We start from the raw sequence: 144,179 nt of genomic DNA on the forward strand, positions 1-144,179 counted from the left end.
CATCTTGCTTTTGAAAAAAGAAATGTACTCTTATAATCATGAACCTAGCCTGAAGGTCATAACGGCTGGGGTGTACTTGCACTGGGATTGTGTTGATCTGGGCTGTAAGGCTGCCGCTTCCTATTGGCGCGCTAGCAGTGGCGTGGGCTGTGTGGTTGCCGCTTCCTGTTGGCGCGCTAGCAGTGGCGTGGGCTGTGTGGTTGCCGCTTCCTGTTGGCGAGCTAGCAGTGGCGTGGGCTGTGTGGTTGCCGCTTCCTGTGGGCGCGCTAGCAGTGGCGTGGGCTGTAAGGCTGCCGCTTCCTGTTGGCGCGCTAGCAGTGGCGTGGGCTGTATGGCTGCCGCTTCCTGTTGGCGCGCTAGCAGTGGCGTGGGCTGTATGGCTGCCGCTTCCTGTTGGCGCGCTAGCAGTGGCGTGGGCTGTAAGGCTGCCGCTTCCTGTTGGCGCGCTAGCAGTGGCGTGGGCTGTAAGGCTGCCGCTTCCTGTTGGCGCGCTAGCAGTGGCGTGGGCTGTAAGGCTGCCGCTTCTTGTGGGCGCGCTTGCAGTGGCGTGGGCTGTGTGGTTGCCGCTTCCTGTTGGCGCGCTAGCAGTGGCGTGGGCTGTGTGGTTGCCGCTTCCTGTTGGCGAGCTAGCAGTGGCGTGGGCTGTGTGGTTGCCGCTTCCTGTGGGCGCGCTAGCAGTGGCGTGGGCTGTAAGGCTGCCGCTTCCTGTTGGCGCGCTAGCAGTGGCGTGGGCTGTATGGCTGCCGCTTCCTGTTGGCGCGCTAGCAGTGGCGTGGGCTGTATGGCTGCCGCTTCCTGTTGGCGCGCTAGCAGTGGCGTGGGCTGTAAGGCTGCCGCTTCCTGTTGGCGCGCTAGCAGTGGCGTGGGCTGTAAGGCTGCCGCTTCCTGTTGGCGCGCTAGCAGTGGCGTGGGCTGTAAGGCTGCCGCTTCCTGTTGGCGCGCTAGCAGTGGCGTGGGCTGTAAGGCTGCCGCTTCCTGTTGGCGCGCTAGCAGTGGCGTGGGCTGTAAGGCTGCCACTTCCTGTGGGCGCGCTTGCAGTGGCGTGGGCTGTATGGCTACCGCTTCCTGTTGGCGCGCTAGCAGTGGCGTGGGCTGTAAGGCTGCCGCTTCCTGTTGGCGCGCTAGCAGTGGCGTGGGCTGTATGGCTGCCGCTTCCTGTGGGCGCGCTTGCAGTGGCGTGGGCTGTATGGTTGCCACCTCCTGTTGGCGCGCTTGCAGTGGCGTGGGCTGTATGGCTGCCGCTTCCTGTTGGCGTGCTAGCAGTGGCGTGGGCTGTAAGCCTGCCGCTTCCTGTTGGCGCGCTAGCAGTGGCGTGGGCTGTATGGTTGCCACCTCCTGTTGGCGCGCTTGCAGTGGCGTGGGCTGTAAGCCTGCCGCTTCCTGTTGGCGCGCTAGCAGTGGCATGGGCTGTAAGGCTGCCGCTTCCTGTTGGCGCGCTAGCAGTGGCATGGGCTGTATGGCTGCCGCTTCCTGTGGGCGCGCTTGCAGTGGCGTGGGCTGTATGGTTGCCGGTTCCTGTAGGCGCGCTTGCAGTGGCGTGGGCTGTATGGTTGCCGGTTCCTGTAGGCGCGCTAGCAGTGGCGTGGGCTGTATGGTTGCCACCTCCTGTTGGCGCGCTTGCAGTGGCGTGGGCTGTATGGCTGCTGCTTCCTGTTGGCGCGCTAGCAGTGGCGTGGGCTGTATGGCTGCCGCTTCCTATTGGTAGCTTGCAGTGCAGTGGCTGTAAGGGTTGCAGTGCAGTGGCTTCCTATTGGTAGCTTGCAGTGCAGTGGCTGTAAGGGTTGCAGTGCAGTGGCTTCCTATTGGTAGCTTGCAGTGCAGTGGCGCGGGCTGTATGGCTGCCGCTTCCTGTGGGCTGTTTTATATCTAAAGTGAATAAATTATTTTTTATTATATTTGTTATTGAATAAACTTACATTTAGCCGAATTCGGCCTCTGCTTTAAGTCCTCGGTTCTCCCGTGTCCATGTATCAGCTCAGCATGCAGTTGGCCGAAAGAAAGTTCGGTTCAGACGGTGCTTTCACGCCTGCGCAGTATCTCCAGCTCATCGGTTCTTCATATTGAACGTGTCCGAAAAAACAGTTCTCGGTTCTGTACTGGTGATTCGAGAAACTCAGTAGGCCTGTATGCTGAGGTTAGAAATGCTGAAACCTTACTATACAGTCGACAAAACTAAAAAGTCGATGCATGTCTCCAGTATGTTTAATACGTTATGTTTTGATTAACACATTATAAACATTTACTTTGCACCCTTAAAACCTTGGCAAGAGTTTACATCAAAGATTTATATCGACTTACTTAGGAATTAAATTAAAATAATTTTTTAGTATAATAATACATGTTTAGTTTTTACAATCCTTTCATTGTGCTTCCAATCTTTAACAGAAAGACAAACAAAATGTGCAGAGCCAACACTGCAATCTTAAACTCGGGCGATGTAACAAATACATCTGAATATGAGTGTTTATTATGTTCTAATGAAAGATGGATTGATCTACACACATATTAGCTAAATTCTTATTAAAAATAGGAGCATTTGATAATAAGCCATCAGGTGTTTCATATAGGCCTGCAGTGAAATTATATCCTCCAAATCAGGGATTCACAAACTTTTTTTGTCAGCCAAACCACTTTGAGCTCAAATATTCACTTTGAAGTTCACATTTCAATAATTTAACAAAACAAATACAATATTTCAGTCTTTTTAGTAAGTGCTTTATTTTGAATCACAAATTATTTAATAGGAAATCAATAAAAATGTGAATTTGTAGTAGATTGTCAAACTTTTTGATGTAGATTGTAGACAATCTACAATCTACATCCTCATCATCATCATCACACACACTCTTCCTCGTGTGTGAATGAACATGGCCGCACTGAACTCTGGGCCGGTTCTGCTCGGGTCTCCTCTACAGAGAGAGGAACATCCAGAGACTGATCCATTTCTACAAAAGATGAACATCAACTTAAACACACTCTATTATTTCAGTGCAGATCTTCATTCAGAAACAAATGACACTAAACTCATGTTTTGACTGCGAGTGTGTTAATAAATGAATAATATGTTGTTTAAAGAATAATCATACCCTCAGAGGAACAAACAGAAGTCCTCATCATCTTCCAGAGAGCAGACAGACAGCAGGACACTGATGGACAAACACTCCACACTGAAGAGCCTGGACAGGGACAGAAACACAATTAATATAGTTATTATAGCGCCATCTGTCTGTCCGTTTTGCTTGACACAGTTATGATATTTAAAGTTATTTAATCTATTTGCAAACATGAAGTATCAATGGCCAATATATAAGCTATATAATAATATATACATATATTACAGCATTTATTAATCCTTTTTAGTGTTAGATAATAAAAATACTCATTTTAATTTCTGAATCAATAGGTTAAACGTTTAAATTAACATGAACTAAGATGTTATATAATTCATTAGTCCATTGCTTGGTTTCTAATGTTATTAAATAAAAAATGTATTGTACAGTGTTTACAAAAACTCGAAATCATCTGAATTTATGGACAATAATTAAAAATGACAGTAAATGGTTTTGGTGGCTTGGTTTTCTTGTATTTGAGTAACGTTAATGATTAGGCTACCATTAGGTATTTCTTCTAATGTGGGTAAAGTTGGTTCATAATTTTTTTTTTACAAAATCCGATCTGTGTCAATCACATCACTCAGCATTATATCATTATGTAGGCTATACATTTATTCAAATTAATATTTTTGTGTAAAGTGTTAATAGATTAATAAAGGCTATGGAATATCTGAATAACTCACCTGTATTGGAGTTCTGCATTGCTCGATCTGATATAAATGTAAAGGGTTTCCGTTCGGCTGTATGAATATGAATAAGCGTTTAAGTCAAAAGTTACTGCTGTGAATGTGATGCATTGAGTTTCCCGTCCCATATGGCATCTAAACACACTCGCGCTCTTCCTACGAGTCCGCACGAGTCCGTAAGAAGTCTGCGGTGGTGCTCAATTCAGTGCGCTTCATCGGTGGGGAAGAAGTTTGTCGCGGAGCTCCGTTCAGTGCGCTTCTGTGGGGAAGAAGTTTGTCGTGGAGCTCCGTTCAGTGCGCTTCTGTGGGGAAGAAGTTTGTCGCGGAGCTCCCTTCAGTGCGCTTCATCTGTGGGGAAGAAGTTTGTCGTGGAGCTCCGTTCAGTGCGCTTCTGTGGGGAAGAAGTTTGTCGTGGAGCTCCGTTCAGTGCGCTTCTGTGGGGAAGAAGTTTGTCGCGGAGCTCCCTTCAGTGCGCTTCATCTGTGGGGAAGAAGTTTGTCGTGGAGCTCCGTTCAGTGCGCTTCTGTGGGGAAGAAGTTTGTCGTGGAGCTCCGTTCAGTGCGCTTCTGTGGGGAAGAAGTTTGTCGTGGAGCTCCGTTCAGTGCGCTTCTGTGGGGAAGAAGTTTGTCGTGGAGCTCCCTTCAGTGCGCTTCTGTGGGGAAGAAGTTTGTCGTGGAGCTCCGTTCAGTGCGCTTCTGTGGGGAAGAAGTTTGTCGCGGAGCTCCCTTCAGTGCGCTTCTGTGGGGAAGAAGTTTGTCGTGGAGCTCCGTTCAGTGCGCTTCTGTGGGGAAGAAGTTTGTCGCGGAGCTCCCTTCAGTGCGCTTCATCTGTGGGGAAGACGTTTGTCGCGGAGCTCCGTTCAGTGCGCTTCATCTGTGGGGAAGAAGTTAGTCGCGGAGCTCCGTTCAGTGCGCTTCATCTGTGGGGAAGACGTTTGTCGCGGAGCTCCGTTCAGTGCGCTTTATATATGGGTAGAATATGGGCTTCATCACGTCAAAGCTCATTGGCAGGCACAGACGGCGCTCCTCCTTCTGAAATCTGTCTAACACCAATGGGATTCAGTCCACAAGACCGAAAGTGAAATGTGTCATATGGGCCAGAAAGGCAGTCTCTTTCACCTCAGGAGCAGAGATAAAGTCACGACTGTCAAACCACGAAATGCCGCTCAGAAACTCGGAAACACCCATTTCGCAGCACCGTGCACAACCTCACCCTCAAACACGCACAATCTCACCCACAAACACAATCTCACCCACAAACATGCGCATTTTCTTTTCTAAAAGTATGAGAGCGGGGCACAACCTAACGCTTTTTGACAGTCTCAGTTTTAGGGTCAGAGTATTTAATATTTCCCACATTATTTCCCACATGTCTAGTACAATTATGTGATTTTGTTTCATTAATACAGTGTATACTTTTTTCTTGATTTACCCCAAAAGAATGGAAGTGAAATGTGACAACATGCCCCACAGGTGCCCCACTCTAACATGACCATATGACAGGTTAAAATGCTGATCTGATCTAATAAAATAAAAATATACGAGACAAACTAAAATATTTTCTCAATAAAATATAATTATTAACTTTTTAATATAAAATAATGGCTTTTTTTTTTTAATAATCAAAAACAAAATATTTTTTGAGTTTGACAAAGAACACAGCGGAAAACACAGCTATACATTTATTCATTTGGCAGACGCTTTTATCCAAAAGCAACTTACATTGCGTATCAAGGTTATACCTGTCAACCCTCCCGTTTTTCCCGGGATTCTCTCCAATTTTACCTTGCTATCCCGCTATCATCCCGTTTAAATATTTCCCCGTATTTCTCCCGTATTTAAAATTTTTCTATAATTTTTTTTTAAATCCCACTGGGCGCAAACCAATGGTTATAATGACGGGTATGGTTTAGGGATCAGTGTTTTGGTGCAAATCTGAAACCTGACACACAAACACATTACTCCACACAGTGCAAATCTGAAACCTGACACTCAAACACATTACTCCACACAGTGCAAATCTGAAACCTGACACTCAAACACATTACTCCACACAGTGCAAATCTGAAACCTGGCACACAAACACATTACTCCACACACAGTGCAAATCTGAAACCTGGCACACAAACACATTACTCCACACACAGTGCAAATCTGAAACCTGACACTCAAACACATTACTCCACACACAGTGCAAATCTGAAACCTGGCACACAAACACATTACTCCACACACAGTGCAAATCTGAAACCTGACACTCAAACACATTACTCCACACAGTGCAAATCTGAAACCTGACACTCAAACACATTACTCCACACAGTGCAAATCTGAAACCTGACACTCAAACACATTACTCCACACAGTGCAAATCTGAAACCTGACACACAAACACATTACTCCACACAGTGCAAATCTGAAACCTGACACTCAAACACATTACTCCACACAGTGCAAATCTGAAACCTGACACTCAAACACATTACTCCACACAGTGCAAATCTGAAACCTGACACTCAAACACATTACTCCACACAGTGGCAAATCTGAAACCTGACACTCAAACACATTACTCCACACACAGTGCAAATCTGAAACCTGACACTCAAACACATTACTCCACACAGTGCAAATCTGAAACCTGGCACACAAACACATTACTCCACACACAGTGCAAATCTGAAACCTGACACTCAAACACATTACTCCACACAGTGCAAATCTGAAACCTGACACTCAAACACATTACTCCACACAGTGCAAATCTGAAACCTGACACTCAAACACATTACTCCACACAGTGGCAAATCTGAAACCTGACACTCAAACACATTACTCCACACAGTGGCAAATCTGAAACCTGGCACACAAACACATTACTCCACACAGTGGCAAATCTGAAACCTGACACTCAAACACATTACTCCACACAGTGCAAATCTGAAACCTGACACTCAAACACATTACTCCACACAGTGCAAATCTGAAACCTGACACTCAAACACATTACTCCACACAGTGGCAAATCTGAAACCTGACACACAAACACATTACTCCACACAGTGCAAATCTGAAACCTGACACTCAAACACATTACTCCACACAGTGGCAAATCTGAAACCTGGCACACAAACACATTACTCCACACAGTGCAAATCTGAAACCTGACACTCAAACACATTACTCCACACAGTGGCAAATCTGAAACCTGACACTCAAACACATTACTCCACACACAGTGCAAATCTGAAACCTGACACTCAAACACATTACTCCACACAGTGCAAATCTGAAACCTGACACTCAAACACATTACTCCACACAGTGCAAATCTGAAACCTGGCACACAAACACATTACTCCACACAGTGGCAAATCTGAAACCTGACACTCAAACACATTACCACACACTGCAAATCTGCAAAACCATACTCTAATTCTTGGCCTTCTACACAGTTTTCAATTTCCTAAAACACTTTTTGCAAACCACAACACACAATTCTCCATGTAACACACAAAAATCTAACAGGAAGTATCTTGATTTCCTTTTTTAAACACAAACTATCAAAATACCACATAATTCATCAGAGCCTCACACACACTCCTCACATGTGCAAACACTCAAGGCTTTAGAATAGGTCAAAGGTCAAGTTATAGGTTTTTCGGACTGTGTAATACTGTATTCACATCCACAAATGCTTACAGTAAAAAAAAGAAAGAAAGTTTGGTTTCAATCTTGCTTTCATGTTTACCGTGAATGTTTCAACATCTCTCTGACAATTACTTTCAATCCTGTACAGAAATGTACATAGAGCTCATGAAAGAAGAGCTTTAAGTTTTAAATAACTGTGTGTATATGATATATCCAAGATATAATATTATGGAAAAGATGTTTGCAACGTAAGACAAATGTTTGCTTTTGAGATGTTTGTGATATTTTAAATGCAGTGCTTCATTTAGCAAGAGATGTGAGGCATTTTGCATTCTGTGTGTGCAGTTCTTGGATTTGTGTGTAAAGTTTTGAAAAAAGAGGCAAAGTTTTGAAAGTTTCTCTTTTAATTGTCCCCCAATTTCAGAAGTCTCATCTGGTTGAGGATAGCAATTTCCCCACGCTATTTTAATAAATCAAGTTTTTCTTTGCAGAAGGCAGAAGATAGCAGTGATTCGGTCCGTCTCAATTGCCTTATTTTCAGTCACTGCAGCATTACAGGAGATGCGAGAGATGCCGATCCTTTTACAGTTTTTTTGGATTGCTTAAGCACAATTTTCAAAACAGGGCCCGTGTTTTCAAAACACTACACACAATTAGCACAACCACACACCCAATTAGCAAAACACTACAGATCCTTTGCATAATTAAACACTCTTGTAAAAACTATACACTTCTGTTTAAAAACCACACTTTGTTACCATATGAAACACACACGTTTCACATTACTATACTCTGTTTGCACGAGTTACACTCTGCTGTGATAAACCTAAAACACTTTTAGCACTTCTACTTCCCTATGATTAGAGTAGGCTACCATCAACAAAGTACAAATATAATGTAAATTCACCAAACACTACACAAGACCAATGTTGCAGACTGAAGAAACTCATTTATTTCTCAACACGCCCAAAATGTTGACATGGAGATTCATAATACTGTAACAAAATGTCACTTTACGTATTGTACTGTAAGTTTACTGTAAAAAAAATAAAAATAAAACTAGACATTGTCTCTTCGCCTAGCTGGATCTGGCCAGAGAATTTCATCAACATCGCAGGCAATGTTGTCATTAGCAAGACACCTTGGAAAGAAACGTCTTGAATGACGAATCCATCCTTGCATTGCTGCTACCTCCATCTGGTCACAGGCCTCCTCCATGGCTTGGATGAGGGGTACCTCAGCCTGGAGACGGAGATCATATACCTTCCACCGCCATGCCGAGAAAAACTCTTCTATAGGGTTGAGGAATGGAGAGTATGGTGGAAGATATAGGACGGTGAAATGTGGATGTTGCTGAAACCAGTTCTGAACCAGAGCAGAGCGGTGGAAAGACACATTGTCCCAGACAACAATGTATTGCATATGATCGATTTGATTTGCTGCTGTTATGTTGTGCAATTGGTCCAAGAATGTAAGTATGAGTGCTGTGTTGTAAGGGCCCATATGGGCATGGCGGTGGAGGACCCCATTCTGTGTAATGGCTGCACAGAGTGTTATATTACCCCCACGTTGCCCTGGGACATTGACTATAGCCCTGTGGCCAATGATGTTTCTTCCCCTCCTTCGTGTTCTCGTCAGGTTGAACCCAGCCTCATCTACGTAAATGAACTCATGCTGGATCTCTTCTCCATCCATTCGTAAAACTCTCTGAAGAACAGTGTCAGGCAATATTGTGTAGTTCAGTGTAGATCTAGTATACATATTACAGTACAGTAAAAGATTATGAGACAGTATGCAAGATCACACTGCTAAAGTGAATACATACCTCTGCATAATCATGCCGCAGTCGTTTCACCCTTTCAGAATTGCGCTCGAAAGGCACTCGATAAATTTGCTTCATTTGAATATGGTTTTTTTTTAGGATGCGTGCCAGTGTTGATGTTGAGACCTGATGGATATCGTTGAAACTGGCGTGGTTATTGACAATGTTAGCTTGGAGCTGATTGAGTGTTATAGCATTGTTGGCCAAAACCATGTTTACTATCTCCCTCTCTTGCTGCTCTGTGAACATAGGAGGCCTTCCCCCTTGTCGTTCCTGACCCTCAATCCTATGTAGAAAAAAAAAACAGTATACAATAGTACAGTAATTTCACAGGAAAAGGTAACAGAAGTGCTGAGTGCATAGAATACAGTACAAATACCTATTTTCCAGTCGAAATGTTCTTATCACACTTGCCACTGTGTATCGGCTTAGATTTGGCTGTACTCGCAGTCCAGCCTCCCTCAGCGTCAGGCCGTGGTTGACAACGTGGTCAACCAGTGTTGCGCGGATCTCATTTGTCAGATTCGGTCCTCTTTGAGCACCTTCTTGTCTTCCTCTTCCTCTTCCTCTTCCTCTTCCTCTTCCTCTTCCTCTTCCTCTTCCTCTACCTCTACCTCCAGCATGGCCTCCATCTCTTCCTCTGTTGATTCCTCCTCTGTTGATTCCTCCTCCTCCTCCTCCTCCTCCTCCTCCTCCTCCTCCTCCTCGTCCTCCTCGTCCTCCTCGTCCTCCTCGTCCTCGTCCTCCTCGTCCTCGTCCTCCTCGTCCTCCTCGTCCTCCTCGTCCTCGTCCTCCTCGTCCTCGTCCTCCTCGTCTTACTCTTTCTCTGACTCTTTCCATTGTGCTTGAAGACTGATGAACTCACCTGCTGCTTTTTATAGTGCTTATACACCTGATTGGTGTGTCTACAATTAAGCAAACAAGTGTTTGCACACCTGATGACTGTGTTGAACCAATTGGTTGGACGGTGCGGTAATTTGACAGTCAGTGCTTTGGTATTGCAAGGAAGTGACTTCATGATAGATTTTTGTGTGTAATGTATGTTAAGTGTGTTTAGTGTTTTGCAAATCACTGTGTGTAGAGTTTTGCAACAAGTGTGAGGTTGACAATGTGCTTATAGTTGTGCAAATATGGGCTGATGTTTTGCTTCTTGAGTGTAAGGTTTTGCTAATAGTGTACTACTTTTAATTTTAGTGTGTAAGCAATCCAAAAAAACTGTAAAGAGACAGTTCATCTATAAAGGAAAATTCTACTCTCCCTCAAATTGTTCCAAACCTGTATAAATGTCTTTGTTCTGCTGAACACACAAGAAGATATTTTACCACCATTTAATTCTATTGTGTAAAAAAAAAAAAAAAAAACTATGGAGCTATGGAATAAGAAACTATATGAAAAGGAATGAAACAAGTTTTTGTAATCATTCTTTTAATAAGTGATCACAGAAAATATGTAATACAAAAAGAAACACGTGAAGATCTAGTTCATATTCTGCTCATCCTCCTCATCATCATCCTCATCATCATCCTCATCATTGCTCACACACACTCTTCCTCGTGTGTGAATGAACATGGCCGCACTGAACTCTGGGCCGGTTCTGCTCGGGTCTCCTCTACAGAGAGAGGAACATCCAGAGACTGATCCATTTCTACAAAAGATGAACATCAACTTAAACACACTCTATTATTTCAGTGCAGATCTTCATTCAGAAACAAATGACACTAAACTCATGTTTTGATCGCGAGTGTGTTAATAAATGAATAATATGTTGTTTAAAGAATAATCATACCCTCAGAGGAACAAACAGAAGTCCTCATCATCTTCCAGAGAGCAGACAGACAGCAGGACACTGATGGACAAACACTCCACACTGAAGAGCCTGTAACACACACACACCATTACTACAGTTATTATAGCGCCATTTGCGGGCGACATAGCATAGCATGTCTGATACTGTCGCTTTAAGACTGAAAGTCACTTAGTAATAATGTAGGCTATATTAATTAATGCATTACAACGAGCAATATTAACATGTTGTTGCTGCGGCATTTATTCATCTTTGTTAAGGTTATTAAAAAAAAAATACAATTGTTAATTTCTGAATTAGGCTTATTTTAAACGCCAAGGTATGTTATCAGTTGAATTAATGGAAAATAGTGTTGTTGATTTTTAGTTTTTGTTGTAATAATTAAAAAGTAGGCTATATGAGTAGCGTTGGTTCATCGAGACAGTCACAAAATCAAAATTCCACCAAACATAGCAAATCTCCTTTCACTCAGCTCTGATTATTATAAACAACAACATGACAATAATAACACCTTATGGTTATATATATATATAATAATAACCCCCCCCCATAAACTTTCTTGTTGCTGTTTTTTAAACGCAGGCTTTATGATTAATAATGGCACGGGCAAATAATAGCCTATAAAACAATAGGGTTGTTTAACAGTTCACGTTTTAAAGTTGTAATATTTCAATTGTTGCTCAAAATAGTTCTATGTTTTGCAGAAAAACATTAAACATCGCTCTATATTTATGTTTTTATTTTTTACAATAATATATTGAAAGTTTTAATAAATACATTATAAGAATGTTGTGATTACTTACTTGTATTGGAGTTCGACATGCTCGAAAAATTGTCTCCTGACTTTCTGTCTCAGAAACTGTCTACTGAAGAAAGTAGGAGAGATTTCAGTTTAGAGACTGATCTGTGATCGGCTGCAGTGTGGAGCGAAAACAATCCCCGCGCTGACTCAGAGCGAAAGAGAACTGAACCACCAAGAGTCTGATTTCTCTGATTCATGGAGAATCAGAGCCTGACAGTCCCTATGTGTGAGTCATGTCATATACTCGCCCCCTCATGTTGTTTCAAACCTGTATGAAACCTGTCTTCTAAGAAATATTAATGTAAAAATGTAATTATAGCTATTGCTATTACTATTATATAGGAAATAAAAACATTTATCATGAATTATAGTACATTTATAAAACTTTATTATGGCTCAGTATTTTCTTTACGTGGTCTTGGTTTTTGGAAATACTCCACAACAACAGTTGCAAACACACAGAAGAATTGCCACTTCACCTCTAACCACAAGATCCGGTTGAAGAAGTGCTTTAGCAAGTGCGCGAGACTGACATGAACTCTTCATTGTGGTAAATGGGGACAAGAACACTTCCACTCTATTATCCGGAGAACCAGAATATGTTTTTTTTTTTTTGTTGTTGCAAATTTAGTTTTTCATTACATTGTTTGTAGAAGAAACAAATTGAATAGAGATTTAAAAAAAAAAAAAAAAAATGTATTCCTGTTATGCTGTCCTGTGTAGAGGACACCAGGACCCATTTATTAAGAAAATGAAAAGACATAAATAGGCATAAATTATTTTTATTTTTTTCATTCACCAATCAATTTTCATATTAAGCTTTTTTTCTCTCTCCCCCAAACTTTGTATAAAGATGATTCCAAACTATGAAAGATATAACGGAATTAATTGATATACCATTTTACTTTATGCAATATGTGGGTAATAGCCATACATGTGTAGTGCCATTCAACACAATGTATCTTATTTACATATTAATATGTTATTGGGGCAACATAACGTTTAATAATGGCAGTAAAAATGTAATAATTGGGAATATTTTCATAAGAATATTAATATATAATTTCACTTGTTGCGTCTCCCAGAATGCCTGATAAACATAAAGTCCTGATGTCTTTACAGTGGTCATGTATGAATTATGAAATCAATGCCCTGTTTCGTAACAGAAAGTCATATTCTGATTAGAAACCACATAAGAGATGTTGTTTTATGACAAACCATTTGAAAATGAGTCAGATTTAATAATAATAAACTTTATTTTATATAGCAGCTTTAAATGTTGCTCCTCAAGGCACTTTACACAGAAAAGGATCAAATGTAAAGGTACAAAGTAAATGCATAAATAACAAGAGAAATAAAAACATCAAAACAATAAACTAAACATACAAAATACACTACAAAATCACATAAAAGCAAGTCTAAAAGTGAGTTTTAAGCAAGGATTTAAAAGCACTAAAAGATTCAGCATGTCTAATCTCATATGGAAGAGAGTTCCTGAGTTTTGGAGCAAGGGAAGAAAAAGCTCGGTCACCCATTAAATGACAAATTATCATATTTCCATAAGAGTGCTACATTTGATCATTGAGTCAATGTAAAGACTGAGGGAGTTTTCTAAACCTCACAACATTTGGTATCTCTGGAAAGCTCTGAATCTGCTCTTTAGGACATCCAGACTGTTAAAGCTGTGAGATGAACGTTATCTGAGAAATTCACTCAAATATAACGTCCTCTTACGTATAACACACTTCAATATAACACACTTCAATATGACACACTTCAATATAACACACTTCAATATAACACACTTCAGTATAACACACTTCAGTATAACACACTTCAATATAACACACTTCAATATTACACACTTCAATATTACACACTTCATCTCTATAACCACAAGCCACAGGTTTTCTGAAGATAGCGGCGTCACGCGATGCTTGTAAAGAGACGTGTGCTTCATCTGTGTGATCTCTTGATATGTCAGCTACACATCGAGTAGTAAGGCTGTTTTGACCAAATAACCAAATTTATTGATATCCTAACATAAATCATAATGTGTGGATCTGATTGAAGATCTGCTGTAGAAGCTTTTGTTCCTCTGATACAACAATACGGTAAAAGCTGTATAACTGCACTTCTTAAAACGATTAACAAATACAGATTATTAGCATCAACACCAGCTGACAAGTAAATATTACCAGTATAATTCATGTTGTGAAGGTGTAAATAAATTCAATGTTACTTTGTCTGATGTTTGTGCATGTACTTAAAAATGTGTATTGCATCAATAACTGCAGACAAATGTGTATTATTTGCTAAAGGGTGCTTTGTGCGTCGGATATTGAAGCATGGTTGAAAGTGACGAAAAAGTGACGATTTGGGGTGAGAATGTGTTGGAATATGTTAGTCTTAAGGTTATGAATAAGCCGGTGTGTTCCAAAACAATAAAAAACTGGCATTTATGAGATTTAAGCATTCAGAACGTAGTCTTTCACTTCTGCTAAAATGGATATGGGATTTTTATGACATCACTGCAGACTTCAGCTTCTCATCACATCTTCTGTCCAATCAAATGCTCTCTAGAATCTAAAGCTCCGCCCCCTCTGCTATAAACACCACCTGGCCACAGCGACGGAGGAATATGTGTTGGAGATGTGTGTTCGGTTGCTCAAACGCTCAAGTTTATCAACTATACGTTGGTTAAGAATGACATGTTTAGAATTTATTCACACCTCTACTAAATCCAGCGTATCATCAGCACTCAGATTCACTTCAGTGGTGCTGTAAAGTAAACGCTATTGGCTATTTGAAAAGGGGGAGGAGCCATTCAATAAGTCCCGCCTCAGCTTCCTGTTTCAGAGGAAATTACATCAACGCATCAAAGCTGCGCTTACCAAGACACTTCAGTGGGCCTTTAACATTCATGAGACAAATCACAGAAACACATTACAGGAGACAGAACAAGCAGAAGAGCAACACTGCACTGCAACACTTAATGCTGGGGATATATTTAGAAAATAGTTTTGGTGCCGTCTGTCATTAAGGTTATCACTGTCAATCTGACTAAACATGTTGGACTGATAGTTTGAAGAAGGTTAAAGTGTTGAAGTGTTTTAAGAAGATGTGAGAAGAGCTTCTAGATGTTCTCCACAACCGTTCATGGCGACGGCTACACAATCATCTTTTCCAATTCTTTCTGTTGAGACACTGGATCTGTGAAGAAAACAGCAGAAAACTGTCCTTAGTGAGGAACAACATGGCAAAGAGAAATATCCTAATAATGGAAAAGTCATGTGATGCATCAAACAGTGAAGAGCTTCATACCTGGAGACAGCTGGAGTTTCTCTGGCTCCATCATCTGATGCTGACTGTTTCTGACAGCCTACACACACACACACACACACACACACACACACACACACACACAATTACAAGACGTCACGTAAACCAAATAAAAATTTGCGGTTTACACACTTGCTATGACTGTAGAAAGACAAACATAAATAGTGATGAAAGCCAGAATAATTTGTTTTTAAATATTCCTCTTTAAAAGAAAAAAGTATTAGCTTTATGCAAAGTGACTCAAATTGGGTTTTTGACCACTTTACATTGGTGTGTAATTGACCAATTTACTCATAAAGCCGCATTAAGATCTCCATATCTGTGGGACTGAACCATCGAGGGCCTTTAAAGTGAAGATACCAAAAGGAAAGTTTGTTAAACTGTTATGAAGATCCAAATGATCAGATCGAGTCAGTCTTTAGTGATACAGAAGTCCTGAGGGCGACATCTAAACTGTTCTGGGTTCAGCTGCTACTTTTACTGTTCAAATGTTTGAATTACTCGTAGATGAAAAATCTATAAGATCTATAGGCCTATTAGGAGCGAAACGCCACTCATTTTTAAGAGCTGCTCCTAAATTTCAATGTTAATAGAAACTTTTAGCTTTCGAAAGATTTTGATGAATACAGACTCAGATTATTAGAACCCGAGATAATGCATATATCCATAAATAAAAGAATAAATGTAAGTAATACTTGCCCTCCTCCTCCTATAGAAGCAGCAAAAAACCAAGATGAGGATGATGATGATGATGATGATGATGAAGACTGGAATTAAAGCATAAAGCCAGTGTAGGTCAGAGGAGCTGGGAGGTGTTGGGCTGGAGGAGGAGTGTGGAGGAGCTGGACTGGAGGAAACTGGAGCTTCTGGAAGAGACAACAGGAGCAGAAACGAATAAGAGAATCATAAACAGTAAATCCAAAACCACAAATTCCTCACAATCTGCCAAAGGTCAAGCCTTTACTCTTTCTTTGAATAGATTAAAGATCTGTGTGTTTGCAGAAATTATGTAATTTCCTTCTATATATATATATACACACACACACAAAAACAGTTTGGAAACCTTACTATTTTTGTTTATTTTATGTTTTTGAAAGAAGACTCTTATGCTCATCAAGCCTGCATTTATTTGATCAAAAATACAGAAAAATTATTATTACAATTTAAAATAATGGATGTCTATTTTAATATACTTTAAAATATAATTTATTCCTGTGATCAAAGCTGAATTTTCAGCATCATTACTTCAGTCTTCAGTGTCACATGATCCTTCAGAAATCATTCTAATATGCTGATTTATTATCAATATGTTTAAAACAATATTCAAAATAGAAATCTTTTCTAACAATCTAAATCTTTACTATCACTTTTTATCAATTTAATATCATTGCTGAATAGCATTAATTAAAAAAAAAATTAAGGTAGTACAACGGTAGGCTAGTGTATATTGTTACAAAGATTTCTATTTTAAATACATGCTTTTTATATATATATAGGGAAGATGTAAAATGTTTCTTAAAATGTAAAAGCTGTGTTCTGTGAGTGTTTCATTGTGTGAGTGAGCCGTTCTTCACACGGGTGGAGCTGTTGTTTCATTGAGTTACTGGTTGGTAATTATTTGCTTTTTTATCAGACTATAATGACAATACTGGATATTGGAATGTTCTGATGAGTACTGCTGTATATATATATATACCCGTTCTTACTCAAATGATGAATTATATATATATTCTAGTACATTACATGCAAAAAGACGTTATAGTAATATACTCACTGTTGACCACAAGTGTAGCTTTCACCTCAGACACGTTGTTTCCAAACCAAGCTTCTGCTATATAGAGTCCTGATCTGGAGATGTCCACGTTGTGAATGGTTACGCGCACGCATTCTCCTCCAACTAGCACTGAGACTCCAGGTGTGTCCACAACAGTACATCCTTCATGAGGGACACACTTCTGGGAGATCAAAGACAAGCTTTTCGTAGTTTCTTCTTTAAAAATGATCCTCAATCTATCGGCTTTCTCCGCTTTATCCATCGGGAATGGCAGTGTAACGTTTTCTCCATGATTTGCCTCGATCTTCGACCCATCAGCAAGTAAAGCATCGACTGTTAAACAGAAAGAAAGTGTTTAGGATGATAATCAATGCTTTAGTTTAGAATAATGAGCGATGAACTTGACATTCATTTACATTCATTTTACAGTTAAATAAAAACAAGCATTCGTCCAGTAACACCCAACTCTCTAACGTTACCTACCTGAAACCAACACGAAGACAGTGGAAATTAATTTCATATTTAACAAAACTGTGCGGAATCTCCTAAATTTAATCATAAAAAAATATGTAACGCAGCGTGATGTCTTGAGTTTGTAGTTGGTTTGATTCAGCGGACTGCCTGATTGCTCGCGGTCGCCGTCGCGCACAGACTGTGAAACCCAGATCTCATTCCTCACAATAACCTTAACCCACCAAAGCTAGGTGTGGGTTTTCTCTTTTTGCAGCTGTCTTTTCGATGTCACTGTGTGTGTGGGCTTGGCCTAAATGCGCTCTGTACTTCCGCACTCTTTCTCATTTCTGGTCTCCGACTCACACAGAGAAGACGCAGAGCATTCAACGCCACACATGAAAACCCTCCTCATTCTGTCTATCTTTTGCACATAACGTTTTGCGATCATGAGCCTTCATCATCATTTATTGGTTTAAAGTAAACCGTGGTTACAAATAGTATATTCTTACTAACCGCTCCTCTGGTATTTTAAATCACTGTATCGGCTAGTAATCAAAAAGTCTGTTTTCATAAAGGAGCTCAAAAGCTTTCTAGTGCCCAGCCCTCACAAACATCTTCATACTGTCTCGTTAAGCACAGTTTTATCAATGTTAGGATATAAATTAGGTAAAGTATTTCAATACAAACATTTCATTTAAATATGCAATATGTCAAAAAAGTAGGTTAGAAGAAGTAGCCTATAATTCTGCGCATTTTGACAACCCTAGCAGGCACATACGCAACAAAAATATATCATTAATGTTACTCCAATAATTTGATCTTGTGAAATTATTAATTACAATGATAATTATAAACACAATTACAAATATCAAGATTGCTAAAAAAAAAAAAAAAAAAAAAAAGCTTTTTATTTTAATTACACATGTAATAGCCTATTTATTGTGTGTAGGCTAAAACAACACACATTTAATACTGTCTGATGTTAAAATCATTTACTTACTCGCGACAGTGAATAATGTTGCCAAAGAGAAAAGAATGATAGTCGAACAGGCTGAATCATGGCGGCAGAAAACAACCTCCAGTAATGGACTCCAGTTCCTCCTCGGTGATTCTCTCTGTGTAACACAACGACTATAGTTGGCTTTGAGCCATGTTCGCTTTCAGAAACGCACATGATTGGTGCACTTTGAGTGACTCGCTTTTTGAGTGTCACACACACACACACACACACACACACACACACACACACACACACACACACACACACACACACACACACACACACACACAAAACAACCTTGACAAAAACACACTCATTGATCTCCATATAGTGGTGTAATGATGCAATACAGAAAAAGTCACTGAATTAATCCTTTTAGTGAATGGATTCAACATATTTGAATAACTGGAACAATCAGCAGCTTTTACAGACAAATAGGAATAGTGGATGTAAGAAAGTATCAAAGTATCAAATGAGACTTCAATACTTATAGTGAATAGAGTTCAGACTAAATTGCTGATCAGTTTACTCAGGTATTTTAATGTTACCTCATTGGCAGATTATAGCAAGGCCTGGGCAACTCATGGAAATGAATAAAAACTTAAAAAGTCAATTTCTAGAGAAAATGCAATTTTATAGTTCTAAAATATTAGCTTCAGAATATTAGTTCTAAACAACAACCCTCTTTTGTTCATGTTCAATGTTGTCTCATTAAATCAAATTTCATGAGACAACATTTCACATGAATATGTTTGTTTGTGTATGATAATCATCTTTACAGATATGAATTTAACAACAATTTAGAGCCTTTAATACAAGAACTAGGCAAATAAATAGAATAGCCATTCTATGTTTGCCACAAGATGGCGGCATTAGCGCATTGATAGATACTAACACATTTAAACTATAATAAACTGGTAGCCGACTCTTTAATCGCGAAATAACACTCTAAAACCTTGGCATATTGCACTTGTAAATTGAGGGTATTACTTGCAGTAACTATAATGAACAACGTTAAAGAAAGAATAACAAGACAATTAATCAGAATGCAGGGAATATGGCGCTGGATGAATCTGAATCGCGGCATGAAACAATCGGCATATTAAAGAGTAAGAACTGACAAAATACACTTGCTTTGTATTCACGCACACTATATTGCATCAGTAATCTCAAGATGTTGCCAACAAAACGAGCGATGAACTTGATCTATCTCACACCAGCTCGATCATTCTGCTCAGCGCGCTGCTTCTGCTTCACTGACACGTGATCTCTGGTGACGTTGAGGCGATTGGTCAATTATCCGAGAAGACTTTTGAACAAAACTGGTGAGATCTCTCTTGATTTGTCAACTCAGGTTACAAGTATGTATTTAACATTTATGATTTATTATTCTGGCAGAGTGAAGTGAAGTTGATTAGTGCGTTATTTAACCAGTCAGAGGAGAAAACACCAGTCAAAGCTGTGGGGAAATATCCAAGTTAGCGATAGACATTGATAAGAAATTAATTACACATTTATTCAAATATTTTAACACAGTATTTCATCACATCCACAGACAGCATGAACACAGTAAAGCACTGACATCAGTTTAATAAGTGCTTTATTTAGAAGGTTTCTATTATATAAGATTCATTTTAGTTTTACATTTTAATAATGAATTGATTAACTTAATTATTTCATTTAATGAAAAGTAAATTTGGGAAACCCAGATCTAAACAGTGAAATTTTAAGTGCATGAACATTTTGAAGAAAAAAAGGAAATCTTTCTGTAATCATCATTAAATGAGTGATCACAGAAACTATTTAATACAAAGTCAAGAAAATATGAATTTCTAGTTCATTCTTCTGTGTCTCGACCCTCAAAGCTGCTGTTCTTCATCATCATCATCCTCATCATCGCTCACACACACTCTTCCTCGTGTGTGAATGAACATGGCCGCACTGAACTCTGGGCCGGTTCTGCTCGGGTCTCCTCTACAGAGAGAGGAACATCCAGAGACTGATCCATTTCTACAAAAGATGAACATCAACTTAAACACACTCTATTATTTCAGTGCAGATCTTCATTCAGAAACAAATGACACTAAACTCATGTTTTGACCGCGAGTGTGTTAATAAATGAATAATATGTTGTTTAAAGAATAATCATACCCTCAGAGGAACAAACAGAAGTCCTCATCATCTTCCAGAGAGCAGACAGACAGCAGGACACTGATGGACAAACACTCCACACTGAGTCAGAGCCTCGAACAATGACAAATAACCTACAACTGTTATTATAGCGCCATTTGCAGGCCACTCTCTTTACATCGCTCTCTCACATCATGTCTGATATTGTCACTTTAAGACTGAAAGTCACTTAAATTCACTTAGTAATAATGTAGGCTATATTATTTAATGCATTAACAATGAGGAATATTAACATGTTGTTGCTGCAGCATTTATTCATCTTTGTTAAGGTTATTTAATTTAAAAAAATACAATTGTTAATTTCTATTTTAAACCCCAATGTATGTTATCAGTTGAATTTATGGAAAACAGTAGGTTTTTTTGTGGTTCATTTTGTATTTTTTGTGGTACATGCGAGTAGCGTTGGTTCATCGAGACAGTCACAAAATCAAAATTCCACCAAACATAGCAAATCTCCTTTCACTCAGCTCTGATTATTATAAACAACAACGTGACAATAATAACACCTTATGGTTTTCCCCCCAGCAACTTTCTTGTTGCTGTTTTTTAAACGCAGGCTTTATGATTAATAATGGCACGGGCAATAGCTTATAAAACAATAAGGTTATTTAACAGTTCACGTTTTAAAGTTGTAATATTTCAATTGTTGGTCAAAATAGTTCTATGTTTTGCAGAAAAAACATTAAACTTCACTCTATATTTATGTTTTCATTTTTTACAATAATGTATTTAAAGTTTTAATAAATACATTATAAGAATGTTGTGATTACTTACTTGTATTGGAGTTCGACATGCTCGAAAAATTGTCTCCTGCGTTTCTGTCTCAGACTGAAGTTAATGCAGAAGCGCTGTCATAGGCCCTGTCCCAAATGCAACCCTAAGCACTCGCGGTCTTCCTCTGAGTTCACACTTTCGTGACCTAATGCCGCTTTGACTGTCGGGAAGAAGTCTGCAGCGGAGTCCGCATCAGCGCGGGCTCGGCAAAAGTGCGCATCAAGGGCGCAAATCGACCACATGGGGGTTCTCGCGAGCACACTTCTGAGATCTAAAAATGACAAATGGGACACACTGCGGTCACAGCCATTGTAAGTCCACAAGACCGAAAGTGCACATGAAGTGTGCCATTTGGGACAGGGCCTTACATGTAGCCAACACACACACAGGGAGAGGAGGGGTAATATATTCACCCACACACACACACAGAAAGGGGGCGAAACTCCAATACACGGGATGGAGATGGAGACGTCCCCCCTGCCAGTAAGGGCTTCATCATAGTCTGACGCACGTTTCCATATATGGACATACCCTGTTGAAGTGGTAGTTCCCCAGGATAAAGGAACCATGGATGCGGAGCGCGTGCGCGCACGAGACTCCATACTGCCTAGTTGTTCCCATTCCCCTTTCCCCGCGCAACTTAAGAGTTGTAAAATAATAGGCAATAAATTGATTACATGCATCAAGAAAACTCTTCTCATCGGAATCTTTCCTTGTACTTAAAAAACTGGTGCCGAATCCTGGGATTCAAAGATCTAATTCATGAAGAATAAAGGGAGAAGACTGAACGGGAGTGAAGAATTGTTTGGAAGAAACTGCGTGGGGAATTCGAACTCAAGTCTTGGATCCAGCGGATTTAAAGCGACTGAAAATAAAGCGTGGAGTGATCCGAACTGCAACGACAAAACTCAACCAGAAAATTGATGATGAGTTGGATAAAGAAGAACCATGCTTTGGGAAACTGGAGGAATTGCTTGATCAGTTGAAGGACAAAGAAAAGATTCTCAGAGAACATGATAAAGATGAAGCAGAAACTGAAGAAGAGATCAGTGTGCGGAGAATAAGTGTGAGACGCGGAAGAAATAAAGCCAGTCCGAACAGAGTGAGCACGGATCTGGATCTGGGCCTTATAGAAGGAACACAGTCAAACTTCCCAAATGGATCATTCAGAAGTTTTCTGGGGAGATTTGACTGAGTGGCAAGGATTTTTGAGTCAGTACGAAACAACCATCCATGATAATGAACGTTTGAGCAAGACTGACAAATTCAGTTATTAGAAATCATTTCTGACAGAGGCCTCGCTTAGACTAATATTAATTATGACACTGCCATTGATCTGCTTAAAAAACGATTTGGCCGTAAAGTTCTAGTGATTAATGCTCATATGAATAAGTTACTGAACATGCCTCCCGTAAATCGAGCAACTGTTGTAAGCGCTTTGCTCAAACTGTATGATGACTGTGAGCTACAGGTGCGTAGCCCTGACGCACTAGGTGTTGTAGCGGACACCTATGGAAGTTTATAATGTCCTATCTTGTTGAAAATGATTCCAGAAGACATTCCTCTCGAATTCACTAAATCAGAAGCCGACAATGTTCTTAAAGCAAAGGAGTTGATGGACTTTCCAGAGTTTGAGAAAGAACTCTTGAGAGTTAAGAAAGTAGCACTGCTTCTTGGGCGGAGTGATTTGCTCGCAGCACCTGAGAAGCCCCGCACTCCGCCCAAGTAGCAGTGCTTCGCCTTCTGAGATTATAGTTCCCAGTATGTATACGGTTAGAAGATGGCTGTGTCTCATGTGACCTTGTTATTTGTACACGCTGTGACTATACAAATCACAACATGTAAATAGGAAAATGGTGGCGTTATTTTGTCACTTATTGGGAGCAGAATGCTAGCTGGAGCCGTTTACCTCCAGTCTTTGTGCTAAGCTAGGCTAGCGGTGGGTGCGTCAGACAGAGTTACGGCTCGCACGGAGATGAGAAGGGTATGTATGGACTTATCTAACTCTGGGGGATATGGTGAATAGGCTAAAGTCCCAAAAAGTCGGCATGTTCCTTTAATGTCATTTTCAATTTTCTCTGCACAGACCATCATCAGTGGCCAAAAGAAATCAAAGTGGCTTGACACTTTTTCCAAAAGTGCTCCACCAACAAGTGCCTGTGCCGTTGTACTTAACTTTGAAGATCAGGAGCAAATTGATGCAATCCAGAATCCACATTCACCTGACATCAGTTCTGGGGAGCACACACACACACACAAACACACACACATACAAATTGACAAGATCAAAATCACCATGAATGTCCTTTTAAATTTTTTTAATGTTTCTTTTTTTTTTTTTCAGTGAGCAGAAGCACTTTGACAGGATAGAAAAACAGTTAAAGAAGAGTGGCAAGCCATAGGGGAGTCATCATAACTCATAAATGGTATTAATAAAAAATTTTTTTACAATCGGGACTACAATCATTACACACAGACTTCTGTATTAAAGCAATTTTATTTTAGATATTTAAAATAGGAACAAAGCAGCAAATTACAAACAATAGGACAAACACAATAGAAACATATACAAATTAAATAAACTGAAGTTTTCCAGGTACAATAGCAGATTTACCATGTAGTAAGAAATAGGCCCTTCTACCGAAATTGTATAAAAAATAAAAAAATAAAAAAAAACACTATATAGGCTAGTCTTCACTGTGTGAATAAATATAAAGTGATTTATATTAAAAATAAAAAAGTGATTGTCAAAAGAAGCGTTTATTTTATTTTATATGAACTGTAATGAAACGTATGGCAACTGTTTATGACGCTCCTCCCTTTAAGAATAAATCCACAGGTATAGTTACACATCCGATTTTCTCCCATTTGTTTTTCGCTCGTGTAGGACATACACTGTTTACATTTAATGCTCCTAAGTCGACACGATGTGCATTTTGACATAATTGTGTGTGTAGTTCGCATGCATGTGAGGCGACATCTGTGCTCATACTCCAGCTGTACTTTCAGCACAAGCACCACATTGAAATAACAGCATCTGATAGTTTGGCAGTTCATTGACATCTAAGACTACATTCACACTCGATCCAAATCAGATTATCTGTGATTGGAATCTGATCTAAATGATTGTCTTTTTATTTTCTGGAATACCTGAGGGGTTTCCAACACAGATGTTGTCTTACATGTAGCCATGGTGCTGGACAAAGACATTTGGGCCCGGTTTCACAGACAGGGCTTAGATTAAGCCAGGATTAGCCCTTAGTTCAATTAGGACTGATTTAAGTAGCTTTTATAAATGTGTCTTAGAAAAAACATTACTGGTGTGCATCTCGAGACAAAACAATGACACTGACATGCTTTTAGAAATGTGAGTGTGAGATGCTACAGGTAAAACAGCTCAAACATGTATTTGAGTCCAGGACTATCTTAAGCCTGGTCTGTGAAACCTGAAGCTTATGTTTAAATGTGCAGTACGTAACATTTTTTGTAGTTCACATTTACCAAATATGATCAGATATGCACAAAATCTGATTTGGACTGATATATTGAACAAGGCTAAAGTGATTGTAATGTTATTTCATGTTTTAAGACACTCGGGTCTCCGTGAGAAGAGCTTCAGTGTTTTCTCCACAACCGTTCACGATGACGGACACACAGTCACTGGAACTGGATCCCAATTCTTTCAAAACACGGGATCTGTAAAGAAAACAACAGAAAACTGGGCTTAGTGAAAAACACAATTACAAGACGACATGTAAACCAAATCAAATAAAATGTTGCCAAAGTCAAAGCTTAATTTATACATTTAAACCACATTTTTTGACATTATTTGAAATATAAAAAAATTTAAACTGCTTTTTAAATCATTCTCTCTGATCCACTGGCTTCACACATAAATATACTTGATTTTCAATTAAAGATCAACTTCTCACTCACGCCGTATACAGTAAATATCACGAACAGTAAATGAATGGTGACAGTAAAAGGCCTGTTTTTGGTGACAATAGCTCAGTTTACAGGGACACCTTGTGTTTCAATCAGAATTAATTTAATCCAAACGTAGCGTTTACATGGATGCTAAATAAAGTGATCAGGACTTATTTTTTGACATGCACACACTGCACAAATATACAGTTTCCCGCTGTTGGCGCATATACTAACCATTTTTCCTAAAATTAGCCTCTTTTCCTTGTTTTAAAGAGCAGAATTAATCAGTATTTATATCAGGTCCTGATTAGGAGACGAGCACATGAACCGTTGTGTCGTGCAGCTTATGTTCATCACGCAGTAAAAGCTCCTCTTCCCGCTCCTAACACAAAGCATCTGTGGATGAGAGTCTGAAACAAGCACTGGTGGGACGTCGTCCTGCTTCACTTCACAAACGACGAGTAGGAGGATTTTAGGATGACAGGACACTCATATATTACACTATATTTAACAACAACAGCTTGTTCATTACATTACTCCACTGCTTCATGACCTTCACTGGCTTCACGTATTCACTTTAAGGTAGGCTACTACTTCTGACGTTTAAGGCATTAAATGGTCTTGCACCTCCATATCTGTCTGATCTACTGTACTCTTACCGCCCTGCCCTTAGATCAGCTGAACTTGGTTTATTGTCCATCCCTCGTTTCATTTAGTGTTAATGCTCCTAAATTCTGGAATTCACTACTCCTTACACATCGTAATATCTCATCCGTGGCTACATTCCAGACTCAGCTAAACACATATCTGTTTAACATGTATTTTGGATATTTTGTGACTGTGTCCTAATGTGATTGTAATGTGTGTGAGGGTGTGTAAATGTATTGTAATGTACAAATGTAAAGCGACCTTGAGCAACGAACGGAAAGGCGCTGTATAAATAAAACATTATTTCATTAACAGTTTTCATTCATTAACAGTTTCTACGTCTTTGCACACATGCAGTCCTTTCCAGTTTCGGGTTTCCATCCGTCCTCTCGATAGAAAAGGTTTAAAACACCCCTTACAATCCAAATGAAATATTATTTGGATTTGGCCATCTGATGTGGTTACTACTAGGACTGTGGCGGTGAGGATATTTTCCCACTGGTTAATCGACGTGTGACAGCACCGGTATCACCCACAGGGGTTTTTAAATCGCTAATTTAAAAGCAAAACTAAAATGCGCACGGCCGCACGCGTCCACAGAACATGGAGTGGCTCAAACTCTTTGACCCCGTTAAAATTGAAGAGGTGGACATTGACGATGTACATTTACTTAAGTACACTTTTGAGTATTTTTGAAATATCTTTTAAAGCATTTTTTATGGAAACTTTTTACTTTAACTTCATCACTACATTTGAAAGACAAATATCGTACTTTGTATTCCTGTCAAGTTCCTGGAGTAGAAAGTAGTGTCAGTCAGGGGATGATTTTTTTTTTCCATCTCTAAAATGTGATTGGTGTTCTGCAGGTGACAGACAGCCTATCAGTGATCACTCTTGTAAGGTCACGTGTCGTGAAGTTCAGAGATTTCCCATCATTCTCTTTGAACACTAATCAACTGGTGGCAAAATGGATGAAGACAGATCATCGGCGCAGTGTGTGTATCCATGGCAGACAGCTCTTACTGTTCTGCTGTGTGTTAAAGCTGTAGGGCTGAGCAAATATGGGCAGAACTCTTTACTGGCCTAGTACTTCAAAAATCCTTTTAAAGGTATACATGTGAATTAAACGTGGCACAATGGCCTTCATCATCATCACAGTATGCTAATGCCTATATAGCGCAAGGGGATTTCATCAATATGCTGACTGAGGACTGTTGGGAAACTCCAGGGACAGGATGGTTCTGTCGGGAGAGACAGAGTCGTTTGCTCCTCAGTGACACGTCTGTACCATTTGCTTCACAGAACATGTGCTTTCAACTACATACTGTTTACTTACTAGTGTGTTCTAATATGTAACTATGTCATGTTTGGTCTCATCTGACAGCTTATAAACAGAAACGAATGGTGATGAACTTAGAGATATTAAAGTATTCTAATGTACAATATAGGTAATACTGGTTAAACATGCATTGAGGAGAATATGTTAATGTTCTTCTCCCCCTCTTGATCTCCACACATTTGCCTCATCTTTTGGTTTCCTGTCGGTCGGTTTGGTGTCGGTATTTAGTTGGTACTCATGTTGTGTCGTGTGACTGTCAATGCTTTCCTCAGGGTATTAAAAGGGTAACTTGATCTAGGAGAAAGGCTTTAACTCTTCCACTCCCGCACACAACAGTGCATTATTTGTTACAACTAAGTTTTCTATACAGTATGTTGATCCACTCCACTGTCTGTATATTTAAACATGTGACTTAATAAATAACTTTGCCTGCTTTAAAGGCTTTGAGAATCTTTCCTTTTATCACTGATCATGTTGAAAGCTAAAGTGATTATAACTTTCGTTATCTAAACGTTCAGGTTAAATCCTACGTTTTTCCTATCAGTTCTAAGACCTTTACCTTTAAAGAATAAGAGGTTAAAGAATAACAACAACTTTAATGGAGTCAGATTAATTATATTACAGTCAGATAAATATGGCTGTCTTTTTATGTCAGTTCAGTCGTTTAATTTCTACAATTTCTGGTTTTATAACATTCTGAAAGCTCTTAATTCCACAGATAATAGTAACTGGTAGGTGTATTCACTAGGTTGCTTCAGAGGCATAAGATACTGTAAGTATTACATACAACAATAATAAAACAATGCATTGACATTTACTTTTTACTCTTAAAAACATGTACTTCTGTCCTTTTACTCAAGTAAAAATCAGTCTTTACAACTTTTACTTGTAATGGAGTAATACCTGACCAGTAGTATCTGTACTTTCACTGAAGTAAGGAAGTTGTGTGTTTTGTCCACCTCTGTTAAATCATTATTAAGATCTGCTTCCGGTGACCCGACCACAGTTTTGCTTAGTCTTCTTCTAACTACAAAAATATTTTAGACCACAGGTGTCAAACTCAGTTCCTGGAGGGCCACAGCCATACAAAGTTTTGTTCCAACCCTGCTTCAACACACACACACCTGCAGTTTTCAAACAAGCCTGAAGGACTTGATTAGCTGATCAGGTGTGTTTAATTAGGGTTGAAGATAAACTCTGCAGGACTGTGGCCCTTCAGGAACTGAGTCTGACACCTGTTTTAGACCCAAGCATTGGTTTAAAATGTCTGTCTATAGGAATTAAGACCTCGGAAGATCCTATGAATGTCCATGAAATCACACTTTTGAAACTCTGTAACATTCCCAGGTTTTCCAGGTCTGTGTGAATCCTGGTTGAGTGATTTTGTGACCGTATGCTTCACTACATCAGCGTGTAACTGTGTGTTTGTGAATGTGCAATAAAGCACACAAAGCACAACTATAGTGACAAATATGAGACCAAATACCATGTGTGTAATACCAAATAAGAATAACTCATGTGATGGGAATCAGTCTCAGCACCACAACTGTGTGTACTGGCATTTTAAGAAAGGATATACAAGTTAAAAACCAAAAATGCTGAAAAGAATCGAAGCATTCATTTAAAATGCTGCATGTAAATTTCACCATCAATATTTTTACAAAAGCATTATGTGGTCAAATGTGAATATGAGGAATAAAGATACATATCAATTGTCTGATGGGTATTTTGGCTCAAAACAGTGGATGAAACCTTACATAGAGACAGAACGCATTTAGGCCACGTCCACCGTCTTATAACTAAAAACAAAACAATATCTAAAAGCTGCTGTGTGACAGGGTGTACAGCAAACAAGCTACAAAACCCAGAACTAGGTTTTTATAAGCTACTGAAGCGTAGAAATCAGCCTTAAGGGGACAAAAGTGGATACAGGCAATAAGACCTGAAGCATCAGCTGGAACAAATAGGTAAACTGTGGGACCGTGACACTCATTATTCACTAAAAATACACTACATGTGCAGTAAACATTGTCACAGGTAAGTAGAATATCCAAATGTCAGTTTTATATAGTATATTTCTGTAAGCTAAGCTATCCTGTCGCCGATTACGTTCCTCTCCAGTGGGTGTTAGTTCGTTCTCAGAGTAATATGACACGTTGCACTCGGTCTCAATTGCCTATATCCCCCTTTGTGTCCTTAAACACTTGTTTTTTGGGGTCGACAGCTTATAAAAACTTAGTTCTGGGTTTTTTAGCTTGTTTGCTGCACACCCTGTCACACAGCAGCTTTTAGATATTGTTTTGTTTTTTGTTGCAAGTCAGAAATGACAAGGAGGAAATTTCACGCAATTCATGGGTTTCATCAGGTCCCTTTCCACAGGTGTATTAATCAAGCACAATGCAGTCTGCATTCATAATCCAGGTGCTTGATTTTATACACCTGTGGAAAGGGACCGGATGAAACCCATGAATACAAAGTCAGTGGAGACGGTTGGATTGTTTTCTCCCCAGTGGAAGAGGTTTTCAAATTATGAATTTATAATAACTTTAATATCAACATCTTATCCGCTTAACACATCATTAGAACCACAGTGCTGCTCCCATCCATCACTAAAAGCTTAAATGTAAGTAATACTTGCCATGTGTTTCCAGAAGCAAAAGCACAAGATGATGAAGATGATGATGATGATGCAGATGAAGACTGGAATTAAAGCATAAAGCCAGTGTAGGTCAGAGGAGCTGAGAGGTGTTGGGCTGATGGAGGAGTGTGGAGGAGATGTAGTGGAGGAAACTGGAGCTTCTGGAAGAGACAACAGGAGCAGAATTGCCACAGAGTTCAGAGAAAGTGCAAAAGCTTGTCTGATAATTTGGCAGATTGTAACAGTTGCTAAAGAGTCTGTGGTGTGTTTGCACAGTTTTAAACACAAACTTAATAATGTAAGCAAGTTCTTTTTTTTCCCTCTTTTCTAAATTGTTAAATAAATCATGAGGAGTTAATGCTGATCAAATGATGTGACATTGATTCTTTACATGACCTAGCTAAATCTTATCACTTATAATCATATCACTTACAATCATTTCAACTGAGGCTTTTGCAAAAAGTTTATTTGGATTCAGTCTCTGCAGTTTTAAGTGATGTTGTGTGATTTATAAAAAACATTTAGATTAGATAAAATGCTTTGCAATGTTGCAATTCATTCCAGGTACAGTAGGTGTAATATCAAGGTGTAACAGGCTTTCCAGTAGCTCAAACAGTAGAGCTTTGGCGCTTGCAATGCCAAAGTCATGGGTTCGATTCCCATTTAATAATGTAAATGTGTACCTTAAAATGCAATGTAAGTCGCTTTGGATAAAAGTATCTGCCAAATGCATAAATGTAAATTAACTTAATTTTAAAAACTTCATGAGCACAATCATGACCATTTATATATTCTTTTTCATAATCCTGACTCTGGTACATTGCAGTTAAACAGACATATTTTAGTAATATACTCACTGTTGACAACAAGTGTAGCAGTCACCTCAGACACTTTCCCTCCAGTGTAGGCTTCTGCTTTATAGAGTCCTGATCTGGAGATGTTCACATCTTGAATGATTACAGATAAATTATCTTTTCCAACTATCAGTGTAACTCCAGGTCTGGGAGGATCATCATAGACCCAAGGCTTCTGCGCAATAAGTTCAGCATATTCCTTCTTGTCTTCTTTAAAAATAATCCTCACTTCATCTGCTTTCTCCACTTCATCGATGTCGAAGGATATTGTAACATTCTGTCCATCGATCGCCTCGAACTTCGACCCAGCAACAACCAGAACTGCAAATCAGAACCACTGTATTAATAAATGAGGAATAAACTGATCAACCTATTAAATCAACAGTCTACATACCCGATAAAAGTACCAAATTCATCGTGAAAATAGTATTCATCTTCAGAAAAAAGATAAGCTTAAAAAATGTGTAAAAAGACTCGCTAGAAGCAAAGCTAAATGCTAATTGGTGATAGCGGATCGCGTTTCTTCTCTTTACGACATTTGCAGCAGACTGTGTGTTACTGCCCTAAGTTACACATGTCATTTGTAGAATTCCACTGAATAAGACAAATCCTTATTTAAAGTTCAGTTATGTTGTGAAGAAATGGCGCATACGCAAGCCGCTCCTGACTCGTCGGAAGTAGACATGTGCCGGTATTCGGTAATGTGATAAATCGCGGTAATGAAAATGCACGATATTGTTATCGCGGGCACTTCAAAATACCGTGAAAAATAATAGATCCGAATTTATATTTTTAGAACGCGCATTAGCTTATTTTCCATCAACCGCTTGAAGAAACACTGCGTATATGCTGCGCAGAACACGCGTGCGCACTCTGATGTAAACAATCCCCACAAGTAGAAGACTGTGTGCACGCAGTGCGCGCCGCCGCGCTCTAATCCTCACACGAAGAAGAAGCATGGCGGAAGGAGGAACGCTGCCGACAATTTATCCCCCTTCAAAAAGGGTAAAGTCAGAGATTTGGAAATATTTTGGGTTCCAAAAAAATGCAGAGGGATTGCTGATCGACGACGATTTCCCTTTGTGTAAGACATGTGGACGGAAAGTGGCTGTGAAACACGGGGACACGTCTAACATGTTCGCTCATATTCGCGACAACCATCCACTGCAATTCAGGGAGATAAAGGTGACACTTTATTTCTCATGCTGAATACCACATAAAACAACTATTTGAAAGACAGGATGGCAAAATTACGTTAACTTATTTATTTCCATTTGCTGCATGTAGCTTGCTTCCACTTGCTACACTTAAGTTTGTGTCTCGTATTTTAACAACAAAAATACAATACTCAGCCAAAGTAAGTTCTGGAATTAATAATGTAAGTTAGGCAGAATAATTAATTTGATTTTAAGTTAAAAAAGGAACGCAACACAATCATACATTTTCACACAGTGCGAGTAAACTTGATATACATGTTTACAAGAGAGTACAAGTAAAGTGCAAAACTTAAGCTCATCATCATGTTTTCCATTACTAAAATCTAGTATGGAATGACAGATGCATTTAATTGAAAGTTGGAACTTGGGTTATTTTTAATCTAACAAACAAAAACGAAAATTTACTTTGCTTGTATTCTCTGTCTGAACAGCATCTTTTATTTAAATTATCAGAGGTATGAAGTAATATTTTTAATTCCTATTTTACAGAGTGGCCATGCATCTAGCAGTGCTGGTTCATCTTCAGCTGAAGCCATCGTTCAGCCAACAGTCCAGGAGGCATTCCAGCGTCAGGCTTCATATGGACCTTCATCTCATCGGGCCAAGGAAATCAATCATGCCATAGCATATTGTATTGCTAAAGACATGATCCCCATTTACACAGTAGCAAAACCAGGACTTCTGAAACTGATGAAGAGACAACAATTCCACTTTACAAAGTTCCCTCACAGAAGTTTTTCTCTAAGACAGAATTACCCAAAATGTATAAGAGTCTAAAAGATGATGTTGGCAAGCGTATAGCCCAGGGAAAATGGTATGCAGCAATTACTGACCTATGGACCAGCAGTGGAGGAAGTGGTCATCCATACATCAGCTTCACCATCCACTACCTCACAGATTGGAAACTTAAATCAAACTGCCTGGAAACGGAGTTCTTTCCAGAAGACCACACTGCTGACAATATCAGTGAATTTTTGATAACATGTTGCAGGAGTGGGGCATCAACAAAGAGTTTCTTGTCAGTATTACAACTGATAATGTTACAAACATGAAAAAGGCATTCGAGAGTGACACCACCACCTTTCCCGGCCAGTGGTTTGGCTGTTTTGGCCACAACTTGAATCTGGCCATTTCTAAAGCTCTGAAAAACCAGAGGGTGGACACAGCTGTCCGAAGCTGTCGACATTTGGTGCAGAGATTTTCAAGAAGCTGGAAGAGAAGAAGAGAGCTCAGAAATAAACAAGAGGCCTTAAATGTCCCTCAGAGGTCACTCATCCATGACGTAGTCACTAGATGGGGATCAACACCGAAAATGCTGCAGAGGTTTATTGAACAACAGCAGGCAGTCTGTGCTGTACTGGCAACAGAGAGAGGTGCGTGGCATTTGATGCCAAAGGATGCAGATATTGCAGTCATTGAACAAGTCTTGCAAATCCTCCAACCACTCAGTGCTTTTACTGATGCTTTGGCTTCAGAGGGCAGAGTAAGTCTGTCAGCCCTGAGGCCGGTGCTAAGTCACATCATCTCAGACATTCTTGAGGTAAAAATGAAGACAGTGCCCTCACCATAGCCCTGAAGAGGGGTATTGAAATCAGATCTTGAATCCAGGTACAGTGTTGATGCAAAGAAGGTGATGGACTTGACAAGCTTCGTTGATCCCCGGTTTAAGGGAAGCTTTTCTGATGACCTTGATGCCACGGTCAACTGCTGTATTGAGGAAGCCTCAAAACTGGCAGAGATGACAACACTGAGTGAGGGAGGGTGAAGGCAGCATTAAGTCAAAGCCTGAAGCTGAGATCAAACTGTATCTTTCTCTGCCACTAATTAAATCAGAGGCAGATCCATTGCAGTGGTGGAGTTTGCATGCTGAAGAACTGCCTCATCTTGCTACCTTGGCTGAGAAGTTTCTCTGCATTCCTGCAACAACTGTTCCTTCAGAGAGGGTATTTAGTGCCAGTGGACATATCCTCTCACCTCAGTGTTCAAAGCTCAAGCCAGAAAAAGTGAACATGCTCACATTTTTGCACTTTAATCTCGAGGACTAAAATATGCCAGGCAGCCCAGAAGAGATACCAGGAATTGGTTGAAAATGTTTATTGTTGATTCTTTATAGCTGTGTTTTTTGCTCTTAAATCTATTTAAAAACAACAAATGTTGTTCTTTTGCAGTTTGCACATTCACTTTGATATAATTGCTCAGTTTACTTTTATATTGTGTATTGTTTTATTTATATTTATTTGTATTTAAATGTTTGAGGTACTTTTAGTTAATTAAAAAGTTATTAAAGTTACTAAGCGGACAAAACTGAAGTTTGTTTATTTTTGTTAACCTGTTTCTCTTGTAAAATTACAATATCATGATAATACCGTATACCGTAAAAAAAAAAAATCAATCAATTAATCGCAGCATGAAAATTTGATACCATGCCTAGTCGGAAGCATAATAAAGCAACGCAACTTCTTCTGGGGAGCCTTTCAAAGCTTTGAATCAGTTAAACCGATTCGCAAAATTATTCACTACTTCGAAGCGTTCGAAACACCACAAGTCGGTGACTCTCCCCATAGACATAATATAGAGATAGACGCCCTATCGACCGCTACTGCCTACTGGCCCGGATGAGCCGTGGGGCCGCCATCACCCGCTCCCCTCAATGTAATCTGTTTGACAGGTGCAATGAGCTGTCAGCGCATTTAATTAAAGCTGCAGTCCACATTTTGACTATCAATCTTATTGAAAAACCTAATGTTGTGTCTTCAAAAACAAAACAGGGACAGAGGTAGTTTTTTTCTGTATTTAGCCAGGGACAGGCAACCAAAAACAGGGACTGTTCAAATAAAAAATTTAAAAAATCAAATCAGATATTTTAATAAGTTGAAGAAACAATATACTATTATATTATATTAGAGTCTACTTGAAACTTTTTAAATTGGTCTCTCTCTGTCACATACACACACACACACACACGCTGCGTTCCAAACCGCATACTTCCCTACTATTTAGTATGGGAAAAAGAGTAGGCGAGCAAAAAAGTATGTACGAATCCAAAAGAGTAGGCGAGAATTACCTGGGTGACGTACGAATTATCGCGAGATTCGGACTTAAGTGCGTTCGAATATGCCTACTTTCCTACTATATAGTAGGCGAAAACAGTACGTGAAGGAAGCAGTATGTTCGAAACATAAGTATTCATAAAAGAGTAGGTGAGAAGTTCCCGGATGGCTTACTGCTTCCGGTCAGATTTTTGAGTGCTCATCTGATGGATACTCTTCTATCCCAGGAGGCCACGCGAGAGGATACGTCATTATCAAACATCGTAGAGATCAGCGACGCGGGCGCTTTCAAATGTGAGTAAACACGTTCCTTCTGTTAAAATCGCATATGTTGAACTACTGTAGAGTAAACTGTTGAATTGTTGAAGGTGTAAAGACGTTACACAGTATAGTAGGCTATAGTTGTGATTTTGCTGTACGTTTTATTATAACGTTAGAAGGGAGCTCCAGTAAAGACACGTAAGTTACGTCTCTAAAGTGGATTTACATAAACAAACCATACATCAAAGACGCTTATTTTAAATGTCTATTTACATCTGACAGGAAAATCTTGAAATATCACAACATGAAATAGACATCTGAGTGATAAATGTGTGCTATTATGTAGAACAAATCTATAAAGTAACTAACGTTAAACATAAGTTTATCTATTTTATTTGTCCATTAGTAGTTGATAAATTGAGGAACATTTATGTTGGATAAAAAGTAAAAACAACCTCAACATGTAAATGTAGTGTTGAGTTCATAAATCACAGAGGTAATGTGAATCTTGTCTGGATGTTACAGGGAATGTGTGTTTATCCGGTGAAGAGTGGCTCATGAAGGCTTTGAGTGAGTATACTACAGAATTGAATAACAACTATTTAAATCTTAAGTTATAGTTTATTTTAATTATTGTAATTTCAAACAGAGCTATTGCAGCACTTTTCTGATTCTTGATTTCTGTGCATTTGCTGCACAGCTTTTGTGGTGGAGCAGGACCTGCAAGGAAAGATGATGGCAGCATTTGTGGAAAAAAAGCGTTTTTGTCTTCTAAATAATACTGAAATCAAATGACATTGTGCGGTTAAAATGACTGATTTTGTGTTATGTTTGTGCATTTTGTAGGATCTGAAATGTCAACAGGCTGGTGTGAACACTGAGGATGAGGAGCCCAGAGCTGAATCCTGGAGATGGTGCCATGGACGAGTCCCTCCATCACTCCACCTGCCCTTATGAGACCCTCCATCACTCCATCGGCCCTTATGAGACCCTCCATCACTCCACCTGCCCTTATGAGACCCTCCATCACTCCATCGGCCCTTATGAGACCCTCCATCACTCCATCGGCCCTTATGAGACCCTCCATCACTCCATCGGCCCTTATGAGACCCTCCATCACTCCATCGGCCCTTATGAGACCCTCCATCACTCCATCGGCCCTTATGAGACCCTCCATCACTCCATCGGCCCTTATGAGACCCTCCATCACTCCACCTGCCCTTATGAGACCCTCCATCACTCCATCGGCCCTTATGAGACCCTCCATCACTCCATCGGCCCTTATGAGACCCTCCATCACTCCATCGGCCCTTATGAGACCCTCCATCACTCCACCTGCCCTTATGAGTCCCTCCATCACTCCACCTGCCCTTATGAGACCCTCCATCACTCCACCTGCCCTTATGAGTCCCTCCATCACTCCACCTGCCCTTACGAGACCCTCCATCACTCCACCTGCCCTTACGAGACCCTCCATCACTCCACCTGCCCTTACGAGTCCCTCCATCACTCCACCTGCCCTTACGAGACCCTCCATCACTCCACCTGCCCTTACGAGACCCTCCATCACTCCACCTGCCCTTATGAGACCCTCCATCACTCCACCTGCCCTTACGAGACCCTCCATCACTCCACCTGCTCTTACGAGACCCTCCATCACTCCACCTGCCCTTACGAGACCCTCCATCACTCCACCTGCCCTTATGAGACCCTCCATCACTCCACCTGCCCTTACGAGACCCTCCATCACTCCACCTGCCCTTATGAGTCCCTCCATCACTCCACCTGCCCTTATGAGACCCTCCATCACTCCACCTGCCCTTACGAGACCCTCCATCACTCCACCTGCCCTTATGAGTCCCTCCATCACTCCACCTGCCCTTACGAGACCCTCCATCACTCCACCTGCCCTTATTGCCTCAGATTGTGAAGCACAACACATCACGCAACAACCTCCGGAGTGAAGGCACGGCTCACCTCTGGCGGTCAGCTGATTCATCAGAATAAAGCCTCAGAATGGGAACCGCTGTGTTGAGATGGCAGAAGGATGTGGGGTTGAGCGCCTGTAGCCTACTGTACATACATGATTGTAGTTTGAATAAAGCTTTGTTTCATGTGTTGACTTATGCATTTGTTTATTGTGTGATGGTGACTTTCATTCATTCTTTTACTAATTTATTAATATTTCTCAATGTTGTCAGTAAATAAAATATAATTATTTAATTAATGTTTTATTTAATTGTTTGAAAGAAAATGTAGATATGTTCATTATATACACATCTAGAGTGTATTCAATCATGCATAGCTATGTCATGACATACATTACAATTTGTTTGTTTTATTGAATTATATCATTTTCAGTAAAAAGTCATATAATTAAGTATTGGTCAGCATTTATCGTTTTTATTATTGTATGTTTTGGGGTGGGATAGCAATGCAATTCATTCTGAGGTAATATAAATTTTTAGTATATGATACTTAAATTTTAGAGTACAAAATCAACAGTTTTCCTCCAAAGGCGAATCTTCGCACAGCTGACCTTTGTGCAGATATTACAAACGCTGAGGAAACCCGTTCTATGTAGGGCTGTCAAGTTACTGATGTTATGAGATCTGTAAAAAATCTCATTATGTATGCAAACCCATAATATATATATATATATATATATATATATATATATATATATATATATATATATATATATATATATATAATGGGTTTGCATACATAATATGAGATTTGTTACACAGGAAAAAAGAACCTACAAGGTTTAATATTTTAATATATATTTTCTTAAATAATTCATCATAATACATTTAAAAAAAGCATTTTTTGTTATTTATAGGCTAGGCCTGAGGGATGAAACAACAGTTAAATTCAACAAGAAAAAGAGGAAAAAATAAAGCAGTTAGCCACTTTTGCTTGTGGATGAAAATGTTTGGATATAAAAAATTAACAACATATTTAGAGATGACAATTTTGGGATTTCGTAATAGAAATAAATAGGATAAAACGGTGGTTCACATTAGTAGGGTTAAATAAAAGAAATCAACCCTAAATGTATGCACAAAATAAATGGGCAGCAGTTTTTTTTAAAAGACCACAAAATGAGCAAGTTTAATCAATATCAAGATATTTACAGATAGATGAATTAAACGTGTCCGTTCGAATCTTTTAAGTTGTTGCGCGTGTGATAACGCGTCGTAGGTCACATGATAACGTCAACATGGCAGATGTCCGGCTCGCATTCATACTCAACGAGATTTGGCTATAAAGTACCTACTCTTTTAGCGCTCATTAAGTAAGTACTTATTGAAATTAAGTACCTACTCATTGAGTATGCGGTTTGGAACGCAGCCACAGTACTACCACGTTCTTCTTCATCCATCTCCTCCCAGCCCTTGTCCAAGCCCGGCCCCCTCCCAACACACACACACACACACACACACACACACACGAAATAGTGAAGCCACCAGCAAAATACTAAGTTACTAGCTAAGCTACAAGTAGTGACTGCCGAACACTGATAATACAGTCTGTGCCACTTGTGTAAATTTCGCTGGCCAAAGTTATACCAGTAATATTTGTTTTATTTCTACAATAGCATTCTCGTGTCAGTTGTAATGTAAGTCAGTGTTATGGAATATGACTTATCAGTTCATAGCCGGGTCCGGTGAACACCGGCCGGTGCAGTAAACCGATTTCAGTAACGTTACAGTAAAGATCCTTGCTCCTTCTCAACTCTCTGTAATATTCTATTCACAAAATACAACCAACAGTACGGTAATGTTAAATCTTACTTGTGAAAAGTAATCCCCCGAGCCATATTTGCGATGGTCCGCCGATTTGAGCAGGAATATGCTGTACACAGTGTACAGTGCTCGGCAATGGCATCTTAACTGCTGTCACGCCAAGAAACTATGATGACCGTTTAAGCGTTTCTCAGTGCCAATCTTATGTCTATTTTCTCCCCGCCCATCATGTCTATGAGACTCTCCCCGCCCAGTGTACATTTTTCAGAGAGAAAATTTTCTCCCGTCAGAGAGAGAGAGAGAGAGAGAGAGAGAGAGAGAGAGAGAGAGAGAGAGAGAGAGAGAGAGTGAGAGTGCATCTCGACCTACAGTCTATGATCTCGACAGCAAAGGTCGCGAGCAGCCTTCTGAAAAATGACTAGCACTATGCGCGTGCCCGCCATTTTCCACAAGACGGAAAGTGAATATGAATTGTCCGACTCAAATTTTCTGCGTCAACGTGTACATATTCAAACTTAGATTTTTACTATCGAAATATCCACTGCGTTTGTTATGTAAAACATAATATTGGGTGGTAAAATAATTTACTTACTTGCGACATTGAAGGTTTCCGAAGAGAAAACGATTACAACACATTTTAGTGTGTATAGCTGCCTTCGACATGGTGTGTCTGCTTCGTTCTCGACGGACTTCAGTTTCTAAACGTCACAGACCGTGTCACATCAGTGTTACAACAACCCGCAACCAATCAGCGCAAATCCCTCCCTGTGCAGCCAATCGCAGTGCTTGTCTAACAAAGTACATTGAGTCATGGACCTATAGAAGAAGGTTTTACAATTGCGTCATCTTAGTTTACTCCAATGAGAATCGACTGTTGTTGACAAAAAGAAAAAAGACCGTTGGGTGTTGTCAGCAAATGGCGGCTCGTGGAGTCTCATAGATATACTCAAGTTCTTTTTCGTTCTTCGCTTTGGATATAAAATTAAGTTTTCTTTTTTTGTAGTTACAGTAATGTTATTTTTAAAAGATAAAAATTCTGCTATTATTTGACAATGTGTGGTCAACCAGCCTTAACATATTTCAGACTAACGTGACTTTTTTTGTATTCTTAAACTTAATCATGTCATGTTCAATATGGTTTCACAAAGACAGGAGACCTGCAGGTGACAAGTTATTTTCTTAATCTATTGCAAACAAGTGAAATTTAATTCATCTTATGTATCCCTTGTACTTACACTATATAAATTAATACATGATATATCCAAGTCTAAATTAAAAAAAAAACATCTGTTTACACACACACACACACACACACACACACACACACATAGACAGACATTTGCACTGTAATAACAATGGATTTATACATTTCGAACAAACTGCATGTCAAGCATTTTTGTCAGTTCTTTCCACCATGTTGTTCTTGTAGTTTCCACTATGGTTTGCAGTCCTGCATGAGGAGGATCCAGTTGCTCAGAGAAAGCAGTGTGAATGTAGGCTACCACTGACAGAAGAAAATGATCATGGTGGCTCAAGTCCGCAGGAGCAACCTAAATATAACTAAACATTGGGTGCTATTCCATAATTCACTTTTTTTAAAAAGGCTTGAAAAATCCACAGAGCTACAGCGTCAGTGCAGGGAGTCTTCAGGATCCACTGAATCCCCTTTGTGCTTCGTGTGTTGAAAGCAGAATAAAAGAGACTAAAACTGGAAATTATATTATATACAGTAGTATATAATACAATTTTGGTATTTAGATGATTCCTTCCCCCATCCCATCCCATCATTTAATTTTAGCCACGCATGTTTTGTTTTTAAACGTAAAAAAAAAAAGAACTTTTTAAACTTGTTTTTAGCAGTTTTTTTTTAAATCTCTCTTATGAACTTCCCTTTAACATCAATCCAAAAATCAGCTGAAACATGATATACAGATAGTCAACAGAATCTCAGTGCCTAATCTCCACCCAAACGGTTTTGCTTTCTCTAAATTTGTAGCAATATGCTCTTTCCTACAATAAGGAATTTTATTCTTTATTTCACATTAATTTATAAGGAATAAATATGATATTCTCATATCACACGCCTCAATATTATATTTAACCCGTTTTAGAACCTTTTTCTCTGTTTACACAACGATGGGTAAAACTGCATTAATAGAACGGGTTTAACCATTAATAGGCTGTTTGTGGTTTGATAAATTACTTTATCTAATAACATATCTAAAGCACAATATATTATATGACAACATCCCATACTAATTTAGAGAGCAATAATAAACTAAGCATTCTTTATTTTTTTATTTAAAAAAAAAATGTATAGGCTACCCTTTATTTTACCAGGTGATTTCCCATTGAGATATTCAAATCTCTTTTACAAGGGAGCCCTGGGGCAACAATTACACAAGTTACACAGAATCACAGAAACGGACTCCACAAACAAAACAGATTTACAGTACATGTTAAACAATTTAAAATGACATAAAGGGGTCATTGAAAACATGTGCATTTTTCAAATTTGGAACATTTAAGTAATTGTTTAAAATGTTCAAGTGGGATACAAACAGAAAGCTTGGAGCAAATTCCAACACCAAGGAGCAGCATAACTAAAAGCAGTCTTACCACAATGTAATACACAAGTTAATTAATACACAAGTTAATTAGATTCAGATGTAGTGATAATATATAAACGTGTTCTTCAAACGTCTTATTTTACCTTTTAAAAGTGCGTCATAAACGGCCTGGGCTGCGCTTCCCCAAAAGCATCGTAAAGCCTATTTGATCGTAGAATAATTGCCATCAATGGTCTCTATGGTTAACTAGCTCTCGATGCTTTTGGGAGAAACAGCCCTTTTCTGTTGCAACTCAAAACAATTCGAAACAGCGAAATAGTCTCCGGAAAAGTGGTAAAAAGGCTGATCGCTCCGGCCGGTAAACGTCTTTCTACTATCATTGTTCTCTGAGGTGAATGTCTAGGCATGTCATATATATGTGTGCTCGGAGGCTCCACCTTCTTTGAAGTTTAGAAATTTCCTCTGAATCATTTTTCTGTTCAGTCTGTCGAGTAGTGAGGGGAGAAACTAAGATTCGAAGCAATTGAACCGCTCGCAAAATAATTCCATGTTTCGATTCATTTTCGCCACAAGCTGTGACTGACCCCTGCTGTTCAGAACAGTGTATGCAACAAACACTCAGACCAAACATGCATAAAAACACACATAAAGCAAATGTTTTATTAAATGTAAAATCGATCAAATGCAATTAACTAATAATCCAATAAGATGGAATATCAAGTGTCTATATAAATGTGTTCTAAGCGGGTTGATTAACTATGAGGCGCCGTTTGTAAAGCGGCTCACGCTGAAAATAACAGCAACATTTTGTCACATTTAGCTTCAAACTATGTTTAAAAAACTGGTATGAATTTTTGACGGTCACTTTTTAGCACATTTACAACAATATTTGTCAACTTAGAGATATTTTAAATAGTTAAATCTAAATATTAAATGTTACACCTAAATGTTAAATGTTAAATGTTAAATCTAAATGCTAAATCTAAATGTTAAATCTAAATGTTAAATCTAAATGTTAAATCTAAATCTAAATGTTGAATCTAAATGTTAAATCTAAATCTAAATGTTGAATCTAAATGTTTATAATTTATCAGATCGAAATTTGCATATTAGTTAAATATTTAGTTTCACCCGAAACATTTAGATTCAACATTTAGATTTAATATTTAGATTTAACATTTAGATTTAACATTTAGATTTAGATTTAGCATTTAGATTTAACATTTAACATTTAGGTGTAACATTTAATATTTAGATTTAACTATTTAAAATATCTCTAAGTTGACAAATATTGTTGTAAATGTGCTAAAAAGTGACCGTCAAAAATTCATACCAGTTTTTTAAACATAGTTTGAAGCTAAATGTGACAAAATGTTGCTGTTATTTTCAGCGTGAGCCGCTTTACAAACGGCGCCCCATAATTAACAGGGTCGGGAACAGACCACACAATCTGTCTTAATCTTCTCCCACAAAGTTTTATAGTGAAGTTAACGCATCTTCACCTCTTGGGGGGTTTTTTGTGAGAGGAGAGAGATTTTGAGATATATTGACATTTATAGTGCTATTTGGTTAGTTTAGTATTTAGACTAGATTTAATTTTACATATGCTATTGACTGATAGGCGACAGACAGTGAAAGCTAGGATAAATATCATCATCATCATCTTCTTCTTCTTTCGCTTATCCGGGGCCGGGTCGCGGGGGCAGCAGCAGAGATGCCCAGACTTCCCTCTCTCTTGACACTTCCTCCAGCTCTTCTGGGGGGGACACCGAGGCGTTCCCAGGCCAGCCGGGAGACATAATCCCTCCTAGGTCTTCTTCCCCGGGGTCTCTTGTGTACACCTTCCCGGGAAGGTTTTGTTCATTGTCCAGCAACAGTAAAGCTTAACAAATATAACTTAAATCAATGAATGAGGAATTTTTGCACACTTAAGTAAACGCTTATTATTAAAAATCCGTGAATAGCAAACTATAAAGACAATTGTTTTAGCCTACCTTTCGAAGTGATCTGGTCGGGTGCAGCGAATAATCCACTGAAAGAATGGCACAGGATAAAACATAAGACATTACAATTATTATTATTATTTTTCTACCATGATGTTCAGAGCTGTAACAGACTTTAGTTATTCGTTTGACAAACTTTAGTAGCCTAACTGATGAAGTTTTACGAATTAATCCGTCACTGACAGGAGCAAGAAAAGTTTATGAACTGCTAAGGTTAGCTGTCAGCTGAACTGATCCAAGCCCCTGGATCCGGAATACGTTGGTGTGTCATCATCTCATAGTATGGCCAGAGCACTTCTACGTAGTAGGCTACGCAGTAGACATTCTCTGGTATGGCTGCATTGCCACTGGCACACATTCTGTTCACTCTATGCCTCCCGGGTCTCGTGCTGACCGTGCCGAGTTGAATGTTTATTTATGCTTTTTCTCAATCCAATGTATGCGGATGAGTGTGACGAGTTAACGACCATTAGCGGCGGAGAAAAATACATATTGTACATTTAATTCCTTTTCTATGTGCAATTCACACGCTTAAAACTATTAATGTCGATGTCGTCACAAAGTGCTGAAATGTCAATAACTCTATCATCATGACATGGACTATATAGTCAGGAAAAGAAGACCAAAAAGCGGGAATATGTAGCAAATCAAACTTGCGACTCGATCCCGGCCTAATGGTGTCCCGGACCGGCAGCCTAAATAATTTGTAAATAAAACTATTAATGCATTTTAAGTTAATTGAAATAAAGCTGAAATTAGGCTACACAAAACGGGCCTATAATAGGCTATTAATATACAGTAGGTAACGAAAATTGGAAATGTTGCCTTGCAATCGACTGAAATAAGTTGAAGTTGAAGCTCTAGAATTATTAACTGGGAAGAAATAAAAACTTAAACTATACTTAAACTGAAAAATAGCTAAATTATATATAAATAGCCTAATTTAATATATCACAAATTAAACCGGGTACATTGTTACTGAAACCCTGCGGTCGGATTTCAGTCATAACCTTTTACAGTCTATGGTCATAACCTTATTTACAGTAGGCTAGGGCTATATGGTCAAAACAGACACTGAAATCAGTAATAGCAGCATTAGTGTACAGAACTTATGACTAAAAACAATAAATTAGGGGAGCAACAAGGGATGGTTGCAACATGTCATTTTTCTCCAATCAGAAACTAGCTATGACACTCATACTGTACATGCACAGTTAGACCCTCCCACCCACCAAGAAGACAGTAGACACATTCAACCTCTGCTGCTGCATTTATTGAACAAAACTTGTTTTGGAGGTATGAAAGTACATTTTTTCATGAGATATATTTTTGTCATACTGTCCTGACATTTTGTATAAATTAATCAAAACTTACTTAGTTTGAATTATTGTTTTGTTGACTTCTAAGTGACATGGTTAGCATGTGTCAAAGTCAGTGTGTCTATGATGTTCTGTCATGGCTGATAGTGTTGGGGACGGTTGCAACATGTTATAAATTGCATGTTTAATAAAAGTTTGTTGCATTGCAAATTGTTCTATTCTTCCTGTCTGACACTGAAATATGGAGAGATTGAATAGCATCTGTAACACCTGCACACTGAATCTATGTAGGCCTATGTTCACACTACGAAAGAAACAGGGAAAGAGAAAGAAACACTTCAACCACAAGCCAGATTTTCTGAAAGAAAGTGCGGTCATGTGATGCCTGTGTAAAGAGACTGTGCTTTATCCGTGTGATAATCTTTCATGATAACCAAATTCAGACCAATTATTTTCCCTTTATAAAGACTGCAAGTATATATGCGTATCCTAACATTAATCATAATGTGTGGATCTGACTGAAGATCTGCAGTCGAAGCTTCTGTTCATCTCTGATACATCAAACCTGCAATCTCAAATAGAAGCAGTATAACTGTACTTCTTAAAACAAATAAAAATACAGATTATTAGCATCAATACCAGCTTACAAGTAAATATTAATAGTATAATTTGTGTTGTGAAGCTGTAAATCCACATTTTCCTGAAATGTTACTTTGTCTGATTTGTGTGCATGTACTTTTAAATTGAAACAAATGTGTATTGCATCAATAACTGCTGTCATCTTAAACTGTAGACAAATGTATTTAAAGGCCCCCTGAAATCAAAATGTAAGTTATTTAGCTTTTAGTGTTAATGTCAGTCTTAAGGTATTAATAAGCTCCAAAAGATTAAGTGCCTAGATGTGCTTAGATGCTAAAATTGTATTCTCATTATTGATCATTATATCACACTTACAATAGAAAATTACCTGTCAAATAAATGAAACATTATGACAAATTCATTCGAGTTGAAATTGTTTTATTAGCTTACTTCTAGAGATTGCAGTGATGCATGACATGCTGAAAAATGACTTGAAATACTGAAAATAGGTTAAGATGAATGTTACTGTGGTCTAGAAGCACCACTGCTGCTTCCCTCTAACTTTCATAAAGCTGAGGCTAGTGCTTTGATTATTACACAAGTTAAAGCTAGTTTCTCCCAAAATGAATATTAGCCCATGATTTACTCACCCTGAAGTCATCCTAGGTGTGTATGACTTTCTTCTTTCAGACGAATACAATCTGAGTTATATAAAAAAATGACCTGGCTCTTCCAACTTTATAATGGCAGTGAACGGCTGTTTCTGTTTTGAAGTCCATTAAAGCTGACTACAATCATCACACACAGACTTCTGTATTAAAGCAAGGAAGGTACTTTTATTTTAGATATTTAGAATAGGAACAAAGAAGCAAATTACAAGCAATAGGACAAATACAATAGAAAAAATATACAAATTAAATAAAAAAAAATTCAGGCACAATAGCACAGGTTTATGTACCATGTAGTAAGAAAACTTCAAATAGGCCCTACCGAAATTGAATAAAAAAAAACAAAAACAAAAAAAACCCACTTCACTGTGTGATTTAAAAATAAATTGATTTATATTAAAAATAAAAAAAGTGATTAAATCAAAAGCAGTGCTTTTTTAATTAATGTAACAATGAAACGTATTGCAACAGTTTAAGAGGCTGTTCCCTTAGGATAAATCCACGGATCTGATTTTCACCCATTTGTTTTTCACTCGTGTAGGACATACACGGTTTACATTTAATGCTCCAGTCCACATGATGTGCTTTTTGACATAATTGTGTGTGTAGCTGTGAAAGAGAACTGAATTTGCGATCGCATCTGTGCTCATACTTCAGCTGTACTTGCAGCACGAGCATCACACTGAAATAATAACAGCATCTGATAGTTTGGCAGATCATTGGCATCTAAGACTACATTCACACTCGATCCAAATCAGATTATCTGTGATTGGAATCTGATCTAAATGATTGTCTTTTTATTTTCTGGAATACCTGAGGGGTTTCCAACACAGATGTTGTCTTACATGTAGCCATGGTGCTGGACAAAGACATTTGGGCCCGGTTTCACAGACAGGGCTTAGATTAAACCAGGATTAGCCCTTAGTTCAATTAGGACTGATTTAAGTAGCTTTTATAAATGTGTCTTAGAAAAAACATTACTGGTGTGCATCTCGAGACAAAACATATGATCAGATATGCACAAAATCTGATTTGGACTGATATATTGAACAAGGCTAAAGTGATTGTAATGTTATTTCATGTTTTAAGACACTCGGGTCTCCGTGAGAAGAGCTTCAGTGTTTTCTCCACAACCGTTCACGATGACGGACACACAATCACTGGAACTGGATCCCAATTCTTTCTTTCTTTTAAAACACAGGATCTGTAAAGAAAACAACAGAAAACTGAGCTTAGTGAAAAACACAATTACAAGACGACATGTAAACCAAAAATAAAATAAAATGTTGCCAAAGCTTAATTTATACATTTAAAACACATTCTTTGACAATATTTGAAATATTCAAAAACAAGCAAATTATTTACTAAATTAACATTCACTTATTTTTTATTATTTAAACTTGTTTATAAATCATTCTTTCTGATCCACTGGTTTCACACATGAATATACTTGATTTTCAATTAAGGGTTAACTTTTCACTGATTACGTCGACAAACAGTAAATGAATGGTCACCAGTAAAAGGCCTGTTTTTGGAGACAATAGCTCAGTTTACAGGGACACCTTTTGTTTCAATCAAAATTAATTTAATCCAAACGTAGCGTTTACATGAATGCACACACACTGCACGAATATACAGTTTCCCGCTGTTGGCGCATATACTAACCATTTTTCCTAAAATTAGCCTCTTTTCCTTGTTTTAAAGAGCAGAATTAATCAGTATTTATATCAGGTCCTGATTAGGAGACGAGCACATGAACCGTTGTGTCGTGCTGCTTATGTTTATCGAGTGGCTCAAACTCTTTGACCCCGTTTAAATTGAAGAGGTGGACAGTAACGATGTACATTTACTTAAGTACACTTTTAAAGCATTTTTTTATGGAAACTTTTTACTTTAACTTCATCACTACATTTGAAAGACAAATATCGTACTTTGTATTCCTGTCAAGTTCCTGGAGTAGAAAGTAGTGTCAGTCAGGGGATGATTTTTTTTTTTCATCTCTAAAATGTGATTGGTGTTCTGCAGGTGACAGACAGCCTATCAGTGATCACTCTTGTAAGGTCACGTGTCGTGAAGTTCAGAGATTTCCCATCATTCTCTTTGAACACTAATCAACTGGTGGCAAAATGGATGAAGACAGATCATCGGCGCAGTGTGTGTATCCATGGCAGACAGCTCTTACTGTTCTGCTGTGTGTTAAAGCTGTAGGGCTGAGCAAATATGGGCAGAACTCTTTACTGGCCTAGTACTTCAAAAATCCTTTTAAAGGTATACATGTGAATTAAACGTGGCACAATGGCCTTCATCATCCTCACAGTATGCTAATGCCTATATAGCGCAAGGGGATTTCATCAATATGCTGACTGAGGACTGTTGGGAAACTCCAGGGACAGGATGGTTCTGTCGGGAGAGACAGAGTCGTTTGCTCCTCAGTGACACGTCTGTACCATTTGCTTCACAGAACATGTGCTTTCAACTACATACTGTTTACTTACTAGTGTGTTCTAATATGTAACTATGTCATGTTTGGTCTCATCTGACAGCTTATAAACAGAAACGAATGGTGATGAACTTAGAGATATTAAAGTATTCTAATGTACAATATAGGTAATACTGGTTAAACATGCATTGAGGAGAATATGTTAATGTTCTTCTTCCCCTCTTGATCTCCACACATTTGCCTCATCTTTTGGTTTCCTGTCGGTCGGTTTGGTGTCGGTATTTAGTTGGTACTCATGTTGTGTCGTGTGACTGTCAATGCTTTCCTCAGGGTATTAAAAGGGTAACTTGATCTAGGAGAAAGGCTTTAACTCTTCCACTCCCGCACACAACAGTGCATTATTTGTTACAACTAAGTTTTCTATACAGTATGTTGATCCACTCCACTGTCTGTATATTTAAACATGTGACTTAATAAATAACTTTGCCTGCTTTAAAGGCTTTGAGAATCTTTCCTTTTATCACTGATCATGTTGAAAGCTAAAGTGATTATAACTTTCGTTATCTAAACGTTCAGGTTAAATCCTATGTTTTTCCTATCAGTTCTAAGACCTTTAAAGAATAAGAGGTTAAAGAATAACAACAACTTTAATGGAGTCAGATTAATTATATTAGAGTCAGATAAATATTTGAAATATACATGTCATCCTTCAACTACCTTTTGGTCCGATTATTGGTTCAAAATAGCAGCGTAAGCTTCCAGCCTTACACCTATAACTGTGTCTATTAATGCAGATTGTCTGTCGTTCTCACTACTTTGAGGAAATATTTGTTTTACCAATGTTTATGTTACATCAGATCATTCACGCTAGAGCTCGGCTAATGTATACATTGTGTGGGTTTTTCCTGCATAGAGGAATTATGAGGCGGCCGCCTTCGTCAAATTTCGTGCCGCCTCCGGCTCTCGACAAAACTAGGACAGACAGTCATGGTCAGATACACTTTTTCCACCGTGACGGTTCTGTTGCGGTTACTGCTTGTGTCCATTCTCAAACCGTATAGTGCTGCGCGGTCCGCGGGTCAAGTAGCCTAATAAAAAAACATTCCATTCCAATTATTCGAGGGTGGATGACAGATATAATGTGTTGAGTTTAATAAAGACACGGAACTCTCATCACGCTGAAACGCAATGAACGTGCGTCACTCTACTTTCGTTTTCAACAACGTAATTCTCTTCAGGGAAAACAAATCAAGGAAAACATATCAGGAGGACTCGACAATAACGCTTGTCCGGGATCATAGAATGTGTCCGGGACACGTGTGTTTTTTCTTTATTTGAAGGGAAAAGCGAGAGAGAATTGTAGCCCATCTGGACAAATGCCCTGATTAAAACAAATTTTAATATAAAAATAAAAAAATAACTACGGATTCACCGAAAACGTGAGGATGATTCTGTTTTATTTCATTTAATGTAAGTAGGCTACTGACGGTAACAAAGTTGCGCTGTTGAGGCTCGCGCTGTTATTTATAACAGAGTTAAGAAACAATAGCCTAGGCTACACTCGACCTGAGTGATGTTTTCCTGAATGCCATCAAGACTGAAACCGAGACTGATTTCATAACAGTTCAATAAACAAATAGTTAAAATTAAGTCACTTACATTTTAGACGCAATGACTGTTATTGTTCTGTTTCAGCAGCAAAAATAGTTCCAAACAAAGATCACCGCAGAACCATCGCGAATCTCACAGCAACACTCAGCCGTGTTTCATTACTGAATGATTCAGCGTTTTGAACGAATGGGTTGAGTCAAAGATTCAATTACCTATTCATAAACTGCCTCGTTCTGAATAAATCAGCCTTTTGAACGAATCGTTTGAATTAATGACTGAATGGCTCGCTCATTAAGACGGCCGCCTGCCGCCTCCTACTGGCGGTTTAGTTTCAAAGTATCATTCTTTTCAACATTCCTTTTTTGTATATTCAAAAATATTTAAAATAATCTCATTTAATACAGTTATAATTTTTAAATGTAAAGTATTTAATTTGATTGGTAACAGCCTAGTGTCTTATTATTTTAATTGAATATATATTGATCAAATTTAAGAATTTGAAATGAGAAATGGAGCAAACATTTATGGAAAAAATGCCCTTTATAAAAGGTACAAAAAATTATTCTGAGTGTTTTCAAACAGTGATGTAATGAAACATTGACAATTTAAGTTTAAAGGGAGTAAAGCATCTGTTTAGGCTATTAAGGAAATGTAATTTTGCCAAAAGGAGAACTTTTATTTTAAATAAATATTCATTTTTAATTAGCCAAATTCAGTGTGATATGTTACCATCAAGGACTAATTCATGCATTTGCATTCATGCTTAACACTGAGAATATGAATAATTGTAATATGATGATCAGATGCAGATATCTAAATCAAAGATTATGGGCGGTTTGCGGGTGGATTATTTATTTTTAACAGTGGATTGGGGTGACTCAAAGTGCACCAGATTAATGAATTTATCTTTAAAATGTACAAAATTTTCTTCAGGGGGAGCATGCCCCCGGACCCCCCTAGAGGTACCAAGCTCCACCCACAAAAATAATGTGGGAAACACATTAGGCTATATTATGATTTACGAAAAATACAATTTTTATTACCTTATTATTACATTATTAGGATTTTACCACCTCCGCCTCATTTTGAGCCAGGAAAAACCCTGCATACATGCACTGTTATTGATACAGTTTCCATGTGTTCACCGCAATATATTAGAAAAATACTCGGTAAATAAATTAGTACAAGTAAAACAATCAGTTTGTTGATGGACATGCACTTGTTAATGCTGATGGTGAGGAATTACAGTTGCAACATCTCATAATGTCCCTCAAACTGAGTAGTGTATCACTGAGAAACACTGAGTCCTGCTCGAGTCGTGCTTGCGATGGAGGTTCGGGTTGAATAACTAGTTCTTCCAGTGTTTCATCATCGGACTCGTGCTCGCATTGATATGGTAAAATCGACATCATTGTTCGTTACTGTGTTTAGTTTACGGTGTAGGAAGCCTCAGGACAAGCAGAGCTGACGTTTTTATGGCAATGGACATTTTTGTTTTTGACATGCGTGCTGTACGCGGTAGGCCAATCACAACAGACTGAGCTGTCTGGCCAATCAGAGCAGAGTAGCTCGCAGAAAGGAGGGATTTAGAGAGATTGATTCATCTGAGGAGTCATTTGAGAATCATTGAAAATGTGATGATGTGCACATGTATATTATGAGGAAATTAAACAGTTTTTTTTTTTAAACCTTTGATGCATGTAAACCTGTTGTAGGAGACTCCAAAACAACATTAGGAAACTTTAAAATAGCATAATAGGGGCCCTTTAATAAACTTTCCTTTTGACATCTTCATTTTCAAGGCTCTATATTCATGGGTTTCATCAGGTCCCTTTCCACAGGTGTATAAAATCAAGCACCTACATTATGAATGCAGACTGCATTGTGCTTGATTAATACACCTGTGGAAAGGGACCTGATGAAATCCATGAATAGTTCAATGCCACAGATATGGAGATCTCAAAGCAGCTCCATGTTCAAATGGTTGAATTTTATTTTACCCATTTTCAATGGTCAAGAACCAAATGTGGCTCACTTTGCACACAGCTGATACTTATTGCATTTAAAGAGGAAGAATAAATATTGATGAATGAAACTAGAAATGTATCTGGTTTCCCTCTATGAAAAGAATTACATAAAACACACTTGTCTGAGGTCAGAAACCCACAGAAGATTAGGTTGAGGTTAAGCTGATACACATTACCTTGCTCTCAAACATGTATGTAGAAGAATCTTTCTTTGCATCAGTTTTAGGGATATTTGGATTGTTCATTTTAACAGCTACTGAAGCTGGGAGCAAGAGTATAAAAAAATATGCATTATCGTAACCACACCTTACCACATTGACATCCCAATATCTATGATATTAAATATAGAACCTTAAAAATGAAGATTCCCCCCCAAAAAAAGGTTTCATAAGAACAAGAATCTAAAAGGATATGAAGATATCTTTAACACTTCATGAATTAAAGACATGTAAACTTCTGAATTTCTTTTGTTCATGGCACTCAGAGGTGTGTGTGTTGTGTGCAGTTGTTCTGATAGAGGGAAACACAATGACTAGAAGCCAGTGGCGGATTCTGCTAAACAATTTTTGGGGGCAAACAAACTGAATTATTAATGCATAATACTTGTGTGAAAGCTTACAGAACTTTGTGTGTTTAAGTGAATGTTGGAATATATTCTTTTTTTAAAACTTTTTTTTTATTAAATAATCAGCATAAGCAGTAATGAATAAATGGAGCATTATAAGCCTATATATACTTTTATATATATTCTTGCGAAGTTTAGTGGCTAATGTCAGATGGTTTTGCCTCAGACCTCAGTGTATAGCTTTATGCTTCACTGTGTTTGCTGCTAACATCATGACAGAGGGAAACCCCGACCCGTAGTGCATTTCCTCTCTTGTAGCGTACAAAAACACAGAACAGATCAGATGTGTGCATAGTCTGCTTCTTAATTAAAAAGGGGGATACCTGGCAATTAACAGAAGGTTCTTTATTAATACATATACTTATAATTTTGTTACTGTTATTTTACGACAATACTAAGAGCAATGTGTAACATATCAGATTTAGTTCTACACTCATTTACTTTTGTTTCCCACTAAATAATGTTTTTCACTAAATGTTTAGATTTCATACCATTACTGTGCACTCATGATATTAGAGTAACTTTTGCTGCTGAATTATTGATTAATCTCATTTATAATAGGATTTTTCTAAATATTCCTCTTTAAAAGAAAAAAGTATTAGCTTTATGCAAAGTGACCCACATTGGGTTTTTGACCACTGAAATGTGTGTAATTGACTAATTTACTCATAAAGCCGCATTAAAGGGATAGTTCACCCAAAAATGACAATTCTGTCATCATTTACTCACCCTCAAGTTGTTTCAAACCTGTATAAATTTCTTTTTTCTGCTGAACACAAAAGAAGATATTTTGAAAAATGCCTGTAACCAAACAGTTGATGGACCCCACTGACTTCCATAGTATTTTTTTTTCCTACTTCTTTTGTGTTCAGCAGAAAAAAGAAATTTATACAGGTTTGAAACAACTTGAGGGTGAGTAAATGATGACAGAATTGTCATTTTTGGGTGAACCATCCCTTTAAGATCTCAATATCTGTGGGATTGAACCATCGAAGGCCTTTAAAGTGAAGATACCAAAAGGAAAGTTTGTTAAACTGTTATGAAGATCCAAATGATCAGATCGTTTGAGTCAGTCTTTAGTGATACAGAAGTCCTGAGGGCGACATCTAAACTGTTCTGGGTTCAGCTGCTACTTTTACTGTTCAAATGTTTGAATTACTCGTAGATTAAAAATGTATGAGATCTATATTAGGAGCGAAACGCCACTCATTTTTAAGAGTTGCTCCTAAATTTCAATGTTAATAGAAACTTTTAGTGGAAAGATTTTTATGAATACAGACTCAGATTATTAGAACCCGAGATAATGCATATATCCATAAATAAAAGAATAAATGTAAGTAATACTTGCCCTCCTCCATCTACAGAAGCAGCAAAAAAACAAGATGATGAAGATGATGAAGACTGGAATTAAAGCATAAAGCCAGTGTAGGTCAGAGGAGCTGGGAGGTGTTGGGCTGGAGGAGGAGTGTGGAGGAGCTGGACTGGAGGAAACTGGAGCTTCTGGAAGAGACAACAGGAGCAGAAACGATTAAGAGAATCATAAACAGTAAATCCAAAACCACAAATTTCTCACAATCTGCCAAAAGTCAAGCCTTTACTCTTTCTTTCAATATATTAAAGATCTGTGTGTTTGCAGAAATAATGCAATTTTCTTCTTTTCCATATCATTAAACATGTAATTATTTACATTACCTGAATGTTATCACTTATAATTGTTTTCAACAGAGGATTTTTCCAAAAAGTATTTGCTTGTTTGGATTCATTTTTGTGGTGGGATATATTTTTCTGTATATTGTTTAGTGTTTAACGTTTATCTGAGTATTTTTGGGTTTATTCTTTGTATTTTGGATGCATCTGACATTTAACTTTATTTGTCATATGATGAAAGTTATTTTTTCCAGTGTTTGAGAACCCTGTGATGTAAGGTTAATATAACTGTAGCTAAAACAATATTTCGTTTTATAATTTTGTATGCATTGTTATTTTGATATTGGTAACTAAAAGTTCTATAGATCTTTGATGTGTGTGGGGAGGTTGCTGTGTGCTGCAAAATGGCCGAGTTGGTGTCCTCATTCATCCATCACAAAAACACAACTCAGACATTTGGGGGAGCAGTGAGCACACCGACGAAGAGGGTTCGAAGACAGACACAGACACAGACACACACACATACATATATCAGTGGCGGCTGCTGGTGTTTCAAAGAGGGGAAGCTCATTTTCGGCCTACATCATAAAAAGTGTCCATTTATTTATACGTAAATTCTGCCCTACGTTGTCGTACTAAGGCGTCTTTTCCATTGACTTGAACAGTGTCCTCTCAATGGCCAGCAGAGTTAGATATAATTGTATAAATGTAATAATATAATAAAGGTATAAATAATAATATATTAAGTATAATAATACTACTAATATTTTTTTTAATTATTTTAATAATTATTTTTTAATTATTACTACTAATAATATACAAAATATAAGTAATAATATAATAAGGATATAAACGTATAATTGTGTGGTGTATTATGAAAGTTGGCTAGCAATTTCGACAAGTAAATACCAAGAAATAGGTTGCAGCAGTTTGTCTTTGAAAAATGCGCGATGGGACTGAGCTCGAACAGCTTCAGCGACTTTTTATTGTATGAAATCGCTGTCAATCAAAAGGAGATGCAGCCTTTCGACAGACCCTCCAATCATCACACAGAAGCCCGGAGTCCAGGCCAGCCCACTCCTCCATTCACCCCCAGAGACGCTGAGCGTCCGCGGGCGGGACATAATCGCAGCATTTATCCAATGACTGTCTAGTTTCGATCGAAGCACTGGAAAAAACTGTGCAGAGCAGCTCCACTGAAGTCAATGGACGCTTAAAGGGATAGTTCACTTTGAAATTAATTTTTGGTATGTTTTAGCTTACCTCAAGGGCATCCAAGATGTAGGTGTCTTTTTTTCCGCAGTAGTTTACATTTTTATATTTTTAGGTCAAACCGTTCTTGTCTGTCTGTCATATAATGCAGGTCGATGGTCACTTGTCTCAAACAGCATGCACAGAGTCCAAATTAAACAATTCCCCGTCGTCCAAATTAAACAATTCCCCATCGTAAGTACACATTGATGGCCTAAGACACGAAACGAGCGGTTTGTGTGAGAAAATGGCTGTGTATAAGTGGTAAAAACGATATAAATACTGTTCGTTTTCTCACACAAACCGCTCGTTTCGTGTCTTAGGCCATCAATGTGTACTTACGATGGGGAATTGTTTAATTTGGACGACGGGGAATTGTTTAATTTGGACTCTGTGCATGCTGTTTGAGACAAGTGACCATCGACCTGCATTATATGACTGACAGACAAGAACGGTTTGACCAAAAAAAATTAAAAATGAAACTACTGCGGAAAAAAAGACACCTACATCTTGGATGCCCTTGAGGTAAGCTAAAACATACCAAAAATGTATTTCAAAGTGAACTATCCCTTTAAGGCCAATTTATACTTCTGCGTCAGGTGCGCGTAGAAGGTACGGCGTAGCATACGCATTGACGTGTACCATACGTCGTACCCTTCGCCGTACCCTGACGCGCACCTCCTCAAAAATGTAACTACGCGTCGCGGCGACGCGGACCGCAAGATCTGTGATTGGTCGGCTGGATAGCATCGCGTTTCCTCCTACGCATTTCCGGAATGATCTTCTGCACTCTGCACCGCCCGCCCGCCATTTTTAAATTCCGAAGATCAGTGAAGAGCCATGGAAATAGACCAAGTGACCGAGAGATTGCTTGAAGAAGTGCGGAAATACAGCCATCTGTATGACTCCTTCAGTCGCCATTGCTCAGACAGCCGCGAGGAATGTAAACACAGTGGAACATTAAAACCCACCTGCGCCAACTAGCGTTTCGGCGGTGTAACTGCAGAGCAACACAGACATTCGCAGAAGTATAAATGCTCACGACGGCGTCGCCTACGTGCGTAGCCTACGACGTACACTACGGCGTACACTCGACGCAGAAGTATAAATTGGCCTTTAGTCTCAGCCTCAGACGTCACGCCCACGGAACGTTGGCTAAACGTCTGATGCATATGGCACACTTTTCTGGAAACACTTCAGGAGTTTCGAAGTCGCGATCTGATTGGTTGAAATCTACAGGATGTCCGGGAGACGTGAGTGTCGCGTTCTTTATCTGTCCGCCTGGAAACAAATGTCATGACGCCAAAACCCCTCGTGGAAGAAGAAAGCCGTTGTTTTTACAACTGTGACAATGAGCGCTTACCACGATCAACTAAACGCTGTATTTTCAAAAGTATGTGAAGTTCGCGGCTCCATTGATGCAGTAAACTTGCACAAGGTTCTTGAATTAATAATTTATTAGATGCACGCCGGTCTGTTATTGTAGGGACATCAACATTATATTGTCACGCCCCTAAATATGACGCGGTACAAAACAAACTGTGATTGGTTGTGTGTTACATGTCAGTCAAATGTCCTCTTGGGCGGTCCTTGGCCAAGAAATGCTGCAATAGAGTCCAGACCTTCTGCCGTCAGTCTGAAGGTCTGGCTATGCGAGACTAATGGACGCTGGGCTTCAACAGGGAAATGCACTGTGACGGTGCGGGAATGTATGAGGATCGAGTCAGCCGACCTGCTATATGTAGCTGATTCTGAACGAACTCGTCTTTGAGATGAACGTGTTCTAACGCATTTTTAGATAATAAAAGGTTAACACAATAGTAGGCTAGGCTACATTTGACCATTATTTTTTGACATTATAGGGGAAGCCGAGCTTCCCTTGCAGTCTTAAAGAAATCCCCACTGATATATATATATATGGGTGATTCTCCAACTACAGGCACTTTTGTGTCCTTGGCCTTTTTTTGTAAATAAATAAACAAACAAGTGAAAAAATAAACCGTCATTATGAAGTTCATGCTCCTACATCCTAGTAACCACCAAATCTTGCCCCTTTTTTTCTTTTAAAAATGCTTTTGCAAGGCTGTTTATTAGCAGATTTTGCAGTTTTATGCTTGTCCCCAACCCAGACTGGCCCTCTTTGAATGTTAGAAAATTATATTAAAGGGTCGATTTAAAAATATTTTTTAACATGTTTGTCTTAAGCACAAATAAAATAATATCATACCATCGAAATTCCATATGTATATCATAATTTTAAACTATTTTTGGAATGAAATAAGTCTGTCCCCAGGTTTTCCGTTATTTCCACCTCCTTCAACAAAATCCACTTTAATAGATCCACCTTAAATATTTTATTTACTTGGTAATTATGGAAATAATAGTGAAAAGGACTATTAGTTGAAGATGAAATTTCAGGCACATGTGCTCTTCAGCACAAGATTTTATTCAGCGTCATTTCCACCTTGGCTGTAGTTCGGTTGAATTATGTACAACAAATATGAAAATAATGCATTTATGTTTATTACGAGTAAACAACATAAGTCCAAAAGTAGCTAAGCTTGACATGAGGGTGTGCTAATATTGCAGAAAAATTGCTAAAATGTCATTTCCACCTCTGAGAAGTTACAGGCGTAGCTTTGGACATGATATATTTAGTTCTTGTGCGCTATGCATGTTCTCATGACATATTTGTGCTTTTGGACTGAGAACTTTATATATCACCATTCCAGTACACTCTAAATGTATTTTTATTTATCTATATTTATATGAATGTTTTGAGCAGGTTTATATAATTTGCATATCATTTGTAATCATTTTTTTTAACTATTAGGTATACTGTTCAACTCATATGTTAAATAATAAAATACATGGTTAAAAATATTTTCGACTGGCAATTTAAGTAAAAATAAACAGAAACAATCTTTCCACCATATACCGTAATTTCCACCACTACAGTTTTTAAGAAAAAAAAAAAAGAATAACCAATGATGTGGATCTAAATGTATTTTAAATCAAGTAGTAATAGTTCATTACTTACAATATGTGAGTGACTTATAATAAACATAGACCTGAGCAAAAATGAGATGCTGTGGGCAAAAATCCCAACTCGTGGCATTTAGCAACTTTAAATAAAAATGCATTAAGTTCATGAAGTATTAAGATTTATTTTATTACATGATTAGGTAGCCATTATGTTGTTGACTGATACATAATCTTATATAATCAGTTTTACAATATTATATTATAATAAAATACATAAATTGAAAAGTGGTGGAAATGACATCTTTGAAAGCGCTCTTCAGAAAAACTGTTAAAAATAATAATAAACCATGGAATTCTAAAACTGTCCACTGTTATATTGTGTTAGAAGACAAATGAATGAAGCTAGGAAGATTGTTTTAAGAGAGTGAATTTTCCATAAACTCACAGTGCCAAAAGTGCTCCTAGTTGGAGAATCACCCATATATATGTATGTATATATATATATATATATATATATATATATATATATATATATATATATATATATATATATATTCTAGTACATTATGCAAAAAGACGTTATAGTAATATACTTACTGTTGACCACAAGTGTAGCTTTCACCTCACACACGTTGTTTCCAAACAAAGCTTCTGCTTTATAGAGTCCTGATCTGGAGATGTCCACATTCTGAATGATTACAGATAAACATCCTTTTCCAAATATCAGTGTAACTCCAGGTGTATCCACAACAGCACATCCTTCATGAGGGGCACACTTCTGTGCGATCAAAGATAAGTTTTTCGTAGTTTCTGTGATGCTGAAAATGATCCTCAGTCTATCGGCTTTCTCCGCTTTATCCATCGGGAATGGCAGTGTAACGTTTTCTCCATGGTTTGCCTCGATCTTCGACCCATCAGCAAGTAAAGCATCGACTGTTAAACAGAAAGAAAGTGTTTAGGATGACAATCAATGCTTTAGAATAATGAGCGATGAACTTGACATTAATTTTACAGTAAAATAAAAACAAGCATTCGACCACTCTCTACGGTACCGACCTGAAAACAACACTAGCTGAACTAACACAAAGACAGTGGAAATTAATTTCATATTTAACAAAATTGTGGAGATTCTCCAAGATATTATCCAGAATAAGTAACGCAGCGGGGTGTCGTGTAGCCTTTAAGTCTGTTCCTTTCCGGTTATTCCTTCACAGAACGCGCGACGGGGGAGTGGTTTCAGCATTTTGCTGTGTACATCACCCTGGCCTGTCACACTGCAGCTTGAAAGCGTTGCTCCGTTGCTCTGTCGAAAGGCAGCTTAACGATTGGTTCCCCCCGGTGTGGGCGTGGCCTAAATGCACTCTGTACTTCCGCACTCTTGCTCATTTCTGGCACCGACTCACACAGTGAAGATCCAGATCACAAAAGGTTCTCATTCTGTCTGTCTTTTGCACATAACGCTTTGCGATCATGAGCCTTCATCGTAATTTATTGGTTTAAACCGTGGTTACAAATAGTATATTCTTACTAACCTCTCCTCTGGTATTTTAAATCACTGTATCGGCTAGTAATCAAAAAGTCTGTTTTCATAAAGGAGCTCAAAAGCTTTCTAGTGCCCAGCCCTCACAAACATCTTCATACTGTCTCGTTAAGTACAGTTTTATCAATGTTAGGATATAAATTAGGTAAAGTATTTCAATACAAACATTTCATTTAAATATGCAATATGTCAAAAAAGTAGGTTAGAAGAAGTAGCCAATAATTCCGCGCATTTTGACAACCCTAGCAGGCACATACGCAACAAAAATATATCATTAATGTTACTCCAATAATTTGATCTAGTGTAATTATGAATTACAATTATAAACACAATTACAAATATCAAGATTGATAAAAAACAAAAGCTTTTTATTTTTATTACACATGTAATAGCTGTAGGCTAAAACAACACACATTTAATACTGTCGAATGTTAAAATCATTTACTTACTCGTGGCACTGAATAATGTTGCCAAAGAGAAAAGAACGATTGTCGAACAGGCTGAATCATGGCGGCAGAAAACAACCTCCAGTAATGGACTCCAGTTCTTCCTTGGTGACTCTCTCTTGAGCCATGTTCGCTTTCAGAAACGCGCCCCTGATTGGTGTACTTTTGAGTGACTCACTGTACAGCCAATCGGTGGACACCGTTCTAGAGCCATCCGGTTTCACTGGGAGATACCCATAGACAGTATAACGCCCGTTTCACACATAGCCTACTCCGCTTGCACTGCGTATTTTTTTTCCGTACCCATGTTAACAGGTTAGAGTGCTGAGTTGCATAAAAAAAAGCCTGATCGTATTACCTAATTTTATGATGCTGAGTTCAAAAATAAAAAAAATCAATAAAAACTTACCATCATGAACACACACACACACACTTCTTCACATATTCCAATAAGTAATTGAACAATGGGAAATTATGAAATTGTAAACTTTCTAAAATTAAGATCAAGTTTTTACAAGAATAGCCTATGTCATTATTACAGATATCATATTACGTTACATAACACATCACATTGCAGTCAGTTATTGTCTGTTACCTGGCTTGCGTCTATTGCAGCAGACATCTAATCCAGACATTGTCCAATCATCACAGCCAGAATCAGAACCCATAGTGTAGTTCAGCACTAGACTGAATATCAGAAAGACATACAGTCCTCGGAAAGCAGTCAGCATTTCTTCCTACACACAAAAAAAAAAGAAAACAATTTACCAACTAAAGGACATCATTAAGTAATTATTGTTTATTAATTAATTAATATGAATTAACTGCATATGTGATATACGGGAAAATATAAGCACTAGCTTTTTGATATAATAATATTATTATTATTAATTCATTATTATTACTAGGCCTATTATTAATTTGTCAACAGTGTAAAACAAAATCCACAAATGCTTAAATATTTTTTAAATGTAGCCTACACGTTAATATGTTACCGTAATACATTACAATTATTAATATATTTCTTATTAATGAATTAGTCATGAATAAATTTGTTCTCTTACTGTTTTAGTGTAGTGGTCCTGACTCAAAGAAAACACGAACTAAGATGAGAATCTCCACTCCGCTCAAACACTCACACAAAACAGTTGACAGTAGGCGTGGCTTCTGTGAGCAAAATGACACGTTCGCTTTCTTTCTCTCTGTTCTATCTTTACTTCGTCTTTGTCATCAGTTGCCGAGTGTTTTCTCCTCACACATTTTCATATCGAGCTTGGAGTGTTACCGCGAAACATAATTAGATACAGGAAAAGCGAAGATTTGATAGATAGATCGATCGACGTTATAGGAACTTGTGATCTGAGCGCTTAAGCCGAACGGAAACCCTTTACATTTGTAGATCGAGCAATGCAAAACTCCAATAACGCTGTCTCACGACCAATCGTTTTTCATATCATATATTAATCTATTAACTTTACCCAAAAACATTAGAATAAATCTATAGCCTACCGAATGATAATATGCGTGTTGGATATGATTGACAGATTTGCTCTTGTTTGATTTAATTCTGATGTTCTGATGATGAACTATTTCATTGAACCAACGTCACAAGAAAAGCAAGCCATTACTGTCATTTTGAATTAATGTTCATAAATTCAGCTGATACAAGTAGCCTAACTTCTATATGTGTACACTTCAAACACTTCAATATACAAACACTTGTAATAAACCTCAGAACAGCCCTACGGTGGTCAAAGAACAGCCAGTCGGTTTAATCAAAGAGAATTTACACTTTATTTCAAATAGAGAGGCTAAAACTCATCCTACGGGTACAGATAAGATAGGGAGCCAGGGAAGAGAAACACGGGAAACTCCGCAAGGCACAACACTTCATATACACACAGTGAGTTTTCACGCTCAATACGTCACAGTGTTTGATACTCAACATAGCACCCCAGCCTGCACAGCACACAGTGATCACACGTAAGGCGTGTTTCCTCTGTTCTCAATTCCCCAACCTCCCTCTTTAACCCGCTGTCCGTTACACAATACACAGTCAAACAATTCAAATAGGAATAGATTAAAAACACTTCCCTCCCGTGGGGCAGAGAAGACTCATCCGTAGGGGGTGAGTAGTGATCGCAGCAACCCGTCTTCTCACCGAAGACGTCACTCTACCGTCCAGGGGCGGAACTTAAAGTTCATTCATAAAATCCTTCCGTCGTATGCATCAAGGCATTCATAACGTCTCAGTAGCACGTGGGCATTCATTCATAGAATCTCGGTAGCACGTGGGCGTCAGCCGGGCAATAGTCTGAGGTAGTCGGTGACACTAATTTCCCCCCTCTACAACTCAACTATCTCACCCCAAGGCAGCTAGCTAACTAGCTATCTTCATCTCCGGAGGACCTACTGTCCCCGAGAGACAGCCAAAACGTTCTCAACAGATCACCACACTCAGCGTCCCCCGGTTGCACCACACCTCTTTTTTAAAGTCCCTTAAATTTGTCCTCCCTTCACAGGTGCCTGCCATCAAAGCAGTCATGTAATCAGCCAATGACGACACACTACACACTTATACAAACACTTCACAATAAAGCTTTCATTTGATAACATTAGAGACCAAGCAATGGACTAATAACGATAACATCTACAGCATTTATTAATCTTAATCAATGTTAATGTCAACATAGCCTATGATTCAGAAATTAACGTGATTATTTTTATTAGGCCTTACATTAACAAGGATTAATAAATGCTGTAATAGGCCTATTGTTCATGGTTAGTTCATGTTTGTTAATACATTAAATACCATTAAATATTGTAACTGTAACTGGCAAACAAATCAGACGAAATCGGACGGACAGTTGCAGAAAGTCATGAATCAGATTGTGAGCGCAGCAAGCTGACTCACTAGCTTAGGACTTCAAAGTTCTTTTGTACTCAACACGAAACGTCAAATAAAAGTCTTGAATCCAGAGTTCTTCGTTTGACGGTTTAATTATGAATCTCAAAAACATAAAAAATTAAAACTTAGGATATTTACTTTTCTTACAAATTAAATGTACAATTACGTGTAGGTCAAAAGACTGTGTTGCTCCAAAGTCCAGTGGCTTCTGACTGTTTCGCGGGTACTATTTCTTTCATACTAAATCTAACAGCCAATCAAATTACATTATACTAAATCACTGGTTAACTGTTTACATTCCAATTTCTACGTTTTATTTGCAACACAGGTTTTCTCAGGTTTTACAAAATAAACTAAAATATTTTTACTTCCATAGAAATGGCTTCAACATATCCCGGTCCCTAATTGACTAGGCCTTAACATATCAATTATCAACTTAAACTTAAACTGAAGTCATTTAAACTCTTACATTCAACACTTTCTTTAATTCCTTTTAGCAAGAATCTTCTTTTCTTCATAGGCAAGTATTTAAGGTAAACGTTAACTGGAAAGTATTAACATACTTGACAACTAAATACTTTTCATAGACTATTCAAATGGTAATTTGTACTCTATTCAAGTCTTTCTCTTCTATCTTCAGTCTTCTCCCTGCAACAGACAAAGTTTAGTTATTGGTCTTTGAATGATACTGATCTTCGTCCGAACCTCAGCACTTCTGACAACGCCTTTGGAGTCAGGTATCACTCTTATGACTCTGCCTAACATCCAGGAGTTTCTTGGCAGAAACGAATCTGCGACGAGAACGACATCTCCAACCTTGAAACTTCTACTTAAGCCGAGCCATTTTTGCCGTTCTTGCAGAAGCGGCAAGTATTCGTGAGTCCACCTTCGCCAGAACAGATCCACCATATATTGTATTTGTCTCCAGCGTCGGCGGGCGTAGACATCATCCTTAGTAAACACACCAGGTGGAAAACTAGGCTGTGTTTTCAACGCAAGCAGATGATTGGGCGTCAGCGGCTCAAGGTCGTTTGGGTGATCTGTGTTCGTGGTTAAGGGTCTCCCATTGATGATGCTCTCAACTTCACATAGGAGAGTGTGTAGTCCTTCATCTTCTAAGAGCTGTTGCTTCACAACAGAGCTCAGCACTTTTCTCACGGTGCGAATTTGTCGCTCCCAGATACCGCCGTGGTGAGACGCAGCAGGCGGGTTGAAAATCCATTGCACACCCTTTTTCATCATTACTTCATTGATACGAGACTGATCCAGCTCTGCCAATGCCTCACGCAGCTCTCGTTCAGCGCCGACAAAGTTTGTGCCATTGTCAGAACGAATAATTGACACTTGACCTCTTCTGGCTTGAAAACGCCGTATGGCATTAATACATGAATCGGTGTCAAGAGAATGGGCTACTTCTATATGCACTGCCCTGACAGTTAAACATGTAAAGAGCACTCCATAACGCTTAACCTTTGCACGTCCTCTTCTGACCTCGAAAGGTCCAAAATAATCCACACCCGTGTTGGTGAAGGGTGGTTTGTCAGGGAGCAGACGGTCTTGTGGCAGATCCGCCATTTTCTGCTCTCCTACCTTTGCATGCAGTCTTCTGCAGAGGTTGCACTCTGAAATCACTTTTCTTGCTGCTGCATTGGCTCTTGGTATCCAATACCGTTGTCGCAATATGGCTAAGACATGGTTCCTACCTCCATGTCCACACTCTTGATGGATGTGGTGGAGAATGAGGTGAGCTATTCTGTGCTGTTTATGCAGAATGGCAGGATGCTTGGCCTCCTCAGGCATCGCCGATCTGTTCAAACGTCCTCCTACTCTCAACACATCATCTTGCAAATATGGATCCAGTTTGAAGATAGAACTGTTCTTTTTCACACGGGAACTTGCCGACTGCAAGGCTTGTATCTCCTCTGTGTAAGCTTGTTTCTGACTGTATTTAACCAGTTCAATTTCAGCTCTGGATAGATCTTCCACGGTGAGTTTTCTTTTTTCCAGGTTCTTCTTGCACATCACCATTTGCTGTTCAACTATAGATCTACATTTCTCTGGATCATTCTCATTTTGCTGTATGTTCTGCTCAAACTCTTTTCTTTTCTCGCTCAGGTGTCGTAACATCCTTCTCAAGAGCAAAATCCAGGCTGCCGCCTTTTTCAGCTTATGCCAACTGGAGTAATACTCAACGAGCTGGTTCAGTGGATCTGTGCACTCGTTTGAGTTTGTGCATGACACTGCAGCGGACGTCTTCACCTCAACATCATCTTCAGTCAGGTAAGGACACTGTTCAGGTTGTTCCGGCCATTCAACACCCTTTCGCAGGAAACTAGGCCCCTGAAACCAGCTCTTACTTTCTATGAAGCTCTGGATCTTCAAACCTCTTGAAGCCTGATCTGCTGGATTTTGTGAGGTATTGACATACTTCCACTGAGAAGATGTAGTCGCTTCTCTAATGAAAGAGACACGGTTTGCCACAAACGTCTTGAAACGAAGGGCATCGTTTTCGATGTACTTCAGTACTGTTGTACTATCCGTCCAGAAGACTGACTCCATCAGGGGAAGTTCAAGTTCTTCTTTCAACATCTGATCGATCTTGACTGCAACAGTCGCTGCTGTCAACTCCATTCTCGGGATCGTAATCTGTTTGAGTGGAGTGACTCTGGACTTTCCCATCAAGAATGATACATGTTTCTCACCCCGGTCATTTGTCAACAAGAGATACGACACAACGCCATACCCATCTTGACTAGCGTCTGAGAAATTGTGGATTTGAGCAGTGTTTGTGGGCCCAAATGCAGAGGGTTTGAAACATCTGTTCAGACTGAGTTCTGAAAGCTTGTCTAAGTCTGTCAGCCACTTCATCCATGTCCGGCATGATTTTTCGTTGATCTCTTCATCCCAACCTTTCTTCTCTTGGCAGAGATCTCTTAAAATTAGCTTGATAGGTAGTAGGAGTGGTGCCAAAAAACCCATTGGGTCATACACTGAACTGACTACAGATAAAATGCCCCGTCTGGTGCATGGCTTGTCCGGCAGATATATTTTGAACCTGAAGCTGTCAGAACTTGTGCACCACTGTACGCCTAATGCCCGTTCCACTGGCAACTCATCATACTCCAAATCGAGATCTTTGACTTCAGCCGCTCGTTCGTGGTCAGGAATAGATCCCAACAGGGCTCTGCTGTTGCTGACCCACTTAGTCAAATGGAAACCACCACTGGCACACAACGTCATCAGCTCTCTCGCAAGAGCAACGGCTTTGTCTTCTGTGGCTACTGACTTCAAACAGTCATCCACATAGAAGTTCTTGAGGACTGTCTGGGTGGCTTCAGGGGTACTCTTTGATGCTGCATCTTCTGCTGTTCTTCTTAATGCATATGACGCACAACTAGGGGATGATGTAGCACCGAACAGATGCACACACATTCTGTACTCTTCTGCTTCCACATTCAGATTACCATCTGGCCACCAGAGAAAGCGTAGCATATCTGTGTCCGTGTCTGGAATCCACACCTGGTAAAACATGGACTCGATATCTGCCATCATGGCGACATGCTCCTGTCTGAATCTCAGCAACACTCCGATGAGGGTGTTAGTTAGGTCAGGCCCTTGCAACAACTGGTCATTTAGCGATACACCTTGGTAAGTTGCTGCACAGTCAAAGACGACTCTGAGTTTCTTCTTTTTTGGATGGTACACCCCATGGTGTGGAATGAACCATACTCTTCCATCACTGCGAATCAACTGTTCTTCTGGAATCCTTACTGCATAGCCTTTTTCCAGTATGTTGTCCATAAAAGCCTTGTACTCTTGAAAGAAATCTGCATTCCTATTGAACTTCCTTTTCAAAGAGTTAAGCCTCTGTTCAGCAATACCACGGTTGCACGGCATCTTCACCTTGTCATCCTTCAAAGGCAACTTGATGCGGAAGTGACCATTCACGAGCTGGGCTGATGTTGTCACTGTATGCATGAACTTCTTATCATGTTGCGACTGTTCTCGTCTGTCGTCACATCTTCTTTCTGGAAAATCTGCATTGTAGTGCTTTATCAGCATGTCATCAACGCTAATCAAAGAAATACGGTTGACAAGGAAACTTTGTCTTTTGCCATCATCTGATTCCTTCTCTTGGCATCTGCTGATTGGCCCATTGACAACCCAGCCTAGAGCTGTCTTCACAGCATATGGTCCGTCGTTCTGGCTATTAATGATCTCCCATGGCTCCATGGCTTTGTACGCGTTGACACCGATGAGCAGACCAACTTCTGCTTCAAGTTTTGGGAGATGGACTCGACTCAGGTAAGACCACTTCTCCAAATCTTTCTTCTGTGGGATGTTGGCCTTTTTTGCAGGTATATCTGGCTGAGTATACACATTGGGAAGCTGAATGTAATCTTGCTCCTCTAAGCCACACACCTCCAAATCAGTAAGTTCATAGCTATTCACTTTCTGTTCTTGCGTTATAGTACGAAGCAGGAACTCTGTCTTTCTACCTCGCATATTCAACTTCTTTGCCAATTCTTCAGTGCAGAAAGTCGCTGTACTTCCTTGATCCAGGAAAGCATAGGTCTTGATTATCTTTGTGTCTTTCTTGTGTTTTATCTGCACAGGTACGATGGGAAGAATACACTCACTACTCCCGGCCCCAGTATGATCACCTCTTCTGCACCCTGCAGACACGAGAGCACTTGTGACTTCACTTGTACTTTGTGAGCTGTCATCTGCACTGTTGTTCTTTGATGAAGCATCTTCTTTAACAATGTGCAAGATAGCTGGGTGCTTGAATGAACAATCTGGACAAGAGGCCCTTTTTTTACAGTCCTTGGACAAATGACCTGCCGTCAGACACCCAAAACAAAGACCGTTCGTTTTCAAGAACTGAATTCTTTCTTTCAATGGCTGTTCTCGAATCTTGTTGCACACATTTAGTGCATGGTTCTTCTGGCAGTAAAGACAGGGACTTTGAAAGACACTTGCTGACTTGACTGCAAAAGGTTTCTTTTCAGGTTGGCTTTTACTGACATTATTTTCAGTAGCAGACACATTCACAGCAAAGCTGCTTCTTTTAGACTCACTTTTTCTAATGCTTGGTTGCCTTTTTGAGTTGTTCTGATTACTTGAAGTGGAGTCCAGGATGTCTCCAAACAGCGGGTCATTGGCAACCTTTGCTTGACGGTGCACATATTCCACTAAATCAGGAAATCTGGCTCTTTTTCTTGTTCTTTCTTGAATGTCATAAGCGTAACTTCTCCATCTTTCTTTCAGTTTGAATGGAAGTTTGGATAAAATGGACTTCATGTTGGTAGGATTGTTCATTTCGTCCATATAGTCCACATCATTCACTGTGTTACAACATCCTACTAAGAACAAAGCAAAAGCATTCAATCCTTTTCTATCTTCTGGCCTTATCTGAGGCCATTCCATAGCCTTCTTGATATAAGCTGTAGCGATGGCCATTTCATCTCCATAGTGACGATCAAGCAGTTCTCTGGCTTCTTTATAAGCTCTGTCAGGTCTCATGTGCTCACAGCTCCGAACGAGGTCAAGTGGCTCTCCACTCGTGAACTGCTCAAGATAGTACAGCCGGTCTTGATGACTGTCTGTTTTACTGTCAATAGCATGCTCGAATGCCCTTATGAAAGATCTGTAAGTCATAGGATCTCCTGTAAATGTGGGTATGTCTCTTTGAGGCAGTTGAGACAAACTCTGTTGTTTAATGAGCATCTTGGTGACTTCATTTTGACGCTGTAGCACTTCGTGCAGGCTATCTGTAGAAGAATCAGTGTGATCATGAGGATTAAGATGTGGCGTGCTGCTGACAACATCAAACCTTGACAACGACTTTCTTCTCTCTGAAGCACCAACTTGAGCTGGCTTTGGATTGAATGTAAGGAATGTCTTATCAGCTGATACACTGTTCTTTTCTTGTCTACGCATGGGTTCAAATCTGGGTCCTAAAGGTGGCTCTAATAAATCATATTTAGATTCCTGAGCATCTTCAAAATCTTCGTACACCTTTAGTTTGGCATCTGAAGCAGCAAGCTCAGTTTCAAGCTCTAATTCCTCTTTTCTAATTCTCAAGCGAATTTCTTCCTGCTCTATTGCTTCTCTCTTTTTTATTGCTGCAGCTCTTGCCAACAGTGCTTCACGTTCAGCTTTAATTCTCAGCATTGCAGAATTAGTACTGGAAGTGTGGCTTACCACGGAGTTAGCTCTAGACACACTATCATGTGGCTTAATAGCATCTTCTTCATCTTTTAAGACATCTGCAATCCATTTGTTTGTGTTTTCTATTAACTGCTGAAATTCCGAATATCTGTTCTTGAAAGCATCTTGATCCGCTTTCTTATCATCTTCATCTATTAACTCACACAATTCTTCATTAATCCGTTCATACTCTCTTACGCATCTTTCAAACCTTAGCAATGTTTCATCTTTAATGAGATTAACATTGTGTTCATTTTCCTTCAATTTGGCTAAATCATTCTTCTGTTTGGTTATTTGTGCCAACTTTCCCTTGCGTTCTCCTTTCAGCCTTTGTAGTTTCTCCTCTACAGCCTTTAATGTGGGCTTTGGCGCCCTCTTTTGATCAACACATGCAGCTGCGCTTTCATCTGCCATGTCATGTCACTTTAAAATCTTCACACAGAAAACTGTCACAATTCCTATTGTACAGCTTCTAATCTTCTTATAAACACTCGTTTAAAAGAGTCACTGATGTGCAAGATTTCTTTATGTAAAGCTCTATGACTTTCAGAACGAAATATCCAGAGAGCACTTACTGTCACTTTTAGACGATGAAGAAAATATCAGACCTGTTCCAGGGAAAGTTTCATTCAGCCGACTCACAATGCAGGTAGGCTACCTCTGACTTTCTTTCTGTCTTTTTTGAGCTGCAATGTAGTTTTCGTCCGTATTGGTCTGTTATCTTTATCATCCGCTAGCGAGTTTCCCTCAGATAAGCCAGAGAATGTCGGCCCAGTCGATTAGGTCGCCGTCATCACGCGCGAGCGCATCTTTTTTTTTTTTTTTTTTGCGATCTTCTCACGCGGCTCGTCTTTCGGATTCGTCGAGCAATCTTCTTTCACTCGATATTTTAACTATGTCGAGCAGTCTTTTGACTTGGTTGTGAGCGCAGCAAGCTGACTCACTAGCTTAGGACTTCAAAGTTCTTTTGTACTCAACACGAAACGTCAAATAAAAGTCTTGAATCCAGAGTTCTTCGTTTGACGGTTTAATTATGAATCTCAAAAACATAAAAAATTAAAACTTAGGATATTTACTTTTCTTACAAATTAAATGTACAATTACGTGTAGGTCAAAAGACTGTGTTGCTCCAAAGTCCAGTGACTTCTGACTGTTTCGCGGGTACTATTTCTTTCATACTAAATCTAACAGCCAATCAAATTACATTATACTAAATCACTGGTTAACTGTTTACATTCCAATTTCTACGTTTTATTTGCAACACAGGTTTTCTCAGGTTTTACAAAATAAACTAAAATATTTTTACTTCCATAGAAATGGCTTCAACACAGATCATTAGATATTGAATCTCTAGATAAATAAAATATTTCAGCTTTTTTGGCAAGTGCTTTATTTTGAATCACAAACTATTTAACAGGAAATCAATAAAATTGTGAATTAAAATTGTCCTGCTGCTCTTCATCCTCCTCATCATCGCTCACACACACTCTTCCTCGTGTGTGAATGAACATGGCCGCACTGAACTCTGGGCCGGTTCTGCTCGGGTCTCCTCTACAGAGAGAGGAACATCCAGAGACTGATCCATTTCTACAGAAGATGAACATCAACTTAAACACACTCTATTATTTCAGTGCAGATCTTCATTCAGAAACAAATGACACTAAACTCATGTTTTGACCGCGAGTGTGTTAATAAATGAATAATATGTTGTTTAAAGAATAATCATACCCTCAGAGGAACAAACAGAAGTCCTCATCATCTTCCAGAGAGCAGACAGACAGCAGGACACTGATGGACAAACACTCCACACTGAGTCAGAGCTTGGAACAATGACAAATAACCTACAACTGTTATTATAGCGCCATTTGCAGGCCACTATCTTTACATCGCTCTCTCACATCATGTCTGATATTGTCACTTTAAGACTGAAAGTCACTTAAATTCACTTAGTAATAATGTAGGCTAGCTATATTATTTAATGCATTAACAATGAGGAATATTAACATGTTGTTGCTGCAGCATACATTTATTCATCTTTGTTAAGGTTATTTAATAAAAACAAATACAATTGTTAATTTCTGAATTAGGCTTATTTTAAACCCCAATGTATGTTATCAGTTGAATTTATGGAAAACAGTAGGTTTTTTTGTGGTTCATTTAGTGGTTTTTGTGGTACGAGTAGCGTTGGTTCATCGAGACAGTCACAAAATCAAAATTCCACCAAACAATAGCAAATCTCCTTTCACTCAGCTCTGATTATAATAAACAACAACATGACAATAATAACACCTTATGGTTTTCCCCCCAGCAACTTCCTTGTTGCTGTTTTTTAAACGCAGGCTTTATGATTAATAATGGCACGGGCAATAGCTTATAAAACAATAGGGTTGTTTAACAGTTCACGTTTTAAAGTTGTAATATTTCAATTGTTGGTCTATATTCAAAAATAGTTCTATGTTTTGCAGAAAAACATTAAACATCGCTCTATATTTATGTTTTTATTTTTTACAATAATATATTGAAAGTTTTAATAAATACATTATAAGAATGTTGTGATTACTTACTTGTATTTGAGTTCGACATGCTCGAAAAATTGTCTCCTGAGTTTCTGTCTTTAGACTGAAGTTAATCCAGAAGCGCTGGGGATAAAGAGGGGGGAAAGAAACCGGCCGTGGTCCGTGGATGTGGAGGGTCGGAGACAGGAAAGAAACCGGCCGTTTTTTACGAAACCGGTTGTTCCTTATGCGCCCAGTAGGGGCGTTTAACGACTGGAATTGGAGTATGTTAAATAATCTGCTAAAGTTATTGTTGTTTAGCAATGATGCAACATTTATTTTTTATTTTTTCGTTTGTTGCCTGTCTTTAGCTTGCGTGGGATGGCTTCCTCTGGTAAGACCCTGTTTACTCCTTGCATTAAAACATAATACACATGGTTTCTGGGGCAACATTACAGTAGATATTGGAAATATGTGAACTTGTTTTTTTACAGTCTATGGTGTGAACACACACATATACATATATGCCTATTATAAATGTGTCTTTTGTATGTAACTCTCTCTAAGTAAAGAGTTGAACTGCACACTCACTCAAATATTTTGATTATTTCCAACGTCATGCATGATAAAACCCACATTAAAAACTTCCCCATATGGTTTGAAAGTAGATTCTGGTTTGAGTTGTTTCTTATAAATGAGATGATCTAATAATCTTATTTATATCTTAATATAGACCTACATGTTTCTTAAAATAGCTTAATGATCTGGACTAAAATATAGGCTATGTGCACTTAATGTGGGTTTTATCATACTCTGTCTTTACAAAGTTCTCTTTAACTTGCATCTCATAAAGGTGTGTGTTTGCTTTAGCTACTTAAGGAAATAAATCTCTCTCTCTCTAAAAGCACTGGCCTCAACACGTTTCCACAACGCGTTTTCGTTCAGATCCAGCGTCAGGTGACTGAAACCAGCTGTTATGGCTGTATTGCATGTCCCTAACAATTGTCGTTGAAGCTTATTTAGCTCTACAAATGGAGACGTCCCCCCTGCCAGTTTAAGGGGTTAATTCTATAGTGTGACGCATGTTTCCATATATGGACATACCCTGTTGAAGTGGGCATTGGGGTTCCCCAGGATAAAGGAACTATGGATGCGGAGCGCGTGCGCGCACGAGACTCCATACTGCCTAGTTGTTCCCGTTCCCCTTTCCCCGCGCAACTTAGAGTTGTAAAATAATAGGCAATAAATTGATTTCATGCATCAAGAAAACTCTTCTCATCGGAATCTTTCCTTGTACTTAAAAAACTGGTGCCGAATCCTGGGATTCAAAGATCTAATTTATGAAGAATAAAGGGAGGAGACTGAACGGGAGCGAAACTGGGAGCGGGAAACTGCGTGGGGAATTCGACCTCAAGTCGTGGATCCAGCGGATTTAAAGCGACTGAAAATAAAGCGTGGAGTGATCCGAACTGCAACGACAAAACTCAACCAGAAAATTGATGATGAGTTGGATAAAGAAGAAAACTGGAGGAATTGCTTGATCAGTTGAAGGACAAAGAAAAGATTCTCAGAGAACATGATAAAGATGAAGCAGAAACTGAAGAAGAGATCAGTGTGCGGAGAATAAGTGTGAAACGCGGAAGAAGTAGAAAGCCAGTCCGAACAGAGTGAGCACGGATCTGGATCTGGGCCTTATAGAAGGAACACAGTCAAACTTCCCAAATGGATCATTCAGAAGTTTTCTGGGGAGATTTGACTGTGAGTGGCAAGGATTTTTTAGTCAGCACGAAACAACCATCCATGATAATGAACGTTTGAGCAAGACTGACAAATTCAGTTATTTGAAATAATTTCTGACAGAGGCCTCGCTTAGTCTAATATTAATTATGACACTGCCATTGATCTGCTTAAAAAACGATTTGGCCGTAAAGTTCTAGTGATTAATGCTCATATGAATAAGTTACTGAACATGCCTCCCGTAAATCGAGCAACTGTTGTAAGCGCTTTGCTCAAACTGTATGATGACTGTGAGCTACAGGTGCGTAGCCCTGACGCACTAGGTGTTGTAGCGGACACCTATGGAAGTTTATAATGTCCTATCTTGTTGAAAATGATTCCAGAAGACATTCCTCTCGAATTCACTAAATCAGAAGCCGACAATGTTCTTAAAGCAAAGGAGTTGATGGACTTTCCAGAGTTTGAGAAAGAACTCTTGAGAGTAAAGAAAGTAGCACTGCTTCTTGGGCGGAGTGATTTGCTCGCAGCACCTGAGAAGCCCCGCACTCCGCCCAAGTAGCAGTGCTTCGCCTTCTGAGATTATAGTTCCCAGTATGTATACGGTTAGAAGATGGCTGTGTCTCATGTGACCTTGTTATTTGTACACGCTGTGACTATACAAATCACAACATGTAAATAGGAAAATGGTGGCGTTATTTTGTCACTTATTGGGAGCAGAATGCTAGCTGGAGCCGTTTACCTCCAGTCTTTGTGCTAAGCTAGGCTAGCGGTGGGTGCGTCAGACAGAGTTACGGCTCGCACGGAGATGAGAAGGGTATGTATGGACTTATCTAACTCTGGGGGATATGGTGAATAGGCTAAAGTCCCAAAAAGTCGGCATGTTCCTTTAATGTCATTTTCAATTTTCTCTGCACAGACCATCATCAGTGGCCAAAAGAAATCAAAGTGGCTTGACACTTTTTCCAAAAGTGCTCCACCAACAAGTGCCTGTGCCGTTGTACTTAACTTTGAAGATCAGGAGCAAATTGATGCAATCCAGAATCCACATTCACCTGACATCAGTTCTGGGGAGCACACACACACACACACACACACACACAAATTGACAAGATCAAAATCAACATGAATGTCCCTTTTAATTTTTTTAATGTTTCTTTTTTTTTTTATCAGTGAGCAGAGGCACTTTGACAGGATAGAAAAACAGTTAAAGAAGAGTGGCAAGCCATAGGGGAGTCATCATAACTCATAAATGGTATTAATAAAAAATGTTTTTACAATCGGGACTACAATCATTACACACAGACTTCTGTATTAAAGCAATTTTATTTTAGATATTTAAAATAGGAACAAAGCAGCAAGTTACAAACAATAGGACAAACACAATAGAAACATATACAAATTAAATAAACTGAAGTTTTCCAGGTACAATAGCAGATTTACCATGTAGTAAGAAATAGGCCCTTCTACCGAAATTGAATAACATGTAAAAAAAAACACACACACACAAAAAAAAACACTATATAGGCTAGTCTTCACTGTGTGAATAAATATAAAGTGATTTATATTAAAAATAAAAAAGTGATTGTCAAAAGAAGTGTTTTCTTTTATATGAACTGTAATGAAACGTATGGCAATAGTTTATGATGCTGCTCCCTTTAAGAATAAATCCACAGGTATAGTTACACATCGATTTTCACCCATTTGTTTTTCGCTCGTGTAGGACATACACTGTTTACATTTAATGCTCCTAAGTCGACACGATGTGCATTTTGACAATTGTGTGTGTAGTTCGCATGCATGTGAGGCGACATCTGTGCTCATACTTCAGCTGTACTTGCAGCACGAGCATCACACTGAAATAATAACAGCATCTGATAGTTTGGCAGATCATTGGCATCTAAGACTACATTCACACTCGATCCAAATCAGATTATCTGTGATTGGAATCTGATCTAAATGATTGTCTTTTTATTTTCTGGAATACCTGAGGGGTTTTCAACACAGATGTTGTCTTACATGTAGCCATGGTGCTGGACAAAGACATTTGGGCCCGGTTTCACAGACAGGGCTTAGATTAAACCAGGATTAGCCCTTAGTTCAATTAGGACTGATTTAAGTAGCTTTTATAAATGTGTCTTAGAAAAAACATTACTGGTGTGCATCTCGAGACAAAACAATGACACTGACATGCTTTTAGAAATGTGAGTGTGAGATGCTACAGGTAAAACAGCTCAAACATGTATTTGAGTCCAGGACTATCTTAAGCCTGGTCTGTGAAACCTGAAGCTTATGTTTAAATGTGCAGTACATAACATTTTTTGTAGTTCACATTTACCAAATATGATCAGATATGCACAAAATCTGATTTGGACTGATATATTGAACAAGGCTAAAGTGATTGTAATGTTATTTCATGTTTTAAGACACTCGGGTCTCCGTGAGAAGAGCTTCAGTGTTTTCTCCACAACCGTTCACGATGACGGACACACAGTCACTGGAACTGGATCCCAATTCTTTCAAAACACGGGATCTGTAAAGAAAACAACAGAAAACTGGGCTTAGTGAAAAACACAATTACAAGACGACATGTAAACCAAATCAAATAAAATGTTGCCAAAGTCAAAGCTTAATTTATACATTTAAACCACATTTTTTGACATTATTTGAAATATAAAAAAATTTAAACTGCTTTTTAAATCATTCTCTCTGATCCACTGGCTTCACACATAAATATACTTGATTTTCAATTAAAGATCAACTTTTCACTCACGCCGTATACAGTAAATATCACGAACAGTAAATGAATGGTGACAGTAAAAGGCCTGTTTTTGGTGACAATAGCTCAGTTTACAGGGACACCTTGTGTTTCAATCAGAATTAATTTAATCCAAACGTAGCGTTTACATGGATGCTAAATAAAGTGATCAGGACTTATTTTTTGACATGCACACACTGCACAAATATACAGTTTCCCGCTGTTGGCGCATATACTAACCATTTTCTTAATATTTGCCTCTTTTCCTTGTTTTAAAGAGCAGAATTAATCAGTATTTATATCAGGTCCTGATTAGGAGACGAGCACATGAACAGTTGTGTCGTGCAGCTTATGTTTATCACGCAGTAAAAGCTCCTCTTCCCGCTCCTAACACAAAGCATCTGTGGATGAGAGTCTGAAACAAGCACTGGTGGGACGTCGTCCTGCTTCACTTCACAAACGACGAGTAGGAGGATTTTAGGATGACAGGACACTCATATATTACACTATATTTAACAACAACAGCTTGTTCATTACATTACTCCACTGCTTCATGACCTTCACTGGCTTCACGTATTCACTTTAAGGTAGGCTACTACTTCTGACGTTTAAGGCATTAAATGGTCTTTCACCTCCATATCTGTCTGATCTACTGTACTCTTACCGCCCTGCCCTTAGATCAGCTGAACTTGGTTTATTGTCCATCCCTCGTTTCCGGTTGGCTACTGTAAGCGGAAGGTCATTTAGTGTTAATGCTCCTAAATTCTGGAATTCACTACTCCTTACACTTCGTAATATCTCATCCGTGGCTACATTCCAGACTCAGCTAAACACATATCTGTTTAACATGTATTTTGGATATTTTGTGACTGTGTCCTAATGTGATTGTAATGTGTGTGAGGGTGTGTAAATGTATTGTAATGTACAAATGTAAAGCGACCTTGAGCTACGGAAAGGCGCTGTATAAATAAAACATTATTTCATTAACAGTTTTCATTCATTAACAGTTTCTACGTCTTTGCACACGTGCAGTCCTTTCCAGTTTCGGGTTTCCATCCGTCCTCTCGATAGAAAAGGTTTAAAACACCCCTTACAATCCAAATGAAATATTATTTGGATTTGGCCATCTGATGTGGTTACTAGGACTGTGGCGGTGAGGATATTTTCCCACTGGTTAATCGACGTGTGACAGCACCGGTATCACCCACGGGGGTTTTTAAATCGCTAATTTAAAAGCAAAACTAAAATGCGCACGGCCGCACGCGTCCACAGAACATGGAGTGGCTCAAACTCTTTGACCCCGTTAAAATTGAAGAGGTGGACAGTAACGATGTACATTTACTTAAGTACACTTTTGAGTATTTTTGAAATATCTTTTAAAGCATTTTTTATGGAAACTTTTTACTTTAACTTCATCACTACATTTGAAAGACAAATATCGTACTTTGTATTCCTGTCAAGTTCCTGGAGTAGAAAGTAGTGTCAGTCAGGGGATGATTTTTTTTTTCATCTCTAAAATGTGATTGGTGTTCTGCAGGTGACAGACAGCCTATCAGTGATCACTCTTGTAAGGTCACGTGTCGTGAAGTTCAGAGATTTCCCATCATTCTCTTTGAACACTAATCAACTGGAGGCAAAATGGATGAAGACAGATCATCGGCGCAGTGTGTGTATCCATGGCAGACAGCTCTTACTGTTCTGCTGTGTGTTAAAGCTGTAGGGCTGAGCAAATATGGGCAGAACTCTTTACTGGCCTAGTACTTTTAAATCATTTTAAAGGTATACATGTGAATTAAACGTGGCACAATGGCCTTCATCATCATCACAGTATGCTAATGCCTATATAGCGCAAGGGGATTTCATCAATATGCTGACTGAGGACTGTTGGGACACTCCAGGGACAGGATGGTTCTGTCGGGAGAGACAGAGTCGTTTGCTCCTCAGTGACACGTCTGTACCATTTGCTGCACAGAACATGTGCTTTCAACTACATACTGTTTACTTACTAGTGTGTTCTAATATGTAACTATGTCATGTTTGGTCTCATCTGACAGCTTATAAACTGTTTTTATAACAACATTTTTAAATGTTTGCTTTTCAAACAAGCCTGAAGGACTTGATTAGCTGATCAGGTGTGTTTAATTAGGGTTGAAGATAAACTCTGCAGGACTGTGGCCCTTCAGGAACTGAGTCTGACACCTGTTTTAGACCCAAGCATAGGTTTAAAATGTACTGTGTCTGTCTATAGGAATTAAGACCTCGGAAGATCCTATGACTGTCCATGAATCACACTTTTGAAACTCTGTAACATTCCCAGGTTTTCCAGGTCTGTGAGAATCCTGGTTGAGTGATTTTGTGACCGTATGCTTCACTACATCAGCGTGTAACTGTGTGTTTGTGAATGTGCAATAAAGCACACAAAGCACAACTATAGTGACAAATATGAGACCAAATACCATGTGTGTAATACCAAATAAGAATAAATCATGTGATGGGAATCAGTCTCAGCACCACAACTGTACAAGTTATTTTGTAAATAACTTTACAAAAGCATTATGTGGTCAAATGTGTATATAAGGAATAAAGATACATATCGATTATCTGCTGGGTATTTTGGCTCAAAACAGTGGATGAAACCTTACATAGAGACAGAACGCATTTAGGCCTCGTCCACCGTCTTATAACAAAAAACAAAACAATATCTAAAAGCTGCTGTGTGACAGGGTGTACAGCAAACAAGCTACAAAACCCAGAACTAGGTTTTTATAAGCTACTGAAGCGTAAAAATCAGCCTTAAGGGGACAAAAGTGGATACAGGCAATAAGACCTGAAGCATCAGCTGGAACAAATGGGTAAACTGTGGGACCGTGACACTCAGTATGCACTAGAAACACAATACATGTGCAGCAAACATTTTGTCACTGGTAAGTTGAATATCCAAATGTCAGTTTTATATAGTATATTTCTGTAAGCTAAGCTATCCTGTCACTGATTATGTTCCTCTCCAGTGGGTGTTAGTTCGTTCTCAGAGTAATAGGACATGTTACACTATCAATTGCCAGTATCCCAATTGGCCTTTGTCACTTGTTTTTTGGGGTCGACAGCTTATAAAAACTTCTTTATTAAAAAGTTCTGGGTTTTTAAGCTTGTTTGCTGCACACTGTCACACAGCAGCTTTTAGACATTGTTTTGTTTTTTTGTTGTAAGTCAGAAATGACGAGGAGGAAATTTCACGTAATACAAAGTCAATGGAGGCGGTTAGGTTGTTTTCCCCCTGGTGGGAGAGGTTTTAGGATGACGACGAGTGTCGTTTTGTCTCTTTATGTTTCTACAATCCAAACCATAGGAATCACTTTATAATAACTTTAATATCAACATCTTATCCGCTTAACATATCATTAGAACCACAGTGCTGCTCCCATCCACCACTAAAAGCTTAAATTTCAGTAATACCTGCCATCCTGTGTTTCCAGAAGCAAAAGCACAAGATGATGAAGATGATGATGAAGATGATGAAGACTGGAATTAAAGCATAATGCCCTCGGAGGTCAGAGGAGCTGGGAGGTGTTGGGCTGGAGGAGGAGTGTGGAGGAGCTGGACTGGGGGAAACTGGAGCTTCTGGAAGAGACAACAGGAGAAGAATTAATTAAGAGAAATATACACTCAAATCAAATGACCTTTACCCAAGAACCACCTAAAAACATTAATGATCAATCCTACTTTAGCAACTGTTACAATCTGCCAAACTATCAGACAAGCTTTAGCTCTGTCTCTGATGCGTGTTTGGACAGCTTTAAATAATTTTTTTAAGAAATAATGTAAGCAAGTTTCACCCCTCTTTTCTATATCATTAAATAAATCATGAGGAGTTAATGCTGAGACAACTGATTATTTACATCACCTAAATCTTATCACTTAATCATATCACTTATAATCGTTTTCAACTGAGGCTTTTGCAAAAAACACTTATTTGGATTCAGTCTCTGCAGTTTTAAGTGAATTTATAAGTTGTGTGATTTATAAAAAATAAAAAAACATTTAGACTAGATAAAAAGCTTTGCAATGTTGCAATTAATTCCAGCTAGAGTAGGTGTAACATCAACTTAATTTCAAAAACTTAATGAGCACAATCATGACCCTTTATGTGTTTTTTTTTTTTTCACAATCCTGATCCGGGAACATTGCAGTTAAACAGACATATAATAGTAATATACTCACTGTAGACCACAAGTGTAGCAGTCACCTCAGACACTTTCTCTCTAGTGTAGGCTTCTGCTTTATAGAGTCCTGATCTGGAGATGTCCACATTTTGAATGATTACATATAAACATCCTTTTCCAACTATCAGTGTAACTCCAGGTCTGGGAGGATCATCATAGACCCAAGGCTTCTGCGCAAAAAGAACAGCATATTCCTTCTTGTCTTCTTTAAAAATAATCTTCACTTCATCTGCTTTCTCCACTTCATCGATGTCGAAGGATATTGTAACATTCTGTCCATCGATCGCCTCGAACTTCGACCCAGCAACAACCAGAGCTGCAAATCAGAACCACTGTATTAGAATAATAAAAAAAGCTGAATTTTTTCATCAACCCATTAAATCAACAGTCTACCTACCCGATAAAATTACCCAAATTCAACGAGGAAATAGTATTCATTTCCAGAAAAAGCACCAGGATAAGCTTTAAAAAAAAATTTGTAAAAAGACTCGCTATATGCTGTTAGGGGTTAACAGTTTAGGACCCATGGACCAGATGTTTGAAAGAAGACCCGGAGTCAGAATTATAAAAAAATAGAAGAAAAGTTTTACTGAAGATAGTTTGCAGTTTCATCAGCAGAAGTCAGCTTCAAGACTCACACAGGAGTTCGTAGGCCGCCCCGCTTACAGTTACAAAGATCACAGCAGTTATACCATTTACAAGGTCTAAGCTACGTCATTGCTTACAGGTTGAATGATTCTCATTGGCTAAGAAATAGATAAACATAGTAATTTTCCACACATAAACATATAGACTGAAGCATATCTCCATCTGATTATGCAGCTGACACTCAGACCCTGAAGTCAGGTACGTCGTGACCTTCCAGGTCGCAGATTTGAGTTGCTGGGTGCCAGTATGTCTCGAACAACAATGCCAATGGTTCCTTAACCTGTAACCAAGAAGACTAACACACACACCAACACACAGCCATTTCCAAGGTTGGATTTGGCCAGGCTCTAACTATAAACAGGAGTCTCGTCTCAAAACACCAAGATAACAAGTTCTTTCTCTCAGGATAGGACATTTTAGTCTAACTGGAAAATATAGGCTTTAACTGAGAAATGGTCCTTAAACTATAGACTTCAATGACCCCTATTTGTTTGAACGTTGAAGACAAACTCAAACACAAAACCAGTTCCTATTTAATTTCTGGAAGCCGGGATAAATAGGCAAGCACTGTTACTACATTCAAATATCAAATACTGACATTAAAAAGAATACATGAAAATAAAATTTCTCCAGAGAAGTCATTCAACTCATTTGATATTTAGAATGAAAAATATTGATTAATACCTTGATTATAATCACTCATTACATATACATTGAAGCAGCAGTGGATTCCAATCCACCCCCTTCAATGCGATGCTAGATGCTAACCTAAATGTACTAGTACCTATTAATTAGCTACTAGTACTTATTCAATAGATACTAGTACCTATTTATAAGATACTAGTATTTATTCCAAATGTTACTAGTAAGACTATTTTACTAGTAAGACTTTTAATTGAACTCTCCAGTGGCCGTTCTGACTAGTCATAACATAAGACGGGTAAAAAAGCAGTTGTGACTAGTAAAATAATAATAGTTACTAGTAACAATTACAAATTAAAGCTGCAAGCAGCGATGAAAAGGGCCCTCGCACCCCTGCCACCGCCACCCGGTGGCTTTAGGAAAGGCCTTAAGATTACACTCACCAAATTTGAAGAGGATCAGATCAAAACTGTAGGAGGAGTTCGTTAAAGTACAACATCAGGAAATGGCAAAAACTGCACGAAATCTGAGAGGAAGTTCAAAATAGCTGATTTCCTGTTGTGTTTAGGGCTACGCTCCAAGATACTTTTTTGTAGGTATTGGGTCATTACATGTAGGTACCAAATTTCATACCTGTACGTGAAACCTAGAGCCGGGGCAAAATGTGGGGGCAATAATTAAGCCATTTTGCCCCATCTAATTTTGAAAACCATATCACACGTACATTTTCACCACTTCTGAAGTGTGTGCAAAGTTTCATGATTTTTCAAGCACGTTTTGTATTTGCCACACTTCCTGCTACCAGCAGGTGGCGCTATTGCTATAACCATAATGAGCATGGTCATGTGTTCAGGACAGGACTCTTATCAAACATGTGAAGTTTGGGACAGATTGGAAATTGTATGCCTGAGTTACTGCAGGCTGTCTGTGGTTGCCTAGCAACATCGGAACTGCAAGCAACATTAATATTGAACTTATCTGATCATGCATATATCACCAAAAGGCCGAAATTGGGTGAACATTTGTCAGGCCGCCGAGGGCACACCCTTCGACGAAAACTCTAGATCTTCGCAATTTAACGTCGCAAAGGCCATAAGATTACACTCACCAAATTTGAAGAGGATCAGATGAAATCTGTAGGAGGAGTTCGTTAAAGTACAACATCAGGAAATTACGAAAAATGCCCAAAATCTAGGAGGAAGTTCAAAATAGCTCACTTCCTGTTGTGTTTAGGGCTATGCTCCAAGAGACTTTTTTGTAGGTATTGCGTCATTACATGTATGTACCAAATTTCATACCTGTGCGTGAAACGTAGAGCCGGGGCAAAATGTGGGGGCAATAATTTACAGAATTTGCCCCACCCAATTTTGAAAACCATATCACACGTAAATTTTCACCACTTCTGAAGCGTGTGCAAAGTTTCATGAGTTTTCGAGCATGTTAAGGCCCTCTAAAAAGCGATTCACTTTGGAGAAGAAGAAGAAGAAGAAGAATAAACAGAGCAAAAACAATAGGGTCCTCTCACCATCGGTGCTCGGGCCCTAAATATACTAGTGTCTAATAAATAAGTACTAGTATATATTGAATAAGTACTATTAGCTCATTAATAAGTACTACAATCTAATTAATAGATACTAGTATCAAATGAATAAGTACTAGTAGCTAATGAATAACCACTAGTATCTAATATATACGTACTACTACTAGTCACAATTGGAATTGGCAAAAAAAAAAGTGTTACTAGTAACCAAAAAATAGTTACTAGTCACTATTGAAATAAGTACTAGTATCTAATGAATAAGTACTAGTATCTAATGAATAAGTACTAGTATCTAATGAATAAGTACTAGTATATAATAAATACGTACTAGTACCAATTTAATAGGCACTAGAATCTAATGAATAGCTACTATTTAAAAAGGTACTAGTATCTAAAGAATAGGCACTAGTACGCTAAAGAATAAACACGAGTAGCTAATGAATAAGTACTAGTACTTAACCCTCTGATGGTCTTTATTTATGTCTACACTCGTGTTTTTTGGGGTCTCCAGAGACCCCAGACAATAACATTTAATTTTGTAACAAGATAATAGTTGTTGTTTTTACAAATGTAATTTTATTCTGTTTGTTAATGTTTTTACTCAACATTTGTGCAGTTTTTGGAGAATTTATGATATCTTTTAAATTTCTATAAATAAATAAATAAATATTTATTTAAATAAGCTTTTTACAAAAAAACAGCATTTGATGTAAAATTCACTTTATAAAAGACCCAGATTTCTAACTTTCATTCATGGGGATAACATGGATCATTTTAAATGGTTTAATGTAACATTTATGCCCATTTTTTGGAAAATGCAGTTAAAAAAAAAAAAAAAAAAATCACTTTAACCACTAGATGGCCATAGAGCTCCACTATATGCTATTTGACTACCTGAAAGATATCTTTTCACAAGTTGGATTCATATCTAAATATTATAAAATCACAATTATAACAAAAATAAAACATTTTTGTCTAAGTTTAGCATTTTTTTGTACTGAACCGCGAGCAACCCTCTGAAAAATGACTATGCGCGTGGCCGCCATTGTCCACAAGACTGAAAGTGAATATGAAGTGTCCGTCTCCGATCTTATAAGCCCAAATTTCGACCATACGCGCTCCTTAATATATTAGTCTGCGTCAGAGTGTACATATTCACACTTAGATTTTTACAGGTCATATTTGTACTATCGAAATATCCACTGCGTTTGTTAAGTAAAATATATTATTGGGTGGTAAAATAATTTACTTACTTGCGACATTGAAGGTTTCCGACGAGAAAACGATTACAACACATTTTAGAGTGAATTCATGGGTTTCATCAGGTCCCTTTCCACAGGTGTATAAAATCAAGCACCTAGATTATGAATGCAGACTGCATTGTGCTTGATTAATACACCTGTGGAAAGGGACCTGATGAAACCCATGAATAGCTGCCTTCGACATGGTTTGTCTGCTTCGTTCTCGACGGACTTTCTAAACGTCACCGTCACTGACCGTATCACATCAGTGTTACAACAACCCCTAACCAATCAGCGCAAATCCCTCCCTCGACAGCCAATCGCAGTGCTTGTAACACAAAGAGCATTGAGTCACGTACCTCATGTTGTTTCAAACCTGTATGAATTTCTTTCTTCTGCTGAACAGAAAGGAAGATATTTAGAAGAATGTCAGTAACCAGACATTTCTGGTCTCATTGACTTTCACATAGCTGCCAACTCTCACGCATTCACCGTGAGACTCACGCAATTGACACTCTTCACACGCGCTCACGCCACACATCCTTTTTCTCACGCACAGAAAAATCGCGAAGCAAAGAGGACACGGAGACCGACAGACTAGACAGAGCAGGTTACTTATGATATAAAAAAAATCTCAGCTCTCAGATTCTGTCACTTTTATTACGAAATTCAGACAATAAATACCGTTTTGGCGCTTGTAAATGTGACGCGACAGATCCCTAGCGGCACGTGAACCGATCATCTCTAGCTGATAGTAAATAACTTTAAACACGAATGAACACTGTTGAAAGATACAGTACAACTTACCGAAATGTATATTCCTCATACATAATATCGACCAATCAATCAAACAAAGGTGTCAATAAAACAGCTGGAGAACAATCATGTCACATAACATTTACCTCAGGAAAGCCATTTAATGACCATAATATAGGCTATAGCACGTTAGTTGCCTAGAAAAAAAGAGCTATAGAGAGTATTTGGCTAAATATGTGTACTATGTTGCATATTTATAATATTTTTACTTATATCATTAAATAAAGTTGTTATTATAATAAAAAAAACGCATTATATTTAATTTGTGTTATTTTTTAACCTTAAATAATACTGCCAGCTGATAGGGCTCTCTGTATGTTTACAGCATTAGGTGAGTTGTTTTTTTCTTGAGAAAAATGAATGCCTATCTTGTGTAGCCTACCTAATATTTATCCAAATGAGTCAATATTAAATCAAATCACAATAACTGAATTGAATTGAAATAATAAAAAAGCGTAGCTTACCAGAAATTGAACCATGTAAACATTGTAACATGTTGTCGCTAAACCTAATAAAATTCAGTTTAGTTACTAAAATGTTTTGACAATCACAATACACTTATTGTGATGCAATAATTTTTTTTATTGAAAAAAAATAAAAAACATAAATCTTGTTTATGTCAACATAATCTTGTCAACATAACCCCCCCCCCCCCAAAACATAAATCTCACTCCAAGCAAAACTCAAAAGTTGGCAGCTATGCTTTCATAGTATATTTTTTTCCTACTATGGAAGTCAATGGGACCAGAAACTGTCTGGTTCAGCAGAAGAAATTCATACAGGTTTGAAATATGGAACGCCGTTGGGGACAATACTTATTATATGCAACGCGTGAAATTTGGACGCATTAACACGCACAGTTTGTACGCGTCAATACGAAGTATATGTTCGGGGTGTCGCGTCAGACCGCACAACAGCCAATAGCGTTGCTCTATTTAGGATTTAATTTGCATTTGTGACGCGATGGCACGTTGCTGTATACATATATAAACATCAGACGACATTTCTTTCCGTGAGGGATGATGTGCTGTTAGGTAAGCAAATACCTATGCAAACGTCACACGTAACATTTGTTCGTGAATGAGATCGTAATTTTACGTTGGCATGTACGTAGGCAAGCGTAAAACTTTAGAGTCAATGATGCATTTATACGTTGGCTGTGATGTCAGTGCTGTGTCATGCTGTGGCATCTCATCCCGTTTGTACTCATGCAGGTTTTTTTGTCTCCGGTAACGTGGAAAAGTGGATTGCTCTCTACGATGGCTCTTAGAAACTTTTTATTAAACTGTCAAAGAACTTTTACAGACTGCGTTCAGTTGGCATCGCATCCTCTTATGTACAGTGCTTAATTTGTAAAGTGGGAGGTCCCAGAGCGCAGTGGATCCGGCGACTCAAAACGGGGGTTGGAGGTAACGGAACAAAACAAAACAAAAAATAAATAAATAAATTACACTGCCTACGTAGCTTCTCTGCAGGGACAGCGCCAGAGAATTTTTAACGCATGTGCTGAGTGGGTGCTAGATTTGACGGAGAGCCGCGCAAAACTTGGCCACTAAATATTTAATATTCAGTTATGTTAATGATCACAATTAAAGTTTTAATTTTATTAAATTGAACAAGGGCAACTTTCAGCATTCAATCAAATAGGCCTATTCTAAAAGATGTAGGCTATTATTAATAATAATGTTATTTCAACACAATATCTCGTTATTTCGAAATAATAGTGCGTGCATCTGTAAATCCGGTGATGCGTGTATTGATTTTTATTAATAAACAAGTGTTTTCTCTAAAAGTGTCGACTCGGCTGCAAAGATGAAGTTGACGATCGCCATCTCTGTGTGAACGCGCTTATAGAGAGAAATGCACATAAATAAGCCTAATGGATTACATAATCAGAGAGTAGCCTTTTTCTTTTTTTGTTTTGAATTATTTCGTTTAAAGACATTTCAAGCTTTGTGTATTTGATGTATTTGTCATGTCTGTGTGAGGCATAGCCTACACTGAGTTTCGTTAAGTTAGGGTGTGCTCTAGTTCACGTGCAATGCAAGTGAGCGCGCGGGCGCCTCCGTTATATTTGTTTCGTAGGCCTATTGATTAAATACAGGCAATTGGTTGATGAAAAATTGATTAAAATTAAGATACAATTTATACAAAACGAAATTCACTTTAAAGAAAGGCTTTCTACAAAACAACTTCAACTTCAACGGTCAAAATCATGTCTGACCCGCTCCATGTCTCATATTGCGCATCCTATCTTACTCGGTCGTGCTGTTCACTTTTCATAAATCAACATAAATAAAAACAAAAAAAACAAAACATTATAATATTTGAACAAATATGAAACTAAATGCGCTTTTTTAATGGCTAAAACAGTATAGTAGGCCTACATACTTTCTATTTGTACAAATTTCTGCACATTAATTTAATTCTGAATTTTGCACAAGGCATTTGTTCAAATCAAGTTCACGGATAATTGTGCGTGCATTTATTAATCATTATGATACTAAAATCCTAACAAATAGGCTATGCTATGTACAAAAATCAGAAAAGCCCAAATCAGAAAAACAAATCAAATGAGCCCAGAATATGAACGCAATTACACGTTAAGCATTTTCCTCCAATAGAAACCCATTATAAGAACGCTTAATGTGGCTTAATGCAGATTAGAATGTCCCCTTATTATGTCGAAATAACGAGATATTATGTCGATACTAGGCTACTGTGTCCACCGTGGTCTCCTTTTTGATCAGCGGAAACGATTTTTGCTTGTTTGGGATCTGACTGTCCAGCGTATTTGAAAAAGTTAAGCAAACTTTCCTGTCTTTTTGACATTTTTCCCCTGCGTGAAACGATCGAGGCTAACAGCAATCTCAACTCGTACAACAAGCGCGCAAGTCATGTGTCACAAACATTGAACACTACACAAACAGTATTTATTTATTTATTTTTCATTTAGGCAATTAATTTTAGTGACACAGTAGGTGCCGGATCCAATAAAAAAGGTGCCGGATCCAATGTCGGAGGTGACGGAACATGTTCCGGCGTGTTCCGGCTCAAATTAAGCCCTGTGTATAACATATGTTAACATATACAACATACAACACTGGATACGGCCATAGCCAGGGTTTAATAATTAGTGAGGTCCAGGGTGGGGTGTCAATAATTATACATAATAGTGCCAATAAATGCCATAAATCATTCAACTTTAATAAATACAGTGAATAATAAAGTTAGCAAAGGCTAAATACTAAATACTGTGGCTATTGTTTTTTCAAAATGACTGGAGTAGCCTAATCTCCGAGTGGGCCAGCATCAATCTGGTATGAGAGACTCTGGAATGCTCCTTGAAGTCGGGATGTCAGTTTGACTGGAAATAATTAATACACATATAGGCCTACTGTATGTATACTGTATAGCCTATGTCAGATAAAAATAATCTAATAACAACAATATATTGTAACAATCACAAATTTAACAATTGTATATAACAATAAGGCAAATACAAAAGCAGAAAACAAAGCACCAGTAGCCTATGACAATTTACAAATCTTTATTCAACATTTAAACACAGACACAATCATACGACACATAAACATTACAGAATCACTACAGCAGGCGGACCACGTAAACTGTGGGGCAGCCAGTCCAAGTCCAAGTGTAAATAGCAACAGTTGTGGATTCAGACATTTAGATGCTATTTACTTATAAATAGTGACAGATAACGTTACTATTTGCTCATCAGTATTGTTGTGCATTAAACATCCTGCAATATAACTGACAGTAGATTATTAGATTTATAAAACAATATTAAAATCATGGCAACTTATTGAGATATTAAAGACTAGAGCTACCCCTAACCTTACCCTAAATGTAACTTCTATGAATTAAAATGAATTTTAAGTAAAATCATTTTTATTGAAAACAAATGCGTTTAATAACTGTAAAGTTATATAAAAAAAAGCGCTGTCAGTGGGAATAGAACCCCGGTCTCCCTTTACACGTTACGCCACAGAAATCGCTGACTAAAGAGGTGACTTTTTCCACATATAGGGTAGACTGGCCTAGTGTAATTAGTTCTGCCAACAAGTAGGCTATTTGCAGTGGTCCAAATAGACACCTCGAATGCATTAACCAGAGGGGAAATATGGTCGTTGGATCACAGAGACCACTCACTTTTCCTACAGGACAAATTCCTTTAACGTTACAAAAGTATATAATGTTAATTCATTCAGTCATTGAATGTATTTAATCATTGACTCTAAATTATCACCAGTTTAACTAAAACAGAAACATTTGTATGTCGCACATCAAATAAGACTCAGAAATATTACACGTTCAAAAATGTCATGTTTACACGACGAAAACGTTCGTCTAGAAACACGTAACAAAAAATACACGGCCAAAAATGTTGCGTTAAGGCGATACAAACGATCGTGTCTTTAAATAACATGACAAAAAACTTCGCGTTTAGACGTACAAAACGTTCGCGTTTACACGGACCAAAAAGACGCGTACAAACTGTGCGTGTTAATGCGTCCAAATTTCACGCGTTGCATATAATAGGTATTGTCCCCAACGGCGTTCCATATTAAAACAACATGAGGGTGAGTATATGATGACATAATTTTCATTTTAAAGTGGAGTACCCCTTTAAATCAATGAATGAGGATTTTTTTTGAACACTTAATTAAACGTTTATTATTAAAAATCTGTAAATAGCAAGCAAATTATAAAGACAATTCTCTTAGCCTACCTTTCGAAGGAGCGATCTCGTCGGGTGCAGCGGCTATGCCACTGAACGGGCACAGGATAAAACATAAGAAAATTGCAATTCTTATTGATTTTTCTGCCATAATGTTCAGAGCTGTAACATACTTTAGTTATTCGTTTGACAAACTTTAGTAACTGAGGAAGTTTTACGAATTCATCCGTCACTCAGAGGAGCAAGTTTATGAGGCTGGTTAGCTGTCAGCTGGCCGAAATGTTGCCTCACGGTCCCTCCAACGTTGGTTTCAATAAAAAACTCCGCCCACAAAATCGAGCTTGGCAAAAGAGCGCATAGAGAATGCATCTCATTCTCCACAGCAAAGTGAACCCTTCTGAAAAATGACTATGCGCGTGCCCGCCCATTGTCCACAAGACCGAAAGTGAATATGAAGTGTCCCATTTGGACAGGGTTCCGATCTTAAAAGCCCAAATTTCGATACGCGTTCCTTAATATGTTAGTCTGCGTCAACGTGTACATTTTCACACTTAGATTTTTACAGGTCATATTTTTATAAAATAAATATCTACTGCGTTTGTTATGTAAAACAGATTAGTGTGTGGTAAAATCATTTACTTACTTGCGACATTGAATGTTTCCGAAGAGAAAACAACACATTTTAGTGTGTATAGCTGCCTTCGACAAGGTTTGTCTGCTTTGGTGGTTCTCGATTATCTAAAATTCGAGAGTCAGAGTCAGATGACACAGGCTGTTTCATGTAAAACAACCCCATCCAATCAGAGCAAAACCCTACCCCAGTGGAAGCCAATCACAAAGTACCCAGAGTCGCCAGAGTGGCGTCATCTCAGTTTACTCAAATGAGAATCGACAAAAAGAAAAGACCGTTGAGTGTTGAGAGCAAATGGCGGCTGGAGTCTCTCATGGCGCAGATATAAGTTCTTTTTCGGTCTAAATTATTGTTGTGTTTCAAGTTATACTTACAAAATGTGAAAATGTGTAAAAGAAATGTGCCAAGAACTTGATATTGAATTCTGTAATTTGGAAGTTCAATAAAAAAAGTATAAAAAAAATGTTTTTTGTTCTTCACTGAGAGGTATATCAATATTTTTTTCTTTTGTTTAAAAATAAAATAAAGATCTGCTAATAGACGATTAGTGTGGTCAACCAGCGTTGCCTGCCTTGTATAACATATTTCAGGCTAACGTTACTTTTTTTTATTTTTTTTTTATGTTCTTAAACTTAATCATGTCGTGTTCACACTGGTTTCACAAAGACAGGAGACCTGCAGGTGACAGGTTGTCTAAAATCCACTGCAAACAAGTGAAATTTAATTATGTATCCCTTGCACTTACACTATATAAATTAATACATGATATCTCCAAGTCTTTATCAAAAACATTTGTTTATACACACACACAAATATATATATATACATTTTCAATGATTTATAACAATGGATTACATTTCGAACAAACTATGTTAAGCATTTTTGCCTGCTCTTTCCGCCATGTTGTTCTTGTGGTCTCCACTATGGTTTGCAGTCCTGCATGAGGAGGATCCAGGATCCAGAGAAAGCAGTATGAATGTACTATTCCCACTGACACAGAGGAGAAAATGAGCTTTGCTCAAGTCAGCAGGAGCAATTTAAATACCATAGGTGTATCTGCACTTTTTCACAAAGACCAACACTGGGAAGTTTATAAAAGGTTTTATTCAAAACAAAATAAAAAGAGCCTGGAAAAGCTTGAAAAATCCACAGACAGAGCTGAGGTCACAGCTTCAGTCTTCAGGATCCAGCTCAGCTGAAACATGATATACAGATAGTCAACCGAATCTCAATGCCTAAACTCCACCCAAACGGTTTTGCTTACTCTAAATTTGTAGCAATATGCTCTTACAATAAGGAATTTTATTTTTTTTGGGACATTTATTTATAAGAAATAAATAATTTTAATAAATAAATAAATAAATAAATAAAATTTATAAGAAGGATATCATATCACACGCCTCACTGTGATTTAACCCCCGTTTTAGAACCTTTTCTTTTTACACAACGGTGGATAAATCCGCATTAATAGAATGAGGCTGATCGTGGTTTTATGTTAGCTAACGTACTTTATCCACCTAATCTTCTGATAACGTCCCCAAAATCTACTAATTTAGAGAGCAATAATCAACTATACATGCTTTACACAAGTTAATTTGATTCAGACGTTGAGAATATATAAACGTGTTCTTCAAACGTCTCATCTTACCTTTTAAAAGTGCGTCACAAACGGCCTGGGCTGCGCTTCCCCAAAAGCATCGTAAAGCCTATTTGATCGTAGAATAATTGCAATCAATAGTCTCTAGCGTTTAACTAGCTCTAGATGCTTTTGGGAGAAACAGCCCTTTCCTGTTGCAACTCTAAACAATTAGAAACAGCGAAATAGTCTCCGGAAAAATGGTAAAAAGGCTGATCGCTCCGGCCGGTAAACATCTTTCTACTATCATCGTTTATTCTGAGATGAATGTCTATTGTCTAGGCATGTCATAATATATATGTGTGCTCGGAGGCTCCACCTTCTTCGAAGTGGAAATTTCCAGTAGCACCTCAATGCAGTACATGAGATCCGGGGGGCGGAGTTGGATCCAGATCTAAGGGGTGGAGATTGGTAGGTTTAGGGGTGGGTTTAGGGATCAGGGGGTGAAGATGGGTAGGTTTAGGCATATGTAAGGTGGGAGGAGTTGGATCTGGATCCGACTCCTCCCCGTGGTTCAGTCTGTCGAGTAGTGATGGGAGAAACTAAGCTTCGAATCAATTGAACCGCTCGCAAAAAGATTCATTGTTTCGAATCATTTTCGCCGACTGACCCCTGCTGTTCAGAACAGTGTATGCAACAAACACTCAGGCCAAACATGCATAAATACACCTTTTACAAACATATAGCAAATGTTTTATTGAAAGTAAAATCGAACAAATGCATTTAATCTAATAAGTTCAGTTCAGTTCAATTTTATTTATATAGCACATTCAAAACAATCATAATTGATCAAAGTGCTTCACAAAATCCAACAAAGAAACAAAAACAAATTATTATACAGAAAATATCACACAAAGTAGGCTACAAACAAAATAACCAACAGGTCAAGATATCAAAGCTCAACTAGAATCGAAAGCCAAAGCATAATAATGCGTCTTAAGCAAGGACTTGAATATTTCAATAGTCTGAGCTTTCCTTACATAAATTGGTTGACTATTCCAGATATTAGGAGCAGCCACTGCAAACGCTCTGTCACCTTTGTTTTTTAGTCTAGATCTGGGCACATCAAGGAGCATCTGGTCGGAAGACCTCAGTACTTTAACAGGTGTGTGGACATGTAGAAGCTCCGTCAAATATGAAGGCGACAACCCATTTAAGATTTTAAAAACAATTAATGCAATTTTAAATTGAATTCTAAAACAAACAGGAAGCCAGTGAAGTGAGGCCATTACCGGTGTAATGTGTTCACGTTTTTTGGTCCCGGTTAAAAGTCGAGCTGCTGCGTTCTGCACTAACTGTAGCCGTCGAAGTGATGACTGCTCCAATCCGGCATACAAAGAGTTACAGTAGTCTAATCGCGACGTAATAAAAGCATGTATGACTCTTTCAAAGTCTTTGCGTAGCATGTATTGCTTGACCTTAGCCAGAAGTCTCAAGTGAAAGAAGCTAGTAAGCTAGTAATAAGATGGAATAACGTTTTAAAGTGAAGTTAACGCATCTTCACCTCGTGGGTTTTGTGAGAGTAGAGAGATTTTGAGATAGCGGATTTTTTGCGATATATTTAGGCTACATTTACAGTGCGATTTGGTTAGTTTAGTATTTAGACTAGATTTAAGTTTACATATAGGCTATTGACTGATAGGATAGATATAGTGACACATTAATAGACAGACAGACAGACAGACAGATAGATAGATAGATAGATTTCTTTAATTAATATAATTTTTTCCATGACCAAAATAACCTTATTCACAATGAGGAGATAAATGTTAAAAAAAAACAAGCTCATGTAGTTGTCAGACAGATGTTAAAAACTCAACACATTAAAACAACACAAGAATAAATAAATAAAAACAAGTCCACTAGGGGTCACCGTGGAGACGGGTGTCGGTTTTTATACGGCACATTTGGTTAAACTGTTTCAGCCTCGATCTGCCCATCGCTAGCCTATATAAAACATCTTAAAGCTTTGACTTAACCCTCCTGTTACCCTCAAATCTACCAAAATTTTTTACCCACTGGGGTCAATTTGACCCCAGCAATTTAAACCCCCAGAATATGATTTCTTATGATTTTCCGATGGTAAATTTGGCCTATATGTTTTTGTATTACTTATCAATATATTTTTAACATTTTACAAAAGTCAAACTCAAATGCACGGGGTTTTTGACCAGTGAATGTGTGCAAATGTGCATTTTGTCCGTCATTAAAACGGCGCCGGCGGCATCACATTACATTTTCATCAACAGGTTACAAACTAGTTTGTTGTAGCTATGGGCGCTCAGTTTTTCCTGTTGTAAAATATATTTGGCCAAAATCTCATTTTATAAAAGATGAAATGCTAATGCACAGGCTATTTAAGTGTAGGCCATGTATTGGTTATGACTAGATGGCAAATGCTAGACCTCTCTCTCAGGTCCCACATGTCTCAGTCAGACATCAAATAAATCAAATATGAGCCTTTATACACAGAGTGTTTAGTACTTATTGAAACAACAAGATCTTTGTTTACCCTTGCAAAGCTTCAGTTCAATCAGTCAAGATAGATATCAGTTTACTGACAGTTTGAGGATGAACAAGATTTACACAAGCTCTTTTTAAGAACTTTCATTGGCTAAATATTTGTAAAACAGACAGACATAGGGACACCAGCACCAAAAAGGCCCTACCTGTGCACGTGCCTGCATATGAATTGATCACTTGTTTTTTATTAAAAAGCTTGTTTTTCATGCAATAAACCCTTTAAAATTGTGATTTTGAGCTCGATTTTATTATTACTGTTATTATTAATAATAATAATTTTGCATGCAGCTGCCACACACAAATATAATTCAATAGCAATTACAATATTTGATGATTTTATTTGTTTATTTATTGCAAAACTGTGCAGCCCTTTCATATATTGATCTATAATAGAAGGATGATTGGATGAGGGATGGATATATGGATATATCTATACAGATGTACAAAAAACTTAAAGTGTTCATTTGTAGCAGAGATGTGTATGTGAAAAAAAGAGATTAATCTAACTTATTCTTGTTCTTCCTTCTCAGTTTCACATTCTACGAGGACAAACACCTATTTGATAACTATTTGAAAAAGTTCACACCTGAATTAAGAAAATAAATTAAATTAACTAGATTAAAACTATGGTTTAAAACAACTTAAGTCCGGTTTGTCCGACCAATCTGTATGTCACACTTTTGAAATGATGCCACCCTGTACGAATCAGTTGGGGATGACTCGCAACGTGTAGCCAAAAATACACCTTTGTCATACACGATGAAATATCAATATACATGTTTTATCTAATCCGCTTTGGCTAAGAAAATAACATTTGAATAAGTTAACACCTAAATTGATATTTCATCATGTATGACAAAGGTGTATTTTTGGCTACACGTTGCGAGTCATCCCCAACTGATTCGTACAGGGTGGCATCATTTCAAAAGTGTGACATACAGATTGGTCGGACAAACCGGACTTAAGTTGTTTTAAACCATACACTGTAAAAAATAATTCTGTGGCTTAGTAAATATTACAGAAATGTTTTACTTTATTAACTTAATAAATTCTCTGAATATCGTTTAGGCTACTTGATTGTTTGAGTTAAACATAACAAAATAATTGAGTAAAAATCCAACAGTTAATTTGATCTAAAAATGTATTTAAGTTTTTTTTTTCAATAAAATGATTTAGTATTTGACTAACCAATTATTTCTTTATAATACACTTAATATATTTGTGAAATTTCTATCAAAATATTTGAGAATGTTGAATTAAACTGATCTGTTTCAAGAAACAAAAATATTACTTAATTCAAATCAATATTATTAATATATTTAACACACTCTTAAGAAATTGAGTAAGGTTACTCAATTAAAACAATGCACCCCTCCCCCACCCTCTGACGTGACGACGGTTGAGTAAGGGCGGGCTGTTTGAATTCTCTTCAGTATCCAGAACAACAGTTCTCTTCTCAACGTCGCAGAATTGGTGCATTTCCTCTGTGAAATTCAGGTTTGTGTATGTTTTATTTTATCTATAAAATCATTACTGTGCTTTAAATCATTTTATTTAATGCAAAACAACGTACAGAGGCGTAATGTGACGCCTAAACGAGAGTCGCGCCTGTCTTTCTGGTGATTGAAACGCTTTGCATAAACACACGACTTTATTCCTAATGATAATGAATATCACTGTCACTTTTTGTTTATTGGCAGGTTATGGAGTCAGTCGCTCGCAGTATATTTCGGCTATGAGTGAAACGCAGGACGGCGGTCTAAAGTTCGAAGTTCACCCGCAGAGCGCGAGTCTGTCTCCGGCACTAGAACCAGCGCTGATCCGGTGGATACTGGATAACAGTCTGGTTGATTACACTTGAATTAAGCTACCTGAATGTTTAAATATTTAATTTTTACTTATAAAATGTTTGTTAAATGATGATATACGTTAAAAACTGTATTGCTGTACTCATTGACAATAAAGGCCAATGACATGTATACTGGTGGTTGTATGGAATACTATTTTACAAAGGTTTAGAGAAAATAAAAAAGTTAATATCACTCATAAATAAAAACAGTTAATATTAATCATAAAAATTGTTTTTCAAATGTTTAAATGTTAAATTATTTCTACTCAATTTTATTTGTTAATGTACGAGATGCAGTTATTCAGATTTACTTAATTTTTTACTTGCATTTACTCAATTCATACAGTATTGATTTCACAGCTTTAAAATTTACTCCATTTTTTTTAGTGTAAAAATGTTTCACCAAAAAAATGGAGTAAATAATAGTTTAACTTTTTACAGGGTAGTTTTAATTTAGTTAATTTATTTTCTTAATTCAGTAACAGCCTGATGAAAGATCAATATCAATGTCTTACCTAATTTAGTTGTGAACTTATTCAAATGTTATTTTCTTAGCCAAAGCAGAAAAACTTCCTCTTTTACACATCCACGTGTTTTGCTTAGGCTCAGGTTTCCCTTATTTTCCTTATTTACCAAATTCAACTTAGACTCAGGTATCCTTCATTCCACTCCTGAGAAAGTATAAATATGCTAAGAAAGTGTGCCTGAGCTTTATTATCTGACTCACCCAGAATCCAAAAGCCTTGACAGTGCTCGTCAAATCTGAGGAGAGAAACACAAGACAAGAAACAAACGTAAGAATTATTTTGCCATACAAATAAAATATCAAAATATCAATAGCCTAATGCTTTTAGTAAGCTTCTTTTACAGTCTTTCACAGAAACATGGAACCAGTAACATAAGAATTTCAGCTTTGTGGTGTTGAGTGTAATTGTGGAAAACTTTTCTCCTTTTGTTTGCAGACTATGTTTCTTACAAAAAAGTTTTTTGGGATCATTTTCAGTCTGTCACTGAATGTATGGCTCTGTGAGACTGCAAGTGTATTAGTTTGTAAGTAAGAATTTTTTTAATTGAAATGAATTTATCTTAAAATGTTGAAAATCTAATTTTTTATTACAATATATTCCACTACATCTTTGTCTTACATTGCAGTGGATCAGCAAGAAGCATCACATATTAATACCGCTGATATCAATCTTGAGAGAGCATATGCTGCTCGAAGCTGCAAAGAACTTAAGAAAAAGTATCAGGTTAATGAAGGTACGCTCATTTTATGTTAATGTTTGATCTTAAGCCAGAACTGCACTGAAGTGACTCAGGAATGCTCTGTTCACGCAGACGGCCTGTACTATCTGAACTCCTCCAGAGGGGTGCTTTACCAGACCTTCTGTGATATGACCACTGCGGGCGGAGGCTGGACGCTGGTTGCCAGTGTTCATGAAAACAACATGTACGGAAAGTGTACCGTTGGTGATCGCTGGTCTAGTCAGCAGGGCAGTGAACCGAACCGGCCTGATGGTGAGGGGACATGGGCAAACACAGTCACATTTGGAACTGCAGAGGCCTCTACAAGTGATGATTATAAGGTATTTTTATTACATTTATAGTTTTACAGCAATAGTTAAATAGAAGGAACAGAAATGACACATAATGATCAAAGGATGTTTTTGTAGAATCTGAAACGATAGTCTCCTTTCTGTCCCAGAATCCCGGCTACTTTGACATTCCAGCACAAGATGTGTCCGTGTGGCACGTTCCTAATAATATGGAGGTGGAATCCTGGACCGCGTCCTCCATCCTGCGATACCACACTGAGAATCACTTCTTAACTCTCCACGGGGGAAACCTTTACAATTTATTCAAGGTCAGATAAACTTCAACACCATTTTTGGGTTTGAAACATTCACAGATTTTTTTTCCAGCGTGGAATTACAATAACTGTTTTTTTTCCAGAAATTCCCTGTGAGGTTTGGAATAGGGACGTGCATCACTGATAATGGACCTGTTATTCCAATCGTGTATGATAATGGAAATGCGGATTACAACAAAAATCTCTATGGTCCCAATTCAAGAAGTATGACTCTTTTTTTTATTTATCCTTTATTTAAGCAGGCAAGTCACTTAAAAACAAATTATTATTTACAGCAACAACCTGGCAACACCCCGTGAGCCAATATTTTCCCAATATTTTTTAATACAGTGGCTTCATCAGTTGACAGTATCAGTATCATAAATCTGTCCATTATTAAGTGATCATGATTGTTGAGATCCAGTCACTTTAATGAATGAAAGCCATGTCATGTGTTCATGGACAAATCATCACTGATCTATGATTATCATCACTGATATATTCTGTGCATTTCCCCAGCAATTTTTCTGCCTGGATTCATCTCATTCAGAGTCTTCAATAATGAAAGGGCAGCCATGGCTCTTTGTTCAGGTGTCAAACCAACCGCCTGCAACACTGAACATGTGAGGAAAAATAATATTCTGGATTGTAAAATTGATAGTAATACATTTACAATGAAAATAAATCAACTGCATCAATGTCATTGTAAGAAGTGCCTAGGCGTGTCTTGTTGTTAGTAATGTCCTCATATTGTTGCAGTTCTGTATTGGCGGAGGTGGACACTTTCCTGAGGCGGCCCCAAGGCAGTGTGGGGACTTTGCGGGATTCGACTGGGATGGCTATGGCTCTAATGCGGGATGGAGCGCTTCCAAAGAGATAACTGAAGCAGCCGTGCTTCTCTTTTATCGCTGACACTCCCATCAATCTAAAATCACCAGCATCCTTTCCTTCTTTCTAAGATTTTCCACATTGATTAACACCTGAATTTTACACAATTATTTGCTCAAATGTATTTCTTTACGATATATATCCAGTGGTTGTCAATTCTACTATTCAGACATCAGATAAAAAAATTACTTTAGTTTAACTTCTAGTCTACAAGATACTTTGACAAGGTTTTATGAATACATTTATATTGTGGATTAATATTTTAATTAATCATTACTAACATTTCTTTTTCTTGCAGGATTTATTTTATATTCTTTTGAAAATGAAATGTCCCCAGCACTTGGGCCAAACAGAAAAAAATATGGACACAGCTAGACAGATATTGAAATATAATCGCCCCATGATATATTGAGTAATCAACAAACTAACAACCTTATGTTTTAGGTAGATATAAATTAGCTTTGATAGGAACAGATGTCTGTTACAGGGAGTTGCTGAAATTGCACATATATTGAACCAATCATATTAGAGAAAAATGGTGTGATGATGATGAGTAATGTCATGTTACCTTTCCTATGTACCTTTCCTATCTAAACTCTGAAATGTGTGAGATCCTCCCAGCCGTGATTAAAGCATATTCAAAGGCATTGTCTGGAGTCTGTCTGGTTACTGATGCACAGAGTTAGTGGAGCACTAGAGGTCTTATTCACAAGTGATGATAGTGTTCACAGGCTCGCTACTAGCCGAGTGGAGTCATCTGAGTCGGGAAGATCCGTACAACAGTCCCAATTATAATTCTGACGGATTTTACTGGTTACAGTCATTAGGTTGGTCGAAGTAAAAAATAAAACACAGTTAAAACCATTATTTTATAGCTTTAATTTTATTATTCTAAATTAGAATCTTTATTGATTTATATTACCTTTATATTATTCATTTAAACTGTGCATATTAATAATTGATAAACTGAAATTGTACATGTGTGATCAATTAAGGGTATAATAATTATATAAATAATATCTAAATCATACAAAATTATTATTATAAATAAGTATTACTAAAAGCCAGACCATTTTGTCTTTAAAAAGCAATTGCTATGTAGTGACTTTTAATTTGTAGTAGAAACAGGTGGAGTGACTTTATCGCATCAGACATGTGTCACTTTGCTCCTGTCGTACCAACTAGGCGTATTTCCCAGTGACTTGACCAGTGTCCTCTCAATGGCCAGCAGAGTTCAATATAATTGTATAAATGTAATAATATAAGAAAGGTATAAATAATAATATAATAAAGTATAATAACACTACTACTAATAATTTTAAAAAAAAATTATTTTAATACCAGCCTGATGAAACACTGATTGACAGAACACAGGTGATACGGATAATTAACTAGACACAGGTGATACAAATGAACTAATAAAGACAGACAGGACTCAACAGAAACCCAACACTGACAATTTCACTCCTGAGAAAGTATAAATATGCTAAGAAAGTATTCCTGAACTTTATTATCTGACTCACCCAGAATCCAAAAGCCTTGACAGTGCTCGTCAAATCTGAGGAGAGAAACGTAAGAATTCTTTGCCCATACAAATGAAACGTCTTCATATCAGTAGCCTAATGCTTTTAGTAAGCAGTCTTTCACAGAAACATGGAACCAGTAACATAAGCATTTCAGCTTTGTGGTGTTGAGTGTAATTGTGGAAAACTTTTCTCCTTTTGCTTGCAGACTATGTTTCTTAAGTTTTTCGGGCTCATTTTCAGTCTGTCACTGACTGTATGGCTCTGTGAGACTGCAAGTGTAACCGTTTGTGAGTAAGAATTTTTTTGATTGAAATGAATTTCTTAAAATGTCGAAAATTTATTACAATATATTCCACTACATCTTTGTCCTACATTGCAGCGGATTACCACGAAGCACCATATATTAATAACGCTGATATCAATCTTGGGAGAGCATATGCTGCTCGAAGCTGCAAAGAACTTCAGAAAAAGTATCAGGTTAATGAAGGTACGCTCATTTTATGTTAATGTTTGATCTTAAGCCAGAACTGCACTGAAGTGACTCAGGAATGCTCTGTTCACGCAGACGGCCTGTACTATCTGAACTCCTCCAGAGGGGTGCTTTACCAGACCTTCTGTGATATGACCACTGCGGGCGGAGGCTGGACGCTGGTTGCCAGTGTTCATGAAAACAACATGTACGGAAAGTGTACGGTTGGTGATCGCTGGTCTAGTCAGCAGGGCAGTGAACCGAACCGGCCTGATGGTGAGGGGACATGGGCAAACACAGTCACATTTGGAAATGTAGATGCCTCTACAAGTGATGATTATAAGGTATTTTTTATTACATTTATGGTTTTACAGCAATAGTTAAATAGAAGGAACAGAAAGGACACGAGTATAATGATCCAAGGATGTTTTTGTAGAATCTGAAACGATAGTCTCCTTTCTATCCCAGAATCCTGGATACTTTGACATTCCAGCACAAGATGTGTCCGTGTGGCACGTTCCTAATAATATGGAGGTGGAATCCTGGACCGCGTCCTCCATCCTGCGACACCACACTGAGAATCACTTCTTAACTCTCCATGGAGGAAACCTTTATTATTTATTCAAGGTCAGAAACTTATCTAAAGGGTTTGAAACATTCACAGAAATTGTTTGTTTTTTGTGAAATTACAATAACACTTTTTTTTATTTTATTTTTTTTATTTTTTTAGAAATTCCCTGTGAGGTTTGGAATAGGGACGTGCATCACTGATAATGGACCTGTTATTCCAATCGTGTATGATAATGGAAATGCGGATTACAACAAAAATCTCTATGGTCCCAATGCAAGAAGTATGACTTTTAAAGCCACACCGTGGACTTTGTGACCTAAAGAGTTGACGCATACAAGTTATTTTAAATGATTCCTCAGGCCAATATACAGCGTTTGACACTATTAATGCTCCGAGCGGGGCTGCCCTCTTGAAATACCGCCTATGTAAGTTTGGAGAAGACGGACCGTCGTTGGCCAGGTCATGTGACCTGGAGAACGTATCGCTTTACGGCCATCACGTGACCATAGGCTCTGATATACTCATGGAGCAGACTTTTGCGACAGTGCTGCGGCGCTTGTGGCCTCTAGGGGCGCTAGACGTGAAAGTTACAGGTCTAGCGCCCCTAGCGCCCGCAAAAGTTCCGCGGTGTGGCTTTAATTTATCCTTTATTTAAGCAGGCAAGTCTTTTAAAAAACAAATCATTATTTTCAGCAACAGCCTGGCAACACCCCGTGAGCCAATATTTTCCATACTTTTAATCATCAGTTGACCGTATCAGTGTCATAAATCTGTGTATTATTAAGAGTGATCATTGTTGAGATCCAGTCAGTTTAATGAATGAAAGCCATATCATGTATTCATGGACATATCATCATTGATCTATGATTATCATCACTGATATATTCTGTGTATTTCCCCAGCAAATTTTCTGCCTGGATTCATCTCATTCAGAGTCTTCAATACTGAAAGGGCAGCCATGGCTCTTTGTTCAGGTGTCAAACCAACCGGCTGCAACACTGAACATGTGAGAAAATATTCTGGATTGTAAAATTGATAGTAATACATTTACAATGAAAATAAATCAACTGCACCAATGTCATTAAGAAGTGCCTAGGCGTGTCTTGTTAGTAATGTCCTCATATTGTTGCAGTTCTGTATTGGTGGAGGTGGACACTTTCCTGAGGCGGCCCCAAGGCAGTGTGGGGACTTTGCGGGATTCGACTGGGATGGCTATGGCTCTAATGCGGGATGGAGCGCTTCCAAAGAGATAACTGAAGCAGCCGTGCTTCTCTTTTATCGCTGACACTCCCAAGAAAAATGGTATGATGATGAGTAATGTCATGTTACCTTTCCTATGTGCCTTTCCTATCTAAACTCTTGTACTCTTTTTGCTGGGGGGATTCTCTCTGAAATGTGTGAGATCCTCCCAGACGTGATTAAAGCGTATTCAGAGGCATTGTCTGGAGTCTGTCTGGTTACTGATGCACAGCGGGTTAGTGGAGCACTAGAGGTCTTATTCACAAGTGATGATAGTGTTCACAGGGGACGAGACGTCCGGGGTTAGGAGGTGCGCTGGAGGATAAATGTGTAAACATCGATTAGGTGACAAGCACAAGACAAGGCTTAATGTCGAGCCCTGACACTTTGATACTTTCTTATCTAAAGTTAGTATTACAGCCTTCATCTTTCAGTTGGTTTGGCTGATAGTTCAGGATTTACTATTCGCCCTCTCTGAGCATCAGAAATTTATGAAAATAAACATGTCCCTCATAACCAGTATAACTTTTTTTCACATATACAATACAAAGCCTAGTTGCCACCCTTCATTTTTTTTTTTTTTTTTGCTCTTCTGCTCCACTGTTTACACAATTTCTGAAATCTGACACTCAAACACCATAACCACACACCAAATCTGCAAAACCATACACAAATTCTTGGCCTGTTTTCAATTTCAGAAAATACTTTTTGCAAACCACAACACAATTCTCCATGTAACACAAAAATCTAACAGGAAGTATTTGATTTCTTTTTTTTAAACCCAACCTATCAAAATGCCACTCTAATTCATCAGACTCACACTCCTCACATGTGCAAACACTCATTGTTTTACTAAACACCAACCAATCATGGCCAACCATTTAGAGTAGGCCTATAAATAGGTCAAAGGTCAAGTTATAGGTTTTTCGGACTGTGTAATACTGTATTCACAACCACAAACGCTTACAGTAAAAAAAAAAATAAAGTTTGGTTTTAATCTTGCTTTTGTGTTTCTGTGAATTTTTCAACATCTCTCTGCCAATTACTTTCAATCCTGTGCAGAAATGTACATAGAGCTTATGAAAGAAGAGCTTTAGGTTTTGAATAACTGTATGATATATCCAAAGTGTGTGTAGCCTAAGCAGTTGAAAAGAACTGTAACACCGTGTTTGTTTTTTCCGCGTTTCAAATCTCACAGCCCCCGCGGTCAAATATTCACTTTAACTTTACATTCAAAACAATGTTATTTCTTCTCAAAATGGTATTTTGTTTTCAAATGACACACACAAACCATCATATGAATAGACATTTATAAGAACCAGTTGAACACTGATGTGCTCAATGTAAAACACTATGATGAATGGAAAACACCTTCTCCATTCATCATAATGACTTGGGCCTTTTTTTTTTTCAGTGTTACACTTACTACAGACAGTACATAAGTGTGTTGTAAAATATTTGAGCATGTTGTTTTTATATAACGTAACGTTTTATACTCCCCTCCTTGAACTGCCACCTTACCGTGGTGGAGGGGTTTGAGTACCCGAAGGACCCTAGGAGCTATGTTGTCTGGGGCTATATGCCCCGGTAGGGTCTCCCAAGGCAAACAGGTCCTAGGCGATGGGTCAGACTAAGAGTGGTTCAGAAACCCCTTATGATGAAGATAAATCCAAGGACCGTGACGTCGCCCGGCATGGCGCAGCCGGGGCCCCACCCTGGAGCCAGGCCCAGGGTTGGGGCTCGTATACGAGCGCCTGGTGGCCGGGCCTCCCCCCATGGGGTCTGGCCGGGCTCAGCCCGAAAGAGCGACGTGGGGCCGCCCTCCCGAGGGCTCACCACCTACAGGAGGGACTGTAAGGGGCCGATCCCTGGACACGGAAACTAGCTCTAGGGACGTGGAACGTCACCTCTCTGGCGGGGAAGGAGCCTGAGATTGTGCGGGAGGTTGAGCGGTACCGACTAGAGATAGTCGGGATCACCTCCACGCACGGCTTGGGCTCTGGAACCACACTCCTTGATGTTCATGCATAAGGGTGCCCATCAGTGCACATGGCACCAGGACACCCTAGGCCGGAGGTCAATGATCGACTTTGTGGTCGTTTCATCTGACCTCCGGCCGTATGTCTTGGACACTTGGGTGAAGAGAGGGGCGGAGCTGTCAACTGATCACCACCTGGAGGTGAGTTGGATCCGATGGCGGGGGAAGAAGCTGCACAGACTCCGCAGACCCAAACGTACTGTGAGGGTCTGTTGGGAACTTTTGGCCGAATCCCCTGTCAGAGGGATCTTTAACTTCCATCTCCAGCAGAGCTTCGACCGGATCCCGAGGGAGACTGGAGATATGGAGTCCGATTGGACCATGTTCTCCACCTCCATTGTCGACGCGGCCACTCGGAGCTGTGGCCGTAAGGTCTCCAGTCCCTTTCGAGGCGGCAATCCCTGAACCCGGTGGTGGACACCGGAAGTAGGGGATGCCGTAAAGCTGAAGAAGGAGTCCTATCAGGCCTGGCTGGCTTGTGGGACTCCTGAGGCAACTGACGAGTACCGACAGGCCAAGCGGACTGCAGCCCGGGTGGTTGTGGAGGCAAAAAATCGGGCCTGGGAGGAGTTCGGTGAGGCCATGGAGAAAGACTACCGGTCGGCCTCGAAGAGATTCTGGCAAACTGTCCGGCGCCTCAGGAGGGGAAGCAGTTCCCTACCAATGCTGTTTTCAGTGGAGGTGGGCAGCTGTTGACCTCGACTGGGGATGTCATCGGACGGTGGACGGAATACTTCGAGGATCTCCTCAATCCCACCGTCACGTCTTCCATTGAGGAAGCAGAGGCTGGGGGTTCGGAGGTGGACTCATCCATCACCCAAGCTGAAGTCACCGAGGTAGTCAAGAAACTCCTCGGTGGCAAGGCACCGGGGGTGGATGAGATCCGCCCCGAGTACCTCAAGTCTCTGGATGTTGTGGGGCTGTCTTGGCTGACACGCCTCTGCAACATCGTGTGGCGGTCGGGGACAGTGCCTTTGGACTGGCAGACCGGGGTGGTGGTCCCTCATTTTAAGAAGGGGGACCGGAGGGTGTGCTCCAACTATAGTGGGATCACACTTCTCAGCCTCCCCGGGAAAGTCTATGCCATGGTACTGGAGAGGAGAACACGGCCGATAGTAGAACCTCGGATCCAGGAGGAACAGTGCGGTTTTCGTCCCGGTCGTGGAACACTGGACCAGCTGGGAGATCCCTATTAGAGTTAGAAGCTCGGTCACTCAGGAGGAGCTCAGAGTAGAGCCACTGCTCCTCCACATCGAGAGGGGCCAGCTGAGGTGGCTCTGGCATCTTTTCCGGATGCCTCCTGGTCGCCTTCCCGGGAAGGTGTTCCGGGCATGTCCCACCGGGAGGAGGCCCCGGGGAAGACCTAGGACACGCTGGAGGGACTATGTCTCCCGGCTGGCCTGGGAACGCCTCGGTGTCCCCCCGGAAGAGCTGGAGGAAGTGTGCAGGGAGAGGGAGGTCTGGGCTTCCCTGCTTAGACTGCTGCCCCCACAACCCGGCCCCGGATAAGCGGAAGAAGATGGATGGACGTTTTTATACTCAGAACACACAAATACACGGTAACAAATATATTTTATTTTTCCCACAAGAACAATGTACAGAGTGTACATCACAACCTATACAAAGTTGTACATACAGTGGTCTACATACAAAACAACAGAAGAATTGACTGTATACAGTTACAGTAAATAAAACTAAATTCAATGTTGGCATCCATTGCTCCATTGAAGAGCTCACCTGTTGCCCTTTTATGCTAAAGCTCTGATTGCTAATTGTAAAACTGTGTGACGGGTGTTTGCCCATGTGATGAGTCAGAGTGCATATTTTAATGGCAGTGTGTTCCTTGTGAAAACAAGAGATTTTCTGCATGAAGTTTGTGCCAAAAGCAGAGAATTGTGTGTAGTGTTTTGAAAAAAGTGTGTTTTAGAACTGCAACTTGAGTGTAAAGCAGGAATTGTGCTTGTGGTTTAGTAGAATTGGTTCAGGGGGTTGGTGATTGAGTTACATGTTGTGGTCATTGTGTCTCAAGTACCAGTATTTGTGTGGAAACAATTGAGAAAAACTGTAAATCGAGATCTCCGTGACCGAATCTTTTGAACTGATTTTTTTTTTTTTTTTTTACAATAAATGACATAAATTTGTGAATTAGACTGGCTGATCTAAAAGATTAAAGTATATTAGAGTATATATTGCAGTATATATAACAACTCAGTGATTCAATAATGCAGACATCTTTATCTTATTTATGTGGGTTTAGACACCTCTTTTACAGCTTTGTAACTTGATTTATGACATTCACTCATGTAAGAATTGAGAAATTACAAAATGCCGGACAGTCTGGTTGAAGAGCGACCAGACCCTGAGAGAGGACAAAGGACCTCTCTGGAAATTAGCATTTAAACTCACCATTTGTGAGGCAAAGTCTCACCTACGAAACATCCTAATCTACATCTCTCCCCCTCTTCCCCACTCCCCCTTTCTCTCATGCTGAGACCACATGTAAAACACCCAAGAAAGTGTATAGTTTAATGTGAATGATTATCACAGAGTATTTTTCATGTTTGGTATCATTTAAAATGTCACAGTGTGACAGGTACAAATTTCTCATTTCCAAATAAGTCAAACACAAGGTAATAAGGTTTTTAAGAGTTTAAATATAACTGACACACAATGGAAGGTGATCTCCTGGCAAATGTTCACCCACCCCCAAAAGGTGTAACCTCTGAATGCAAATTTCTTTTGTTAGTACATGTTTCCATTTGAAAAAGGTCCTGACTATATAATGAAATGTAGCAAAGGGTTCGGGGCCTTTCTGTATTTCAGATTAGCCCGTGAGGCTGAGAGTGAGAACCTCTCAGCCTCATGTATTTCTCAATGTTGGGTTGCATCTTTTCTCCTTATTCCAGAGCATTTGATGTTTTGTGTCGATTATCTTTGAATTGATTATGAAATTGGCATGATACATTTACCTGGCATAATAAATTGTTACATTTGTGACAACGAGTGAGTCGGAGTATTGTGAAGACGGCGACGCAGAGCGATCACGGGCGCAGCTGTTGTAGATAAGTGAGTCAGCGATCGTTTGGAGACGGCAACAGTGGGCAGTGAGCACGACGGCGACGCAGAGCAATCACGGGCGCAGCTGTTGGAGACGAGTGTATCAGCGGTTGCTGTTTGGAGGAGCGAATCAACGAGTGCTGGTCGGAGACGAGTGAGACCGCGGTTGTTGAGACGGCGACGGAGGATTGCACAACGCTGGAAATTAACTAGACTGGGTAGTGGGAATTGCTACCCAGTCATATTGTGAGTACAACCCCAGTTGAAGATCGTCTGATGAATATTGTGTTGATCCTTTTGCATCTAATTCATAATAGAGACTATTCATAATAGAGAATTCATAATAAGAGATTAAGAACTAATTTCCAGTATAACTTACTATCCATAGCTCTTGTTTTCCGTTTGCTGTGGTGTGACTTATTTGGGTTGCAGTGTGTATTACATGGTGTGGGTATTTATGTGCACCAGTGAGTTGTAGTTAGCTTTTTTTCTTGCATTGGACTGGAGATACTGGTAGTTGTTTCTTATTTCTTTCTAGTACACTATAATCTCTGGATTTGTGGAGACCTACATGCTGTGAGACCAACCCAGGACATTTGTTCATTCACCATAAGGACATCATACCAGACTGTGCTGAGGACTGCATTCTTTTGATAACTGCTTTTAATATTGAGATCATTTTATAGTCTAATAAAGTGTTTTTGTAATTCAATCTATCTGTTGAGTGTCAATACTGTCCAGCCCTCAGGAATGATTAACTTGGGTCCTGGGTTCCATTAAAACAACCTAGGTGGCGTAGTCGGCTACTTGTATTTAATCGGGGTTAATACAGTATTGCTGGTTTGTGCAGAAACCATTATAAAAAGCCCCTTTTAAATTATTCTCATTTTGCTGCGCTATAGGGCGCCACAGTAATCCAGAGTTCTCGCGAGAGCACAAGTTGTATTTGTTCAGTGAGTTACTCTGGTGTCGAGTAACAATGCTCATTAAATATGCCCCTCGATCTGAGCTGCACCAATCACATCGGGTTATCTGATAAAGGCGGGCCAGAGGCGAGCTAAACAGAGGACGACAGCGCTGTGACTTCGAAGTCATTAGTAAACATTGCAAGATGGCTATGGATGAATACCAGTTGTTTGAAACGGCTTTGGCCGCTACAGTGAACGAGTTAGACTTGGCTTTTTATCTAAATGAGGAACAGAAGACGGCGCTCGAATCGTTCCTTTGCAAGAAGGACGTTTTTGCTGTTTTGCCGACTGGATACCGTAAGAGTCTAATCTACCAGTTAGCTCCACTGATAGCTAAGCGTATGGGGTTTATTGTAGTGATTGGTCGTAGTGTTATCCAATTGCCTGCAGTGAGATTTTCAAATGCATGCTTGGTGCCGCCCCTCGAGCTGGCCAATTTTCATTAGGCGACGCCAGACCATTAATCTTTTAGATTTAGGTCTGGATTTCCAGGCTAGCGCAAGCTTACACTCATCTATCCATTTACTTGACTGACCTACACCAACTAGGCTACAAACATTATTTATAATGTATTCCTATTGAAGACGAATGAGCCAATCAGAGTAAGTGTGGGGCGGGGCGGGGCTGCACGTGTCGCCCCGCCCCACACTTACTCTGATTGGCTCATTCTGCAGGCTGCAGCCACGGGTCTATACCATGAAGCCCGTTTAAAGGCTAGCCAGGCATGTTTCAGTTAAGTTTGCGCACCATGAAAGTGTTTTGGCTTTTAGCAATGTTCATCACCACGGCTAACCTGGTGCAGGGCAGGTTATGCTCCAGGTAAGAGATCTCAAACTGAAAATGGACCAATCAGCTGTGAGCAAATTGACACATGTCTGATGCGATAAAGTCCCTTCACCTGTTTCTACTCCAAATTAAAGGTCACTACTAGCAAATGATTTTTAAAGACAAAATTTATAACAAATTTATAATAATAATTTTGTATGATTTAGATATTATTTATATAATTATTATACCCTTAATTGATCACACATATACAATTTTAGTTTATCAATTATTATTATTTTTTACTTTTGCGGCGTCAGAAAAGGCTTCAGCCTACAAGGACAACGATTTGAAAGACAGTGTGTGGCGTAGCATTGCCAACCAACTCGGTTATCACGACTGTGAGTATGTTGTGTGATAGTTTTAGTCGTTGTATAGTCCTGTGCTGTGTAGGCTAGCAGGCTAAACTACATTTGGGATAGAAAGCTACTAACACGCTTTTAGTATACATTCTTTGTGTGATAACTACAGTTTCTAGTCGAATGATTTTAACTTGTTACTTCGTGTGTTACATGTAATGTGTATTGACATTACAAAACACACTGTGTTTAGTTGAAGACGCAAAAAAAACTGTGGAAAAACCTCAGGGACACCTATGTGAGAAAAAGGAGAGAGGAAAAGGAAACTAAAAGTGGACATTAGCATACTCCCCTTCAGACTCTCTGTTCTTTAAGATTGGTGCACCCAAAACCTTCTTTTCTGTCTTTTAAAGAAAATTAAAAGCTCGTCTTCACTGGATGTTGATGATGAAGTGTCCATGTTTGCTCAGCTGTCGGCGCGAAAGTTTTGGAATGTTGAAGCTCTGAACGTCACAGACGTCGCAAATTTTTGTCGCGGCTGATGTGATTGTTTTGACGCGAACTATTCGCACGCGAACTATTCGCTTTTTCATTTCGCTTTTTCGTTACGCGTCCGGTGTGAAAGGGCCTTTAGAATCAATAAAGATTCTAATTTAGAATAATAAAATTAAAGCTATAAAATAATAGTTTTAACTGTGTTTTATTTTTTACTTCGACCCTGCAACCTAATGACTGTAACAAGTAAAATCCGTTTTTATAAATTATAACGAATTATACAATTTTAACGAATTATAATTGGGATTGTTGTGCGGATCTTACCGACTCAGATGACTCCACTCGGCTGGTAGCGGTTGGTGTAGAACACAGTTCACAGTGTACATTTGTGGCAAGGGATTCCTTGACGAGAGATGATACTGTATGTACAGTAGTCACCATTTGAAGTGGATCAAAAAAAGTTCATCAAAGTTGTCTTAAGACAAGAACGGGTATTGTTCATAATTCATATGACTTTGATGAAATGTTTTGATCCACTTCAAATGTTGACTACTATAGTTCCAATAAAAGGTTTAAGAACCCATACCGGTAAATATGGCAGTAGAGGACGATTATATTCTCTTCCACTGAACTGAGGAAGAATTGAGGAAGAACTGATGAAGAAGGGATGTAGGGATAATATTGGACCAATCAGCGGAAAGGGGCGTTTCCTGATGCCCACATGTGAACATGAATATTCATGCAAGCTGTTAATATTAGCTATAGATTGCCAACTGAGTAGGATTGTTATACTGAACTATTTATCATCCATTATTTCTATCTGTTTTTATAGAACGGTGTAAATGTTTTAATAGTTGATTAGGATTTGTATTGGGCGTAGATTAGGCTTTGCAGGGGACGTGTCCCCCCAACTTTTAATCAAATTTAAATTCGTCCCCCCCGCACTTTTTCGTAGGGCAAGTGTGTTCACGACAAGTGGAGGTTTTCGCGGGCTGTGTGTATACATCCAGATTTAAACTTCAAAGAGTCAAGATACATAAGTCACTCGTGCATCATGACACGCCCATGCTCGCACCCGCGCTGTATCCATTTTCATCGTCGCAATGAGTTCAACAGCAAAAAACGTTTCACTCCTTTTTCCCGAAAAAGTCAAGCACTGTAAGTTGTAATGTGGTGTCCGAATTGTGTTGCACAATGATGAATAACACTGCCTATTTCTCGAGTTGAATAATTAACAAGTTCTGTTGGAAATTGAAAATATTCACTACCCGCACAAACGTGCGCTTATTTCAGTCTTTTTTATTCGTAATGTCTTTTATTTTCACAGATATGTTATCAAAGCCCTTCAAATTAGAATAAAGGTGGTGATTGTTAATGCTGAATTTGGATTTACATGCATTAACAGCCACTATATCTGCTTGAATCATGTAGCGTTGTAACGTGTGTAGCCTAGCTAGCCTACATTACCATATATAATTCGGTAACACTTTACAATTGTTAGATACATTTTGTAGACAAACTTTAAGTTGTCTTGAAAAAGTCTAACCAGAAAGTTTGAAGTAGTTTTAAAAGCTTGAAGTTTGACGTAGCCTACACCAAAAAAAAAAAAAAAAAAAAAAAAAAAAAAATTTAAATATGTAAACAATATAGTTGTCACGAACTGCTCCGAGACACAAAGGTTGAGATCCAATTGCAGCTTTATTTGAAGCGTAATCCAGAATCGTAATCAGCACAAGCAGGGGTAGGAAGGCAGTCCAAACAAATAAACAAAATCAGGCAGGGGCCAGAGGCAAAAGAGTAATCCAGGGAACAGGCAAGAAATCCAAAAAAAACCAAGACAAGAAGACCAGGGAAAACGCTCAGAAGTGCAGTGCAACAACATACAAAACTTCACAGTGAGTGATGGGGTGAACCAGGCTTATATGGGGTGAACTAAACAAGATGATACAGGTGAATGTGATAATGAGTGCTGATGAGTCCAGGCAGAGAATGATGGGAGATGTAGTCTGTGAGTGAACATGAGCGTCTGGTGGGGAGTCCCTCTCAAGGGCACTCCAGCTGGTGACCGTTACATAGCCCCCCCTTTAAGGAGAGGATTCCAGACGCTCAGAAAAACAGTCCAGGAGGGTGGTGGAGCAGAGGAGGACCCGGGGGCGGGATGGAGGGCCAGGAGTGAAGTGGAAGAGGACCTGGAGGCTGCGGCAAGACGGGAGGCCAGGGCGGATCAGGCTGTGCGGGCGACCTGGGGCCAGTTGCATAAACATAGCCATTATGTTAAGACTGTGTCTTAAGAATTAGTATGATCAACTAGAAGTTAGTTAGGGGTAATCAGTCTTACTGTTCAGTGTCAAATAAGACCAATCTACGTTTTTATGTTACTGACTTTAAAAAGTTATTAACAGTTTTAAAGAATAAAATTGGATGACTAACTTGTAAGACTAGTCTTAACAGTTTATGCAACTGGCCACAGGGCGGATCAGGCTGTGCGGGCGACCAGGGCGGATCAGGCTGTGCGGGCGACCAGGGCACAGGAACAGACACTGGCTCAGGGACAGGGACAGACACCGGCGGCTATCTCTGCTGAGGGCTCAGGTTCAGGCGTGTCGGCGGCCATCTCGTGCTGAGAGCTCAGGCGACGTGGCGGCGGCCATCTCGTCCGGAGACACTGGCTCGGCGGCAGACCTGACGTGAACAGGCTCTGGCTCGGCAGGACTGACGTGAAGAAATTCAGGAACGGTGGCCATCTTAGGATATGGCCCTGGAACGGTGGTCGCGGCAAGACGAGACCCTGGGATGGTGGTCTCGGCGGAACGAGACTCTGTTCAGGCGGCCCTCTTGGCAGTACGTGCTGACATCAGCGGTGGATCTGTCACGTTGGAAATAAGTCCTGGACGCCCATAGACCGATCCGGTGGCAGGCTTTATGGTTGGCGTGATGTGAAGATTCTCAGGCTGGGCAGGCGTGACGTGAAGATCAGGCTGAGGGGATACTGCTGGTTCACGGAGCTCCTTCTCCTCCACGCCCACAATAAACGATGAACCGCTCAACAACAAGGCCAGATCTATATATTGTTCTAATGTCCCGTGAGGATCATGGTCGGGCATCAATGACCGGAGCAGTTCAGATATTCCTCTGCGGAAAGATCATTAAGCACTCGGTGCTCATTAGCGTGAGATGTGCCAGTTCAATAAAATCTGCGACGTAGTCTTCGAGGGACCGATTCTCCTGACGGAGACGCATGATTTGGACGTCTGGACACATGGTTGGCATGGCTGCTGGATCTCGGTGTGGCGAAGATTTCTGTCACAAACTGCTCTGAGACACAAAGGTTGAGATCCAATTGCAGCTTTATTTAAAGCGTAATCCAGAATCATAATCAGCACAAGCAGGGGTAGGCAGGAAGGCAGTCCAAACAAATAAATAAACAAACAAACAAACAAAACAGGCAGGGGCCAGAGGCAAAAGAGTAATCCAGGGAACAGGCAAGAAATCAAAAAAAAAACCAAGAGACAAGAAAACCAGGGAAACCGCTCAGAAGTGCAGTGCAACAACATACAAAACTTCACAGTGAGTGATGGGGTGAACCAGGCTTATATGGGGTGAACTTAACAAGAAGATGAGATACAGGTGAATGTGATAATGAGTGCTGATGAGTCCAGGCAGAGAATGATGGGAGATGTAGTCTGTGAGTGAACATGAGCGTCTGGTGTGGAGTGCCCTCTGGTGGCTCTCAAGGGCACTCCAGCTGGTGACCGTTACAATAGTACAATATACAATACTAGGCTATGTGCAGTATAAAGTACAGAATATCTTTCTTTCTTTCTTTCTTTCTTTCTTTCTTTCTGTTTTATTACTTTACACATAAATAGCATATTAAGCCAATTAAGCAAAAACCTGTCAACAAAGGTCTGCAAAAAATAAAAATAAAAAAAAATAAAACTGGTATAACGCTTGGCATTCTGTCCCCCTCACTTTTGAAATGATGGCTGCGCCCCTGTCTTTAAGATATGGGTATTTTGCGTTTGTTTATTATGTTGGGTTATGTAGCCTATACTTTTTGTCTTGTGCTGCCTATCTTGACCAGGACTCCCTGTAGAAGAGATATTGTATCTCAACAGGACCTTCCTGGTAAAATAAAAAATAAATAAAATAAAATAATAGACTTTTCAGTTTGCACGTTTACATGGGCCTACTTAAATAAATGTGAACTTAAGCTAAAACTTAACATAATACAAACTGAAGAACTAAGTTGCTAGTACATTTCTACAGTAATATCATATTGAAATGTATTGGTTTCACTTTTCAGGATGAGATTCACTGGCAGGACAGGGCCCAGGATTCGCTACACACACACACACACACACACACACACACACACACACACACACACACACACACACACACACACACACACACACACACACACACACACACACACACACACACACACACACACACACACACACACACACACACACACACACACAAAACAACCTTGACAAAAACACACTCATTGATCTCCATCTAGTGGCTGTATAATACAGAAAGAGTCACTGAATTAATCCTTTTAGTGAATGGATTCAACATATTTGAATAACTGGAACAATTCATGGGAAGAAGTGTCAAATGAGACTTGAATATTACTTAGCGAATAGAGTTAAGAAGACTAAATTGCTGATCAGTTTATTCTGGTATTTTAATGTTACCTTCTTGGCAGATGATAGCGAGGCCTGGGAAACTCATGGAAATTAATAAAAGCTTAAAAAGTCATAATTTCTAAAGTAAAAAAAATGCAATTGTATAGTTCTAAAATATTAGTTTCAAAGTATTAGTTCTAAACAGCAACCAAAAGTGAAAAATTATTTTTCAAATGTGAGGGAACCAGCCTGTGTTTTACCTTTATACAGGAGTCACCAAACTCCACGATTAAGAATAACTTAAAACTTTTATTTTGTAATACTACACAAACAAACATGTTCATGTGAAATGTTGTCTTGTGCAATTTGATTTCATGAACTTCATATAAACTCAAATATCTTTTCATCTTTTCATTTCTCGTTATTCCATTCGAAATAAGAAATGTACTGATCTAAACCGTGCCTCCTCTTTCAGCCTAATTCATAAAGTATTTTAATCACCATTAATGAGCACATTTTCTTTCATGTTTAAACACACAAACAAAATATTAACAATTTCTTTCTTCATTCTCACAAAGAATTGGGAAGAGGAAGAGAGTGGAAATGGATCAACTGAGGTAATAAAACAATATAATGGTTTATTTTAGTATGATATAAGTTTTGGTTAAATGCCATATTGTTAAATGAAATGCGTGATCACGTTCAGGATGAGGAGCTGATTGTGGAAGACATGGAAACAACATTTGAGTGGGAAATATGAGGGAAATGTGCAAAACAATGCTTGAAAATAACAGAATTGAAACAGATCTGGCTCTACTCAGGAAGTTTTTTAATCACCTTTTCTATCTGGCCTTTACAATATGTTGTCAATGAATTGCGACCTGAAAGCTGAAAAAAAAAAACCTGTTCTTTGCATGGCATTGTGGTTTGGAAGATCATTACCAAATATGATGTTCACTCCTGTCATAACATTATTACACTCCATTATACACATCGGGTAGTTGGGCTGTTTTGGCCAAATAACTAAATTCATTTTATTTTCCATTCTTTTATAAAGACTGCAAGTGCACATATCCTAACATAAATCATGATGTACTGATCTGACTGAAGATCTGCTGTAGAAGCTTTCGTTCATCAAACCTGCAATCTCAAAAATATAATAAAAGCTGTATAACTGTACTCAATACCAGCTTACAAGTTAAAATACAAATTCAATCTGTATTACTTCAAGTCAGATTTTTTTTTACCACATAAACAAATGTGTATTGCATCAATAAATGCGGTCATATTAACTGTACACTAAATAAATGAATGTGTATTATTTAACATTTATGATAGATTACTTAAGCAGTGAAGTGAAGTTTAACCAGACAGAAAACACCAGTCAACGCTGTGGAAAAGGGTTACAAAAAGCTATATTTATTCTGGAAATACAGCAATAGACAAATCATACAGTATCATCTGATCAACAGACAGCATGCATGACCACAGCATATTCCCTGATAACTTCATATTGCACACAAAACCAGAAAGCACTTGGGAAAATCTCTAGCTACAGTCTGACTGACTCCACGAGGCACTGGGGTTTAAAAAGACACACTTCTTCAATGTAAGGATAGTTGTGCTGAAGAAAAAGCTGCATCTGACAGTTCAGGTTCATCGGCTACATTCATTTAAGCTTGAGGACTTTATCCGACTGAAATATGATCGAAATAAGGGAGATCATGGCACAAAAATGTCAGTCGTCGGTACCAATAACAGTCAAATTTCACAGTTCTCTGAACCAATTTTGGTACCATTGCAAAAACACTTTTGACAATAAATTAGTTCATTTAAATGCTATAGATGACTATAAATAAATAAATACGATTAAAACTTTAGTATGTAGCCTTCAAATACGGTTCAGTTAATAAACACTGCGATAAACTAAAGAAAAGTTAGTAATAAGATGAAAATCAAAGTAACACGTTACAGGTAACAGAAGCAGCAGAAGGTCTACAGCACTTACACTTAATGCACAGATCCATTCAAACACATCTGGGTTTTTAGTCCCGGTCATCGATATGACTATCACTATGTGAAGTTGCAATTTAATTCGGTTGTCAGTCACTACAGAAAATTAGCAGTGTGTACTTATCTGCATAACAAATTAAACTTTAAATTATGAATGGGTTATATACAGAAAACAAGCAAAGAGCACAGCCTTTATAATCAATAAAGCTCATGTCACTTCAGTTCAGCCGCAGACTGAGTGAAAACTATATATAACAGAGTGAAAACTGTTATAATCCAATCTCTTATTTACATCGTGTTAGTTGGTTAACTTATAACAAGCGTGCAGAGCTCATGATTAACAGCCAATTCTGAATAACTTAAATACTTATCATTGGCCACTGCATTCACACACTGAACAAACAGGCATGATTCGCTACAACGCTGCAAAAACACACAACAAATATGAGTGTTTGAAAGCAGTCGTCTATCAGAGGGTGCCAGACTGATCTTTTTCAAATTAAACCAGATTTGTTCAAATCATATTTCATGTGATTCTCTTTGTTTGTTTTGCAGGTCGCACCTACTAAACATGATTGGATATGCACAAAGATTGGATTTGGACTGACAGTTTGATGAGGTTAAGGTGTTTTAAGACGCAAGAAGAGCTTCAGCATTTTCTCCACAACCGTTCATGGCGACGGCTACACAATCACTGCAATCGTTTTTCCTATTGTTGTTTTTTGTGGAGACACTGGATCTGGGAAAGAAAACAACAGAAAACTGTCCTTAGTGAGGCACAACATGGCAAGTTAAATATCCTACTTTATGGAAAAAGTCATGTGATGCAACACAAGACCTGAAAAGACAACAGAGAAGTGAAGATCTTCATACCTGGAGACAGCAGGAGTTTCTCTGGCTTCTTCTTCATCATCCGCTGTGTTACTCTTCTGCAAGTCAACACAAAAACACAATGTAAACCAAATAAAAGGTGCCGTTTACACAGTTGAAAACAATGGGGAAAACCATGCAGGAACATCTGCTATTCTGCACTGTAGATCTCTATTGGAACAATTCCATTCACTGTCTAAACTTGTTAAATCGTACAAATCAGAAACATGTATGTTAGTCAAGTCACCTTTATTTTTATAGAGCTTTATACAATAGACATTTTTTCAAAGCATCTTCACAATAATAAACAGGAGTAAGGGCTGGTTCACAGGACGCATGGTCTAGAGATGCGTTTTTTTAAAAGTTGAACTTATTTAACTTGAGTGCTGTGTTTTTAGTTTGTTTTAGTTTTCAGAATTAATTATGCAAATACATCAAAAATGTCAGATCCTATACCTACTAGGCTACTGAAAGAATCATAGATCCTCTTCTTAATATTATTAATTCATCACTGTCATTAGGATATGTGTCAAAAACCTTTAAACTGGCTGTTATTAAACCTCATAAAGAGGAAAAAAGAAAAAGAAAGAGGCTTAGAAAGCTCTACGTTTCACATTCATGATACCAACATTTCAATAGTCAGTACCAATACCAGTCAGATTCCACAGTTCTCTGAACCAGTTTTGGTATCATAGCAAAGACTATTGTAACTGTGTATTAAAATTATTATTTTTTCCATTTAACTACATTAGTCAACATTTGAAGTGGATCAAAACCTTTCAAAGTCATACATGAATTTTGAACAATACCCGTTCTTGTCTTAGGACAACTTTGATGAACTTCTTTGATCCACTTCAAATAATGACTACTGTATTTGAAAATAAAAACATTAATGAATTTAATGCAATTACAAATAAATAAAAAATAACAAAAATAATAACAAATAAATAATACATTAAAACTGTAGCCTTCAAATGTGTGTTTCCTGTACAACGATGTAACTCGCTGCTTCACTACTATAGTACGATGCATCGTTGAAGAAATCAAGTCACGACCGTTTCCCGAAACCATACTGTCGCAAAGTGGTCGTTCATGATGTAATGATGTCATTCTTTTAATGAATCTGTTAGAGATTGAATTAATGCTATATGTTTTGCTATAAATTATGGACATGCATCTGAGGACTATTTTTAACAAATTTTTCTCAGTTATTTTGCTTTATTTCCAGATTCAATCATAGTCTCGTTCTTACGTGCGATCGCACATGCGCACTCTTCAAAAACTACGCTTTAAATCTCTTGACGAACTAAAGGACGTGAATGACATCTGTATGTATTCTAAACTCAAGATCCAGATTGTACTAATGTCAGCTTGCTTATTTTGCTCAAGCGCGAGTTCTCAAAATTACCGACTTTGGTACCAAGTCAGTTCTGAAATTTGACAATGATTCCTAGATACTAATGTGACAATACCCCCTCTTTTATTAAGCGCTGTTAAATGGATACACCTCTGATTGGCCATTATGTTCACGCACTCAACATACATGTCTCTGATTGGCTTCAATGATCAACGCTTCAAAAACATGTGTTTGACGCTCTTCAGAGTGCTTACACGGATACACACGGGAGCGTTTGAAAACGGCGTCTATCAGCGGATCCGTCTATCAGGGAATATATTAGGGATCCGCTGATAGACGCCTGATTTTAAACACTTCTGTGTGTATCTGTGTAAGCACTCTATGAAGAGCGTCAAAGATGTCATTCAACAATTGTACTGTGCATGTGTTGAACTTGGCCATCCGAGGATGAACGTACTTTGAAATCGGTGCGGACACGACTGTGCGTGAGACGCGTCCAGATGTGGAAACTGAAGTATACCCGAGCCTTTAGTGATACAGAAGAGCTCAGGAGGACAACTAAACTATCCTGGGTTTAGCAGCGACTTTATTAGAACTGCAGTGCTGCTCATAACCATTGATAAAAGAATAAATGTAAGTAATACTTGCCCTCTTGTGTTTCCAGAAGCAAACGCACAAGATGATGATGATGATGACTGGAATTAAAGCATAAAGCCAGTGTAGGTCAGAGGAGCTGAGAGGTTTTTGGCTGATGGAGTGTGGAGGAGCTGGACTGGAGGAAACTGGAGCTTCTGTAAGAGACAACAAGAACAGAGACAATTAGAGGATTATAAACTGCAAACAACCTTTATCACTAAAACATTACTGACCAATCCTACTTCAGCAAATGTTACTATCAGACAAGCTTTTGCTCTTTACTAATCAAAGCCAAATGAGGATCTGTTTCAACAGGTACAAACGCAAATTATCCAAGAAATAATGCAACAGTGCAAGGCAAACAATATTTTTTCCTCCTTTTTCCAAATCTGTAAATTAGGGATGCGCCGATATTTTTTCCCGAAACCAATTCGATACCCATAACACGGAATATCGTCCAACACTAGGGCTGAAACGATTAGTCGACAATAAAAAATGGTCGACAAAATATCTTGTTGTCGAGTAGTCGTTTGATCTCACGTGACCTAATGTAAGGGCCTGCAATATCGCGATTTGACCGCTACGGCGCTGTAGCGCTAGAGTGTAATGCAGCCGTTACAAATGCTATTGCAGTAGAAGAAAACACAGCGCGAATTATGACGGAGTGCAAACGAATCCGAACTAGCAACGTGTGTGAAAGTTTTACAAAACTTCAAACCAAGAATGCTGTCGTGGCGGAACTTGCTTTTCACGGGAGCACAACATGCATGTTAATGCACTTAAAGAGGAAACAAGAGGAGCCGGTGAGAGGTGAATGTTCTCCAGCTGGAGCTAAATAACTAGCAGTAAATCTCTTTATTAGAGAATGCAATACTACTAATAATAGCAATAATATTAACAATAATAATATAATTACAGTAATGTGATGATTTATTTTTGCATAGAATAAAGCTTGATCGAGCTTAGGAGTCAGGGCTGTTTTTATTATTGTAACACTATTAGGTATTACGGTCTTATCACTTGCCTGTATTTTGTTCCATATTCATGAAGACTTACAAAAGGAGATGTTATGAAGAATGTCAGTTAGTTTTTCATACTGTAAATTAAAAGGTGAATGAGAGTGTCTCTGTCAGCTCAATTGTCATGTCAATTTTTATTTAATTTTATTCTTATAATAATTGTTTGCAGATTAAGTTTGTCTGTAATGCAGCTGATTAATTTTTGTATATTTTTTTCTATTGAAAGAGAACAGAATATTTAAACAATGCTTAGAGAGCATTTGTGTGTGATTTGAGTTGGACAGAAATCTGAACACTTAAAGAGAATGACCTGTTTAGTTGGCTCAAAGTTAATTAAAACCACCATTTCAAAAGCTGAAGTGATTTTCTTTTTTATATATATTATAGGCTAGTTAGAATCTGTATAACTCAGTGTTTTAACTAATTGAAAAAGCTGAATAATCGTTCCAAACTTATTGATTAGTTGGCGAAATAATCGACAATTAGTCGATTAATCGTTCTAATAATCGTTAGATTAATCGTGTCGATTATCAAAATAATCGTTTGTTGCAGCCCTATCCGACACAGATCAGATTTCCATTTCTTAGAATACCTTTACTTGTGTGTGTGTGTGTGTGTGTGTGTGTGTGTGTGTGTGTGTGTGTGTGTGTGTGTGTGTGTGTGTGTGTGTGTGTGTGTGTAACTGATGATCAATGTTTTATGTGTTAAACACAATCCACTAAATATCCACTATTATTATTATATTTCTCAGTAAAAGCACATACTCTACTTGTGCTGCATCAACGATTTGAGACAAATATAATGGAAAATAATGTGAGATATAAGTTTAGCAAACCTTGACTAAATTAGGTAACTTTTTTCCACATTTTTTAAATCCTGTGAATTTACGCACTGTATCGGATTTGGATCGGTTCCGTCTGACCGAAACCCGCTCCGGCAAAAATCGCATATACGGATACTGAATATCAGATCGGCGCATCCTTACTTCATGCTGTGGATCAAACAATGCGACACACACCTGAGTCTTTACATCATTAACAACGCCTAAATTGCTATCACTTACAATCTTTTTCAGGATTTTGTGAGAAACATTTAACCGTTTCAAGTAAATGTCAAGTAAGAATTTTAGTGAGTTTATTAGCCGTGTTTCCACTGTCGGGCCAACAGCTGCTATGCGTGATTATATCCATTATCCAGATATCCATTTAGATCCGCAGCCGATCATAAAATAAAGCTTCCTCTGTTTCTCTGACTGAAAATATAACTGTACTGGGAGAGAGTGCTAAAGCTCCTCAGGTCGTATTTTTGGTGGCATATTTGTAGAAATTATCATTCTTTCTAAATGTGATGTAAATGTCATGTAACTTCCAAATAAACAGAAACAGACGCGACTGTTCACATTTCTTTTGTGAAATAGACCTAACGGTAAACCACTTTATTTCTGTGTGACTAATGTGCAGTTTTGCCACAATTTAATTCATTATGACCAATGTATCACTTTTTATTGTAAACCTGTGGTAAAACATCAATGCTTGGGTGTTAAATATTCAAGGAAACAACAAAAATGGCAGCAAACGGCCGCTTTTATCATGTTTGTTGTGCGATCTCGCTGTTTCCAATGATTTCTTTCTGATTAGTTTTGTGATAAACTTCCATTTGTTGGTGAACTGATGGGTTAGTGTGAGGTTGTTCCAGAGAGGTGTGTTACGGGCGTGTTTTAGTGAAGCGCTGTGGAGCTTCTGGCCCGACAGTGGAAACACAGTGTGTTTTGGGTTCGTTGCGCCAGGCCTTTAGCCCGGCACGGCCCGTTTAAAGCCCTGGCTCGCACTGACCCGAGAGTGGAAACACAGCTAATAAGACTTTATGAAAACAGTTATGACCATTAATAATAGTCTCTCTCATAATCTTGATTCTAGTACATTACAGGCAAACAGATATATTTAGTAGGGGTGTTCGGTTCCGTTTTTTTTGGAGTCGACTCCGACTCCCGACTCCTAATTTTGGAGTCGGTGGAATCGACTCCTCGACTCCATTTACTTTGAATTAAAATAGGGTCAGGATTCAGAAGGTGCGTCTCAATATGCTTCCTCGTTTCTCGCTCGTATGTCCTACGACCCTGAAACCGATCGAGCTCCGCTCTCATGTAGGACATCTAAATTCTTTAATTCCACCGGGAGGGGGGCGAGGAACGAGGAGGCTTCCTGAGGAGTCAAGAGCGAGGATACAAATGTTTCCTATACTAAAATGTTTAATCAACTAAACCTTATAAATCCCCCTCCTTTTCACATCGCAGCTTCTTCAAATCATATTTAAGTGTGCAATATGTTAGTATTAATCATTAAACTTGTAAAAGCAGACTTGTTTTAGACAGTGTATTTATCTATTTATTTTGTATATTATTTTATATAATTTTAATGTAGTGAAGCTATGAACTTTAACTTAAGCATGTTTAACTTTATTTTTTAACTTTTTTTGTTTAACATTGAAAAATATTAGTTATATTATTACCAATAATAACTGTTGTTTAATAATAGTTTTTAATGCACTTGTCATTTAATAATAGAAAATGAACTTCATATAGAGTGAGTACATGCCATTTCACTAATGTTAATGTTCCATCCTCGCATCCTAAGGGGATGGAGGTAAGAGGAAAGGAAACAAGGATGCATATATAAGAATTGACAAGCACACAAAGCATTACATAGTTTTTGTTATACACTTAATTTACTCCCTTCAGTTTTCAGAAGTACAACACTAAACACTATACTCTTATTTACACAGCACTTGTCTTTTAATGTCTTATTTAGGGATAACCTACATGATTACATACATTACCTGGAAATTATAGATATCAAAGCTCTTCTGTAGAAAACGTCTAATTTTGTATACAAATAAGTAAAGGTCATTATTAAAATGTTATTAAATTATTAAAATCCATCTCATCTTGACTGGTGCTTGGCCGTTGAAGACTTGCGAGTTCTGTTCGATGAAACGCTTTCAAGTGTTTCCACATGCACGACGTTGAACTGTTGAATTTTAAACAACGTTTACAAATATCACAACGAACTTTAGTTTTGTCTTCGGTCTGGTTGAAATATTTCCACACGGTTGAGGTCGGGGTTGCCATTATAAGTTAACGTTACTGGATTCAAAAACAGTCATCACTCAACAGTATCACTCAATCAACCACCACTTACCAATTATGGGCATGTCCCACTCTCACCCTGAGGACTGGTACATGATTGGTTCGTAAAACCTACTGCAGTGTTTTGTGCCAATCACAACCAATTGACTGTATTGAACCACATCATGATTGATTGAGCCGCAAAACAGACCCAACAGAAAAAAACTATCTATACATTATTGTTCTTTGTTTTCCTGGCATCACTTATTTTTTCCTCTCATTTCTTTATCTTTTTGTTTTAATTTCCGTATCTTTACATTCATTATAATCTTTTCGTTATAATGAACTGTTGCTGTGTTGAACTTGAAAAAAACACTCGACACTGGGAGTCGATTCCGACACTAGGGCTAGTGAGAGTCGAGGAATCGACTCTTTTGGAGTCGACTCCCCATCTCTAATATTTAGTAATATACTCACGGTTTACAACAAGCGTAGCAGTCACATCAAACACCTGATTATCAGTGATGACTTGTGCTATATAGAGGCCTGAACTGGAGATGTTCACTTTCAGAAGAATCAAGGACACATTTCCTCCTTCAACTTGCAGATGTTGAGGTGTTTCGATGGGGTCACATTTGGTAACAGGTTCAGGGGAACAGTAATGTGCAAGCAAGCGTTTTCTCTTGCTTTCTCCTTCAAAAATGATTCTCGCGTCATCGACTCTCTCCAGTCCAGTTTCGAAGTGCATGGAAACATTTTGTCCTTCCGTTGCCTTGAACTTGGACCCAGCAACGTGCACAGCGACTGTTTAGAAAGAAAGACACAAAGAAGGAAATGATTTACTATACTTCAGAACAGTTTCCCAAGTTGTCTTATGTATTCCAACAGCCGTTAGCGAGTCATTTTACTACAGAAATATACTGCATGTTTGAAACCATAAAATGCCTAGATACTAAAGTGACTAGTTTTGTTCTTGCCGATAAAATGATTGCAAATCAGGATCACTGATAAGTCCTTCCACCTAGGATGTAACAAAATAACTAAAAATAATTTAGCTTGTTTGAGCTCCTGTCTCCTGTCCCACAACTCTTCAGTCCACAATTTTTACAAAGGAATTACAAAGGCTTCTTTAGAAAAAGTAAAATATTCATACAAAAATAATTTTAAGCGAAGCAATATAGCTTGAGAGAGGGCAAAATAACAAAAAAGTCCATATGTGGTTTATCAAAACAAAGCTGATCAAAGAACATGAAACAAACAAAAGGCATGTGGCTTCAACCTCTCACTTTCAAAAAAAATAAAAATAAAATAAAATAAAATAATAATAATAATAATAATAATGAAAGAAAATGGCACCCAAACCACAGTCTGTAAACCCAAATCATGAAATGGCAGACAAATGATGCAATACAGTTAAGTTAGCACCTCACAAACTACCACAATATCACATAATACTCCACAACACCACCAAAATGCTTATGTGTGTGTTCGTCTCCAGTTGTTTTTAAACGTAGTATCTGTATGCAGTGGTAGCCTAAATATTCTTATGTTTTTAAACATTTTGAAATGGTCTACAGCAACAAATGCTGCCTTTAGCCTAACTAATAAAATAAAAATACTACATACCAATATTGTAAAATTTAAAATTATTTATTTACATTGTCTGTGACATTTATTCATTATGTAGACTATTTATACCAAGAAATAATCTGAAACTACTGCAGTTGTATACCATTTTATTTTTCTTTCAACTTTATTAGACTGTAGATAAAAAATAAATAAGAAAAATCAAATGTTATGATGATATTGTTTACATGAAAAATTCGATTTTTTTTTGAGGAAAAAAGAAAACTAGTAAAAGAACTATGAACGAAGAATGTATTATAATGCATTTAAACTATTTGCAAATAATATTTTGTTTTACTGAAAGGCTTCCAGGAAAGCCAGATTGCCACATTTATTAAATTAATTCTCAATATGCTTAAATGGCTCTGATAATATTTCTTGTCTAGTCACATTCAGTTACAACTTACATGAATCAAATGACACTTCAAACACAAAATTTGACTAAAAAGTAAAGTAGTTTCCATATTATTGTTCGTCGGTGTCAAATATTGAATATTTTAGCTACTTACATCTTACACAGACTTTCAATTGAAGTGTCAGTCTGGAATGCTGTGAATAGTAGCCTACCTTCTTTGAGTTGATTTGATCTCAAAGATATTGACATTGACAAGCAGTTTATTTACAGAGCAGTGTGTGTAATGTATTGAGTAGCAGAGCACAATCAAGAATATCAAATATTATGAGGAACTGTTTTACTGTCACGAAATGCAGTAAAATGTAATAGCATTCAGCATTTCCTGTCACGAATCTATGTTTCCTGTGACTGTCACCAAATCAAATAATGTTACCATTAAGTTTCTAATGTTTTAAAGGAACGCGTGTAGCGAACTTCCATTTAACAGCGCGCCTTCTGTTTTTATGCACACGCGGGTCACTTTAGTAAAAAATGCACCGTGAAAACATCAGGATGGTCACTCACTATGTTCCCTTCACAGAGATTCTGAAGCATGAAAAAAACCACACACAAAAAACACGAGCCTAACGTTACTCGGTCGAGTGGTACACAACACCGGTAACGTCGGAGCTTATCGGTACTAAGGTCTTATTTAGCACTTTTCGGATCCATTCCCTATGATGTCCACAGAGAACTGCCCACCTACCTGTAGTAGCGATGAAGAGCCCGACTACAGTGATCATCTTTTGTAAAAGAAAAAACAACAACCTTCGAAACATAAGGCCAAACATTTACTTCAGTGTTGAAGCAAACGCTAGCGATGCGAATCGCGTACAGTCCTATTTGGGTGCGTTTACTTTACAGCTTAAAGATAACAATGGCGCGTGCTGGTCTCACTCTGCCACTGACTGAAAGACTGCTGAAAGAAAGGTTGAGAATGACGCGCAACGCGTCATAATCTGAAGACCGCGCCGACCAAGGGGGAAATCAAACCAACCGTCTCCATTGACTTTGCATTGCGAGAGGCTTCCTCCTTGTCATTTCTTGCTTCTAAGAAAAGACAGAATAATGCCTAAAAGCTGCTGTGTGACAAGGTGTACAGCAAACAAGCTAAGAAACCCAGAAATAAGTTTTCATAAGCTGTCGACCCCCAAAAACGAGCGTTTGAGGACGTTTGGTTGTTGCTTTTTTTTAAAGCAACAACCAAATATTAATTACGAATTCTGCCCGACAACCTAATTTTATAGTCGAGTCTAAGTTCAGTGATGGCAATTTCAAAACACTGCTTCATGAAGCTTAGAAACGTTTAACGAATCTTTTGCGATGATCTCGGTCAACACATGAATCACACCTTACTGCAGTACACGAGATCCAGGGGGCGGAGTTGGATCCAGATCTAAGGGGTGGAGATGGGTAGGTTTAGGGGTGGGTTTGGGGATCAGGGGGTGGAGATGGGTAGGTGGGAGGAGTTGGATCTGGATCCAATGAATCATGAGGACTCAAATGAGTCTCTGTAGGTTTTACCTGATCTCTGATAAATGTTATACATTTGTAGACATTTTAATTAGACATTAGTATAATTAAAATGAATAATGGTAGTTCATATTCTCTTATTGGCCTGTTTAGCTGAGCCAATCATAGAACAAACAAAACAAACCCTGACATTTGATAAAAGAACATATGGGCACTTGATAATCTTATTAGACGATTAGATAATTGCATTTTAAAGGTTTTACTTTCAATATATATATATATATATATATATATATATATATATAATTGCAAAAGATCTGTAAAAGGTGTTTTTATGCATACAAAGTCCAATATGCATGTTTGGCCCGGGTTTAAATTATTATCTATCTAAATTCCGAGTTATAAAATAAATGCTCTTTTATATTACTTTAAAACGTCATGGTATTCTATTTGTTAACGCAATGTGTTAATTGTTAAATATGCAGTATGTTAGTCTAACATATACAGTCTAGGTTATACTAGGTATCTAATTAACAGATTCATACTCTCGGATGTGAATATATTTTACTTACTTGAGACTGCGAGGAAGGTTGGAAAACCAGCTCATCGTTTCTGTTCTTGCGAAATGGCGGACTTACCCAGACTCACAGCCTCGTTTCTTTACCATATAACAGCTTTTGAGCACCTCCCTCTCAATAAACTGACGCATTGATTGGCTGCTTGGGTGAACTTACTTTCTTTTTCTTCTTTCTGCTCGGCGAACTGCCTGTGAGCGAGCGGAAGTGTGTGTTTTTGGTGTTTTAACTTTTAACAGTCTGTGGTTTGGCAATTTGGTAGCCGGAACAAGTTCCCTTTGTGGGTGATGTGACTCACAAGACCAATCACAGGTGCTTGTGTTGTCAAACTTATATTGACAGGCTTTCTAGCCTACTCTTTGGTGTTATACACACATAGCAATGAACGTTACTGTGTATGCATTTTAAACATGGCCATAGGAAATGTCACTGTGGAGCATGATTAAAAAGATGAAAATGCAATAAGTGACAAAGAGAAAGCAGTAATGTTCTGAAAATAGTTTTTTTTTTTTTTTTTAAAGAAAAAGTTCAGATTAGCCTACTTGACAAAGTAGAATGAGGAAATTAGGGAGTGTCAGCGTTACTGAAGAACAGGCGACAGGAAGTATGGAGCCAGATCAGTCTCATTTATAATCCACGCAAAAAACATGATTCAAACAGCCAATTTCACATACACAAATATGAAATGAGAAGCACCCAATCGCAAGATCGCTGAAGAACTCATACTGAGAAACAGCCTTTGTTATGTCACTGTTTCGAAATTACAATGGTTCACCGTTGGGGGGGCGATGATCTCTGTGAACACATGAATCATGCATAGCCTACTCACTGAGAAACATTGAACAAGTGTCTATGGGTTTTACCCTTTTACAGTCTATGGTTTTACCTGATCTCTGATCGGGTTTTAACATTTGTGGACGTTTTAATAAGACATTTGTATAGTTAAAATGAATAATAGTAGTTAATAGTCTCTTATTGGCTTGTTAAGATGAGCCATCATGGAACAAACAAAGCCCTGAAAATGTATAAAAGCACATATTATACAGACACTTGATATTTAATCTTATTAGATTATTAGTTAATTGCATTGGAGTTTAAACATTTGTGGACGTTTTAATAAGACATTTGTATAGTTAAAATGAATAATAGTAGTTAATAGTCTCTTATTGGCTTGTTAAGATGAGCCATCCATGGAACAAACAAAGCCCTGAAAATGTATTAAAGCACATATTATACAGACACTTGATATTTAATCTTATTAGATTATTAGTTAATTGCATTGGACATATTTTGCTTTCAATAAAGCATTTGCTATAGGTTTGTAAAGGTGTTTTTATGCATGTTTGACCCGAGTGTGTGTTGCATTACACTGTTCTGACCAGCAGGGGTCGCCATCGTGTGGCGTTTCGAACACTTCGAAACAGTGAATCATTTTGTGAAGCAATTGATTCAATTGATTAGAATCTTTTTCTGTCATCACTAATTTGAAACCAAAAAGGCGGTTATAAAGAACCCAAAACTGTAACACAAAGAACCATTTCAGAATATAAAGGGTTCTTCAGGACAATATGTTTGTAAATATAACTGTTACTACTTGTAAAGAAACATCTTGCACACTGGGCACCTTGAAATGAATTCAAGTGAGGTTTACACTCGAGGTAGAGATTACGCCAGCTGTAGTTTGGATCTGATTACGACCCCTATACGATCAGTCTTCTTAGCCTTGGGAGAGGGAAGTGTTCATAATTAATGAATGTATTTATGAACTGTATGACGGGCAACGGGTGAGGGAGGATAGTGAACAGAGAAACATGCCTTATCTGTGTTCACTGTGTGCTGTGTAGGCTGGTGTGCTGCTTTAAGTGCACATTTTGATGTATTGAGCAGTGTTGGCGACGCATTACAGGTAACTTGGGTTATGTAATCAAATTACTTTATTCAAGTAGGCTAACTAGTAAAGTTGCACATTACTTTTTAAATTTACAACAAAATATCTGAGTTACTTTTTGAAATTAGTAGCTCAAGTTAGGCTACATTGTTTTCCCATTTATTGACAGACACATGTCCCAATGTTGACAAAAACCGTAAGTGCAGAGGCGTTGTGTGTGAAAATGATGGTTATTGTAGTTCTAGACTAATGTGCATTTATTCATCTAACTTGCTCAAAAACAGATTCAGCATTCCTCAAAATGAATAAAAATCTGTGAAATGCAAAATCAGAATACTATGCAAACCTCCAATAACTAAATAGGCCAATGTTAAATAAAACAAATATATTTTTTATGCATTTAATCTTACTTTATTGACCAATGTACTTCCTGCTGACCTTCAATTATTCCGTTAAACCATAAGCAAAAGACTTAGATTTCTTTTGTTTTTATTGGTGAAGTAAGTGTTAAACTTTCTTCACCTGCATCCTATTCTTCTGTTATCCAGAACAGCAGCAGCTGAAAGGTTTGCGCCCTCTACTGTACAGGAGGGAATTTATCATGTCCTTCAGCCTTATCATTTTGGTGTGAAAGGGCCTTTATTACATTTGCTTAAAACTAGAACTTTTTTGTTATTTTAAAAAACAAAAACAAAAAACAGGCCCAGTCCAGGTGAGCAAAAGTAACGCAAAAGTAACACATAACGCATTACTTTTCTTAAAAAGTAACTGTAACGCAACTAGTTACTTTTTAAGGGAGCAATGCAATGTTTCAATGCATTGCTTCTAAAAGTAACTTTTCTCATGAAACCCTCTGTGTGAACAGATGTACTGATGTGGTGAATTGCGGGTTGTCTCGTGTTTCTTTCCTCCTCCGTATCTACACCTGTGCCCATGTTATGAGTTTAATCTTTTTTATTTGAAATAGCGTAATTCCCTTTGATTAAAAGGCTGTTTTAAGAGATTTAATACAACAGCATAGGCCTAGAACAGTCATGGAAATTAATAAAAACTTTAAGGGGACATCGGATGACCCTTTTAAAAAGATGTAAAATAAGTATCTAATGTCCCCTGAGTGTGTATGTGAAGATTTAGCTCAAAATACCCCACAGATCAATTTTTATAGCATGTTAAAATGGTCACTTTTGGTGTGTGAGAAAAAACATGCCTTTTTGTGTGTGTCCCTTTAAATGCAAAGGAGCTGCTGCTCCCCGCCTCATGCAACAACACTGTAAAAAAAAATTACATCCCCAAGTCAAAAATTTCAAGTGACCGATAACATCTAAATTTTTCAATTAGTCTGACGTATTATTTCTCATTGAGCCAATGTTAACAGACAAGAATTTCACTTGGGCCAATTGAAAAATTTAGATGTTATCGGTCACTTGAAATTTTTGATTTGGGAGGGTTAGAAATTTTTTACAGTGAACAAAACAGGACAATCTCATGCAATAAAGTGTCAGAAACTAAACTAGCAGTGTTCAGTTCAAACCGGAGTCGGACATGAATGCCTACAGAGCCAGAGAATATACGCTGCATGCAGAGAGAACAGGTATAGTTTAGTTTAATTATGTTATAACTTATGTTGTCATCTTACTTTTATCCACTATTAGTGGATAGTTGTACACGGTGTTCCCCAGGGTTCGGTTCTTTGGCCTCTTCTCTTCTCTTCATCATTTACATGCTTCATCTATGGTAACATTATCCATCATCATGGCTTTAACTTCCATTGCAATGCAGATGACACCCAACTTTACATCAGTTCTCAATGCAATGCTCCTTTCCCCACTATCTCCATATCAGCTTATATTGATGATATTAATGCTTGGATGACCAGTACTCTTCTCAAACTCAGCACTGATAAAACAGATCTACTACTTGTTGGTTCACCACAAATTACATCCTGTTTTTGTGTTGACAATGTTAATATTGCTGGAGGGTTCAACCTTCCACCACTGTTAATTAATCGGTATATATTGGATAAACTGGCAAGAGGAGTGGAACACGTGCAAGAATTATAAGCTGTATGAAATTCATCCAGAAATTTCAAACAGACTTTTAATCACGCTAAAACTAAATCTGATCAAGTGGTTTTCACCAGATGTCGTTTAGGTCATACAAGTTAAGCTTTTTTGCTTAAAGGTGAAGAACTTTATGCATGTTTTGTAAGATTCCCCTTTCGGTTAAACATATTTTATTGGACTGTCCTGGGTTTAATACAAGTAGAATGCTCTTTAATGAAATTATTTCTCTTAAGGACTTATTTAGTAAGATTATGCCTGAAAAGGTTTTGGATTTTTTAGCATATGTTAATAATAAAATAAAATAAAAGTATTATATGAGTTGTTGTGTTGGTTTGCTTGGTTTTATTGTATTTATGTGATATCTGTATTTTTGTCATAACATTTTTGCCATGAAAATAGCCTTAGATGCTGACATGGAATTAAATAAAACAATCTATCTATCAATCCATCTGTTAAAAACCTCGGCATCATCTTTGATTCTTCTCTCTCCTTCTTTCCTCACATTTCCTTCCTCACTAAGTCTGCTTTCTTTCACCTAATATTACTCGCTTACGTCCGTTTTGAAATGTCACTGATTGCTGAGACCCTAGTAAACAAACCGTAAACAAATCTACACAGACCTTATGCCTTTTTGGGGGGTGCTTAATAAACTTGTAAACTTAATATCTGTAAAACGACTCAGGTGAACTTAAAGTGTGTGCTCTCCCTTTCATTACAGTATCGCTCCGGAGACTATAAGCCGGGTCATGAACAGTTGGTACTGATCCATTCTTGAGCAACAACTTTTTAGCAAAACCTGTGTCCCTTTTTATTGTCTCGTGTAAAATGGTTCGCGCAGAAATAAACGAGTTTAGTGGTGGCGCATTCCCTTCAAAAATAAACCTAATCCACTGCATCTTCACTGGCTCTGATGTCGGGAGTAAATGTTATAACTATGGCGAGTGGATAGTGCCACGGATAACTTACCGAAGTCGACAGTCGTGTACTTTTACGTGACAGAAGGGGTACGCCGCACCACAGACGCTTGACACCAACGCGTGACTCCAACGTCGCACCACAGCACGTTGCACCACAGACGCGTGACACCAACCTGTGACGTCGCATCACAATAAAATAATATCTATTTTTCTCCCTAGCTTTTCTTATCTTTCCTTTGTTATCTTTCTAATCAATCATTCTTTTCTTGTATTCTGATGACATTGAAAATATCATTGATACAAATTTTGTATTGTATACAAAGTTGTGCATGTCATTAATGTCATCTCTGAATGGTTTATGAACAGTATATATATATTTTTTTTTACTCACTTTCTACTGGATATGAGGACTATGCAAATTATACACCATCAAAGTCACAACTTTTTGCACAATTATTAACAACAACTTTAAAGTTGAACAGATAAATTCATTAATTGTAATTGTGTCATTCTGAGTTTTTACTTTTGAAGGTGGTAATCATTTTAATTTACACAGTTGACCATAATGGGCAAATACACAATATGAAACTATTCACGATATTGTTTTACAGGAGAAGGTGACAAGAAAGTATTTTAATATTATTTTCAATAAATCAACAATGAAAAAATATAAGACAGGGAAATAGTCTTTTAGTCACAAAATGCAAAACAATGTAGGTTCATGTTCAAATGTTCAAAAGGCTGTCAGTGTCGACTATTTTATTTTTGGTCATAAAGATAGATATGAAGTGAACAATAGCCTTTAGTATGACTTAAATACATATTACAAACGAGGGAATATAATTGGTTCAAATAAAGTAGGCTATTAAAAGTAATTAATTATTTTATTTTATTTAACAACACTATTAAAATACATGAAGACATATATAAACAATGAACATATGTATATTATGTACAAATGCCAACAGAGGGCGCAAGAGGGCTGACGATAATTGTTACACTTTACATCAAGAGCAGTACTATGACGCATATTAAAACGACATTTTTTTCTCGTAATAACGAGATGTCGTTAAAACGACATCTTTTTTTTTTTTTTTTTGCCTTTATAAGGACATGTGTAGTCATGTACAAAATATGCCTTTATCCACATTAAATTGACAGCCTATCGCGCCTTTATCACACATACGTTCAAAAAGCTTAAGCAATAGTAGCAGCCCCCAATCAGGCAAAATGAATCAATGAGGCCCTTTTTTTAAATATATTTTATATATATAACCGGCGTATAGGCCTATAAGGTTTTTTTTATATAATATATTATATCCTAAGATTTATTTTTGTTAATAGGCTATATCTTCATTACCTAGAAATATAATTAAACAAAAAAACACATCTAACAGAACATAGCCTAAGTTGTTTATTTTTTACAACATTGTGTTATTTTGTTTAATTAACGAAATGTCAATCTTCATCTTTATAACAGAAGATACAATACAAAAATCTTCGAGATACAGCCATATACAATCTTCACATGTATAACGGATTGTCACCTTATAAACAGTCCTTTGTGTGGTGGAATAAGCAATGCTATATAGAAATATATGGTAACCGGTAGTATCTTAATTTAAACTTTATTTTATTATTTTATTTGTTCATTAACTATTTATGCTAACTCAACTAATTTAATGTAAAGAGCTGGATACTAATTACTAATTAAATAATGTCAAATATTAAATGTAGGCTATAGTTGCCATAGACTAAAGGTTTTTTCTAGACTAGTAGTCATTTATTTAAGCAATTAGGACTAATCGCACGTTTATATTCAACCCTTGGTGTAGGCCTATATATGGCTATAGCCTTTATTCCGCATGCATAAAACTTGCCGCAAAGCACCGGCAAAAGTAGGCTAATGATATAATAAATGTGTATGAAAAAAATAATGAAGCATTTTAATTGTTTATTAATGAATTAGTCTTTTCTAAATCAGTGTAGGCTGCCTGCAAACATATCTACATCTTCGCTGTAATTTAGCCTCTAGAGATGCGCCTTTCATACGGACAGGATCACATAATCAGATGGTAGCCTATACCGTATTTGCTTTCGATTGGATTTTTTTTCGTTGGTGGACATTTTTTTATTTATAAACTTTATATAGATAGTTATATTTCTCATGTCTGTGAGGCTTGTCTATACACTGTTTTTCAGTTCATTTTTGAGACGCGCTCCAATTGACAGAGATCATGAAAGCGCGTCCTGTTCGTTTTCTTTTATTTTACAAAAGCACAACGTTTTCTTGTTGTTGAGAGTTTACACAAATAAAAGTAGTTGTGACTGATGTATTATTCTTTTCTGTATGACCAGAAATGATGGAGTATTTTAAGTTGTTTCCACTGTTGATAGGAAAATGCGAGTGATGGCACCGGCGCGTCCATGTGTGTCCAACGCTCCACACTCCGCACAAACACTCGGATATGCGCTTAATAATAGCGAACATTTAGCCTATCTAGGTTACCGTTAGAGCGAATGGCCATGCCAGACTGATAAGTCCTCTTCATGTTTAACAAATCAAATTCTGTTGCATTTTATTGCGCCAGTTTGAAAAGAGCGGCTGAAACACTTAGCCTATACAGATAAACGCCCAACGCTGGTGTTTTTCTTTAAACAAATTCGTTTAGTCTTTAAAATAAATATTGTTTGTGGGCTAATTAATGCCACAATAATTTGTTTATTTTATTGGCTACTTTTATTTTTCATTTTTGTTTTGCATTGAATACCATTTAAAGGATTTGCTGTGCACCGCAATGCCATCCTCCCATATAGAAAGACACGTTAAGAGCCACCTTTATTTTCTTTATAATAAAGGGTTTCTATCAGAAAACGCTTAACGTATAATTAAATGCATTGCGTTCATATTCTGGGCTCATCTGCTTTTCTGTAGGATAGTAGGCCTATGGTTTATTAATAAGGTGTGTACAGCATTTGATCTTTATCACTGAAGTAGCCTATTAAGCGACATTAAGCTTTTTCTTTATAATAATGGTTTTCTATGGGAGGAAAACGTTTAGCCTAATATGCAATTAAACACAATGTTCGTATTCTGGGTTCATCTGCTATTAATAAGGTGTGTACATAATGTGATCTTTTAACATGAATGTCCGATGGGGGCTGCTATTTCTTCAGCTTTTTGAACGTATGATCAATTTTATGTGGATAAAGACATATTTTGTACATGACTACACATGTCCTTATAAGTCCAAGAAAATATGACGTTTTAATGACATAAGATCTTGTTATTACGAGAAAAAGATGTCGTTAAAACGACAAAAGATCTCGACATAATTGAGTGGAAAAAATAATATGTAGCCTATGTGGCAGCAATGCGCACCGTAGTTTTTCATAAACTTCGATTTATGAATAAAGAATTTTCCAAGCAAAATTATTAAGTTGACTATATATTGTACAGAGAAGTTTGAGTCAGAAAAGTAAAAGAAGATATCAAAATTAGATAAATGACTATGTTTGAGCCAAGTTGTCCATTAATGAAACATTGTAGGCTATATCATTCCACAGAGAAGAGCTATGTGAGCAATTAAATGGTCTAACGTTTCCGTTTTCATAAAGCAAAAGCTGCATTTTTCGTCTACGGTATAAATTTAGAGATAATCTTGTTACAGGGGTTATAATGGTAAAGAATTTTAAATGATATTTCTTTTACTTTGTTTGTAATTAAAAATGTATGTGGGTTACTCCATGCTCTATTCCAATTAATATTTTCATACAAGGGGGACCATTGGAGGCAGGGATAGATTTTGCACATAAAATATTTTTTATTACTTTGTTTGTAACTTTTCTGTCTAGAAAAGATAGACCATTTATTGAAACACTGCTGTAGAAAGACCAACAAGTTAGAGCCTGTTTATGGAATATTCGCTTCTTTTTTAATAAATCCATGCAATTGGTTGATGACAAATTGCTTAAAATTAAAATATAATTAAACAAAATTCACTTTAAAGAAAGGCTTCCTGCAAAACAAAACAAAAATCATGTCTCCCGATATAGCCTATTGCAAATCCAATACTCATGCTATATTCACTTTTCGTTATCAACATGGGAAAAATAACATTATAATATTGGGACGACGTGTGTATCAGGCGTCTTATTAGGCGACGTACTGAGGGACGACGTGTGTATCAGGCGTCTTATTAGGCGACGTGCCTGGTTCAGACGTTATGATTTTTTATACATTTCTCACGTACGCCGTCGCCACGTCGCCGTAAGGTATACGTTACTACCGTGACGCCGCCATGACGTCGCCGCCGGTCTGTCGTCTGACGTCTCTATCAATCCCATTCAAAAATAGACACGGACTGACGGCGACGGAAGGGTAGACTGCTCCTTCGCCTTCTTCAGGGTAGTCTTAGAAAAGGCATTATCCACTCGCCATATATAACTGTTATATTCACTCTTACATCCAACAACAAAACACCTGAGTTGCTTACGAGGCATTCTTGTGTCATGTGTGGTCTTATTCAAATAGCTAGCTATATAACCTCTGCAAATTGAGCTCGCTGGCTGGATGACACACTTTCAGACTCGGACACCCCATGGCTGCGTGTTTTCTTTTCAGCTTTTCTGAGCGGCAGAGGTGGACAGTAACAAAGTACATTTACTTACTGTACTTAAGTACACTTTTTGAGTAACTGTACTTTACTTGAGTATTATTTTTTTCTTGAAACTTTTTACTTTAACTTCACTACATTTGAAAGACAAATATCGTACTTTTTACTCCACTACATCTCTGTCAAGGTCCTTGAGTAGAAAGAAGTAACGGACAGACATTGGATTTTGGTTGGAAATCAAAGTCGAGTTGACGACAGAACCTGGCGTTGGATTCTGACATCAACCTGAGGTTTGGTCTTCTAAATGCGAATGTTGTCATTGTTTTGGAGCACACTAGCTCATACAACAGTAAGGCGAACATATTCACACTAAATCCAAACAACTTTAAATAGGGCAATATTTGAGGAAACAGCCATTTGTGTGTCCGACACCATTGTGGATGTTATTGAGTGCACTTATTCAATCTCACATTCAATCCCACTACTGGAACTGTGTATGATATTGATATGAGGGTAGGAAGGCAGGCAGAGATTCAGAGGCATAAGTTACTGTAAGTATTACATACAACAATAATAAAACAATGCATTGAAAATTACTTTTTACTTTTGATACTTAAGTACTTTTAAAAACGAGTACTTCTGTACTTTTACTTAAGTAAAAATCGGTCTTTACAACTTTTACTTGTAACGGAGTAATATTTGACCAGTTTATCTGTATTTTCACTCAAGAAAGACGGTTGTGTACTTTGTCCACCTCTGGCTGGTAGTCACATGTAATGGAAAAATTTGATTTCCATTGATCTTCAACATATATTGCAAAGTAATGTGTCACGTGTCTATATTGTCAATGTGTGAAACAAGATATATGTATGGGGAGGGGCTTGGTGTGACGCTTCAGGAACATATGGGACAGGATCTCTGACAGTTTGTCTTTAGGTATAGAAACTTGACCAGCAATGGGTCCCTTATCTATATGGGTCAAAGAAACAGCCGCTGGGAAGGAAGCTTGAAACAGGGTATAAAGGCTGCCCATCTCTTCCTGTGTGTCTCACTTGCTCCACAGCGTAACCGTGTCACTTCTGTGTGGGCGACTGGGCCTATTCTTGCAAGAATAAATACTTTTAAATGATCATCTGATTCAGAGTGTCTCTTACGCAGTGATGATTGTTTAATGAGAAATTTTGCCACAACACACACCAGAAACCTAACTAAATGCAAAAAAAGCTTTAAAAAAATGGAAAATGTCATGATGTCCGATGTCCCCTTTAAGTCACAAGTTCTATAGAGAAAATGTGGTTTTCTAGTTCTAAAATATTAGTTCCAATATATTAGTTATAAATGACAAAAATGGAAAATTAATTAGTCTAATATGAGGGAACCCTGTAGACTCTGCATGTGTTTTACTTTTAGGTGACTTTTGTAAATGTCATGATTTCAAATAAATAAGTTGGTGAAAGTGATTTCATGGTCACTTCCTGATGAAACTGAGAAGATGTCACATGTTCATACACTACTCGAGTGAGCTCCCGATGCAGCATCAAGAGAAGCCACTAACTTACACTCGATCCTGGTAAATGTTCATCAGGATGTGGATTTTCATTGTGTTTTTCATCAGTGTTAAAGGTAAGATTTCTAATACCTCATTGTTTTTCTTTTTCTTTCATTAGAATATGCTCTCTGGTTGCTCTCTTACTGAAACACATTCAGTAGCTGGTAGACTTTGCACTTATTTTTTTTTAACCTTTTTGAACTTTTCTATTCTTGAAATTTGGTATTACTGATAATATTTTTGGATCCTTTATGACCTTTATGTTTTTTCTTTCACTTTTGGGCATGTGAAATATCCACAACAAAAAAGTTTCATAGTAATAAACATGTTTAATAAAACTTGCTGTTCACATCAAAATGAACAATCACTGTCCGACAGTTTCATAGGGTAAATCTCGAAAAGCTCCCTTAATCATGAAGGTTAGTGTGTGTGTGTTATGTTCAGTACCTTTGATGCACAAACTGTTAAGTAACTTTAAAAGCTTATCTTTTTCAAAAAAAAAAAAAAAAATCAATTGTAGTTTGAATAAATGGCGGAAGCTTGAAGTCTTTGATAAAATCAGTAGGTTGGTTGACCTCTTCCATGAAAATGAAAGTGGAAAAAAATAAAAATAGTTTGCGTCACTTTAACGGAAGGGTGATGATCTGAGGACTGGCTGCAGTAATGAACATTTCCTTTGTGGTTCAGAGGAAATCTCACCTACACTGAAAACAATCAAGGAAGTGGAATCATCTTCAAGACAGAAGTAGACCAAACAATCACTAAAACACTGCAAAATGTTAACCTTTAAATGGCACATATAATGTGCCTACATCTATTCAGTCTCTCTGTGTGTGTGTGTGTGTATGTGTGTGTGTGTGTGTGTGTGTGTGTGTGTGTGTGTGTGTGTGTGTGTGTGTGTGTGTGTGTGTGTGTGTGTGTGTGTGTGTGTGTGTGTGTGTGTGTGTGTGTGTGTGTGAGTGTGTGTTTGGAAATTGCTTTTAAGTATATTTTATCATGCTTTTACAGTTTTTCCCTCTAGCAAGAGGCGATAATATAGTTTTTCTTGGCGGATACGGTCTTAGAAATTTGACTTGTATTGGTAAGGATACATGTCAAAATCTATTATATTTATTATCTATTATAGTTTATGACAGCTAGTGATATTCCTCATTTGTAAGTCACTTTGGATAAAAGTGTAATTGTTTAAATGTAATGTATTAGTATATCAAAGCTGAGAATGCAATCTTGAGCGAGGGGAACTTGTTAAATAAGATTATGATGTTTACACAACAACTTGAGAAAAGGTGAGAATTTGTTTTCACACACTTTTTCTGCACACTGATACAACTAAAATGAAAGCATTAAAGGACAAATAAACAGATTTATCCTCCATACATAGACAGTTTCAAATAAGAATAATTCTGTAAATAATACAGTAAAAATGTAAACATATTTTCAGACAACTCATACATTTTACAGTATAAAACTGTAATTTACAAATAAGAAATTTGTCATTTAAACCGGCAAAACCAACAACGCTTGGTTTTAGTAGCAACACTGCTACTAAAATCTATTACCTTTAACATACTGACAACCTGAGGTAAAAGAGGAAGCCTCATGAAGAATCACGTAGAAGTAGCATTTCCACAAGCTGAATTACACTAGTACTGTAAAGAAGGTGCACAGAGTCATTAACGCAAACACAAAACACCATCATGGAAACACATGACACTAAAATAATGCAATGAACATTCATTAAACAACAGAAGATGTAACATAAACTTCTAAAAGCATAATGTCTAGAAACTTTATATTTAACAGTTTTAACACATGAAATGTCTGGTTAGATATTTTTTCCACTGTATATACAGGAACTTCCTGTTAACCTACAGGTTGTTTTTTTCCATAGTATTTTTCCAATATTTTACCGTTAAAATTACACACATTTTTTTAAATTACTTGCCATTTCAACTGGGAATATCTGCATCTGGAGCAGAAATGTGTCAGAAGTGATGTAGGGCTGTAGCCCCTATTATAATTGTTATTAGTTTTATTATTATTATTATTCCTCCCCAATGGGAGTCTATGGCAGCCCTATCAACGGAACATAGGAAAATGATGAAATTTGGCACACTTGTAGAGATGGTCATGAATAGTAATCTGACCAATTTTGGAGTCTCTAGGACCAAGTCTATAGCGCCACCACCAGTTAAAAAATGCACTTTTCTAAAAGTTTGAACCCTTTGTTCCAGACAATTTTATTTTAGTTAACCCAATTCTTCATGCTAATTATTTAGCAATTGTAATTGTATTTGTCTTGCTTTCTGAAGAATAAGAAACAAATGATTACAAACCCAATCCAACAGCATATAACCCATATTTAATGCATTTTCATATTGTTTCAGGTCTGGTGAATGGTGAGTGGGATAAGACAGTGATCGAGGGAGACGTTCTGACTCTACATGCCGAAGAAAGACCGAAGAAAGACACTGAGACAGTGTGGTTTTTTAACAGAGGCCATTTTACCACTCGTATAGCACAGATGAATAAGGGAACAGTTACATATTTTGAACAGGGACTTTCTGGCAGATTGCATCTAGATCAAGAGAATGGATCACTGACCATTAGGAATATCAGTACCAGTGATTCTGGTTTTTATAAAGTATCTCTCACCATGAAGTTATATATCTCTGAGACGAAGTACAATGTTAATGTGTATGGTAAGTTGCAGCTGCTACACATTAATTATACATTACATTATTATAATTTGTTGTAGATACTTGGGTTAGTTCACCTAAAAATGAACATATCATTAATTACTCACCCTCACGTCGTTCCAAACCCGTCAGACTTTCGTTCATCTTCGCAACACAAATGAAGATGTTTTTGATGAAATCTGAGAACTTTCTGTCCCTCCATTGACAGGTACGCAACTACCACCTTGATGCTCAAAGTTTATAAAGAGTTTATAAAGAGATCGGAAAACTAATCCATATGAATTGAACGGTTTAGTCCAAATTTTCTGAAGAGACTCAATCGCTTTATATGAACATATTTAATTTAGGCATGTATTCACATAAACATTCTTCAACTCACACATCAGTTATGATAAACAACCTCAAGTATGCTCGCCTGACATGCAAGAATCAGTGAGATTCATTCTCGTGTTACGCAGCATGTTTGAGCTTCAGTAAGAACCAATGAGGTTAATTCTCATGTTACGCATCACGTTTGAGCTTCAGCAAGAACCAATGAGGTTCATTCTCGTGTTACGCAGCATGTTTGAGCTTCAGCAAGAACCAATGAGGTTAATTCTCATGTTACGCATCACGTTTGAGCTTCAGCAAGAACCAATGAGGTTAATTCTCATGTTACGCAGCTCGTTTGAGCTTCAGCAAGAACCAATGAGGTTAATTCTCGTGTTACGCAGCATGTTTGAGCTTCAGCAAGAACCAATGAGGTTAATTCTCATGTTACGCAGCTCGTTTGAGCTTCAGCAAGAACCAATGAGGTTCATTCTCGTGTTACGCAGCATGTTTGAGCTTCAGCAAGAACCAATGAGGTTAATTCTCATGTTACGCAGCTCGTTTGAGCTTCAGCAAGAACCAATGAGGTTAATTCTCATGTTACGCATCACGTTTGAGCTTCAGTAAGAACCAATGAGGTTAATTCTCATGTTACGCAGCTCGTTTGAGCTTCAGCAAGAACCAATGAGGTTCATTCTTGTGTTACGCAACACGTTTGAGCTTCAGCAAGAACCAATGAGGTTCATTCTCGTGTTACGCAGCATGTTTGAGCTTCAGCAAGAACCAATGAGTTCATTCTCGTGTTACGCAGCATGTTTGAGCTTCAG

The 144,179-nt window shown here is 38.2% G+C and overlaps 6 protein-coding genes and 5 long non-coding RNA genes across 16 annotated transcripts in view; 5 read left to right on the forward strand and 6 right to left on the reverse strand.

The window, feature by feature from the left end:
• Positions 1–2,762: 2,762 nt before the first annotated feature.
• LOC309481016 lies at positions 2,763–4,758 on the reverse strand. The gene is made up of 3 exons (XR_014199840.1): positions 3,797–4,758; positions 3,087–3,176; positions 2,763–2,945 (listed from the first exon to the last, which is right to left on the reverse strand). It is a non-coding gene; the product is annotated as an uncharacterized lncRNA (long non-coding RNA).
• A 3,278-nt stretch (positions 4,759–8,036) lies between these two features.
• Positions 8,037–9,909, reverse strand: LOC309481021. Of its 2 annotated transcripts, none has more exons than XR_014199847.1 (4): positions 9,880–9,909; positions 9,651–9,849; positions 9,275–9,557; positions 8,037–9,156 (listed from the first exon to the last, which is right to left on the reverse strand). It is a non-coding gene; the product is annotated as an uncharacterized lncRNA (long non-coding RNA). The 2 variants fall into 2 exon arrangements; XR_014199848.1 differs by having other exon boundaries at positions 9,651–9,843; positions 9,880–9,906.
• A 2,370-nt stretch (positions 9,910–12,279) lies between these two features.
• Positions 12,280–40,021, reverse strand: LOC309480988 (uncharacterized protein). Of its 3 annotated transcripts, XM_082145768.1 has the most exons (6): positions 18,447–18,684; positions 16,994–17,326; positions 15,919–16,085; positions 15,202–15,259; positions 12,608–15,090; positions 12,280–12,446 (listed from the first exon to the last, which is right to left on the reverse strand). In XM_082145768.1, exons 2-5 carry the CDS (start codon positions 17,253–17,255, stop codon positions 15,047–15,049), a joined length of 531 nt encoding a protein of 176 aa, XP_082001894.1. In that variant the 5' UTR covers positions 17,256–17,326; positions 18,447–18,684; the 3' UTR covers positions 12,280–12,446; positions 12,608–15,046. The 3 variants fall into 3 exon arrangements, 1 of the variants encoding a protein (XP_082001894.1); XR_014199815.1 differs by lacking the exons at positions 16,994–17,326; positions 18,447–18,684 and adding exons at positions 30,820–31,137; positions 39,689–40,021 and having other exon boundaries at positions 15,202–16,085; XR_014199816.1 differs by lacking the exons at positions 12,280–12,446; positions 12,608–15,090; positions 15,202–15,259; ... (1 more) ...; positions 16,994–17,326; positions 18,447–18,684 and adding exons at positions 24,924–25,106; positions 29,963–30,123; positions 30,820–31,137; positions 39,689–39,956.
• On the forward strand, positions 35,279–36,311 carry LOC309481037. The gene is made up of 3 exons (XR_014199864.1): positions 35,279–35,377; positions 35,870–35,914; positions 36,191–36,311. It is a non-coding gene; the product is annotated as an uncharacterized lncRNA (long non-coding RNA).
• A 7,227-nt stretch (positions 40,022–47,248) lies between the features above and the next one.
• Positions 47,249–85,570, reverse strand: LOC309480264 (uncharacterized protein; the record flags this gene model as incomplete). Its single annotated transcript, XM_082144676.1, has 5 exons — positions 47,249–47,439; positions 54,287–54,438; positions 81,134–81,451; positions 85,219–85,322; positions 85,566–85,570. 5 exons carry the CDS (start codon positions 85,568–85,570, stop codon positions 47,320–47,322), a joined length of 699 nt encoding a protein of 232 aa, XP_082000802.1. The 3' UTR covers positions 47,249–47,319.
• Positions 85,571–89,552: 3,982 nt separating this feature from the next.
• On the reverse strand, positions 89,553–93,302 carry LOC309481015. 2 transcript variants are annotated; one of them, XR_014199838.1, is made up of 2 exons: positions 93,004–93,302; positions 89,553–91,462 (listed from the first exon to the last, which is right to left on the reverse strand). It is a non-coding gene; the product is annotated as an uncharacterized lncRNA (long non-coding RNA). The 2 variants fall into 2 exon arrangements; XR_014199839.1 differs by lacking the exon at positions 89,553–91,462 and adding an exon at positions 92,441–92,550.
• Positions 93,303–98,045: 4,743 nt separating this feature from the next.
• LOC309480946 (intelectin-like) lies at positions 98,046–100,747 on the forward strand. The gene is made up of 8 exons (XM_082145706.1): positions 98,046–98,157; positions 98,326–98,413; positions 98,516–98,623; positions 98,702–98,949; positions 99,069–99,227; positions 99,317–99,437; positions 99,732–99,835; positions 99,972–100,747. Exons 2-8 carry the CDS (start codon positions 98,329–98,331, stop codon positions 100,122–100,124), a joined length of 978 nt encoding a protein of 325 aa, XP_082001832.1. The 5' UTR covers positions 98,046–98,157; positions 98,326–98,328; the 3' UTR covers positions 100,125–100,747.
• Positions 100,748–101,753: 1,006 nt separating this feature from the next.
• On the forward strand, positions 101,754–104,104 carry LOC309480265 (intelectin-like; the record flags this gene model as incomplete). Its single annotated transcript, XM_082144677.1, has 8 exons — positions 101,754–101,762; positions 101,832–101,913; positions 102,006–102,113; positions 102,192–102,439; positions 102,564–102,722; positions 102,826–102,946; positions 103,569–103,672; positions 103,799–104,104. The coding sequence occupies 8 exons, from the start codon at positions 101,754–101,756 to the stop codon at positions 103,949–103,951; spliced, it is 984 nt and encodes a 327-aa protein (XP_082000803.1). The 3' UTR covers positions 103,952–104,104.
• A 13,518-nt stretch (positions 104,105–117,622) lies between these two features.
• On the reverse strand, positions 117,623–129,415 carry LOC309480970 (uncharacterized protein). Of its 2 annotated transcripts, none has more exons than XM_082145743.1 (5): positions 129,309–129,415; positions 125,721–126,047; positions 121,113–121,255; positions 119,111–119,166; positions 117,623–118,976 (listed from the first exon to the last, which is right to left on the reverse strand). In XM_082145743.1, the coding sequence occupies exons 2-5, from the start codon at positions 125,989–125,991 to the stop codon at positions 118,868–118,870; spliced, it is 579 nt and encodes a 192-aa protein (XP_082001869.1). In that variant the 5' UTR covers positions 125,992–126,047; positions 129,309–129,415; the 3' UTR covers positions 117,623–118,867. The 2 variants fall into 2 exon arrangements, with proteins under 2 accessions (XP_082001869.1, XP_082001868.1); XM_082145742.1 differs by lacking the exon at positions 129,309–129,415 and adding an exon at positions 127,970–128,427.
• Positions 119,148–119,673, forward strand: LOC309481026. Its single transcript, XR_014199853.1, has 2 exons — positions 119,148–119,270; positions 119,426–119,673. It is a non-coding gene; the product is annotated as an uncharacterized lncRNA (long non-coding RNA).
• Positions 129,416–140,279: 10,864 nt separating the features above from the next.
• Positions 140,280–144,179, forward strand: part of LOC309480966 (CD48 antigen-like) — a 6,785-nt gene continuing 2,885 nt past the window's right edge. The window contains exons 1-2 of the mRNA XM_082145738.1: positions 140,280–140,418; positions 142,732–143,046. Of these exons, the coding sequence (XP_082001864.1) occupies positions 140,370–140,418; positions 142,732–143,046 (364 nt within the window). The 5' untranslated portion in view covers positions 140,280–140,369. The remainder of the gene's footprint in view (positions 140,419–142,731; positions 143,047–144,179) is intronic.

The sequence above is a fragment of the Leuciscus leuciscus genome, assembly GCF_965113295.1.
Source record: "Leuciscus leuciscus genome assembly, chromosome: 18".
Taxonomy (NCBI): Eukaryota; Metazoa; Chordata; class Actinopteri; order Cypriniformes; family Leuciscidae; genus Leuciscus; species Leuciscus leuciscus.

What these genes read in the sequence shown, in the direction of transcription:
- LOC309480988 (XM_082145768.1), bottom strand. Translation starts at nt 17,255, where the DNA reads ATGGATAAAGCGGAGAAAGCCGATAGATTGAGGATCATTTTTAAAGAA. An exon ending in AGCTACACTTGTGGTCAACA is followed by an intron (nt 16,086 to 16,993) that starts GTGAGTATATTA and finishes TGTCTCTTCCAG; the next exon opens with AAGCTCCAGTTTCCTCCAGT. An exon ending in GAAACTCCAGCTGTCTCCAG is followed by an intron (nt 15,091 to 15,201) that starts GTATGAAGCTCT and finishes TTTTCTTCACAG; the next exon opens with ATCCAGTGTCTCAACAGAAA.
- LOC309480946 (XM_082145706.1), top strand. Translation starts at nt 98,329, where the DNA reads ATGTTTCTTACAAAAAAGTTTTTTGGGATCATTTTCAGTCTGTCACTG. An exon ending in CTACAAGTGATGATTATAAG is followed by an intron (nt 98,950 to 99,068) that starts GTATTTTTATTA and finishes TTTCTGTCCCAG; the next exon opens with AATCCCGGCTACTTTGACAT. An exon ending in CTATGGTCCCAATTCAAGAA is followed by an intron (nt 99,438 to 99,731) that starts GTATGACTCTTT and finishes GCATTTCCCCAG; the next exon opens with CAATTTTTCTGCCTGGATTC.
- LOC309480970 (XM_082145742.1), bottom strand. Translation starts at nt 128,054, where the DNA reads ATGTTTGGCCTTATGTTTCGAAGGTTGTTGTTTTTTCTTTTACAAAAG. An exon ending in GCTCTTCATCGCTACTACAG is followed by an intron (nt 126,048 to 127,969) that starts GTAGGTGGGCAG and finishes CTTTCTAAACAG; the next exon opens with TCGCTGTGCACGTTGCTGGG. An exon ending in GAAACTCCTGCTGTCTCCAG is followed by an intron (nt 118,977 to 119,110) that starts GTATGAAGATCT and finishes TTTCTTTCCCAG; the next exon opens with ATCCAGTGTCTCCACAAAAA.